Source organism: Hibiscus syriacus, unplaced genomic scaffold (genome assembly GCF_006381635.1).
Source record: "Hibiscus syriacus cultivar Baekdansim isolate YM2019G1 unplaced genomic scaffold, ASM638163v2 tig00110020_pilon, whole genome shotgun sequence".
In the NCBI taxonomy this organism is placed as follows: domain Eukaryota; kingdom Viridiplantae; phylum Streptophyta; class Magnoliopsida; order Malvales; family Malvaceae; genus Hibiscus; species Hibiscus syriacus.
In genome coordinates this window covers 3,533,144-3,677,322 of record NW_024062568.1, presented here as the reverse complement: position 1 = coordinate 3,677,322, position 144,179 = coordinate 3,533,144, and the positions used below count along the sequence as shown (strand labels likewise).

Sequence of the window (144,179 nt, the reverse complement as noted above, 5' to 3'; positions counted from 1 at the left end):
TACTCTCGTTTCTTAATCAAATGGTTCACTTAAATCACACCACAAATTATGTATATATAACACACTACTAGAGCTATATAATTTAATTCTTGATTATTTGGATTTCACTGATAATACTGTATATTATAAAATATTCATAAAATCCATTCAATAATATTGAATATCATAATAATGTCATAAAATCACTTATTTTAATCTCTCGAGTTTATTCAATCCCAATTAAAAAGATATGATAATTTATTCGGACCAACTTAATCCAAAACAATTTCATTTTTTTTAACTCTTATAATAATTTCGGTACTCTAGATTTCAACATTCATATTTTTCTACAATGATACTTTATGTACAAGTAGTCATTAAATGTTCGAATTTAATGCTTGTAACGTGATTCATTTCCTCCTAAAAAAAATATAATAATGATTATCTAAAATATGTAATTAAATTTCAGTTCCTTTCTATAACATTTGAACACCAACTCTATAGTAAGCTACTAACAAGAATACTAACTCTTATTCAGCAGCTAGCTGAATCAGAGGTTGCAAGTTAAAAAGAATACACTCCTCAAGATGAAAAGTCACTCGAGAGACAACCCGATCGGTTCATTCGTAAGATTTCAAGTTCGAATTCCAACATACGCAACCCGATCTATTCTTAACTTACGTCTACTCATACATCGGCGAATATATGATACGCCTTGGAATCCACAGCAACCAGCCTTATACCGGCAATTGTTGCTGCCAAAGACATGAGACCAAAGAAACCGACATTGAGCCAATGCCAGAACTGTTGCAAGGAACTCAATTTGTGCTTCTTTGCCACGAGGTACATATGGTTTGCGAGGATGAATGTCAGCGGGAATGTGCTCAATGCTCCCGTGAGGGTCTCGAAGTCTCCGAGGAAAGGAAGAAGAGCAGACACCAGTGTACTTACAGTAAGGTAGCTGCCTCTCGCTATTAGTCTGAATATAATGTTTTCACTTGAACGAACTACCCGTAACTCCAAACTTTGTGTCTAAATACTCGTAAGCCGGGCATGCGAATCTCTATGGCAATGAGAAAGGTGATCATGGGTCGTTGAGGTGTTAGCTAAAACCGGGAAATACAAATAAGAATACTTACATGCAAAGCAATAACAAGTAGACCGCCGGATATAATCTAGCTAATCTAGCTCACCTGTATCTCAGGAAGCATTCCGGTATTGAACGCAAACACAAGATTCGCAGATGCCCCTATGGTTGAAAAAACCCTGTTGGTGGTCGATTTCCAATGTATGGTATAATCTCTAGGCGGCGCATTCATTCCTATAACGGAATGAAATCATTAATGCCATATCAATGCATCAAAAACCATAAATTTACACCAGCAATAAACGTGAAGAACAAAATGAGAATATCAGAGTTCGAAATGACTCGACTGATTAACACGAACTAACCATGCAAATAGGTTTCAAGGTAACAATTTCCGTCCACGGTTCAGTTGCCACTTCAGAGTACTATGATAAACTTTCCATGCAATTTTAGAACTTACCATCCTTTGTTGCCAGCACACACGCAACGATGATATATATCAGGCTGAGAACAGTCGAACATCCTAACCATATTCTTAGAGATGACAGATGGGGTGTCAAAACTGCAAACAGAATACACACAAGTCCTTCTATGACAATAAAGTGTGGAAGCTTCATGCTATGCTCTTCGTTAAAAAGGACATAACAAGCCTGCCTCACATATCCGTATGTTACAGATAGCCGAGTAAATGTCAAAATCACAAACAATGTTCAAATCATCTTTATTATAACATTCAGGTCTTACCTTTAAAGCGGAACCGCCTAGAATGAGATATCCGAGGTTGATCATGAACAGATTGACGTATTGCAATGCTCATGTAATGTAATATGATTTCCTACCTGTTGAAAACAATAGGCAAATCAAACAATAATCGAAATCAAAAACGTTACAATGCTAATTAGGCAACTGCTACCATATATTTGTGCTGCAAGTTCTCAGTATCGGATATGCCTCTTCCCGTCGAATTCATGGAGTTTGGCAACAAGCATATTCGTATGCAACGATATCGCAGTGGCTAAAAGCAAACCGACTACACCTCCGACCCATCCGAGAGGGACCATGATGGTTCCGGAATATCCCAGGACAAATACACTGTTGATACCAGTGGTCAAGACAAAACCTGCCTGGAACCATGAATCTGAAAAGCCGCACCAAAGTAATGTCAAATGAACTCGACACAAAACCGGGGCCTAGTCCAATCAAAACTCACAAGAAAACATTGAAGAACTTGATTTCAACAGGAAAAATGTGGTGAAATCCAACAAAATATGCAACAGAGTAAGGTCAAATGAACTCGAGACGAAATTGGAGCCTCTTCGGATCAAAACTCACACAAGAAGCCATTGAAGAACTTGATTTCAACATGAAAAATGCGTTGAAATCCAATAAAACATGCAACAAAAGACCATATAAGAATCATTATCAGAATAAAAAATCCTAGAAACATGAACTTTTGTAGCATCAAATACAATACAACAAGAGAAACAACAAGTGAAAGTGTTGAAAACCAACAAATAGAGAAATTGAAAATTTTCAGAAAAGTGGAACTTCGTGGCATCCAAATACGAAAGAAAATTACGATCACAAGACCCAAAAAGAAACTACTTTTCACCATGCATACAATAATATGAACAAAATTCCAGAATTAAACAAAGTGTTGCAATCAAATTTGAAAAAGAACAATTTTTTAAAATACCAGTGCTTATTTGGTGGGCGGTTTCAGGTACTTTCACAGTCAACTTATCATCTTCCTGATCATCTCTGCTTTCTTCCACCATGTTTGGCTCTTCCTTTCCCTCCTCCGCGAAGAGCCAGACAGTTTCTCCTTGTTGGTCTCCGTTTTTATCTTCTTCCGCGAATATATCTACGAACGCCGGGATTGCTGTTGGGATTATACCCTCTTTTTTATTTTTTTGCAAGTGGTTGTGCTACTGAATTCAATGTCAGAAATTTGCACAGTCAATTAATGACTTTGATTCCCAATAATTGAAAGATTGTGGGGTTTTAGCAAAGAATCAAATCAAAGAAAATCTGGGTTTTTTTTTTGTTAAAGAAACAAATTTATTTGTGTTGTTTGGTGCGGGAAAGTAATGTCTCTCTATCTGATCTCCCTGTTTCACTTCCTTTAAGCACGCATATCCACGTATATATACACACACGTGTATAAATATATAAAAATTAATAAAAATTAAAATAAATAATATATTATTCGATTAAAGTAATATTTATACTATCAATAATTTATTATTTATTTTAATGTTTAAATATCATCGATATTTTTTTTATGATTCGAAAATTATAAATACATATGTTTATTTAAAGTGACAATTTAAGTTTCTAATTTTTGAGTTCATTAGTAATTTTAATGATAAAAAGAATAATATTTTTTGTAGAGATCATTCATTCGAGCAGTTATATTTATTAGAAGTATGTGCATTGTTAATAGGTTAAGAAAATTAGAAACACATCTATTTAAAAAATATATATTTTAATTTGACCCTTTTAACTTTTTATACTTTAAATAAAATCCTATTGTTAGTCCCTATACTGGATATAAGTTGTACATTTATTTTTTCTTCTTCAAATTGATTATTTTTATTTCTTGTAATCTATTCATATTATCGTCGTAGCTTTTGAATTATGATTGAAATTTAAATAAATTTTAGAAATTAAAATTGATAGAATTAGAGTATAATGACTAAAAACACAATTTATACATAATATAGAGACTAATAACAAATTTTTACTTTTCGACAAACTAGTACATGGTAACTATACATTGCAATTACTTTTAGTAATATAATTGTACAAACAAATTATCACAAATAACATTATCTTTGTGATAAAATTACTCATAATAATCACTAATTTGACACTAAAATTCTTTATTATTATAGTGATTGATGAGAATATAAAAAAGTTAAAAAATTTGGTGGAAGAAATAATTTGTGACGAATTATAATTAAAGGATTAAATTGAATAAAATGTAAAGTTGAAAGATTAAATTAAAAGAATAAAATTTATTTTAAAAAGTTAAATTATATATGTATTCTATTGTTATAAAAGAACAATATATATTAAATTTGATTAAAAATGAATTAAAAAAATTAAAGATGTGAAGAATAAAATAATAATAAAATTTGAATTTGGGAGTTTTAAGAGGACAAACGCGACCATATGATATGATTGGTAGACTTTTATTTGTGTACCATCAAGGAAAATTGTGGAGGTCTTGTCTCACTGTGTCAGGTGACTCAACTATGGCATCTTCTCGAACCTTATACAGACAAAAAGGAATATGGTAGAGGACCTAAAAAGTATTTTAAATCAAAAGGTGGTACGTTAAAGCTTAATCTGTCTATCTTTAAAATTATGAGGGACCTAAAAATAGTTAAACCAATTTTTTAATTTCTTTTTTTGGATATGGCCTTTCTCACATTACATATATCTCGTTCATATAGTTGATTAAATTCATGGTGTATTGACAAGAAATATTATATTAATTATTATATTTTAAATTTATTAAATAATTTTTGTGATAAAATATGATGTTACTCTTTTTAAATATTTTAGATTTGAATAATTATATCGGTAGGATATATGTCTTGCTAATGGTGAAGAAAATTAAGAACATATACTTTGGAAGCATCTAAAACTATTAAAAAATTTATTAATTCTTAAATTCGACGTGTAATCAATTTAATTATGATTTGAATATGGCTGATATTCGTCCCTTGCTTTGATGATTAATTATTTTTACATGGCTTACTTTGAACACGACATCAATGGCACTTTCTCGTATTTTGCTTTGTTCGGCACAAAGAAAGTTACATCTCCGACGTGCTAAAAGCAAAATTTGACATTAAATTTTGTGTTGTATCACTTTCGTTGATCGATAAGAACATGACTCTCATTTCACTTCAAAAATAAATAAATACTTTTTAATAATTTAAAAGTAAATATATAAAATACTTTATGTTCGATGATACTCTTAATTATTTGACAATAAACTTTTGTATAATCTTACGAACATTGTATTCGAATCTGAAATCTTAAAGAATAATAATAATATCATAACTACAAAAGTCCATGGTTCATATTAAATAAAGTTTTGAATATAGAATAAATTACAAAATTAACTATTCAACGTTACTTTCATTTTATTTTAATCACTAAAACTTAAAACTTTTCAAATTTAATCACTAACTTTCAAATTTCTTTTACCACATGAAAGTCGTCATTTTGTTTTTGAGTTTTCCAATGACAGGAGACCCATTACAAAATTTGAACAATTAAATGTTGAGATAAAAAGAGAAGAAAAACATAGCTTGAAACTAGGATGATCTGACTATTAATGTTTTGGATCGAATATGAGTTGGTTTTGACTTAAAATGATGGGTTCGAAAGGCTTAAGGTCCGATTCAAATAATGGTTCAACCATAAACAAAAGACTCATTGGAAAGTGGTGATTCATAAGAGAACTAAAATAAAGACGTTAGATTCGTAAAATTTAGAGTGCTTTTTTATTCATATTCAAATTCAGAAGATCAAAATATAATGATTTAAATAGTTTAGGATTTAACGATCGTCAACAACAACAATTGGAGCGTAGGTTGAGATCTAAGTTGACACCTACATGATTCAACAATTAATAAAAATATAAAGTCGGCATAGAGTTAGAGAAATAACGGTTGAGTGACGGAAAATTTAATCTCTAAAGTTGAATGATAAAATTGAATTTTTTAAAGTTTAGTGATAAAAATAAAAGAAAAAAAATTGAGTGGAGTCATTGAAGATTTGAAAACGATGTTTCAATTGATATTTGACTTTCTGATAGATTTTGTATTGTGGGTAGATCGTTATATATTAACTCAAATCGTATATGATAGATAACTTGAATCTTATTATAGTAAAAAAAGAACTCATTTTGTGTGTGTTGATCATTATAGATATCCCTAAATTATGAAGTATATTCTAATTAGTTCATGAACTTGAAAACATTCTATTTGAGTACTCAAAAGTATTATTACTGGTATTGTGTTAACCAAGTCCTATGGTAATATTAGGTGATAAAATATTAGTTTGAATCTAATGCAGAATATATTGAAAATACATGGACTAAATTTGAAACACATTTGTCCCTATTAAATGAACAACTTGGATTTGGGTACGTTAAAACAAAATGTCAACACTGTCATTAAAATTCAAGATGATTATTTTTTATTATTGTCATTATGACATGTGATAAGTACAGATATATTTAAAATTTAGTTTAAGAATTTTAAATATATTTCACGCAAAAATTAAACTAACATTTAACATCTAAACATAGAGTTATATTGAAGGAAGTAATCGATTGATACCTTAATAATACTTTTAAGGTTCAATTAAAATATTTTATAATTTAGAAATTAATTTATAATCATAGTTTAGACCTACAAATTGGGCTGTAGACGTTTAGCCCCAAATACATAAGACAGGTAAGCCCAAGGTTCCGCGGCATGAGAATATTGTACCCGTCTCAATGATTTGCATTCTTGTCTGCACAAATCCTTGAGCTTTAAGGGATTGCTACCCCAGGTGCTTAGCCATCCACCTATATGAATATCTAAATTTTATTCTTTTTACATAATTCAGAACGAGGTTCGAATCCGGATATATCGTTCGATAGATATGTGTCATGTCGTAAATATTTTCTTAAAAAAAAAACTGAAAAGTCTAACTATAACCTGACCTAAATGAACTATCCATAGTTCAAGTATGGAGAATCAGTAAAAATACAATCTTTGAGTCCTTCTAATCTTGGAGACACAATGATACAAAGTGGGGGCTGTTTTTAACATCTCAATTCAGACCAACGACAAAGCTTGCAGAACCAGTCATTATGGAGCACAGGACAATTTTGCAGTTACTGTTCCATTTTCAACCAAAGAAAATAGGGACTAATTCCAAATAATATAATAAATTTATCCTTTTATATTTGAAAATTTTATCAATCTAGTCCTTTTTTATGGTATTAATAAACTAAGTGAGTCCATTGGGTCAAATAGTAAGATTGATCGAAGACCGGTACAACCTGAACTTAATTGATTAAGCAAACTAAGGGAGTCTATCGGATCAAATAGTAAGAATTACTTGATTAAGCAAACTTGACTTGCCGCTTTATTGATCGACGATCGGTACAACCTGAACTTGGCCCTCTAAGTGTACAATGAGAAACATATTTCATTGGAAAATTTTTGCCTACTCCCTTGTATGTTGTCTCACACAAAGCAATAGACAAAGTGTTCCCATTGGTAAAATTTAACATCTTCTTAGATATCGAGAGCAACATGAAAGTAATATAACATTTAAGAGAGAAAAAACAATTTGATAGATTTTTTAAATATAAAAGGTTAAATTTATTAAATTCTTTTGAATTATGACCAAAACGATAGAATGTATAAGTTTTTAGGACTGAAATCTATTCATATAACACATTACGTTAACGACGAAATAACCTTTTTGTAACATTTTTTTTAATTGAGTGTCTATATTATAATTAAAAAAAACACATGTTTATAACCAACTTAATAGTTGAGTGACCTAGAATATAGTTTATCCTAAGTTATTTTCATTCAATTATTGGCGTTATTAATTGAACGGGATGGGACTTGAATGATTAATCGATAAATTCAAATTAAATATTAATAAAATTGAATTGTAGTTCATCAACCCCTAAATTTGTAAAAGTTTGATTTCAATTCCTTTAAAATTTAATGTTTTGAGCTAAAATAATATTAAAAATATATTTTTACCCCTCATAAAATGATAAAAGTTCGATTAATCCTTTTTGAAAAATAATAAATTTATAAGTTAAAACAATTTTTTGGCAGTTACCCTAATAAAATATGTGTAGTCCAAAGAGGAGACATTAGAACAACATATTTCACATTCAAAGGACAAATTGTACACTCTAATGTCCCTAAAAATTCTTCCTCTATGAAAACCCAGCAGGGACCCCATATTTTTCTCACCACTTTCAATATCATTTGATAGAATTCAACTTTTTTTTTGTAAAGAAAATATATATCATTTCAACAAATCTTCATGTTCTTCATTAAACATCTCTCAACCTATGTGTATATATAAAAATAAAAATATAAATATAAAAGTTACCATACACTCAATGTGAAGCCCTAATCTGGTCTGTAAAAACTCATGCAAATTAAAGAGTTTCAAAACTCACCAAAAGAAAACCCAGCAAAACATATTAAAGATGATGACTTACATGATACCGAGAGGATGTCGAAGTCATTTTCTGGGATGAACTTTTCGGTTGGAGACGAGAAAGCTAGTCGAAGAGTGGAAGATGTAATATATATTTGAAGCTACCAAAGAAAGAATCCAAAGGGATAGCATGATCCGAAATCATTTATTTTTTCTCGAGGGGAAAAGGAAAATAAAGGATCAATGCGATCCCTTTGGATGCATCCTGTAGTACTTGCAAGTGCTGATCACAAAGCTCCTACTAGCTCTCTCAAACACACTCTTTTTCTCTTCTTTCTTTTATAGAGGGAAGTGGGTTTTAGAGGAGACCTCCAATATAAAAAGAGATAGCTGAGTGCTCAAACAAAAACTACTTATTTTAATATATATAACTTTAGTATCACTCCTGGAATTTATAAAAAAAAAAAATTGGTTTCGGATATAAAGTGATAACAAAGTAGATTGACTGGTTGGATCTAAAATCCAAGATTTGTTTCTTTTGATGATTATATATAAAAAAAATTGATACCATTATAATAAAATATAAAATCAAATTAAACAATATAGAATTAAATTAAATTTTAAAGTACACAAGTGGTCCTTCGACTATAGGGTAATGTTTGTTAAGTCACCGACTATTAAAAGTTACAAAATGATCTCCCGACTATAAGATGCTGCTTTGTTGAGTCCATCGACTATTAGAAGTTACAAAATAGTCATTGACTATTCAAATGTTTCAAACTCGTCATTTTCCATTAAAAAAATTAGTGATCATATGAGCTAGATGTTAACATGCTCACTAAGATATGATAAAAATATCATCTCAAAACCGTTTGATTTGTATTTTGTGAATTGAGTCTTTGTTTACATTATGTTGTTGAGTCAGTGCTTGAAAGTAACATTTGTGTCAGTAGACATCATTAAAATATAATTTTACAATATTTGAATTAGCGTCCAACCCAGACAACCATAAATTTTTTAACATAAAATTACGAGTTTAGAACATATGAATATTCAAGTGATTATTTTGTAACTTTCAATAGTTTGGGGACTCAACAAAACAACTCCCTATAATTGAGGGACAATTTTGTAGCTTTTAATAGTCGGAAGACTCAACAAAGTATTACTCTATAGTCCGAATACTATTTATGTACTTTACCCTAAATTTAATTTAATACTATAATTTTAGTACCTTTTATGTTAATTATTTACGTCAAAGTTTAATTAAAAATATATAAATACATAAAAGAGTATATTTGTAATTATACTGGATAAAATGAGTTGTTTTTAAACTTGAATATGATCCGGCCTAATCAAATTTAAGATAAAACCCAACTCATAATTTAAATTTTATAAGGAAAAAAATCAACCCTATCAAATAGATTTTTTCTTTTGCCATCTCTAACTGCAAGCACAAAGCTAGGGGCCTAGTTTTAAAAAGTATAAAAATGTGGACCCCAATTCTCTAATTAACCAACCAGACACATGTGAAAGGTTTTCACCAGTAGTGGGACTTAGCTATCCCTTCTTAGAAATTCCCAACAAGATGGGGGCCATTATTAATAAATTTTCCATTTTGTTGTTTGCTTATTTTAATGAATGTTTGTGGTCCATTCTATGGATCAATCTCTTGCACCAAACTCATTTTATATTTACTTATTTCTCAAGGGAATACATTGTTCATTTCATAAAATTTATTATTTTTAGAAAAATAATAAATTTCATTATTGAGTTATTTAATTGGTTTGCCTTGATTCTTCTTTATTATTTTTTTAGAGAAGGATTTCCCTAATTTGTTAATCCTTTATTAAAAGGGTCTAATTACAAGTTTCATCTTTCTATTTTAATTTATTAAAACTTGGATCACATACTTTACAACATTGTTACTGCATTTAGAATAATGCAGTTAAATCTTGTCGCTAAATCGTGGTTTCAAAAACCAGCATTTCACGATTGGTCGTCTGCAACAACTGCTATGGTTCTCCTTGTAATTTTTCCAGTTGAGTTTGGGATTGCTCGTGACAGTCGTAAGATTCGTTTATGAAGGAGTTTTTTAATGAGGTCTAATTTATTTTTAAAAAAATTACATTTATTGAGAGAAAAAAAAATTAGTAAAAAACCTACATATCAACAATTTATATGCAACAAGTTAAACCAAAAAATGGTTTAAGTTCCTATGTTTACCAATTCTAAGCTTTTGTAAATTACAAGGACTAAAATCTAATAAATTAATGACAAAGGACTAATTTATCAATTTTTGTAAAGTATAAGGATGGAATGCATAATTATATCATATTAAACACAAAGTTCAACTTTCCAATTGTAAAGTATAAGGATGGAGTTTTTAATCAAAAGATGCACACATTAAAAATTGTTCCATGCACCGAATGTGGAAAAAATATTTCATAAGTAGAGTTCTAATAATTATTATGTGTCTAATTTAGGGTTTAGTAAGATTTTTTTATATTTAGGGTTTAGAATTATGATTTAAGGTTTAGAATCATTCAAATATGACAAATGACATTCAAATAGACAAACGACATTCAAATAGACAAACGTGAGGAATATTTTTTTACTGTCAGTACAAAAAGAATAACTTATATGTATATATTTATACAATACTTAAACTTTCCTTATTCCCTATGAATTGAACTAATATTCAGTAGATGCATATGTACAAAAATAATAACTTATATCTATATATTTATACAATACTTAAACTTTCCATATTCTCTATCAACTAAACTAATGTTTAATAGATGCATATGTATCTTTTAAAATGAACAATTACATTTGGTTGGTTGATTAATTTACTTATTTTTGTTCCCTTATATTCCCTTAAGTCGTGGGTTATAGACCCACTAAGAATTCACCCATTCCTTCTCCTAAGTCTTTCTTCTCTTCTTCCCTATGTATGATTAGGATTAGATTTACAATTTATCAAAAAATAAATAAACAAATCTATGCATGTATCTAATAACAATAATGTTAAATTTAAATGATTAATGATCAAATTCATGTATTTTTCACCAACTTTTATAAGGCTATAGGGAAGTTTCTTTGTATGTGGACTCAGGCAATGCATGAATCTATGTCAAAATGTACCTTTTGTTTTCAAGCCTTATCATTTATAGTTAGTTCCTAACTATAAGTGAAACAAAAGAGCTTATGGTTACCATATATATATATATATATATATATGCTTCAGAACAACAGTAATGAGTAATTTGAGAATAACAAATACGAGCCATTGGATTAGCAATTCCATAACTATGAAGGGTCTCAATTGAGCTCTTGAGATCATGATGAATGGTGCTAGATCTTGTCCGCACTAAAGAAGCATAAATCGACCACATGCAAAGTGTAGGCTTTTTCTTTTCTTTTCTTTTCTTCTTCCATGGTGCTACGAAGACCCTACCACTTCGTTCCGTAAAAATACGACTGAATATAACTTATTTGTATATATATGATAATGGAACTTTGTAATGTATTTTGATACGAAATTTTAGTGTCACGTTCGATACACTAAATTATGCACAGTGGAAAGGGAGAAAAAGAGAGGTAAAATATATGGTTGGATGAGATTGTGTGATTGTGATATGAAAGTAGGGTTTTTGGTAGTATCTTTGGTTTGTGTCTATCAAGGGGAAGAGTGTGCTTAGAAGGACATATGTTGTGCCTCCTTTGATGGACATAAATCTTCATCACCACTCAATTTTGTCACCTATTATTTATGAGAAATAAAAAAAATCGTTTATTGACATTAAATTTCAAATATTATACATCTGATAATAAAAAATAAAATATAAATCTAAAATATTTTAAGTTTCTTCTTTATATTAAATATTGAAATTTTAGAAAATCATTGAAGGATTAAATACATTAAAATTTGAATTTTGAGATTTTATAGTTTTTTTTCTTAAATTTCTTTTATTTAGAGTGGACTTTTCCTCACTCATGATGACATGATAACATCATTAAGTCATCCTATTATTACACCTTTATTGGATTTTAGATTTTCTTTTTCTTGTCAAACAAGAAACTCCACTAAAGTTACATTTTTTTTTATTTTTCTATTGTTGATGTTTGACAGTCATAATTATTCCTATTGATAATATCATTTTAAAATATAAATTTATATTTAAATTTGAGCTAATCAATCTAGGAAGTTTATTATTTGTGCCACTTGTTGACATTTATTCCTTGTTGAAATAGCCCCACATGTACAATTAATGAATTTCAATGCTATATATCACCTACATACTTTTACATCAAAATTAATAAAGACATTTTTAATATTTGATTTTTATACACATTTAAATATTTAACTGATATTAAGAGATTATGAGTTTGAGCGTTTTTGAACGGGTATTATTTTCAGATTTTAAAATTTATTGAATTTGAATAATTTATGATTTTAAAGCATTTAATGCATTACTTAATTTATACTCCAATCATACAACTTACACTTTTTTGAAATTCAAATCATATTTCACAATTGTTACCTACCAAATTGTTTGGAATTTTGTAATCTTGTGGTTTTGATTGATTTGCAATTATCATATGATGGTCCTACAACTTCCAACCTATACAACTATTCTTTTATTTGATTTGATATTTGAAGCTTGGACCACAATTTGCTGGCATCATTATTCTTTCAAAGATGAATACTACCTTGGTCATAAATGCCACCACCTTAATTTCATGGTCACTTAGGGTTATATACATTGTTCAAAAAACAAAAATTTTGAAAATTTCAAGTTTCAAAATCTAAATTTAAGATAATACTAAAACTATCAAGTAACCTTAGTGGTGAAAAAAATGTTGATCTCCTAAAAGGTATTGAGTTCTAATAGCAGCGCTTGTAGGGTGTGTATATGTTGTCAATTAATTAAATTTTTTTAGACATATACTATCTGATAATCACTCTATATTATTAAAAAATAATATCATAATAAGACTTGAATTTATTTTTTTCCTCAATTTTTATTGAGTCCATTAAGTTTTCATCGATTTATAACTTACTTTGAATTAAATTAGACATTGATTTTAGTTTAATTATTTATTTGTTCAATTTTCAACGATAATTTTTTCCAATGAAATCCCATATCACGGTTAAAATTTAAGTATAAATCAATAAAAAATCATATTCTCAAAAAAAAAAAACTGACTTTATTCCCATATTCTCAAAAGACATGTATGATAAAGTGTGTAATACCACATGTTTTAAATTCTATAACATTTATTTTTTTTAGATGTAAGATTAATGTCCCCTCACCTATTTAAGGCGTAATATTCTCCTCCACTCAATTTAGTGACGCACTCGTCACGAGTCATGTTGTCCATCCTGTCTACTTACCTCACAAGAGAGTTCAATGTGAAATCATATAATTAAAAGATTTATATAATATCAATTGTCACAAGATCATTATTATCTTGCTAAAAACATATTTAATAAGATTTTAACGCCAATATTTTTTTAATATAAAATTAATATTTATCATCTCTCTAAAACATAACACATGCTTTATTTATTTTATAGATAGGAAGATATTTAAAGGCATATATTGTTGCTTTTCTCGGTGGCACAATGACTTTGAATGTAAATGGTTGTCAATTAAGAAATACTGTTCATATAAAAGGACAACTCAGTTAGTGCTAAGTACATTCTCTCCTACCCTAGCTAGCTTTATTTGACACATCGAGTTTATAGCCTGTGTAAGAAATGGTACATTGCGTGTGTAGGGAAAGAAACAAATATTAGGACCCTCAACTATAAAAAAATGAGGCCTTTTTTTTTAGTTCAACCTTAAATATTGTCATTATCAATAATTGTGAGAAGCATATCGACTTTTTTATATATATAAAAAAAGGTAAAATTCGATTATAAGTATTCATAATTTTCTTACTGTGACACGTGATATTTTCCTATTATTTTAATTGATAATAGTCACAGATCCGCTTCTAGTTCAAGGTGGGTATTGAAATTGGATTTTTTTCCAATTAATTAATTATTTATTTATTGTGTTTATTTTAAAATTTTATATGTATCAACTGTATATAAAAATTTTGTATTATTAATGTATTTATGTCTACTCTCTATAATATTTTTGGATCTGCCATTAATTAACGATAATAATCAATGGACTATCATTGATATTTAACTCTTAAAATTTTATATTAACTTGTGAAATCATTCTCTTATGTCATTGGTCTAAGAAAAAACATTCTATCAAATGTTGTGCTTCTCACTTCAGTTAACACAAGAAATGGGTGGCAATCCGAGTCATGTCAAAGAGATTGAATGTCATGGATTTTCAACCCTTCGTTTTGCTACGAATCTACGAGTCTATTACGATGAAGGCCATGCACCTTTTCTTCTGGCGAGGATTATGTCTGTCTGGAAACAGCCATTGTCCCTGTTTTTGCTTTCAAGACAATGGAGGTTGGAAACATGGTCCATGGCACTTTGGCTGGTTGGAAAACATGCTCCTAAAACGTGTCTCTTTTGCTCTCTATGCCATCCTATTTCTCCATTGCTGGTTTATATCCCATACTAATTCCAATTTGAATGAGTATAGATTATAACTACGTGTTTAACACGAGTATGTTTATTTTTTTCTTAAAGTCTTTCATACAAAGAGAATATTTAAAAGATCATATCTTTCAAATTCAATTGACAAGAACCCTGTGATTAACACGTCTATTACGACGAAGGTATATATATTATATGAATATGTTTAAAATTTTAAAATATTTTCATGTATTCAGATGTCTGAAAATTTGTATAAAATCTTGTATTATACTTATAATTAAATATATATGTCAGATACAAATATTGCAAATGTAGACCCAAAGTGATTATATGGCTCCTATCCACCATTGTAGCTTTAACAATAAAGTTCTCGAAAGAACAAGTAGTGCTGGGGAAATTTGATGATAGAAAATTTTGGGAGGTCCTTATGGAACTTTTGTTAGCTGCCCCATATTTTTTTAAGGACAAAGGACCACCAAAAAGAAAGAATATGTGTCAAAGCTCTTTGAGTATCAATTTTTTGATCTAATTTGAAAATTTTACAATATGATTTATTTAGTGAAAGAAATTAATTGAGAGAAAAAAAAAAGATTTTTTATGGACGTTAATGTTGCGGAAGACGGCTATCGGATAGAGCAAAATCGCAACTGATAATTTGAGAAAATAAAAATGAAGATAAAAGAGACACAAAATTTACGTAGAAAACCTCTAAAAAATTAGGGTAAAAACCACGGGCAACGGTAGAAGAATTTCACTATGAGAAAATAGGAATTACAACCTCTCTCGATCTACCAAGGAGAAAACAATGATAATTCTCTCTAGATAAAAAGGAGAAAACAACTCTCAAGAAACTCTCTAAAATCTCTCTAGTATTGGAAGAAAGCTTGAATGCTTTGGGATGGTTTTGAAGCTAAATGAGCTAGGGTATTTATAGTTGAAGCTTAAGGACTAATTTGTAAATACCCTAAATTACAATGACTAAAAGTGCATTTCTACCATTGTTAATTTTCAACACAAATCCACCCTTTTTGACATTTGCCATTCGGTGGATTAATTAAATCCAACTTTCCACCGAAAGTTGGTTTAATTTTCAACAATCTCCCACTTGAAGATTTGATTGAAACAATCATATCTTCACACCATTCTTTCTACCTTGTACCATCATGTTGCTTACGTTTCTGACAGGCCATAAGAGGATCGACACCAAGTAAATTTATCGGTATTGATCGCCTTCGTCATGAAATCTGCTATGTTGTCTTTGGTATGGATCTTCGGCATATCTACCATCCCTTTTTCCACCTTTTCACGAATGAAATGGTATTGAACTCGTATGTGTTTTGTCCTTGAATGAAATGCTGGATTCCTTGCTAGATGCAAGGCGCTTTGACTGTCACAAAACAGAGAGACAAACTCTTGATTGTGCCCAAGCTCCTCCAATAGCATCTTCAACCAAATTGCTTCTTTACTGGCTTGTGTAGCTGCTACATATTCTGCCTCTGTTGTGGACGTAACCACAACTGACTGCAATTTTGAAACCCAACTTACAGCTCCACCAGCAACTTTGAACACATATCCTGTAGTAGATTTGCTTTTATCCAAATCCCCTGCATAGTCATAATCTACATACCCATTGATTAGTAAATTTGATCCTCCGTAACATAATGCAACATTTGAGGTCCTTTTGATGTATCTTAGGATCCTCTTTACAATATTCCAATGCTCTTTACCTGGATTCGTCATGTACCGACTAACCACTCCCACTGCTTGTGCAATGTCTGGTCTTGTGCATATCATAGCGAACATTAAACTTCCCACTTCTGATGCATACGGTACTCGAGACATCTCCATCATCTCTTCTTCACTGCTAGGACTCATACTGGAGGATAATTTGAAGTTAATAGGAAGAGGGGTAGAAATTGGCTTACAATCTTGCATGCTAAATCGTGACAATATATTCTTCAAGTAATTCTTTTGTGAAAGCCAAATCTTCCTATTACTTCCGTCTCGGTGAATTCGCATCCCTAGAATCTTGTTTGCTGATCCCAAGTCCTTCATTTCAAATTCCCTAGCCAGTTGTGCCTTCAATTCTTCAATATGATCTTTGTTGGGTCCTGCAACCAACATGTCATCCACATATAACAACAATATAACAAAATCGTTATCACCAGACCTCTTGAAATAATCACAAGGGTCTGCATTAAGTCTGTTGTATCCAAGACACATAATGAAGGAATCAAATCTCTTATACCAATACCTCAGCGCCTGCTTTAGACCGTACAGAGATTTGTTCAACCTGCAAACCAAGTTCTTCTTTTCGTCTTCTTCAAAACCTTCAGGCTTGAGCATATAAATCTATTCTTCAAGAGCTTTTTTAACATCTAGCTGTTCCAAATGTAAATTCAATGTAGCACACATTGCCAAGACTACTCGAACTGTTGTTAGTCGAAGCACAGGAGAAAAAATTTCATTGAAATCAATACCTTCTTTCTGAGCATATCATTTGACCACCAGTCTTGCACGATACCTCTCCACTTGATCGTCACCATTTCTCTTGATTTTGAAAACACATTTGTTACCAATTGGCTTCATTCCTTGTGGTAGTAGCACAAGGTCCCATGTATTATTTTTATGAAGGGCTTCGATTTCTTCTTGCATCGCCATCATCCACAGTGAAGCATCTGAGCTGTTTATTACCTCCTGGTATATTGATGGCTCACCGTCCTCTGTTAAAAGGCAGTATGCAATATTGCCTTCTATAACATAATATGAGTGCCAATTGGGACGTATTCTCACGCGATCTGATTGACGAGTTGTTGGAGCTTCAGAACTCTCTGGTTCTTGTTCATCATGTGCTGGTTCTGCTTCAGAAGAATCTCATTCTTCAAACTCTTTTTCCACATGTATTTGAGTAGTCTCTGACTTTTCAGCGCTATCATCGTCTTCTTTTCTTTGTAGTTTATCTTCTACAAAGATAACATCCCTGCTAATGATCACTTTGCGGGCAGTGGGATCTCACAAGCGATACCCCTTTACTCCATCAGCATACCCCAATAATTTGCATTTCCTGGATTTTGGATCCAGCTTTGAAATTTCTTGGGCGTTGTACATCACGTACACAATACTTCCAAATACATAGAGGTTTGAATAATTAACTGGTTTACCAGTCCACATCTCAATTGGTGTCTTCAGCTCTATTGCAGTTGATGGAGCTCGATTCACCAAATAACAGGCGGTATTGACTGCTTCTGCCCAGAATGATTTTTCTAGGCTTGCGTCCCTCAGCATTGCTCTTGTTCTTTCTAACAAGGTTATGTTCATCCGCTCTGCCACTCCATTTTGTTGAGGAGTGTTCGCCACTGTGAACTGTCTTTTGATGCCTTCTTTCTTGTAAAAGTCATCAAATTCTTCGCTTGTGTATTCTCCTCCATTATCTGTTCTGAAACACTTGATCTTATTTCCAGAATCAAGTTCCACCCGCGCTTTGAAGTTTTTGAAAGTGAAAACACGTCTGACTTCTTCTTAATAAGGTGCACCCAGCATCTCCTGGAGTAGTCATCAATAAATGAGACAAAGTATTTTGCTCCACCTAGGGATGTTACTGGTGCTTGCCTTACGTCAGAGTGAACCAATTCTATAATATTTTTGCCTCTAGAATTTGATGTGTTGAATTTCAACCGGTGCTGCTTACTTGTTATGCAATGCTCACACAAAGTAAGTGATACCTTTGTTAAGCCTGGAAGTAGCTTTTGCTCCACAAGGACTTTCATTCCTTGTTCTGACATGTGTCCAAGTTTCTTATGCCATAGCATTGCAGAATCTGAACTACACGAGGCAACAGAGGCTTCTGCTTCTAACAATGTCTTTCCCTTCAGCATGTACAAGTTTGCAGTTATCTTTTCACCTTTCAGCACCACAAGCGCTCCACGGAACACCTTCATGATTCATTTCCGTGTTTCAATCTTGCTAGCATTATTATCCAACAATCCGTAGGATAATAAATTTTTCTTCAGACCTTTCACGTGTCGCACATCTCGAACAACTTTAATTGTTCCATCATACATCTTCAATTTGATGGTTCCCACACCAACGATCTCTAAGGCATGATCATTACAACTATACACAGATCCTCCTGAGACAGGTTCATAATGATGGAACCATTCTCTTCTTGAGGTCATGTGATATGTCGCTCCCGAATCAATGAGCCATATATTTGCAAATCTTTTTCTGCCTTCCACGGTGGTTGACGCTTCACAGCATAGAGCATCTCCATCATCTGAAGTGTTTGCGGTATTGCCTTGTGGATTGGAGTTTTTATTTAGACTCCAACAATCCTTCTTCAAGTGACCCTTCTTTCCACAGTGGTAGCACTTTAAATTCTTCTTGCTCCTCGACTTCGATCTACCATGTTTATGACTGCTGCCTTGGCCACGTTCTGTTGATCTCCCTCTCATCGTTGTCAACGCTTCTGCTTGTTGCAGATTTACTTGTCTGTCTTCCTTGTTTTTGCACCGATTTTCTTCTTGTAGAACAGCAGCTGCAACGTCATCGAAGACTAGACTGGTGACATTACTGTTTGTCTAGTTGATGATGAGTTGATCGTACGAATCCGGTAGACTTTGAAGTAGAAGTTCAGCACGTTCTTGTTCTCTTATTTTACAGCTTAAGGATGTAAGCTGAGAAAATAAGTTGTTCAATGTATTTAAGTGCTCCGTCACTGAAGTAGATTCTGGCATACGGAGAGTGTACAATTTCCTCTTAAGGAAAATTTTATTATGCAGCGATGTGGCCTCGTACAATTTGATGAGATAATCTCATATCTCCTTAGATGTATTCTTCTCCTCGATGCTTGACAATACTTCATCTGCTAATGCTAGATGAAATTTTGCCATAGCATTCTCGTCCATCTCGTTTCATTTGATGTCATCTGTGAAATCCACCGGCCTTTCATTGATAGCCGCTAGACACCCGTCTTTCCTTAGGATGGCCTTCATCTTCAATTTCCACAATGAGAAATTTCTTCCATTGAATTTTTCAATATCAAATTTCATTGTCATATCTTCTTCTACGGATAACTCCCACTATTTCACTATCGTGAATAGTTCTCTGGAACCTTCAAAGAATGAGCAATAACTTCTTATTTTCTTATATTGGAGGATACACCTTTTGGTGGCAACCACAAAAACAATAAGCATATATTACACACTCTAATCTAGCTCTGATACCAATTGTTGCGGAAGACGGCTATCGGATAGAGCAAAATCGCAACTGATAATTTGAGAAAATAAAAATGAAGATAAAATAGACACAAAATTTATGTGGAAAACCCCTAAAAAATTAGGGTAAAAACCACGGGCAACGGTAGAAGAATTTCACTATGAGAAAATAGGAATTACAACCTCTCTCGATCTACCAAGGAGAAAACAATGATAATTCTCTCTAGATAAAAAGGAGAAAATAACTCTCAAGAAACTCTCAAAAATCTCTCTAGTATTGAAAGAAAGCTAGAATGCTTTGAGATGGTTTTGAAGCTAAATGAGCTAGGGTATTTATAGTTGAAGCTTAAGGACTAATTTGTAAATACCCTAAATTACAATGACTAAAAATGCATTTCTACCATTGTTAATTTTCAACACAAATCCACCCTTTTTAACATTTGTCTTTCGGTGGATTAATTAAATCCAACTTTCCACCGAAAGTTGGTTTAATTTTCAACAGTTAAGATTCTCGGATCAAAATCTACTAGTGATCTCAACAAGGAGTACTGTATTAAAGAATACACTTCGTAATAATAGATTTCATCCTCGTCAAATAATTAACCTTATAAATAGATAATAAAAATTAGGATCATGCAAAGATGAAATGCAAGAATTTATATGAGAATTTATAACCGTAAATTCTATTAATATTGATATTATAGTGAATTTTTATTTTAAGATTTTATATTTAAAATTTATGTGTCATTTTTATTGTGTGATAACTTAGATTTACCTTTATCATCCCATATAATGTAATAATATTTGAATTTATAATTGTTAAGTAAGTGTGGCACTAAACGATTTGTTAAGGGACTGATTGGTAATTCAACGACGATACTTTAAAGATATTTTTAAAAGAGTTGATCATTCATAGGGATGGATAAGTATCGTGCCAGGTCTTGTTTTTGATTGACTCATATCTGAATTGATTATTCTATCGCTCTATTTAATCTAATTTTAGGGTTAAAAACTCACACAAATATATATATATATATATATAATTATATTTTTATTAGATAAAATAGGGATCTAATTAAAAAATATAAATAGATATGTATTATTATAATTATCTTTAAATATATAAGTAATTATATTATTTTCTCAAATCGATCAAATATTTTTTACCTTAAACATAAACTCGGTCTGAACCTAAATTTAATAAAAATGATCCTATAACATCTTATCAGAGTCGATCGAAATCTATGTCTAATGTCTATCCCTAATAATCGTTGAAATAAATAATTCCTTTATTATTATATTTTTGGGATCTTATTGTAAACCAAATAATGGGTTTCTTTGAAATGATTCAATAATTGATTCTCCTCCACATTGTAAAATGACAGGAACAAACATTCTTTAAAACATTGTTCACCCTTTTTCTTTCTGGTTAGAAACTGAAATCTGTAAAGGCAAAGACTGTTGCAATCCCATCTTTCAGACAAAAGTTTAGAAACATTTCACAACAATGCTATAGTTTCGTTTCATCATCCGTCATGTCTGGCTTTTCGCGATCATTGCAGCTGATTTTGCAACTTGTTCTTTTCACTGCTTAGATCATCTCTGGTATGTCATTTCAAAAGTCATTTTTAATGTAATTATAAGATAATATTTATTTAATTTTTTTTAATTAATTAATAATTTACACATATTTTATAAATATAACTGTTACAATTCAATACATCTAAACAAAATAACATTTTACTTTATCATGAAACCACTTAATTAATTCAAGATCGTTTCTTTAAAAAAAAATCAACTAAATCTCAGTTATTATAATAGTGAAAAAGATACAGTATAAGATGAATCAACTCATTATGTTAGTTAGAGCCAGCATGTCACTGATAGGTGTCACTCCCTGATGACAAAGGAATATCTTTCTTAGTCAAAAAAGGAGTTTTAATTAGGGCAAAAATTATGTAATAATACTCTTTTATTTATAAAAAATATGTATTTTTAAATTAATAAAATATAATATAACATTCTCTACAATCTTATTATCATACATTTAATAATGATAACAGTTTGTTTTAAAAATTCTTTGAATCAATCTGTTTAAATAAATCTAATGTTGAAATTCATTGAATGATCTCAATAATTAAAGGAAATGTTTTTTTTTCTTGAGGTCTTAAATTATAGTAGTTACATTTGTAGCGTATATGTGTGTTGTTAATGAATATGAGAGATTATAAACATATATTATTTTATAATCATCTCATATTATTAAAAATAAATAAATCTAATATTGAAGTTGATGTGAACAATGAATTATAACTTGAACAATCGTGATAATGAATAGTCTTTCTATTTTAATTTATCAAAACTTTTGCAATAATTAAGAATTTGATCCAATTAATTATTGATAAATACATGAATCAGAACGAATAATTCATTACGTGTAAAATATTAAAAAATAACGAATCGATCATTTTAAGGTGAACGATTTAACAAGGTTTCACAATATTTATCTTATTGTATCTGTAACTTCTAAATTCTTTAAAAAATAAATAAATGAATGTATTAGTTTTTCTAATTTTTATGTAATAAAAAGATGAAATAAATAATTAGACGATTTTAGTGAGTGAAAAATTGTTGTTGTATTTTGATGTCTCGAATTCAAACACATCATCTATAGAAGTGTATGAATATATATTATTTAATAATTGATAGTGTTTCAAACCTATACTACTTTTCATTTACTCTGAACTAATAAAAAAAAAGTGGGTAAGGTAGAATGTTATAACGTTGGCGGCAAGGGGAGTATTTAGTGAGTAGAAGCTGATTGAGTAATATAAGAGGAATTTTTTGAATTCAACTGTTTTTAGGTCCTCTTGATTTTAAAAATATGCAAATTAAGGCTTGATCTATCATTTTTCAGTTTAAATGCATTTTAGGTCATCATTTTATTCTTATTTATATTTACTCTTGGAGTTTCATCTGGGCTCAATCCTTGCTGAACAGTCTAACGTAAAACCAAATTGGTTTAAGCACGAAAAAATCTATCCTCGTTTCTAAACAACTCAAACTCGAAACAACTTGAATCTAAAACGATTTAATCTCAAATTCAAATTTTGAAATCAAACTGAACGAATATTACCTAAAATTTTGAAAACCAATTTAACCCAAAATCTATCCCACTCACCTGATTAATAAATCTAATTATATACACTAACCCTAGGTTCCAAGATTTTGAAATAGGAAGGAGAAGTTTTCTTTTAATAGTATGGGCGATTATAATGTAGTATTTGTTCATGTTTTTCTTAGTCATTGGTAATGCACAAACACCTTGCAAACAATAGCAGATCTAGACATTAAAAAATGGGAGTCCAAAATTTATATACTCTATTCTAGAAAAATTAAGTAAGCAAATTTTCTTTCTTTTTTCATTCTCATTAACAAATTAAACTAAATTTAACATTTTCTCAAAATAATAGATATGCAATTGTTCCCCTTGGAAGAGATATATATAGATACAACTATTCAAACTCAGAATCTTAAAGGTAAACGACACTCATTTTAATCATTGAGACCTGCTCAATAGTTTCAATAGGAAGGAAAAGTTGAAATAAAGGTGAGATTACACATAATGAAGAGACCCCAAGCTTGATCATAGAGAATGTAGTAAAACGAAGCGGAGTGATCATGCTTCCCATGATTATAAGTCAACTTAATTATACAAAAATTCAATGTTTTTAGTCCATGTGGGACAATACAACTCATCATTAAAAGTGTTACATTAGGGTCCATTCTATTATTGATTTGGTGGTATATAATATAAACTTTTCTGGACTTCTTGGTTGTTGGAATCATCATTACTATGAACATTGGTTCGTTCTTCCTTTCTTTTCATTTTAGGGATCTTTTATTAATATTTTTAAACAATAATTTGGGTCTGAGGTAGGGAAAAGAAAGAAGAAGGTCCCTTGCCAGAGGATACAAAATTGTTAACTCTTCATTTGGAGGGCCATATGACCTAATAAAATTAGTCGTGCAATCGGTTGGTTCTTAACAAAACAAGAAAGTTTGATTTAATCAATCATCAAGAGAAAAGTAATTGATATTAAGATTATTGTAGCTTTATAACTATAAATAGTTGAATCTAATCTGATTATTAAGTATCCTGATTCAATTTTTATCATATGCAAGTCATATGTGGTGTTTTTAAATTTTATTGTGATTAAATCACATTATCTATAAATATTCTAATTATAAAGTTCGATTGTGTAATATAATAATTAGATTCTTGATATATAGACTGTGATGATACTTTATAATATTGTAGTAGAGACGAGATAGTTTTACATGATGTCTCCAAATTATGACTCATATTTTAGATGAGCTCTTAAATTTTAAAATATTTCATATTAATCCTTAAATTATAATCATCATTCCAAATTAATCTATAAACTTTAAAACATTCTATATCAGTACTCAAATTTTCAATATCATTTTATTTTGACCCTTCCATTAACATGTAGCTAAAGCTACTAGTTAAAAAATTTAATATATTTTTGAAGGTTTTGAGAATTGAACCTGCAACTTTTAAAACAATTCTCAGGGCCTTCAAAAATAAATTATTCTTTTTAGGCCACATGTTCAATTCTTAAGATCTTCAAAAACCAGTAGATTTAACTACACATTAATGGAAGGATCAAACTGAAATGTTTTAAAGTTTAGAGATCAATTTAGAATGTAAGGTTGCTCCTTGTTGACACTGGGTCAGTTGATTGGCAAGTTGACTAATAGGGACACGAAGCGCCCAATAGAAAGGGAAGACCGGTAGGAAAAAATGATGGTGTTGACCAAGTCGATGGCTTTGTTAAAAGGTTTTTCCTTGATAACTTCAGTCTTCTGGGACGTAGGGAGTTCAATAAAGGGCTAAGGAGCAGGGTGTACTCTCATTCTAACCTTTGCATGGCGCCACCATAAAACGATAACGAGATCTGAATCGAACTAGGGTATTTGTCTCAGTCGTGCTAGGTTGAGCCAAATTCAGTCTTTCAATAAGATTTTGAATAATTGTCTCGTGTTCAAGTTGATTATGAGCACGAGAATCAAATCTGGCGGGTTCTAACCTGACCCACCTATTAGGTTTTTTTTAAAAAAAGGTGGGTTCCAAAAAAATAATGTAATTCTATCATATATATTTAGGGATAATTGCAATAACACCCCTCTTTATTTTTTTCAATTAGATCACTATTTTTATTGAATAAAATTAATATTTTTATAAATATATTATTTTCGGGTCGAATTGGGTTCATGTTTTATCTCAAAAAGGCGAGTCAAATTTGGATTGGGTGAAGTCACCTTAAAACTGGGTAAAGTCGAGTTTTGGGTGGAGGGGCATATGATCAAACAATTCCCTATCATGATCCTTGCGGATTGAATCATCCATATAATATATATAAAGAAACTCCAAATATTTGATATCTTTTTCTTTGAATGGAATCAAAATAATTTAAAGTCTGGGACTAATTTAGAATATGGATCATAATTTAGGACCCTTTATAAAATTATTCTTTGAGTAATTTTGGGCCATTGATCAATACAATAGTCACAATTATATACTTTCTAGTTTAGAACATAGCCCAATTTTGAAACTCAAAAGCCCAAAATAAAGGGTAAAGACGTAATTGTCAGGTCTACTTTTTTCAACTTGAGGAGAAAAACTGAATACTGATTACCGAAAATACCCCCAATATTCATCGATTTTTATAACAAAAACCTCATTATCAAACGCACGAAGTTCAATGGTTAGAACGTCATTGACCAACGACATACTAGGTCCCACTTAAACAGAACTCAAGCAAAGTCAAAATGACACCGAGAAGAAAAAAACCTCACCGTTTGAAGCGGGAAAAAAAGGAACATAACGGTCATTTTATATAAAGAATACCGATGTTTTTACAGTTGGGCGGGTAGGTAACAATAAAGGCGGAAAAAAAACTGAAAAAAACCCAAAAGATGGAGGATGAAAAAGTGAGCAACCGCCAGGACTCGCCGGCGGCGGGGGGGAAGTGCTTCTGGAAGCGGTGGGGATGAGTTGGAGCTGATTGCGGCTGAGTCGGAGCTTGCTGGCGGTGGTCGCAGGAGGAAGACGCGGTGTTGAGTCGGTTGGTGGCGAAGTTCGGTGCGAGGAATTGGAGTTTGATCGCACGAGGAATTCCGGGTCGATCTGGGAAATCCTGTCGGCTTCGTTGGTGTAACCAGCTTGACCCTTGCCTTAAGCGCAAGCCTTTTACCGGTAATTTTGTTTTTTATTTTTGTTCTTCGCTTAGATTTTGGTTGTTCTAAAATGGGTAGTTGTTATTTTCTGTGTTTCCGTTGGTTGAAATGTTAGCAGTCAAGTCAATGTCTGATTTTTTTCTTTGGTTGATTTAGATTGTGAAAAAGATTATGTTTCTCTTCCTGTTTTACATTTGGATTAGTGTTGATTCGTTTGATGATGTTTGGTTTTCAGTTGGTTTTGACAAATGCTGCAACTATTCATAGTTATTTTTGGAGTTTGGCTCTGTTTCCTAATGTTCCAAATTTAGTACTCTGTTTGTTGCATTGTGTTGCAAAGGTTGTATCTTTGTTTCTTTGAAATAAAAGTAAGTTCTAGAGTGTGATAGCTATTGGTGCTTAATGGAAACTGGTGTCTTATCGACTGGAATTAGTTCTGGAATTGGTATCTATATGTGGGACGATGCCTACTATGGAGAACACAATTAGAAGTGAGTTGCATAATGCTCGTATTTGGGATCCATTAGAAGTGAGTTGAAGCTGACACGATCACTTTCACCCCTATTCGCACAAAAGAATGCTCAGTGTTTTTTTTAGGGTAATATGTGCATTTAGGAGATATGTTTTGTTTCGTTTGTTAATTATTTCCGGGATAGTGGAGACGTACGTTGGAATGCTTGTTCAATTTTTTGTAACCCTATAGTATTTTGTGCCGTACGCTTAGAACACTGCATATTTGCCTAGTTTATCTTAGCTAGAGAGCAAGTGTAAATCATCACATGGAGCAAAAATATTTGACTGTGGAGTTGGGGTTGTTTGAGTTTCTAGGTTTTGCTTGGCTGTTGATCTTTAGGGAACACTCCGTAACCCCAATGTCGGATTATTGAATCTGTTTCTTGGACGAGTCGTATATTGTTTGTTGTCAAATATGTATGAAGAGTGATATACACAAATCTTTTGAAGGGATTGTGGTGTCTCTCCTTTTCTTTTTCATTTTTTGTTTTTTCAACTGGTGATGCATCCGAGTTAGTTTTTGTATCACGAAACTTGAGTTTCTTTTCGAGTCGAGTCAGAGGATTCAGTTTTGTTTTCTTTATGTTGCTGAGAAAATATGTCGAACGAATGAATGTTTTCTTATATGGGAACTCACCGGAAAAATCTATTATGCAAACCTCTGCAGACGAAGAGGACCATATCATAATTTCAGCTCACGCTATCCATGGCAACAAATGGGCTTCAATAGCAAAGCTTTTTCCGGGTAGAATTGATAATGCAATTAAGAACCATTGGAATTCTACGTTAAGACGCCGATGCATGGAACTAGGTAGGTTTAAACCCGGACCAGCTGACTCAATGGAAGATGGCAGCCTTGATAGAACAAAAGCTTCCTCAGAAGAAACACTTTCAGTTGGAGATATAAACCCCTTCAAGCCTTTAGAAGGAAGAGATATGGTGATGGACGATACACCAAACATTCAAGAAGACAAACCTCTAACACCAGAGGATCAAATTGCCATTGAGCCAAAGGACCATCCTACCCTTTGTCGTCCAGTTGCCCGTGTTAGTGCATTCAGCCGTTATAACGCTTCTAGCAATTCTAAAACTGAATCTGGAATGACAAGTAGAATCCCAATGCAAGGGCCTCTGGCTCAATCGTCCATGCCAAATCAGGGAGTCAGGAAAATCCTGGAAGATCTTCGCTGTGAGCCTGTCATTCCCTTGCGGTGTGGATTCGGTTGCTGCTCAACTACATGTAGGGGTCATTCTCAAAGTTCATTGTTGGGGCAGGAGTTCGTCGACTATGAGGATCCCCCCATTTTTTCAAGTCACGAATTAATCTCCATAGCAACTGATTTGAACAATATTGCATGGATAAAGAGTGGCCTAGAGAACAACTGCTTTAGGATACCAAGCTGTGCAACAACAGGCCAGAGCATGTCTCAAGGAGCTACTCCGCATATAAAGAGAGACCCTATGCGCTTCAACGATGGACAGAGCAAGTTAACGGGCATATCGACGGAAGTTCTACCGACACAGATGCCTAAACAAACATGTACGATGCGATCCGAAGTGGAAGGCTTGAGCTAAAGATTATGATTTTATATAGAAAGAGTGATCATAGATTTTCTTTTAATTGGTTTTTCATATTGGAAGGTTATAGTATAAAATGATATGTTGTTTCAGTTAGTTTTTTTTGATTAAGCAGAACTCCATATCTGATCTTGTGGCAAAGAGATTATAAAGTTTTGGTCAATGAGAAGATGTAAAGAGTCTGGACCATGTTCTTGTAGCTGCTGGTTATCTTATGTAAAATCATACTTTTCTACTAAAATATACGTACGATTTTTTTATCAACTTTAGGTGGTTATATATATATATATGAAGCAAATCTGTTCATACTGAACAAAATTTTTTAGTCTCAATAAAAATATATTTTTAAGGTTAACAATAGAAAATGAAAAAAATCTTCATTGAAATATAAATAAAAATATAACGTCTATCGTTTATTTTTATGTATCTAAGGATCCTAAAAATATGAGTACAAGTAGATTTTAACCTATGTATATATATAACATTGATGAAAGTAAATGATTTTTTTTTCTCATGAAAAATTGGTTAAAATGCATGCTTGGCATAGGGAATTACAATAATGTGGTGTCGGCAGGCCGTGTTTGGCGCTGCTTTGTCTTTGACACAACTGTAAGAATAGTAGGAAGGTGAGAGCATCAATTCATATATCCCAATCATTACACTTGAACTTGTGCAGTTTTTGGATCATCAAACAATGAATCCCACAATTCACCGAACTTTCATGTTTTGGTTTAATCTTTATAATATCAGTATCATATTTATTAGTTTTTTTCAGCATAATATATTTCTACCTTGTCTTCTTCCAATAATTTATACCTTACTTTGTAACAAATAATATTACAAATCCTTCCTTTTTACCCTACATACTAAGATATTTTATAAGGTAAACTACACCTACAGTTTCTAAATTTTTATTTTATTCCATCTTGACATCTAAACTTTATTTTCTTTCAAATCATACCTATTATTTAGGTTAGGTTTCAATTTGATATCTCGTTGTTAAAAAATTAATAAAATTACTGATGTGACCTTTTTTATTTTTTAATGATGGCGTTGTATTACCTTATGATGACACGTCAACATCACCGTTAAGTTTTTAACGGTAGGGTATCAAAATGAAATCTAAGATAAACGTTAGATATGATTTTGAAAAAAAAAATAAAAATTAAATACCAAAACGAAACAAAAATAATAATTTAGGTATTAAATGTGTAGTTTACCCTATATAATATTTTAAAAGTAAGGATAATTTCGAGATTTCATCTCTCTTACCAAATTCTAGGGCTGTCGCATCTAAATCCAATGATGTAATAGAAAGAAACAGTAGGCAATAAAGATAAAGGGACCAACCATGCAAAGACAAAACACTTACATATATACTTTTGATGCACCATCTATGCCCTCTCTAAGGGACAACATGATAGATTCTTTTGGGACACTTCAACCCTTTCTCATCCTAACTAACTATATATATATATACCCATATAATTTTATATAAATTTAAAAATTTATTTATTTCAGAATTTAAGTATCTAGTTATATAAGTTTTAGCTATCTGATATTCAGATTATCTAATATATCAATGATGTAAATTTTAATTTATATAAATTTATTTATTTTATTTTAAATAGAATAAGCATTATTGGAAAGCAAGTTTGTTTGTTCTATAAATGTAAAATTAGTTTTAACCTTAAAATTATGAAAGATAATCATTTCAAAAAGAAATAATTATTTTTTTATTATTGCAATTATTGAAGTCTATGTTATGGGTATGAATTTTATAAAAACGTTGAGATGTTATTTTGGAATACATCGAGTTATATTATATATATATACATTTATGCTGAAATATTTATAGCTTTTATATGTAAATGTAGATAAGATTAAATCAAATCAAATCTTGTCTATTGTGTGTGTCATATTATATGTTAATATTGTGTTATTTTTTCGCTTTTAAATTTCTAACAAGTAATATAAGAACTATAATTTAAGTTATTTAGTTTCGAATGAATTTGTTGTTGTCAATTTTTTATTTATATTGGAGATATATAAGAGGAGTTTTGTTACAATGCGTTTTTAGTGTAATAAGTCTCAATCGATCTAGTGGATACTTCAACAAATATTACATAAGAACTAAAAGTATTTAAGACTTGAAGTATTAGTATTGCTTTAACGAATATTTGACTTATATATATAAATTGAAATCGTTAAAAACTTTAAGATTAATGCCCGAATGAGACTTGTGTCAAAAGGAAGATTATTATATAAAGACTCAAAATTTAACTGATAATTAAATTAATTTTTATTTTAGTTTTAATGATTAAAAATTATTTGATAAGTAAGGTTATTAAATAAAAGTAGCAAGAAATAAGAATTTAAATAGACTAATTTTCAATTTTCATAAAATATAATGAATAAACTCTAATAAATTAAATAAATTTTAAATTATGTAATTTTTATAGAGTGTCTAAACTACTTTCATTCATTTTTTTTATAACGAAGAATATTATTATTTTTAAATTTAACGGTCATCATTCTTTTTTATGCGATTGGTCGCATCATGTTTAACATTCGGTTGATTACAGATTCTGAGGAACTCATCATGTAAAGCTTTGCAGATGGTTTGAGTGTCAGCATTCTTGTTTATTTGTAATTTTAAATTGAGTGTGTACCTTTTTTTTTTTACTTTTGAATATTTTATTTATTTACGCATTTTGACCGTATTGAACTATATTGCTCATCCCTATTCTTCATCCCTTTCTAATATTTCAGAATATTAGGATTGAATTGACTTTCGAATGATCGAATTCTCGAATTTAAATTATATTTACTTAATAAAACTCTTTCTCTATTCATACTTTATTTTAATAGCGACTTAAGATAATATAATTAAATTATTTTCTAATAAAAAGATAAAAAAATAAATTATTTGTAAATCTGATTATATATATATATTAAAATTTCTAAATTGAATTCTAAGTCACTACGATGATAATATGCCCGGTCTTAATGTTTAGATAAGATTTAAAAGAGTACAATTAAATTTATCTTTTTTATATATTATAATAATGAATGTACCTACTAAAATAAAATATTAATTAATTTTTGTGTTTTCTTAAATATAAAGAGGGGAACTTCTAATTTATCCAACTTTAAAAAAAATATTAAAGTACATCTTATTATGTTTTTTAAAAAATAACCTATACCAAGTTCTTGGAATTAAGTTAACCCCCCAAAAAAATGACCTCGACATTATAAATACACATATCAAGAAATAAAAATCAAATCCACGAAATAATAAATAAAACAAGGGCTTTTTATAAAATTTGACCATTTGTTTTTCTTACAATCCATGTATATTTGATATTTCTCCATGAAATCTTTTCTTTGTAATCTATGTTTCTCTTTCACATCTCTTGTACCGAACTGACAAACAGAGAGAGAAGAGAGACAGCAACACTTACCACTCTTTAAAGCAGTATTTACCAGAAAAAAAATCATGTAACTTTCATCTGACGTTTCATTGAATCAATGTCTGAGAGAGCCAATGTGTAGCTATAATTAAATTCAAGAGGGATTGTCGAACTTCTTGTCGGAAATTTGATGATTTTTTTGTGTTTTACAACAATTACATGAAGATTCAAAATCTGGGTCTTGATGAAAATGGAAGCTTTACCAAAACAACCCCAAGGAGTCGCCATTGATGTTGTTGATGAAGGAGGAGGAGAAGAACAACAAAGAAACCAAAAAGGTAATGAGGAACAAGACGATAGCCGATGTTCCTTGTCTTCAACTGAGATCATTAAAGAGAGGGAACCTTGTTCAATGTCGGGAACATCTTCTTCTTCTTCTTCCCCTGAAGTGGATCTTGAGTCTGGGGTGGTCGAACCCAAGCCATATTTGGTTAAAGAAACTGAGAGAGATTGCAGGATTTGCCATCTTACCTTGGACCCGACCAACCATGAATCCGGCGTCCCTATTGAGTTAGGTTGTTCTTGTAAGGATGATTTGGCTGCTGCTCATAAACACTGTGCTGAAGCCTGGTTCAAGATCAAAGGAAACAGGTAAAGTAAACCCAAATCCCTTATGAAATTTAACATTTTTGTCCGTTTTTTATAGGTTTCATCAAACATTATCCTCTGTGTTTTGCTTGAACCATAGTAATTTTGGGATTGGAATGTTGCTAGAAACCTTAGTGGATTCGACTTTTGTGTCTTTTTGGGTTGTTCTGTAAGAAAAATGGTGAGAGATTTTCATTGTTAATGCTATAAAACAAAGAATGATTATCTCTTGCTTTGTTAGATTAAAGCGAAAGATGCAAAAGATGAAACCACTACGATGTTTTACATGTAGTTTCATCTCTGGGAATCATTCTTTTCTTACTCGAATTCGGGTTCTAGTATCAGATTCGGGTCATTTTTGGAGAATCATACCCCATACTACATTGTACATGAATTGTGAATCAACATTAAGAATGTCATTGTCTTGATTTAGGGTCTAATTCAATCTATTCATATAAACATCCGGCATCAAATATCGAATTTTTTTGTCCGAAACATAAGTGTTTTAATATGTTGTCTTGTCAAGATAGAGGAACCAAAGAAAGTGGGTTTATCTTCAAAGGTGTAATAATCAGATTAAGAAAGGTTTTAGCTTGGATTATATGGCAATGCTTTGCACTTATGACAATGAAGAATTTGATCATTTGCTAGTTGTCACAATTGGATTTGCTTTTTCACAAAATATTTGTATCCGACACTCGTGTTTGATGCATATCCTGGATTTATTCTTCGAATACCGAGTCCGGGTGACATAGTGATTGTTTGTATTTTCTATTGTTTTAATGCTTAATGATGCTCTCAAAATCTCTCACTACTCTTGAGCATGTTGATTGCCTAAGCACCTTTGGCGTATGGCTTTATTTATAAGCTATATTGTCTCGACTTTTCATTTTTCTTAAAATATTCGTGTTTGATACATCCTAATTTGTGATAAGAAATCGAGTATTCTCGGGTAACCGAAAGTTATTCAATGGTATCCATGTTCCTACATGAGCAATCTGTATCTCAGGACTTGTGAGATTTGCGGATCAACCGCATGGAATGTTGTTGCTGCTGTAACCGATACTGACACGACCGAGCCATGGAACGAGGCAAACGATTCCACTGTGGCGGTGGCAGCAACAGTTCCCGCTACCATTCATGCTGCGGGAACCCGAAACTTCTGGCAAGGCCATCGGTTTCTAAATTTCCTGCTAGCATGTATGGTTTTTGCCTTTGTGATATCTTGGCTCTTCCACTTCAACGTACCGTCTTAAGAAAACCTATATCCCGAGCTCACGGAACTTGTTTCGTATACGATGATCAAGAAGGTGGTCCCCCCGGTGAGCCTTTCGATTTATGAATCATGTTCCATCTTCGCTTCCTCGCTACGGTTAAATCCGTAAGCATGGTGTTTATATTAGTATCATAGGACTTGAAACTATCTGTAATTTATATTTGCATATTGTAGTATATCTTTACTAGAATTCTTTTTTGCTATTGTTTTCCTTTGATTTGTTCTTGAATGTGATAAATCAAGTAGTATTGTGACTGGATTTATAAATATTAAGGTACAAGGATGGATTTTTCAAGTTAAACTAAGTACAGGGTCTAATTATACATTTTAATCTTGTGTTTGTGCATGAATTTGATATAGAATATGGATAAATATCTTATGGTCCATCCTGTTTTGATTCGAATTCAAAATAATCCAAATTCAAAATGCTTAGGCCAAAATAACCCTAAAATTACTAAAAATTAGGCCCTAAAAAGTATTAAAATTTCTTTTTAAGCCTCAAAATTTCTATAGAATTAATATTTACAAATTAATATTACATGGAATCAAATTCAAAACAAATCATCATAATCATCCGAGGAGGATTCATCGTCATCACATTCATCAACATCAATGGCAACAACTTTGGAACCATTAACCCTATTAGGTTGATCATTTCTAAGCTTGAATGGCAACCTTACATTGTTAGGCACGGTCTCGAACCCTTCCTCTTCTTTCTTTAGATCACCGGGAGGCAAAAAGCAATCCATCGACAACCCTCTGATGTTAAAATCGACTTCTTCGATCTTCCAAACCTCTTCCATCCTCGTCCTCGAATGACTCTCGGAGTTCTCCCTGAACCGAAACAATGTGACACGACTCTTGCCGGCGTGTGCGATGTTGACGCCATCTATGGTTCTATAATCTTGGATTGAAGACTCCATCGTTGTCTCCCAGAAGATGCCGTCGGATCCGGGGGATTTGATATGTAGTAGATGGGAGTCTTTGAGTTGGATTAAGAGGCCGGTTCTTTGGCTGAAGCAACCCCAAACCGTATGACGGATGATCTCTACATTGCTGCTGCTTCTCGCTCTTAGCGTTGATGGTTTGGCCTCAAGTTTTAGGATGAAACAGTCTTCATCGTCGATCGATTTTTCGCCGATGCAAATCGAATTTACGAACAAATTTGACGTTGATATCGGATCAAGACCCTGTAAGAAACGCCTGAGAGGCCTAGGGGGACCTCTAGATGCATGAGAAGGGTGCCATGGTGTCTGCCTCCAAGCCACTTTCCCATCACTCCCGGCACTGATTTTGCAGCCGGAAACCACCAGTTCCAGGCACCAAAGCTCCGGCCTTTTCTGCCACAAAACGAAACCACCCAACTCTCCGCCACCGCGCCTCAAGTTCCTCGCTTTAACAATCTTGTTATTCACACTGCCTTCTCCGGAACTGAACTCAGAAGCCGCCATTCGCACTTTCCCCATCGCATACATACTGTCAATGGCACCCAATGCCTTCTCCCCGCCCACAGCCGCAATGTATTGCTTCAGTATGTATTTCGCCATTGAAATCTCCTGTAATAAAAACAAAAGAAACCCAACATCATAAACAAAGAAAGATGATGATTCGATGATATTAAAGATCAAAACTTTGGGTGAATCTCTTACAATGGGGAGATCTTTGATGTTTTTGGTGATGGAATTGTTGTCGTTGTCATTATTTATAGGGAGAGGGATCAATGGCGCACCGACGACACCGAGCAAGAGCTGAATCTCGGTGTTCCTCCCACCGAAACCCGCCACCATGGAATGCTTTTGGTCGGGACTCTGTTTCATGTTCATCCATGATTTCATGTTCTGCCATGAACGGTGGTGAGTGGTCTTGTTTGAGACAAACATTTCCTCGGGGATTGGTACTTCAAGGACCGTGTCCAATCCATCTGGGATGTCGTGATTTGGACAGTGTTTCCTCATTAGATGAAAAGGGTTTTTGTTTTGGACACTGAAAGAGAGGAGAAGTGAAAGAAGAAAGTGTTGTGTAAAGAAGAGAGGACAGGGAATAAAAGAGAGAGAGAGAGAGAAGGAGATGAAAGGGGAGAGAGCTGGTGAGCAATGAACATCAACAACCGACCAATTGATCCCCTTGTAACGTGCTCCGCCTTTGTCTCAGTCGTGTTCGCACGCTTCTCTCTTTCCTCATCTCTTTCAAGCAAATATATACTTTGTCAAATCTTGCTTAATCACTAATCTAAATTTAAAATTAATTATAACTATAAATTCATTAAATTTGAAATGATCTGGGAAACTAATTTGTACTTGAAGTGGTAAAAACTCGAATTTATTTATATATGTAATAATCTTATTTGATTCTCAAATTTAAATATAAATAATATAGAATTAAAATGATTTGAATTTTTAATGAATTTTAAATGACAAAAACCTGAAACGATTCATATCTCTAATAATTTGGGCTTAGAATTGATTTAAAACGAAATAACTTAAAATTTTAATTGATTCAATCTAAATTTATCTGATTCTCCTTCAAAAAAAAAAAATTTATCTGATTCAAAATCAACTCAATCTACTAAATTGATAAGTCGACATTAGTCCTTTTTATTTGTTCTTAGGCTATTGATGTCTCAAAAAGTTCTATAAAAGGTTCAAAAATTATTCTTTGAAATATATTTTGATAATTTAGGATTAGTTGATGAAAATAAATGAGTTAAATCGATTGTTGACGGTTTATATTTTTTAATTTAAGCAAAAATCACAATCCGTATAAGAAATGATCGTTAGCATATTGTTCTCTATAAGAGAAAGGGGGTGAGAAAGGTGATGAGGTAGATAAGATAGCTTTAGGTCAAAGGTGAGAAAAATGGAAAAGAGAGAGTCTCTTATGAAATTCGTCTGATAGGCTTTTATGTTGATCCTTTGACGATTGGTTTCATATCTAGGGTCATCGTGTCTATTAATAAGCTGGTAAACTCAATTTATTATTAGCAAAGATTTATCAATTTTTGGATTGGAGGTTCAAAAAGTATTCTTTCAAACACACTTTGATACTCAAGTCAATAAAGTTGACAAAACACATCTTACGTAAATTGTTATTTATATTGTTACTGTAAGAATTCAAATTCGAAAAATTTAAACTCAAACTTCAATAACACAAATCCGAAATGACATGAACCCTAAATAATCTTAAAACCAACTTAAATTAAAATGACTCAAAAATTTAAACCCTTCATCGATTCAATCAAGATTCTTCAAACTTAATTGACAAATATTATTCATATTTTATTTGTTTAGTACGACTAGTGATATCTCAAACTGGTCGATAAGTGTTCGAAGTTTTATTTACAAAACATGTTTCGATGTATAAATCGGTATAATAGTAAAACCCATGTTATGTGAATCTATCGAATTAATTATTACTTAATTTAAATATTTTAATAATTTTTTTATCTAAACTAATCTACGATCTTTTCAATGTTTACTTAAAGACCGTTGTACTTAATTTATAAGAAACAAATGAAAACCTATTCCCAAGCTTTTCGACTTAGAGAAACAGGTAGAAAAATGTAGCTGACATTCACATCGGATTACATAAAAAATAGGGTTTTGATCCATTAATCTATTGCATTAATTAATTTATAAGTTCATGTGAACAAAAACAAAGAAGTTAATGGGAACATATGACAAACGAAGTAACTGAATCTAGAAAATTTTGAAATTTCATCGGAATTTAATTCATCAGACTTATTTCACGTTTGAATCATTGTAAAATTATTTCGTATTAGAATTATTTTAAATTGAATATAATCTCGTCCACCCATCACGCAACTAAAATCGAGTTTAGAGAATTTTTGTTTACCTGAAATTTGACCTAACTTTTAAGATAAAACTCATATCTAACCCAACATTAAATTAAATCAAAATTTATTAAATTCGAATCAAATACTCATCACTAGGTCAGAGGCGTTGTAGCCATTGACAACAGCAAATCAAAAGCAAAAGTAAAACTTAATTAATCGGATAAGAACAGTTTTTGATTTATTTCATAATATAAATAATTAACACCTTTAATCACCTCATTAGGAAAAGTAAAGTTTAATCATTGCGTTTAAGCCGCAGCATGCGACCGACATCTTGATTGATGGTTATACGACGACGGTGGTTTGGGGAACAATCCATCGCCTCTGCCGCCGTTGCGGTGCAAAATATTATCCAAATAAAATATTTTTTATTAAATTAATCTTAAATTCATATATATATTCTCGACACGTGTACTGCTAAGCATTATATTAGTTATTATTAATTATATTTTTTATTGGAGAAAATATGAATAGAGGCTCAAGAGAATGAACCTTATCTCCCTTCAAATCCAATCATGTAATGCACGTTCAATCAACTTATTCTATTTGATTTTTTAAATTTTTATATTTCGGATTTTATTTTGATTTCATGGTTGTAGGTTTGTTTTATTACAAGGATTCTTAATATTAAAAAAAAAACAGTTAAGTTTGAGGTAATAAGACATTCTTTGTCCTGGGTTGTTGCCTTGTTGGTAGTTAGCCACCCACATTGTTGATATTTTTGGATTATATTATAATTATTTTGGGATTTTATTCTTGTAAAAAGTAATTATTATTTATTTACTTTTATGTAGAAGAATTGTTGATCAATGACGATAATCGATTGAATTTTTTATTATCTAATTTTTATTTGAGGTAAGACGAATAAAATTTTCATCAATTCAATTATGGAATTTTGATTTTTCTAATATGTGTTCCATCAAATAATACATACATCTTTTTCAAATTTATATAAACAAATAAGAAAATGAATATATGTAATGATAATCTTTAATTTCCTCAATCTTTAAAGCACTTATGTCGAATGATTTTACCTTAGGAAGCAAGTGATGACCTAAACCTTCTTTTTAGGTTTTATAAACTAGGGTCAAATCATGATTATAGTCCCTTTACTATGTTCTAAATTTAAAATTTAGTCCTTATATTTTAATTCGACATCATTTGATTCTTTATTTTTGCTAGATTCATTCCAAGTTCGTTCGATGTTGTGGAGAATTTAGGTTTTTTGATGTGTGCTTCTCTTGTATTTCGTTGTTGACATAGTACAATTTCTTTCCTCTATGTGATTTTTTCTGATATATTTTTTCACGTAAAATTCATGTTTTTTATTATTTTCTGATTAATACTAATCAGTATCCGTAAAAATACTGAAATTAAAAAAAAAAGATAAAGTTGAAAAACATATTATTAAGAACAAAAAATCAATTCAATTTTAACTGAAATAGTTAAAAATATTAATTATTTATACTAACTAATATTATCATTCTAGTAGAATAATCAAATTATAATAAAAGTATATAAAAATTAGATCCCATATTTTTTTATAATCACTGATTTCTGATTTATTAATTGATTAATTAGATCTAGTACTGCAGAGGCAATGATGACCCTCTCAACCCAATTTGTTCTTCAAATCCCATATTTAAATATAATGAAAGAGAAAAAACCACCATAACCTAAAATTAATAAGCATAACCAATATTAACTAAATTGCAAAATAAATAAATAAAAATTCAATATATTTTTATAACCACGTGCCCTGCCTGTTTGTAGGGTCAAGGGCATAAAAGCACTCACAATCTAGCCAAAATCTTGAGAAATCAAGTCTTGAAAAAAATCTAATTATAAATTCATGTTGCAATATATTCTAATTTTGGGGAAATAATGAAATATTATGAAAATGCAACCCCTCGTGTAGGGTACAATAAAGCCAAAATTACATTATTTTGATTTTTATTAAAAAAGGAATTTCGGAATAATTAATAATGTTTGATGTGCTTTTATTGGGATTTGAATTAGAATTAATTTACACAAATCCTCAGCGATAATCACTGCATGTTCATAGCAATGATTGGTGTGTATTGACATCAATTTGACTATAATATCATAGGATCCTGTCAAATGGTAATTTCATACATATGATCATATAAAAAAATGAAAAATATAAGGTTTTATTAATATTATTTCACTATACATATCCATGTATAGGGTTAATAATTAAAAAAAAGATTTATGTTGGGTCGAGTTAACATTATGAAGTCAGGTCGAATCAGATTTAGGGTAAAAATCTTCGACCTGATCTAACTTAAGAATGATATATTGTATATTTAGGGATAATTGCAATAATATTTATTATATATATATATATTTTAACTAAATCTTTATTTTAGAGAATAAAAATGAGAATTTTATATATATGTGTGTTTGGTCGGTCAGGTGCGAGTTTTTACCTTAAAGATCGAGTCGAGTTCTAATCAAATGGAGCCTCTGTAAACTTGAATCAGGTGAATGACTAATGGAGGAGGTAAAAAAATGAGTTTAGAACATAATAAATAGTCAGGTGACCGTTTTGTAACTTTTAATAGTCAAGGGATTCAACAAAGCAATATTCTATTGTCGAGAGATGATTTTATGACTTTTAATAGTCTGAGTACTCAGCAAAACATTTTACTATAGTCGGATGACCATTTGTGTACTTTACATTTATATTAAACAAATCAATCAACAAATAAGATAAACCCCATGTGAACTTGAACTAAAACCAATCACCTGATCAGTCATTTTTGTCCCAGCTCTTCCACATGAATTAGGGATGAGTGACAAAAGAAGAAGAGGATTTGCAAAGAAAATTAACTTTTAATTTATTATTATTCAGAGAAACAACTACACTTCATTGATTTTGCCCACAAATCTCCGGTGTACTGAATGATGCTATATGGGAATTTTGCCCTGGGAATCTATTACTACTATATGTTCACATATATATATTGATTTTTGTGCTTGGATTCTTTATTTTTATTTTGAAGTATTTTTATCCAACACTCACGGTTGGGGTGTGTATAAAGAATGACGGAATAAAAAGGGTAAGTTACGCATTAGTACATAAATCATCAGTTTTAATTCGTTTTAGTACCTATACTTTTAATTTTTTTAAAATCATGCCTAAAATTTATTTTATGTTTCATTTTAATATCTCGTCGTAAAAACTTAACGCGTTTAGTACCTAAACTATCAATTTTGATCCGATTTAGCACCTAAATTTTCAATTTTTTTCAAAACTTAAGTATGATTTAGGTATTAAATGTGTTTTGATACCTAGACTTTCATTATTTTTAAAACTTAACAGTTGGATACTAAAATGAAACAAAAATTAAGCTTTAGGTATGGTTTTGAAAAAAATTTAAAAACTTAAATACTAAAACGGATCAAAACCGATAGCTTAAGTAATATATGTATAATTTACCCTAGAAAAAATTATATGCGAACGATAAGTATCAAAGGCATGTAATCCCAACTTTTCCTAATTTCTCACTAGCATAGATGGATCAAAGGAGAATAGGTGAGGATAATCGTCTCTCTAAACATTTTAAATTTTATATATTTTAGATATATTTTTATATTTCTATTGAAAGTTTATTTTCATCTAGTGTAATTTTATGAGTATATATACCTTTAAAATTTTACAAATTCTTCGTGACATTAAGCCCATCTTTTCCACTTAATGCTTCATCCATAAGCTGCCAGCCCAATCTTACATTATACCACCTGACACAACTCAACCCGCCTATTTTGGAAAAGGATAAATTCTAAATTTCAACACTCAACGTTTTCCTTATTCTTATTTTAGTCATTATAATTTTATTAATTTTCGATTTACTCATTGAATTTTTAATTTGATCCTATTTTGGTCACTCTAACATTAAATATTGAACAATGTTATGACTAGATATTTTTATTTTTAAAATAAAGGAAGAATTTCAAAATTATTTTTGTTTTTGTGAAAAAAATCATAATTTTGGATTTTTTTTTAATTTCTCAATGACGGAGCATTTTCTTCCAAATTCCAACTGTGTGAAGTTGGATAAAGAGAAAACGAGTTGTATATAATGAATTAATGCTAATCGGATGGAAAAAATTGTAGATCAAAGTGGTTTAGGTCTTCATGAGTTCTAGGTTTTGGGTTGAGTTTCACTAGTTTTAAAGTGAATTGGGAAAATCTAAATTGATTGAGTTGGAGGAGATGATGAGATAAGTTTGTCGTTGTCTTGAGTGGTTGAAGAATATGCTAGAGAATGGACATTTCAATATTGGCATGACATAAGGATGAAATTATAAAACTTTCATCTTTAAAGGAAGAAGATAAAATAGAAAAAAGGGAAAATGGCATTGATGACAAGTGGATGTTGTGTCACCAAAAAAAAAGTCATGGCCTTTATGTCACTTGTTCACTTCTAATTTAACGCTCTTGTGACCAACATATAAGTAAATCGAAAGTTTAATGAATAATTTATTTTTTTAAAATTTTAGTGATTAAAATAAGAATAAGACAAATTTTGAATGATGATATTTATAATCTATATATTTAGAAAAGTTAAAAAAAACAATTAGGTTGGATTTGCAACACAGTTATATAAAATATTTCCGTTTGCTTTGATCAATTAGGGGAGAAAAAAGGCCAGTTGTCGGCCGCCGAGAATGAAAGTCAAAGATTCCATATTAAATTTTTTTTCACATTTTATAAAAAATATAATTGAATTATGAAAATTATTTTTTTTATATTTGTTCTTTAATGTAATATATCAATTATGTAAAACTAATTGTATGCAAATAGTTTTTAAAATTTATAATAAAAAAATATCTTCATCTTAACTGAATAAATATTTTGATCTCTATTATTATTTTTAATAATTTAATCTATAATATTTTATTTTTACGAAAAATGACTCATAGTTGAATGAAAATAAATAAATAATTAATGATTAATGTTTGTCATTGATGTGATAAATTCGTATCCAAATTGTTACCTTCCGTTACAAAAGATGTTCTTTATCTACCTCTACCACTACCTCCAAAAGAAAAGGAGTTGTCTCGTAGAAAGTGAGGAGAATTCAGGAGGTTGAGGAGTTTTATCACTCACTACTGAGGAAGGAATCAAAAAGAGAATTTAAATAGATCTAATGAATAATTGTTTTAAATTTTATATTTTTTTCTTATAAGGATGATGTGTTTGCAGAGTGTGTGCATTATCAATCACTAAAAAATATTTTAAAATACTACATTGTAATCATCTCAAATTATTCGAAGAAAGATATTATTAAATACAACCATGTTATAACATCATTAAAAAGATAAAGGAGGAGTGATAAAAACTAATCTCTAAAATTAAATGATTAAATTAATTCTTTCAAAATTTTTGTGATAAAAATAAGAGTGAAATGAAAGTTGGTGATAAAATTTGTAGTTTACCCTCAAATAATAACTAAATTAATTACAAGCAACTTTATTTGACTAAATTCTAAATGCACAAAAAATTCTAAATTTTGGGATTTGATTTGATGCAGCCTAGGAGAAATCGTCGACTATTAAGTTGCTGCAAAAACCCTGATGCTCGAGCACTTCAAACTCCTTGAAGTAAAAATCCTGATATTAGATGGATAAGGATCGATGTCCACATGTTCTCTTCTTTCCCGTACCATCACAAGGCCATGTGAACCCCATGATTAAGCTTGCTGAACTGCTAGCTCTCACCGGCTTCAGAATCACCTTTCTCAACTCCCACCACAACCATGAACGCCTCCTCAAGTTCACCAACATGACTGCCCACTTTGCCAGATATCCGGGGTTCGAGCTCAGGGCCATAACCGATGGTCTCCCTCTTGATCATCCCAGGTCAGGGGCTTGGTTCCTGAAGATGTATGAAGAGGCCACAGAAATGAAAATCAAGCAGAGTTTGAGAGATATGCTGGTGAACATGAGCACTCCGGTGGATTACATGATCGTAGACGGATTTCTCGGCTTTGCTCTTGATGTTGCAAGGGAGCTTGGAATCCCCATCGTTTATTTCCGAACCAGCAGTCCTTGTAGTTTCTGGGCTTATTATTTTATCCCTGATATGATCCAAGCTGGGGAACTTCCTATCAAAGGTGAACATTTTAGTACTTGTTCGAATCATTTTAAGTTCGAGTCATATTAAGTCCGAGTCCGGATCATTTTAGTTTGTGGTCTAAACTATTTAGGTTTTCAATGGCAATTGTTAAAGGAAGTGAAGACATGGACCGGTTCATAACAACGGTACCAGGCATGGAAACTTATCTTCGATGTCGAGATCTTCCTAGTTTGTGCCGAGCAACCGACAAGGAAGATGCATATATGAAACTCATCGTCAAACATACACGAAAGAGCCCTCAAGCCGATGCCTTGATACTAAACACCGCCGAGGAGCTCGACGGGGCTATACTATCCCAGATACGCACCAAATGCCCTAATGTCTACGCCATCGGGCCCATCAATGCTCAGTTAAATAACAGACTCAACGCAAAACATGGAGAATCACACGATCACTTTTCAAATACCCTTTGGGAAGAAGATAGAAGCTGCATTTCTTGGCTTGATAAGCAACGGAATCGATCTGTTGTCTACGTAAGTTTTGGTAGCATTATGAGCATGAAAAGAGAAGAACTTATAGAGATTTGGTATGGACTCGTTAACAGTAAATCCAAGTTCTTGTTCGTTGTAAGGCCAAATTCCGTGATTGGAAAAGATGGTGAAGGGGAGGATGTTGTAAAGGAGCTTTTCGACAAGACTAAGGATCAAGGCTATATTGTCGATTGGGCACCGCAGGAGGCAGTATTGAACCATGCAGCAGTCGGCGGGTTCTTAACACATAGCGGGTGGAACTCAACTTTGGAGAGCATCATCGCCGGGGTGCCAATGATTTGTTGGCCGTACTTTTCTGATCAACAATTGAATAGTAGGGTTGTGAGTGAGGTGTGGGAAATTGGGTTGGATATGAAGGATGTTTGCAATCGGAAGATGGTGGAGGAGATGGTGAACGATGTGATGGTGGATCGAAAGGAGAAGTTTGCGAAATCGGCAGCTGAAATGGCTAAGCTTATCAATGAATCTGTTAATGTTGGTGGGTCTTCCTATAGTAATTTGGACCGTCTAATTGAAGACATTAGAGGGATGAGCTCGAAAACTCGGCCAAAAACGATAGTTTTATAAGGAAGAACAGAATTTTACATATGTGGCAAGCAAGTTCCGACATGCGTCAAATTGAAGTAACATAGTTCAAAGAAATAAGAATTACACGACGTGCAAAGATAATTAGCTTTTTATTTAGTATTGTTCAAAGAAACAACTACGCAATGGGGAGTTTTTAAACTTAAACCAGTGTGAAAAGTTCAAAAGAATAAACAATAGCTTCATGAGAATTTTGAAACTAACACAAGAACCAACAGGGTGAATCATACCTCTGCACTTGTTAACCAACAGGGCGACCAGAAATGCTGCAGCGTTTTGGAATGGTCACTGCAATTTCTACAAAGCAATTCAGCAGGGATGCTTTCGATCGAGAACTTGAACTTGAACGAAGACGGTACTTGTCAATAACTTGAACTCAAACGAAGAAGGTAATCTTCCTCAATTCAATTCAATTATGGAATTTTGATTTTTCTAATATGTGTTCCATCAAATAATACATACATCTTTTTCAAATTTATATAAACAAATAAGAAAATTGATATATGTAATGATATCTTTAATTTCCTCAATCTTTAAAGCACTTATGTCGAATGATTTTACCTTAGGAAGCAAGTGACGACCTAAAACTTCTTTTTAGGTTTTTAAACTAGGGTCAAATCATGATTATAGTCACTTTGCTATGTCGAAATTTAGAATATAGTCCTTATATTTTAATTCGACATCATTTGATTCTTTATTTTTGCTAGATTCATTCCAAGTTCGTTCGATGTTGTGGAGAATTTAGGTTTTTTGATGTGTGCTTCTCTTGTATTTTGTTGTTGACATAGTACAATTTCTTTCCTCTATGTGATTTTTTCTGATATATTTTTTCACGTAAAATTCATGTTTTTTTATTATTTTCTGATTAATACTAATCAGTATCCGTAAAAATACTGAAATTAAAAAAAAGATAAAGTTGAAAAATATATTATTAAGAACAAAAAATCAATTCAACTTTAACTGAAATAGTTAAAAATATTAATTATTTAGACTAACTAATATTATCATTCTAGTAGAATAATCAAATTATAATAAAAGTATATAAAAATTAGATCCTATATTTTTTTTATAATCACTAATTTTTGATTTATTAATTAATTAATCCATATTGAGTATTGAGTACTGTAGGGGCAATGACGACCCTCTCAATTTAATTTGAACTTTAAATCCCATATTTGAATATAATGAAAGAGAAAAAACCACCATAACCTAAAATTAATAAGAATAACCAATATTAACTAAATTGCAAAATAAATAAATAAAAATTCAATATATTTTTATTACCACGTGCCCTGCCTGTTTGTAGGGTCAAGGGCATAAAATCACTCACAATCTAGCCAAAATCTTGAGAAATCAAGTCTTGAAAAAAATCTAATTATAAATTCATGTTGCAATAATATATTATAATTTTGGGGAAATAATGAAATATTATAAAAATGCAACCCCTCGTGTAGGGTACAATAAAGCCAAAATTACATTATTTTGATTTTTATTGGGATTTGATTTAGAATTAATTTACACAAATCCTCAGCGATAATCACGGCATGTTCATAGCAATGATTGGTGTGTATTGACATTAATTTGACTATAATATCATAGGATCGTGTCAAATGGTAATTTCATACATATGATCAAATGGTAATTTCATACATATGATCAAATGGTAATTTCATACATATGATCATATAAAAAAGGAAAAAATATTAGGTTTTATTATTATTATTTTTGTTCTATACCTATCCATGTCTAGGGTTAATATATTTAAAAAAAATAAGATTTATGTTGGGTCGAGTTTTTTTAATTATAAAGTCAAGTTGGATCATATATAGGGTAAAAATATTCGACCTGATCTAACTTGAGAATGATCTCATATATATTTAGGGACAATTACAATAATACTTATTTTATATAATTAAATAGTTATTTATCGAATAAAATGCTAATTTTATATATATGTGTGTTTGGTTAGTCAGGTGCGAGTTTTTACCTTAAAGATCGAGTCGAGTTCTAATCTAGTGGAACCTCTCTAAACTTTAATCAGGCCAGTGATTAATGGAGGAGGCACCCAAAAAAAAGACGAGTTTAGAACATAATAAATAATCAGGTGACCGTTTTGTAATTTTTAATAGTCAAGGTACTTAACAAAGCAATATCCTATTGTCTAGAGATGATTTTGTAACTTTTAATAGTCGGAGTACTCAACAAAATTTTACTATAATCGGATGATTATTTGTGTACTTTACCGTTATATTAAACAAATCAATCAACAAACAAGATAAAACCCTATCTAAATTTGAACTAAAACCAAACACCTGATCAGTCATTTTTGTCCCAACTCTTCAAAAAAAAAGGGGGGAAATATTAGGTTTTATTCTTATTTTTATACTATACATATCCATGTATAGGGTTAATATATTTAAAAAATAATATTTATGTTGGGTCGAGTTTTTTTTTAATTATAAAGTCAGGTCGGATCAGATTTAGAGTAAAAATCTTGGACTTGACCTAACTTGAGAATGATCTCTTATATATTTAGGGACAATTATAGTAATACTTATTTTATATATTTTTTAATTAAATCTTTATTTTATCGAATAAAAATGAGAATTTTTTATATATGTGTGTTTGGTCGGTCAGGTGCGAGTTTTTACCGTAAAGATTGAGTCGAGTTTTAATATAATGGAACCTCTCTAAACTTGAATCGGGCCAGTAACTAATAGTGGAGGTACAATATTTGGGTCAGATTGGATTGATCAAAAATCTAATTCAATCTAATTCGTATTCATGTCCATTTTTATCGAATATCCATGTATAATAGTGCATCTCGGTCTAACAGGATGAGGAGTTAAGTTTCTTAGACAACATATAAAATTAAAATTATATTATTGTGAATGAAGCGAATTAAATTAAAAGAATCATCCCCATAATTGATTTCTATTGAATCTATACATTATATCTACAATATCCAAATCTAAATTAATACATAAATGAATTAAACATTAATGATTATAAAAAATATTATATATTAAAAGTTTAACAAAATGATCATTATTATTGAGGAAATTATAATTATGAGTATTGCGTGAAATATATATAGGATCCTGTTACACAATATAAAATTTTTTTAGTTTTATACAGATTTAAGACTATTGGATGAGTGACAAAAGAAGACGACGATTTGCAAAGAAAATTAACTTTTAATTTGTTATTATTCAGAGAAACAACTACACTTTTCACTTATTATTCGAAGCTACAACTTAACATTTTACTTATTATTGAAAGATACATCAACAGATTTTATTTAACTTAAAAATGCTGGATGTCGCAAAGAATCCAACATGCTTATGCTGCTGTTGATACCACGTAATGGAAAGTCTCGAGAGTTAAGGCAGAGTGAAAGCTGCAAGAAATAAACAATAGCTTCATTAGAGTACTGAAACAAACACCATAAAAGGAGTAAAGATAATGCAAAATGCGAATTGTACCTCCACACTGGTAACCAACAGGACGATCAGCAATGTTGCAGCGTTTTGGAATGGTCACTGCAATTTCCGGCCTCATTCCCGCATTGTATGCTGCTTGAGAATACAGAACAGCGCAAAGGCAGGCTGGATTCTTCACCTTTTTCTCCATCACGGTGCAGCAACGCTCGGAAACCGGCACTCTCCGATGCTGTGCTGCGTATGTACACGGTTCCAACTTTTCAGCCTCCTTCTCGATGTCATGTTTCCCACATGGACCATAATAATAAGAAGTTCCCTCGACTCCATTGAGCCCTGCAATGGTCATACTCACAAGAAACACGAGAACACAGATGTACTTCACTGGGGTGTCCATTTCTACAATGCAATTCAACAGGGACACTTGAACTCAAACGAAGACAGTACTTGTCAACAATTTGAGTTCAAACGAAGATGCTTCTCGGCTATTTATAGTTATATAAATAATTAAAAATTAGCCAAATGAATATGAATTCCACCTATTACAATGGACATGGAACTAGAGAAAGAGTGTTTGGTCAGCTGCATTAAAGAACATGGATTTTGACTTACCTTATGGAACTGATTCACAGTCTAAGCGCCCATACGAAGTAGAATCAAGCTGCGCAAGCCCAAGTCAATAACAATTGAAAGAAGAGACAGTTTCAAACTGGCCACCTACCATTAACAATTGAAACAAGCTCACATGTGAACTAATCAGTGATCACCGATGTGTTCAGTGAACAGAAATTCAATCCATTACTTTTCATTTAAAACAAGTCAATAAATGCATAATCTACATTGCTTACTCATCGTTTTTGGCTTTTTTATAAACAGTTAAGTTTTTCAATTTGTTTCTGTGGGATCTATCTTTGGGAGTATTTTCACACCTCCATCAGCTGTATAAGACCTCTTCTTTTTCTCCCTTTTCTTCTTCTCATTTTATATAGAATCTAACCATATAAATTGTGTAAATCATGCTTATCAATAATATTTAATTTTGAACGGATAATAATAGATAAAAAATAATTAATAGATAGGAGCTTGAAACAAGTTCAGCAGGTATTGAAGTTGCAAAATCTTGTTGCCAGTCGTCTTGACGTCTTTTTTCTCAAATTAAATTTTTAATTAGATTTTGATTATCATTTTTCAGTTCCTTTGCATTAATTATGGGATTTCTGATCGTTGCAGCATTAGAGAAACTCTCTATATACTAATAGTGTTGTAATTGTTGAAGCATAAGCTCAAAGGTAAGTGTTTATGGACTAATGTAGTACATATCTGATGATTTTGTTGCACCCACTCAACATATTCCTAAGCATGACACTGAATCTTGCTGAAAATATATATATTATATAGAAACATCATATCATATTGATTACTGATGGCTATGGACTAATGTAGTACATATCTGATGATTTTGTTGCACACACTCGGTTTGTTTCTAATGAGATAGGGAATGTTGTTGAGAATCCAACGTTTGTAGTTCATAGTCAACAGGATAAATTACAAGCTTCCTGTTTACTTTCCACAGAAAGTGCAGATGTTCTAATCACCTCACTGGTTGCTACACCACTCGTGCTATATGGGGAACAATATCTCATTTGTTTGGAGCTCGTTCCAGTGCAAAGATCTCGTCCCCATGCCATAGTCTGCACTCTCAAAAGAAATAAGGTTTGGCTATCAGTGAATTTCTGGCTAAGATAAAGTTATGTATGAAACTTTTAATGCTGCAGGAAATTTAGTCACTGAGCAAGAACAAGTCAGTGTTGTTTCAGTTGGCTTACCAATGGAGTATGAGTCTGTTTTTAACAATAAGTTCGAGAGAATCATTGTCTTTGGAAGCACTCGCAGAAATGTTACATGATTGTGAAGCCAGACAGAAGAGTTCTCTGATTGAGAATCTCTTAGACACATGATAACTAAACAATGAGAAAAGAAAGGTGAAGAAACTGAAGAAACAAGTGTTCGAGGTGGTCGACAAGGTGAAAGTTCAGTTTCAGTACCTGCAAGTGCATCTACACCATATCACCAAAGACCATGCCAAACTTCATTCAAATGCAGTGTATACAGGTAATACTTCACTACTTATGGGCAATGGTGACAGTATTAGATTTTTTCATGTTGGTCAGGGTTCCCATAATACTCATTTTAAGCCTTTGTTCTTGTAAAATTTACTACATGTTCCTGATATAAAGAAGAATCTTCTTTTCGTGTCTCAATTTACTCGGGATAATAACGTGTTTTTTTAGTTTTATCTTTATGGGTGTTTTGTGAAAGATTCACATCCTCAGAATGTCCTGCTGGAAGGGAAGATTACCCCTCTCAAATTGTTACTGTCCTTAAGTCTTGTAATATACCCATTGATGAGAATAAAGTGTCACAAACTACCATTCTCAAAGTCCATTACAGCAGTCTTCTTGATAAATAGGTTGCCTACAAATGTTAGAAATGACTGATCTAGTTCAAGTACTTGATTAAGGCAATTATTAGCCTATTCACAGCATAGATTTGGAAGGAAAAAATGGTAATCAAGAAACAAGAAGCACACATTTTGCAAAGATTAGTGACCGTTTATTTAGTATTATTCAAAGAAACAACACAACTTTTTACTTGTTATTGAAAGATACATCAACAGATTTTATTTAACTGAAAAATGCTGGATGTCATAGAGAATCCAGCATGCTGATACTGCTGATACCACGCAATGGAGAGAGTTAAGGCATAGTGAAAGCTGCAAGAAAGAAACAATAGCTTCATTAGAGTATTGAAACAAACACCATAAAAGGAGTAAAGATAATGCAAAATGCGAATTGTACCTCCACACTGGTAACCAACAGGGCGATCAGCAAGTTTGCAGCGTTTTGGAATGGTCACTGCAATTTCTGGCCTCACTCCCGCATTGTATGCTGTTTGAGAATACAGAACAGCGCAAAGGCAGGCTGGATTCTTCACCTTTTTCTCCATCACGGTGCAGCAACGCTCGGAAACCGGGACTCTCCGATGCTGTGCCGCATAGGTACATGGTTCCAACTTCTCAGCCTCCTTCTCGATGTCATGTTTCCCGCAGGGACCATAATAATAAGCAGTTCCCTCGACTCCATTGAGCCCTGCAATGGTCATACTCACAAGAAACGCTAGAAAGCAGATGTACTTCACTGGGGTTTCCATTTCCACAAAGCAGTTCAGGTACACTTTTGATCTACAACTTGAACTCAAACGAAGATGGTACTCAACTATTTATACTGAAATAAAGAAGTAAAAATAGCCATTCCATCCGATTACAATGGACATGGAACTTGAGAAAGTCTTTGATCAGCTGCAGTACCTACCATTGAAGAACATGGATTTTGAGTTTCTTTATGAAACTGATCCACAGCTTAAGCGTCCGTATGAACTATAATCAAGCTGCGCAAGCCCTAGTCAATAACAATTGAAAAAATACACAGTTTCAAACTCACCACCTAGCATTACCTTATAATTTTTTTTCTATTATTACTACTACTAGTATTGATTTATAGTATATCGGTGTAAACAAACGCACATATTTGAGTCGACTCGAATTTCAATTTCAATTTTGGATTTACCAAGTCGAAAAATTAAATTTAATTATTTTACAATTTAGTCTTTGATTTTCTTTTTTCTTCATTTTCTAAGTCTATATTTTGGCCAAACTTAAACCACACACCACAAAATCATGGTAGAATACCTATGTAACTTCAAATTTTTTTAAACAATTTCTTATTTTTTTCAATTCAACCCTTCAACTTTGTATAATTTCATTTATTTCTTCAATTACTCGTTCGTTTTATGTCTACTTTTAACCAAATTTCAACTACATGGTCCACTAATTCTATGGAATACATATGTAACTTCAACTCCTATTATCAACAATAAATTTATTCTTTTTATAATTCAGTTCTATTTTATTTAATTTGATCCTTTAGTTGATATTCTATAAAAAAAATCTCGTCAATTTCTTTAACTGCTTTATGCTCTAATCAATAATTTGTCTCCAAAAATCTTTTATTTAAAAATAATATTTTTTAAAAAAAATATTATTTGATTTATTAAATAACACTATAAACCTTACTAAATAGCTTACGTTTAGATGTTATTTTATATTCGTCAAACACTACTCACTGTTCCGAAACATCGAGCTTATCTACCATAATTAACACCTACACTAATCAAAAGCAATACAGTATCAAGCTACACTTTGTTTACAACTTCACCATACAAGGAAAAGAAACCTAGAAGATAAACTTCAAAAATATTCTCAAATGGTTTTACCTTTGACACCATCGAGCGTTAAAAGTGGTTAAACAAGATTTTGTTTTCTTAAAAATTTTATATTCCAACAGTTGTGTCCGTGTACATTATCAATGACGAAAAAATTCTAAACAGATAATAACTTATAATCACAACAGATTATTCAAAATAATTTTTTATCTTTATAACCTTAGAATTCAACTGTACAGCATAACATACTAAAAAACATTGCAAATTAAGAAAATTAAGGCAGCGTTCTCAAAGTTTTGCTCCTTGAATATAAAATATTTCCTTCATATGCTTTGATCAACTATATATATTATCTCCATATGTTTTGATTAATTATATAAAATATTTCCACATACTTTGACCAATTATATAAAACATTTCCACTTGCTTTGATTAATTATATAGAATATTTCCACTTGCTTTGATCAATTATATAAAATATTTCCATATGCTTTGATCAATTATATATAACATTTTATTAAAAGTTTTAGAGATTTGATTTCACTAAGCCGAGGGGAAATCGTGGACGATTATTATATAGCTGCGAAAACCTTGATGTTTTAGCACTTGAAACTCAACAGCCCCCGAAGTAAAAATCCTGTAATTAGATGGAAACTGGTCGATGTCCTCATGTTCTCTTCTTCCCCATCCCATCACAAGGCCATATGAACCCCATGATCAAGCTTGCTGAACTGCTAGCTCTCACCGGCATCAGAATCACTTTCCTCAACACCCACCACAACCATGAACGCCTCCTCAAGTTCACCAACATGGCTGCCCACTTTGCCAGATACCCTGCTGGTTTCGAGCTCAGGACCATAACCGATGGCCTCCCTGAGGATCATCCCAGGTCTGGACATTGGTTCCCGGAGATGTTTGAAGATGGCCCGGAGATGAAAATCAAGCAGAGTTTGAGAGAGATGCTTGTGGATATCATCCCACCGGTGGATTGCATGATCGTTGATGCGTTTCTCGGCTTTGCTCTTGATGTTGCAAGGGAGCTTGGTATCCCCATCTTTTGTTTTCGAACCAGCAGTCCCTGTTGTTTCTGGACTTCTTATTCTATCCCTGATATGATCCAAGCTGGGGAGCTTCCTATCAAAGGTAAATCATTCTCAGTTCAATCATTTTCAATCCGAGTCATTTTTCGAGTTTGAGTTCGATTAAGTTTTTAATGGCAATCATTGAAGGAAGTGAAGACATGGACCGGTTGATAACGACATTACCAGGCATGGAAACTCACTTTCGATGTCGAGATCTTCCCAGTTACTGTCGAGCAACCGACATGGAGGATGCATTCATCAAACTTCTCGTCAAACAGACACGAAAGAGCGCTAAAGCCAATGCCTTGATACTAAACACAGCCGAGGAGCTCGACGGGCCTATCCTATCCCAAATACGCACCCAATGCCCCAACGTATACGCCATTGGACCTATAAATGCTCAGTTAAAGTCCAGAAATGGAGAATTATACCATCACTTCTCGAATACCCTTTGGGAAGAAGATAAAACCTGCATTTCTTGGCTCAATAAGCAATCGAATCGATCTGTTACATACGCATGTTTTGGTAGCCTGACGAGCATGTCGAGGGAGCAACTTATAGAGCTTTGGTATGGACTTGTTAACAGTAATTCCAAGTTCTTGCTTGTTGTAAGGCCAGATTCCGTGATCGGGAAAGATGAAGGGGAGGATGTTGATGTCGTAAAGGAGCTTTTCGACAAGAGTAAGGACCGAGGTTACATTGTCGATTGGGCACCGCAAGAGGCGGTGTTGAACCACCCGGCCGTCGGTGGTTTCTTGACACATAGTGGATGGAACTCAACTTTAGAGGCCGTCGTCGCTGGGGTGCCTATGATTTGTTGGCCCTACTTTGGTGATCAACAAGTGAATAGTTGGATTGTGAGTGAAGTGTGGAGAATTGGGTTGGATATGAAGGATGTTTGCGATCGGAAGATGGTGGAGAAGATGGTGAACGATGTGATGGTGGATCGGAAGGAGGAGTTTGCGAAATCGGCAGCCGAATTGGCTAAGCTGACCAATCAATCTGTTCGTGTTGATGGGTCTTCTTACTGTAATTTGGACCGTCTAATTGGAGATATTAGAGAAATGAGCTTGAAAACCCCACAAAAGGTGATAGTTTCTTAAGAAAGAAATTCACATCCGACTAGAAAGTTTCCAAGTACGAAGATGTTCAACAATCTTGCCCTGTTTGGTCAAAGAATCTTTCATACTTTTCTTCTTCTTCGAGTTTTAAAATAACAATGCTATCAATAATTGCAGGCTGACGTTCTGCAGATGCAGTCTTTTGTGTATGTTTAAGTTCATCCATGACGAATCTTTTGTGTAAGTTTTAAAATAACAATGCTATCATGATTGGTCAGATTCATGCCTACTCCATTAACTTGCATTGTGTACGTCACTATGAAGATACTAAATTTTTTTTTTATCCATATTATTATTATTAATATTATTATTATCCTTATTATTATTAATATTATTATTATCCTTATTATTATTAATATTATTATTATCCTTATTATTATTAATATTATTATTATCATTATTATTATTATTATTATTATTATTATTATTATTATTAATTTATATTAAATATATTAAATACATAATAATAATTACAGACCCATTACATTTGGACCGGCCCAGTTACAAACCAACCAGAACCGGTCCAGATCCAACCAGAAACCCTAAATATTTGGGTTTCCAGTTAGGGTTTCCTAACCCTAATCTAACCAGCCGCCTCAACTCATAGCCGTTGGATCTGGCAAGATCCAACGGTCCAGATGGCTCCAGAGAGGAACCCTAGGGTTTGATACCCTAGGGCCACGCGGCGCCGCCCCAGCTTCCACGCGGCTGCCGACAGTTTTCTCGCCGCCTCCGCCGCTGCCACGTCCCAACCGAAGACTCCAGAAGATAAAATGGCAGCCGTCCACGCCATGGCTACTCGGTGAGTCACCACTGGTAGTCCGGTGACTCACCGAGAGCCCTTCTTCGGACCGGTCCGACGGCTACAATGGTGGTGGCTATAAAAGCCACCACCCCACCTGCGAAAAAAAAAAGAGAGGAGGAGACAGAAACCAGAGAAAAAACAGAGAACCGGAGAGAAAAGAAAAAACAAAGAAAGAAAAAAAAAACAACAACAACTACCAACTATCCCAATCCACAACAACAGAGCAAAAATAGAAGGAAAAAGAGAGGAAAGAAGCTTACCAAGGAAGCCTTGACCAACACCGGAATCATTAAACATCGCCGGAGAACAGAAAATACGAAGGTATTTTCATAGATTTACTCCGATTTGGAGTCTTTTTGGGAAAACAAAAGTTGGATTCGGGCTCAGGGTGTCTAGATCTATGTTTTAGGTGAATTTGGGGAATTTTCGACCACCGGCGGCGGTGGTCGGCGGCAGAACTCGCGGCGGCAGACGGCTGCCGGATTCCCTCCGGTGAGGGAATCTAGAGAGAGGCCAGAGAGAATTCTGGCTCTCTCTCTCTCTCTCGGTTTAAGAAAGAAGAAAAAAAAAAGAGAAATGAAATGGGTTGCCCTTCGGGCCAGCCGATTTGGACTCTTATAGTCCTTCCCGAACGACGTCGTTTCGGGAAGGACTATGCGCGTAATTATGAAAAAATTAAATCCCTTCCGCAGTCCTTCGTATTTGTAAATTTTACATTTTGGTCACTAAACTGAATTTATAATAATTTTAATTCAGTCTTTGAATTTTAATTTTATTCATTTTAGTCCTTTTTATTAAAATAATATATTTAGGATAAATGACAGATTCAATCCCTTAATTTTAATAAATATTTTTTTTAATCCCTAGTTCATATTTTTAATTTATTCTATTATAAAATTTGGATTTTAAATAATTTCCTTTTGGTCACTAAATTATTAAATTAGAAAATAAAATATTTAAACCCTATAATTTCAATTAATTAGTAATTAGTAATTAGTTTTATTTTTATAATTTAGTTATTCATTTTATATGTCTTCATTTATTTTATTGTTTTTAAATATATTGTTTTAGTAATATTTTTATTTTATTATATTGTTAAATATTTTTTATATATTCATAAATATACTTATAATAAATAGTATTTTTTTAAACATTTATTTTTAAATATCGAAGAAAAGGACAGTCTTAATACAACTGGATGTCCTATTCTGATATTTTAAAATTAAAAAAGTAAACAATATTATTTAAATTAATATTTATCAATATCAAAGAAAAGAGCTGTCTTAAGGCACCTAGAAGTTCTTTTCGGATATTTTTAAATAAATAAATATTTTTTATATAATTTTGAAATAATAGGATTATAAATTAAATATATTTTTGAATTTTTAAATTTTAATAATAGAGACAATTTATAATTAAAAAGTACCAATTTTGGGCGTTGTAGGGGTGCTAATCCTTCCCTAAACGTAACCGACCACGAATCCCTTTTTATTATTAAAAAGAACGAATTTTTGGTTATAAAACGCAGATCAGTGCATCTTTTAAATAATGTTTTCTTGAAAACTTTTTTTTTTAAAAGATAATTTTTAGGTATTCGACCTACCTGACCCAAAAGGCCGATGGCGACTCTCAAATTATTTTCAAAATTATTCACATCAATTTCCCCGCCAAAATAAATATTTCGTGCCCGGACAAAAACCGGTTACGACAGCTTGGCGACTCTGTTGGGGACTTGGTCAAACTTTTAAAAATTAATTATAAATTGTCTCTATTAACTAAAAATTAAAAATTCATATATTTAATTTTTAATTCTTTCTTTTCAAATTTTTTATGTATTTATTATTTTTATAATATTTATATGTTTTATTTGCAAGTATTTTATTTTATTAGTTATTTTGTCAGAGGTATGAACATTTCTCCTCACACACAACACTTGCATTGCATAACATAAAGCTCTATAATTGAGTTGTCCCTTTTAAGTGGGAGTGAAAGCGACGTCTTCGTGAGAATTTATTCTCCGTGTCAGACCTAGCAAGTAACTTCCGGGGTTCATATGCTCTCTGTCTTCGTGAGAATTTATTCTCCGTGTCAGGCATAGAGAAATGTATCCCCTCGAATTGAACTCGATCCACTTTAGTATGTAATGGACTAGGATTGAGGGTTAGCAGCCCAAGGGGGCACTAACAAGGACAATTCGGGTACCTTTATTCCTAGATCTGAAACCTTGCATATAAAAAACCTTAGAAACTCTTCCGATCAGAAGTCATGCCGAAATTTTGTCCAAAATAGGTGTACACACAGGAGAAATGAATTCTGTCTTTCCTGTTAATTTATTTATTGTTTAAATTACATGTTTATTTAAATTATTTAAATTCAGAAGAGCATGTTTAAATAAAGAATATTTATGTTATTATTAAATTCCTTTATTATGTAAACTAATTTATTTTCTTTTTGTGTGTTCTTTATTTTTCTGTTTGCATTGCATCATACAGGATAAAAGACATTGATCCTTGTGTTAATTGTCTCATTGGAAAGCCTTCATCTATGGATAAAAAGTGTTCAAGTCAAGTAATTCTAAACTCAGAAGTAAGACAGTGGGCTGAGGATTTACAAAGACAAGAAGGAGACAGTTTGCAGGATGATTATGTATCTGACTTGGCCAGTTATGCTTCAGTTTCACTAAAAAGAAATGATATGCAAGATTTGCGGAGCATTTGGGAAAGTTGGGATTCAAACAAAAAATTGCAGTTTTATCAGATTTACGGAGACATCCCATATTTGCTCTATGTTGAAGTTGATGATGAATTACTCAGAGCCCTAGTTCAATTCTGGAATCCAGGGTACAATTGCTTCACTTTCAATAAAGAGGACTTGGTCCCTACTATTGAAGAATATACAACTCTGTTACACCTTGAAGGTGCTTTGGAGAATCGAATCTATTCAAAGTCAATTAAAAATCAACCTTTTCGAGTTAAATTAGCAAAGATTGCCGGGGTACGAGAAGAATGGGTAGCAGCCCGTACAAAACAAAAAGGCGAAAGTGAAGGCATTGCTTGGACCAACATCAGAGAGCTTATTCAGAGTCATCCAGACGCTAAAGTACGATTCGATCTATTTGCTCTGGGTATATATGGTATGGTCATCTTCCCAAGAGTATTGGGATATATTGAAGCTGCAGTGGTAGACTTGTTTGAACAGCTACCGAAGAAGATTAATCCTGTTTCTGCAATCCTAGCAGAGACCTTCAGATCGTTAAATTCTTGTAGAAGACTAGGAGGTGGACGATTCTCAGGGTGTACTCAGTTGTTATATGTGTGGATCCGTAGTCATTTCTGGAGAACAGAAAAGATTTCATACCGACGTTTTAATACGGATTATTCACCATTAAAGGAATTTCTGGAGCAGGAATGGCCTAAAGAAATTAAGAAAGATATGTGGATTAATGCCTTTCGAAATCTACAAAGCAATGACAATGTTTGGCGAGCCCCGTGGCAAATACAAAGGGAATTCATTTACAAATGTGGTGATTACAACTGGATAATGTTGCTCGGATTATGGGGAGGAATTGGATATGCACCACTTCTGGTTATAAGACAGTATGAAGGTCGTCAATTTGTACCTGTCACTGCTGGACTACAGTCATCTGAGTTCGCATTCCACAGCAAAAATTATAAAAGAAATATCATGGAAGCCGTTACAGCTTGGAAAACAACTTTTTGTATTCGAGCTAAAGCAGCAAAAGAAATGCTAACTCCTGATTATGAAGATTGGAGATCTGTCAGAAAAAACGAAAATATTCCTCTACCAGATCAAAATGAGGATATTTCTATGGAAGATCGCATTAAGGTGGTTCCATCAGAGATTGAAATCTTGAGAGCTGAGTTTAAAGCAGAAAGAGATGGCTGGTCGAAAGAGTTAGAGCAAATGAGACAAGATAAAGTTATGTTGGGGGTTGACATTGACTTTCATTCATCACAATGTGCAATGTTGAGAAAAGATAAAGAAAAAGGTGAGGATGAGTACATAGCCTTACAGAAAAATTACCAGGAGTTATATAAATCCCGAAAATCATCAGGACCCAGCCAATCGACGGTACAGATGACCAGAGAATTGAACATTGAGAAAAGACGAGTTGAAGATCTGAAAGGAAAGAATAGTCGTCTACTCAAAAGCCTGGAAAAAGGAAAGCAAAAAATGGAAGATTTCGAGGTCGACAGAAGAGAGCGAATTATAAAACACAAGGCTGAACACCGTGAGATCATGAATGAAATGCAAAGAGAAAGAGATCGAGCCAAAGATTTAGAAGAGATGAAGAATGACATCTTTGTTAAATTTGAAAGCGAGAAAAGTATCATGTTCAAGGGATTTGAATCTGAAATGAACCAGTTGATTGCTGAGCTTGAAGTCAGAGGCCAAAAGATGGAAGAATCCAATGTTGAAAAAGAAAAATGGGAGCTAGAAAGAAAAAATTTCAACACCAGACTTGAGGTAGAGCAGGAAGTGGCTAGCAACTGGATGCAAAGATGCAGAAACAAAGATGTTCAAATCCAAAAGCTTAATCAAAGAACGCAAGAAGCACGAACAAAACTTGAAGAGGATCTGGATCAGTCTAGAAACAAAAACTCCGAGTTTAATTCTTACATTTTGCAACTTGAAGAATCATTGTTTCAAGAAAAGGTTCGTCTAGGACCTAATGATCTCAAAGAAAGTAATGAGGAAAATGCTTCACTGCGAAGACGCATTAGAGATCTTGAAAAAATTCTGCACAATTGTCAAGTCAGAGTCACTGAGTTAGAGCAAACTCTTGAAGGAACAACTGAACGATGGCAAAAGTCAACTGAGTTCTATGTCGAAAGAAGTGAAGAAAGAAGCAATATGGTGTTCGAGGCCATGGTACAAATGAGTGAGGTTGCCAGATATGTTGGGGAACTAGCTGTTGAAGCCGAAATAATTGAGCATCAAGTTGATCCAGTTTCTAAGTATGGAAAGAAGGTGTCATGGTTAATGAAAGAAATTATAGAGCTTAATAGGAAAGCTACGCCTTATCTGTAGTTATGAACTATTATAAAGAAACTTTTGTATGCCGATGAAAGTTGTTCTATGACAGTTAACCTTTTGGGATCAATGTTTTTACATACATGCATTTTGCATACATTCATCATTCATTTCATAATTTTCACTATGAATTATTTTATTTATTAAGTTAAAATTCATCAATTAAAATTTGAAAAAATAATATTAAAAGATTTTTCAATCGCAGTTACTCTGGCCAAAAGAGAAATACTACATCACTACAGTACTAGACAAGCTACTAAGAGAATTATGGAGGATAAAATACAGCGTATTGAGGAACAGCATCATAAAGAACAAGAAGAAATGAGAATGAAGTTGGAAAAAATTGAAGCCAGTATTGCAAATTCACAAGACAGTATGATGAAGAAGATAGAGGACATGTTTAAAAGGCAGGCTATCAGTGGAAAAATGCATGAAAATCCTGTATCTTTCGACCAAGAACCCATATATCCTCTAGGTTTTTCACCAGAACCAATTTATCACTCTGGTACTACCCCTATACAAATCAATGCTCGTACATCTGCATTACAAGAAGCTAAACCACATGAAGATCAACAAGTGGATCCCGCATCTTCAAGCAAAAATCCGCTTATATCAGATGTGAAAGTAGGGGATCTTAATACTGATCAGTTGATCCCAGATTTGAATGAGCTAAATGAGAAACAAAAAGTAAATGAAGAACTGACCAGACAAATCAAGAGCTTAGAAGAGCGAATGAAATCCGTGGAAATAACTGAATCATTCTATGGATTTGATGCTAGTGAGTTGAGTTTGGTTCCAGACCTAATCCTCCCTATCAAGTTCAAAGCTCCCGAATTTGATAAATATAACGGTACTACATGCCCTTCATCCCACATTACTATGTTTTGTCGAAGAATGGCAGGATATGTGAAGGACGAAAAATTGTTAATTCACTGCTTCCAGGATAGTTTGACAGGACCGGCTTTAAAATGGTATACTCAATTGACCAAAGCCAACATTAGATCCTGGAAAGATTTGGCTAAAGCATTTTTAGAGCAATACCGCCATGTGACAGACATGGTCCCTGATAGATGGACTCTCCAAAACCTGGAGAAAAAGAATAATGAAACATTCAGACAGTATGCCCAGAGATGGCGTGACACTGCGACCCAAGTTCAACCACCTTTGTCAGAAAAAGAGGCCACAGTGATGTTTGTCCATACATTGAAGGCTCCTTATTTAAACCATCTAATGGGGAATGCAACCAGAAATTTTGCGGATTTGGTCATTTCTGGAGAATTAATTGAAAATGTCTTGAAAAGTGGCAAGATTGAATCGAATGATGGGTCTAGTTCCAAAAGACCTACATACCGGAAAAAGGAGAATGAGGTCAACAATGTCAATTCTTACAGCAAAGATTCATCGAAAAGTGTTACAATAACCCAGCCAAGGGTTAAGAAAGAGGAAACAAACACTAATCGAGCAGAGTCCAGAGGATCTCGAAAGGAAAATGAAAGGTTGTCTTTTACACCTTTACCAGTACCATATGCAGAGATCTATGATTCGCTGTTAAAAGCAGATGTTATAAGGCCCTATCCTTTGGTTCCCATGCAACCACCATTCCCTCCTTGGTATGATACAAAGGCACACTGTGTTTACCATGAAGGAATTACAGGACATTCTATTGAAAACTGTCTAGCATTCAAAAGGGTGGTTCAAAATTTGATCAACACTGGGAAGTTGGAATTCAATACACCATCCGCATCAAGTCATCCATTGCCAAATCATGGAGATAAAAACGTGAATGCAATTCAGGAAGAGAACAGAAAGAAAGCAAAGACTGACATTTCTGAAATTAAATCTCCGTTTGTTTGGATATTCCAACAACTTTCTTTAGCCGGTATAATTCCACAACAATTCAGGCCAAAGCAGAATGAAGGCAAGAATTATTGTGAATATCATCAGGAGAAAGGGCATAAAATTCAACTATGTCCTGAGTTTAGAAATTTGGTGCAAAAATTGAAGAACAACAGAGAAATAGAATTCTTTGAAGAAGAACCCGGGAAAAAAGAAGATGATGTTTGCTCATCAGAGGATTCTAAACCAAATCAAAGAATAAATGATCCTGTGATCATTAATGTGAAATCATCCACGGTGATTCCTGCACCAATAAGGCCAAAAGTTGTTATTACCACTCCTCTACCATTTCCATATAAAGATACCCGTAGGGTACCTTGGAATTATACTACCAATGTTTCAATGGTAGGAGGACCTGTTTCTTTAGAAAAAACAGAAGAGAAAATACAGAGTTTGAGTACTACATTGACGTCTGAAGCAGTGAGCGAGGTCGGTTTCTTTACAAGAAGTGGGAGATGTTACTCTCCCGAAACATCCAATGCTTCAGAACAAGTGAAAGCAAAAGGAAAAGCCATGGCAATACCTCAGAAGGTATTTGAGGATGAATCCCTTCCAGCATTCAATGAACCTGTGACAGAAAAACAAGCTCAAGAATTTTTGAAATTCTTGAAACATAGTGAATATAGTGTGGTTGAACAACTACACAAACAACAGGCGAGAATTTCTATTCTTGATCTTTTGATGAATGCAGAAGCGCATAGGAATGCTTTGATGAAAATCCTCAATCAAACATTTATCCCCGAAGATATATCCCTCAATAAACTTGACAGAATTGTGGGACATATAGCCGCTGACAATTACATAACATTCACGGACGATGAAATACCGGAAGGCGGAATGGGGTCAGTAAAAGCTTTGAACATCACGACACATTGTCATGGTCATGTGTTACCAGGAGTATTGATTGACAATGGATCTGCTCTCAACTTGATGCCCCTAGTTACACTTCAAAGAATGCCTCTGGATCAATCACACATGAAGAGTTATCAGAATGTGGTACGAGCATTTGATGGTACTCAAAAAGAAGTGCTTGGGAAAATGGAAATACCGTTGTTAATTGGCCCAGTTGTGTACAATATTGACTTTGTAGTGATGGACATCCACCCTACATATAATTGTCTATTAGGAAGGCCATGGATTCATTCAGCAGGAGCCGTTCCTTCTTCATTACATCAGAAATTGAAATTTGTTGTTGAGGGACAACTAATATGCGTCAGTGCTGAAGAAGAAATTATTGCGTCTGTAACAAGTGATGTTCCATATATCGACACCAATGATGAGGCTCTTGAATCCTCTTTTCGAGCTCTTGAATTTGTAAATGCAACCTTTATTGCAGAAGGAAGCAAAATTCCATATCCCAAACTGTCGGGTTGCACCAAGATGACGGTACAACAAACTTTAGGCATCGGAGCTAAAGCTGGGAGAGGTCTAGGAAAGAATCTTCAAGGGATTTCAGTTCCTATCAGTATAAAGATGAAAAAAGACCGTTTTGGGCTGGGGTTTAAGCCCAATCTTCAGCAAAAGAACAAAGAGATGAAAAGAAAATGTGAAGACAGAAAGGAAAAATTGAAGGGAGGAGAAATCCTTTGGAAACACATGTCTTTCCCACAGTTGAAAACCATATTCAGATCAGGGGGAACAATTAATGTGGAACAGCAGCTTGTTGAAGCCTTTAAAGAAGAAAAGATGACAAAAGATCAAAACATAGTTGAAGAAGCTATGAATGGATTATTTGTCAACATGATCATGAACGACAACAAGACTGGCAAGTACTGGGATAGGATTCGCCCATGTTTTCCTGGAGAAACACTCACCAATTGGACCGCTGAAGATCTTCCTATAGTTTTTAATATTAATGCAGAGTAATATTCAAAACTAATCTTTATGTTTAGCTCAAAAATATGAAAACTTTTTGTTATCTTGTAAAATAAATTATGTTAAATATAAGAAATTTTCTTTAAAATTTTCAGATGGCAATCATTCTTTACATTTTCTTACATTTTTACATTTATTTATTTTCATAAATTTACTATATTCTTTCGGAAATGTTCCGACTTAAATTTGCAGGTGTCACCGTGTTAATAGCATGTTTATTCCTAGATTTAATCCAGTGATAAATTTAGAGCAGCCTATATGTCTGGAAGAAATCAATGGTTGTGAAGATGAACTGGAATGTGATATTCCTACTGAACTATTAAGATTGGTAGAAAAAGAAGACAAACAAATTCTACCCCACAAGGAAAGGGTTGAGACTGTGAATTTAGGAACAGATGAAGACAGAAAAGAGGTGAAAATTGGTACTACTCTGACAATCCCGATAAAACAAGAATTGATAAATCTCCTTCAAGAGTTCAAAGATATATTTGCCTGGTCCTATCAAGATATGCCTGGTTTGAGCACAGATATAGTGATACATAAGCTTCCAATCAGTCCAGAATATAAACCAGTCCAACAAAAGCTCAGAAGAATGAGGCCAGAAATGTTGTTGCAAATCAAAGAAGAAGTGATGAAACAAATCAATGCAGGTTTCCTACAGGCATCTAAATACCCAGAATGGGTAGCCAACATTGTTCCCGTACCAAAGAAGAATGGGAAAGTTCGAATGTGTGTGGATTACAGAGATCTCAACAAAGCTAGTCCGAAAGATAGCTTTCCATTACCCCACATAGACACATTGGTGGACAATACTGCAGGGCACGCATGGTTTTCATTTATGGATGGCTTTTCAGGATATAATCAGATAAAAATGAATCCTGAAGACATGGAAAAGACGACATTTATAACCATGTGGGGCACATTCTGTTATAAAGTGATGCCATTTGGATTAAAAAATGCAGGGGCAACATATCAAAGAGCCATGGTAACTTTGTTTCATGACATGATGCACAAAGAGATTGAAGTATATGTAGATGACATGATTGCCAAATCCAGAACGGAAGAAGAACATATTCAAAATTTGAGGAAGCTTTTCCAGAGATTGAGGAAGTATCAATTAAAGCTCAACCCTGCAAAATGCACTTTTGGGGTAACTTCTGGAAAACTTTTGGGATTTGTGGTCAGCAAAAAAGGAATCGAGATTGATCCAGATAAGGTAAAAGCAATTCAAGATCTTCCACCACCCAATACAAAAAAAGAAGTTCGAGGCTTTTTGGGAAGATTAAATTATATATCTCGGTTCATTTCTCAATTAACTGATAAATGTGATCCAGTGTTCAAATTACTTCGAAAGAACAATCCTGAAGTCTGGAATGAAGAATGTCAAGAAACTTTGGATATTATTAAGAAATATTTATCCAATGCCCCAATTTTAGTATCACCAATACCTGATAGACCATTAATTCTCTACTTGACGGTCTTCGAAAATTCGATGGGATGTGTACTAGGACAGCATGATGAATCAGGAAGGAAAGAAAAAGCTATTTATTATCTGAGCAAGAAATTTACCGATTGTGAAGTTCGATATCCACCAATACAAAAATTATGTTGTGCTTTGGTGTGGACTACTCGAAGACTCAGACAATATATGTTATACCATACTACTTGGTTGATATCCAAACTTGATCCTTTAAAGTTCTTAATGGAATCACCAGCTTTGACAGGCAGAATGGCTAGATGGCAGATGTTATTATCTGAGTTTGATATTGTATATGTCAACCAAAAAGCGATAAAAGGAAGTGTCATAGCTGATTTTTTGGCCAGTCGTGTATCAAATGATTATCAGCCTTTGAACTTTAATTTTCCCGATGAAGATCTGTTATGCATATCCATGAATGAAGAAGTCAAAACAAATGATGCATTTGCAACTTGGAAGCTTTACTTTGACGGAGCATCTAATGCTTTGGGACGAGGAATCGGGGCAGTGTTAATTTCTCCTGAAAATGTTTATTATCCCTTTACAAGCAGACTGGAGTTCTTTTGTACCAATAATATGGCGGAATATGAAGCTTGTGTCATGGGGTTAAAAGCAGCTATAGAAAGAAAAATCAAATTTCTCAAGATATATGGAGATTCATCGTTAGTGGTGTATCAATTGCGAGGAGAATGGGAAACAAAAGATCCCAAATTATTGGAATACCGAAATTTTACACTCGAATTAGTGAAAGAATTTGAGAGAGTTACCTTCAATTATCTCCCTCGAGAAGAAAATCAAATGGCAGATGCTTTGGCTACATTAGCTGCTATGTTTCAGGCAAATAAGAAAGTTGATATGATGCCAATCAAAATGCAAGTATATGAAATTCCTGCACATTGTTATAGTGTGGAAGAAGAGGTAGATGGTAAACCATGGTATCATGATATTCTGCAATACATCAAAAATCAAAGTTATCCACCAAATGCATCAGAAATTGATAAAAGAACTTTGAGAAGAATGGCTGCTGGATATTTTCTTGATGGAGAGATTATGTATAGAAGAAACAGTGACCAAATGCTATTGAGATGTTTAAATACCAGTGAAGCTCGAAATGTTATTAAAGAAGTACACAGTGGAATATGTGGAACACATGCAAATGGTCTTTCCATGGCCAGAAAATAATGAGATATGGATATTATTGGGCTACCATGTACACAGATTGCATTGATTACGCAAGGAAATGTCATAAATGCCAGATATATGCAGACAAGATTCATGTACCCCCATCTCCTTTACATGTAATGACAGCACCCTGGCCATTTTCTATGTGGGGAATAGATGTCATTGGGGCAATCACACCAAAAGCATCGAATGGACATTGCTTCATCCTTGTGGCAATTGATTATTTTACCAAATGGGTTGAAGCTGCTTCATACACCAATATTAAGAGGTCCACAGTCTGCAAATTCATAAAGAAAGAGATAGTTTGCCGATATGGCCTACCAGAAAGGATCATTACAGATAATGCTCTGAACCTGAACAACAAAATGATGACCGAACTTTGTGCACAGTTCAAGATCAAACATGCAAACTCAGTGGCATATCGTCCAAAGATGAATGGGGCAGTTGAAGCAGCAAATAAGAACATCAAGAGAATCATTACAAAGACTACTAAAACTTACAAAGATTGGCACGAGAAGTTACCTTTTGCTCTATATGCATACCGAACTACTGTTCGAACATCTACTGGGGCAACGCCTTTTTCTTTAGTCTACGGGATGGAAGCAGTCTTACCAATTGAAGTTGAGATTCCATCGCTCCGAATATTGAGAGAAACAAAATTGGATGAATCTGAATGGATCCAAGCTAGAGTTGATCAATTGAACCTTATTGAGGAGAAAAGATTGAAAGCTATTTGCCATGGACAGATGTATCAGAAACGGATGATGAAGTCTCATGACAAAAAAGTACATCCAAGAGAATTCCAAGAGGGTGATCTAGTATTAAAAAAGATCTTGCCTATATATAAAGATTTCCGTGGGAAATGGATGCCTAATTGGGAAGGACCATACGTTGTGAAAAAGGCCTTTTCCGGAGGAGCGTTGATCTTAGCAGAAATGGATGGAAAAATTCTGAGAAATCCAATAAACTCGGATTCTGTCAAGAAATATTATGCTTGAAGAAAAAAGAAAAGAAAAAGAAAAGAAAGAAAAGAAAAAAATAGAAAAAAAATAGAAAATGAAAAAAAGAGAAGAAAAAGAAAGGGGGTCAAGGTGAAAACCCGCAAAGGGCATCTTGTAACCAAATGAAGGATTTGAGTTGAAAACCTGAAAAGGCGGCTCAAATGCAGGTTGATATTAGGCATCTGGCAATTGAACCCTCTTAAGATTTTGACAGTTTGGGAGAAACTTCACATCTACAAGCATTTCAACAACGTTTGAGATCTTCCAGACAAAAGCTTACATCATCTCTAAATTGTGTCAACTTGATTAATTTAGAAATACTTATGCTTATAATTTGTTGAGACATTTGAATTTTTATTCTTATGCTTGTCATAACTTTGAATACAATTATATCTATTTCAAGTTCAATTTATTTGAGATTCAATTTATTTTTGGAAATTCAATTTATTCTTTTCTATTGAATTAACATAATTTTGAAATAATTTAAAGATTTCTGAATATCACTTTATGTTAATACTTTTAAATACATGGAATACAAAGTAGGCAAATCATCACTAGCTTAAAGCCATGAACATCAAGATTATTACAAGTGGTGCTACCGACAGCAAGGTCGAATCCGCCAAATCTACTCATCAATTGCTCCAACCGATCACCATTCAGTTCTTGCACATCTGTTTTCAAAGATATACTAAAACAGTAGAAGATGATCTTTGCAGTACTGATTCCAGCAAAAAGAAACAAGACATTGATATCACTGGGAAATATGTCTCTATATAGATCCTTGTGTATGGTTTTTAAAGAAAACTAGAAGCATTTCCACCTCATCAGGTTCAAGTGGAGCAACTTTATTCCTTCCAACCCATACTAGATTCCATTTTCAGCATTCATTAAGAACATACTTCTGGACACTCTAAGGTGGCTCATTGTCATAAGCTTCAAGAACCTTACAGATCCTTTCTGTCAATTTGGCACTTCATGTACATGTTTATAAACAGTTTAACTTTATTCTTGGATTCCAAGAAGGCCATCATTTCTTTGTCAATGGAAAAGCATCAGCACATGAAAGAAGCAGAATAAGAGAAACTCTGTTGGCAGATTATGAATATAGCCTTTTTTAGTGTAGCAGCATGGAAATGCTTCGAATCTACAAATTCTGGCTTTATATCGAATAAGTACTGTGATATCCCAGACCAAACATTAAATGGAAGATGAATTTACCAATAGCATCTTCTGGAAGTGTTCTTTGAGTTATCTGACCTGATTATATAGAACCAAGCATTGAATTTGGAAGATGAATTTGCCAATAGCATCTTCTGGAAGTGTTCTTTGAGTTATCTGATCTGGTTGGACAGAACAATCATTGAATTTGGAAGATGAATTTGCTCATAGTAAAAATAAGGATACTCAATAGCATCTTCTGGAAGTGTTCTTTGAGTTATTTGATCTGAAGAAGTGCATCAGCAGCCTTAGTCATTTGAGCAGCATATAAAATTTGCCAATTCTGCAATTAATGAATTTGGACCACACATCTCTACCTGGCTATTGAAGCTTCAGCCTTTGAGAATCCCATTTTTGTCAAGTATAACAGTTTATTCTCCTCATCAGAATCAGAATTCAAGATTTCTCGGTATTAGAAGAACTATCGATATCTGTGAAATCATCTTGAAAGGTTACTTCATAATCAGATGAGTTGTTATCAGAATCAACATGTTGCCTGAATACAAGCTTTTCAAGAGCCTATACTATTGAATTTTATTCTCAAGAGATTTTTGTGACATTATATCTACATTTGTCAAAGATGATAGATTTCTTTCATTTGAAGAAGAAAAATCTATTGGGTTTTTACAATTGAAGAAATACTCAATTTACCAATCTGAAATCAAATAACTCAACATTCATGCATCATATTTTAAGTGTTTACAAAAATAGGTGCATTTTCATTCATTTTCATCTATGTTGAATTTTTAACAGGAATTTCAAAGATTTTAGCAAAGATTTGAATCCATCATTTGATGGAACAGCTTTTCCAGAGAAGGTTCATAATGAGAAGAACTCATCTGAAGAAGGAAGAAGAAGTTCATAATGAGAAGAATTTGTTCAACCTTTTACTTGAATCCGTCATTTGATGGATTAACTTTTCCAGAGAAAGTTCATAATGAGAAGAACTCATCTGAAGAAGGAAGAAGAAGTTCATAATGAGAAGAATTTGTTCAACCTTTTACTTGAATCCGTCATTTGATGGATCAGCTTTTCCAGAGAAAGTTCATAATGAGAAGAACTCATCTGAAGAAAGAAGAAGAAGTTCATAATGAGAAGAACTTGTTCAACTTTTTGTTTAAATTCATCATTTGATGGATCAACATTGCCAGAGAAGGTTCATAATGAGAAGAACTCATCTGAAGAAGGAAGAAGAAATTCATAATGAGAAGAATTTGTTCAACCTTTTACCTGAATCCATCATTTGGTGAATCATCTTTTCCAGAGAAAGTTCATAATGAGAAGAACTCATCTGAAGAATGAAGAAGAAGTTCATAATGAGAAGAATTTGTTCAACCTTTTGCTTGAATTCATCATTTGATGGATCAACATTGCCAGGTAAAGTTCATAATGAGAAGAACTCATCTGAAGAAGGAAGAGAAAGTTCATAATGAGAAGAACTCATCAAGAGCTTATTCAACCTTTTGAATGACTCTATCACAAAAAGGAGGTCATCATCATCCCCAGCAGAAAGTTCATAATAAGAAGAACTTATTTGGAGAAAAAGAAGAATTTATTCAATATCTCCATAATGATCAAAGTAAAGTCAAATGGATAAAAAATTTTATTATCTTTTCATCTTTGCCCTATTCTTGTTAACACAAGAATGGGCAAAGAGAGGCAGCTGAAGATACTAAATTTTTTTTATCCATATTATTATTAATATTATTATTATCCTTATTATTATTAATATTATTATTATCCTTATTATTATTATATATTATTATCATTATTATTATTATTATTATTATTATTATTATTAATTTATATTAAATATATTAAATACATAATAATAATTACAGACCCATTACATTTGGACCGGCCCAGTTACAAACCAACCAGAACCGGTCCAGATCCAACCAGAAACCCTAAATATTTGGGTTTCCAGTTAGGGTTTCCTAACCCTAATCTAACCAGCCGCCTCAGCTCATAGCCGTTGGATCTGGCAAGATCCAACGGTCCAGATGGCTCCAGAGAGGAACCCTAGGGTTTGATACCCTAGGGCCACGCGGCGCCGCCCCAGCTTCCACGCGGCTGCCGACAGTTTTCTCGCCGCCTCCGCCGCTGCCACGTCCCAACCGAAGACTCCAGAAGATAAAATGGCAGCCGTCCACGCCATGGCTACTCGGTGAGTCACCATTGGTAGTCCGGTGACTCACCGAGAGCCCTTCTTCGGACCGGTCCGACGGCTACAATGGTGGTGGCTATAAAAGCCACCACCCCACCTGCGAAAAAAAAAAAGAGGAGGAGACAGAAACCAGAGAAAAAACAGAGAACCGGAGAGAAAAGAAAAAACAAAGAAAGAAAAAAAAACAACAACAACTACCAACTATCCCAATCCACAACAACAGAGCAAAAATAGAAGGAAAAAGAGAGGAAAGAAGCTTACCAAGGAAGCCTTGACCAACACCGGAATCATTAAACATCGCCGGAGAACAGAAAATACGAAGGTATTTTCATAGATTTACTCCGATTTGGAGTCTTTTTGGGAAAACAAAAGTTGGATTCGGGCTCAGGGTGTCTAGATCTATGTTTTAGGTGAATTTGGGGAATTTCCGACCACCGGCGGCGGTGGTCGGCGGTGGTCGGCGGCAGAACTCGCGGCGGCAGACGGCTGCCGGATTCCCTCCGGTGAGGGAATCTAGAGAGAGGCCAGAGAGAATTCTGGCTCTCTCTCTCTCTCTCGGTTTAAGAAAGAAGAAAAAAAAGAGAAATGAAATGGCTGGCCCTTCGGGCCAGCCGATTTGGACTCTTATAGTCCTTCCCGAACGACGTCGTTTCGGGAAGGACTATGCGTGTAATTATGAAAAAATTAAATCCCTTCCGCAGTCCTTCGTATTTGTAAATTTTACATTTTGGTCACTAAACTGAATTTATAATAATTTTAATTCAGTCTTTGAATTTTAATTTTATTCATTTTAGTCCTTTTTATTAAAATAATATATTTAGGATAAATGATAGATTCAATCCCTTAATTTTAATAAATATTTTTTTTAATCCCTAGTTCATATTTTTAATTTATTCTATTATAAAATTTGGATTTTAAATAATTTCCTTTTGGTCACTAAATTATTAAATTAGAAAATAAAATATTTAAACCCTATAATTTCAATTAATTAGTAATTAGTAATTAGTTTTATTTTTACAATTTAGTTATTCATTTTATATGTCTTCATTTATTTTATTGTTTTTAAATATATTGTTTTAGTAATATTTTTATTTTATTATATTGTTAAATATTTTTTATATATTCATAAATATACTTATAATAAATAGTATTTTTTTAAACATTTATTTTTAAATATCGAAGAAAAGGACAGTCTTAATACAACTGGATGTCCTATTCTGATATTTTAAAATTAAAAAAGTAAACAATATTATTTAAATTAATATTTATCAATATCAAAGAAAAGAGATGTCTTAAGGCACCTAGAAGTTCTTTTCGGATATTTTTAAATAAATAAATATTTTTTATATAATTTTGAAATAATAGGATTATAAATTAAATATATTTTTGAATTTTTAAATTTTAATAATAGAGACAATTTATAATTAAAAAGTACCAATTTTGGGCGTTGTAGGGGTGCTAATCCTTCCCTAAACGTAACCGACCACGAATCCCTTTTTATTATTAAAAAGAACGAATTTTTGGTTATAAAACGCAGATCAGTGCATCTTTTAAATAATGTTTTCTTGAAAACTTTTTTTTTAAAAGATAATTTTTAGGTATTCGACCTACCTGACCCAAAAGGCCGATGGCGACTCTCAAATTATTTTCAAAATTATTCACATCAATTTCCCCGCCAAAATAAATATTTCGTGCCCGGACAAAAACCGGTTACGACACACTGAATTTTAAATTATCAATTTCAATAATATTTTGAATCCTTCACTAAGTCCAAAATATAAAATGTCAATATAAACTAGATACCTGGTAACGTAGTAATAAGACCGTACATAAAAAATTAGAAAAATCTAATTAAATAAGTCAAAATTAAAAGATAAAAGATAAATATTATCGATATTAATCTTTAAATGAGTATAATAATAGTTGTACGTTGATAATTGACTTTATCATAACTCAAACATAATATATTTGAGATTATTATACACACCTATTAATATATGAGAACTAACCTAGAGATTGAATTCATAGTAGATCAACAAGATAACTAAATAAACTTAGGGACGGTCATTTAACATGAATCCTATAGGTTCTAACCTAACCCTACAAGGTCAAATTTTTAAAAGAAAATTTTGGATTTAGGATGAGTTTAGGTGAAAAAAATACTTGACCTAATCCGACCTGAGATAATAGTATAATTATCTCTTATATATTTAGAAATAATTACAATAATACGTATATGTGTGTTAGATCGGAATGCAAGTTTTAATCTCAAAATTTGAGTCAGATGAGACATCCTTAAATTTGAGTCGAATCGAATTTCGTGTAAAGATGTATGCTTCTCAAATTGGGTTGAGTTAGCCGAAAAATTGACCTAACCCAATCTGTTACTTTCCCTAACTACTAGCCTCTTCACATAATAGATTTGGGGGGAAATAGTAACCAAGAAACAAGAAGCACACATTTTTGCAAAGATAATTGACCTTTATTTATTATTATTCGAAGAAACAACAACACTTATTGCTTAAAATTCAAAGATACATCAACAGGTTTTATTAAAGTTAAGACTGCTGATGCCACGTAATGGAAAGTCTTGAGAGTTAAGGCAGAGTGAAAGCTGCAAGAAATAAACAATAGCTTCATTAGAGTGCTGAAACAAACACCATATAAGGAGTAAAGATAATGCAAAATGCGAATTGTACCTCCACACTTGTAACCAACAGGGGGATCAGCAATGTTGCAGCGTTTTGGAATGGTCACTGCAATTTCCGGCCTCACTCCTGCATTGTATGCTGTTTGAGAATACAGAACAGCGCAAAGGCAGGCTGGATTCTTCAGCTTTTTCTCCATCACCCTGCAGCAACGCTCGGAAACCGGGGCTTTCCGATGCTGTGCTGCGAATGTACATGGTTCCAACTTCTCAGCCTCCTTCTCGATGTCATGTTTCCCACAGGGACCATAATAATCAGCAGTTCCCTCGACTCCATTGAGTCCTGCAATGGTCATATTCACAAGAAACGCTAGAAAGCAGATGTACTTCACTGGGGTTTCCATTTCCACAAAGCAATTCAGGGACACTTTTGATCTACAACTTGAACTCAAACGAAGATGGTACTCAGCTATTTATACTTAAATGAATAGCGTTTGGTCAGCTGCAATACCTGCTATTGAAAAACATGGATTTTGATATTAAATCATAGGTTTCACTGTATTATATTTCTTTAACAACCTTTTGAAACTGATCCACAGTTTAAGCGCCCATACCAAATAGAATCAAGCAGCGCAAGCTCAGGTCAATAACAATCGAAAGAATGCAGTTTGAAACTCACCCACCATTACCTTATAAATGCATAGCCTACATTGCCTATTCGCCGTTTTTTACTTTATATATATATATATATGTATACATATTTGTGTTTCTTAATTTGTTTCTGTGGGATCTCTCTTTGGGAGTAGTTTCACACCTCCAATGTTCCAATTTCAAGTCTGTACCCGGATAGACAAATTTTTGTTAGGGTAAACTATATCACAAGTCACTTAACTATGCAAAGACGAACTTTATAACAATCTGCCCACTTTGCCAGATACCCTGGTTTCGAACTGAGGACCATAACCGATGGTCTCCCTCTTGATCATCCCAGGTCAGGGTTTTGGTTCCTGGAGATGAATGAAGAGGCCACAGAACTGAAAATCATGCAGAGTTTGAGAGAGATGCTTGTGGATATCATCCCAACGGTGGATTGCATGATCGTAGACTGATTTCTCGCCTTTTCTCTTGATGTTGCATGGGAGCTTGGTATCCCCATCTTTTGTTTTCGAACCAGCAGTCCCTGTTGTTTCTGGACGTTCATCGAACTTCTCGTCAAACAGACACGAAAGAGCGCTAAAGCCAATGCCTTGATACAAAACACAGCAGCGGAGCTCGACGGGCCTATCCTATCCCAAATACGCACCCAATGCCCCAACGTATACGCCATTGGACCTATAAATGCTCAGTTAAAGTCCAGAAATGGAGAATTATACCATCACTTTTCGAATACCCTTTGGGAAGAAGATAAAACCTGCATTTCTGGGCTCAATAAGCAATCGAATCCATCTGTTACATATGCATGTTTTGGTAGCCTGACGAGCATGTCGAGGGAGCAACTTATAGAGCTTTGGTATGGACTTGTTAACAGTAATTCCAAGTTCTTGCTTGTTGTAAGGCCAGATTCCGTGATCGGGAAAGATGAAGGGGAGGATGTTGATGTCGTAAAGGAGCTTTTCGACAAGAGTAAGGACCGAGGTTACATTGTCGATTGGGCATCGCAAGAGGCGGTGTTGAACCACCCGGCCGTCCGTGGTTTCTTGACACATAGTGGATGGAACTCAACTTTAGAGGCCGTCGTCGCTGGGGTGCCTATGATTTGTTGGCCCTACTTTGGTGATCAACAAGTGAATAGTTGGATTGTGAGTGAAGTGTGGAGAATTGGGTTGGATATGAAGGATGTTTGCGATCGGAAGATGGTGGAGAAGATGGTGAACGATGTGATGGTGGATCGGAAGGAGGAGTTTGCGAAATCGGCAGCCGAATTGGCTAAGCTGACCAACCAATCTGTTCGTGTTGGTGGGTCTTCTTATTGTAATTTGGACCGTCTAATTGGATATATTAGAGAAACGAGCTTGAAAACCCCACAAAAGGTGATAGTTTCTTAAGGAAGAACTTCACATCCGACAAGAAAGTTTCCAGTACGAAGATGTTCAACAATCTTGCCCTGCTTGTTGTAATAGAATCGTTTGCAATCGCATGTTTGGTCAAAGAATCTTTCAGACTTTTGTTCTTCTTCGAGTTTTAAAATAACAATGCTATCAATATTTGCAGGCTGACGTTCTGCAGATGCAGTCTTTTGTGTATGTTTAAATTCATCCATGACGAATCTTTTGTGTAAGTGACCTTTTATTTAGTATTATTCAAAGAAACAACAACAGTTCTTGCTAATAATTCAAATATACATCAACAGATTTTATTTAACTTAAAAATGCTGGATGTCACAGCGAATCCAACATGCTTATACTGCTGATACCACGCAATGAGGAGTCTTCAGAGTTAAGGAAGAGTGAAAGCTGCTAGAAATAAACAATAGCTTCATTAGAGTATTAAAACACACAACATACAAGGAGTACAGATAATGCGAATTGTACCTCCACACTGGTAACCAACAGGGCGATCAACAATGTTGCAGCGTTTTGGAGTGGTCACTGTGATTTCCGGCCTCACTCCCGCATTGTATGCTGTTTGAGAAGACAGAACAGCGCAAAGGCAAGCTGGTTCTTCAACTTTTTCTCCATCAAGGTGCAGCAACTCTCGGAAACCGGGACTCTTCAGTGCTGTGTTGCGTATGTACACGGTTCCAACTTCTCAGCCTCCTCGATGTCATGTTTCCCACATGGACCATAATAATAACCAGTTCCCTCGACTCCATTGATCCCTGCAATGGTCATACTCACAAGAAACTCGAGAACGCACATGTACTTCACTGGGGTTTCCATTTCCACAATCCAATAGTGACACTTTTCGATCTACAAGTTGAACTCAAATGAGACGGTACTTGCGCACAACTTGAGCTAAAACGAAGATTGTACTCGGCTATTTATACTGAAATAAAAAAAGTAAAAAGTAGCCAAATGAATATGAATTCCACCAATTACATGGGCATGGAACCAGAGAAAGAGTGTTTGGTCAGCGCAGTACCTACTATTGAAGAAGATGGCTTTTGGGTTAGCTGACCAAATTTATGTCATAGGTTACACCTTGTTTCTCTGTGTTGTCTTTATGAAACTGATCCACAGTTTAAGCGTCCATACGAAGTAGACCCAAGTCAATAACAATCGAAAGAAGAGACAATTTGAAACTGCCCACCCAGAATTACCATTTAAATGCACAGTCTATCAATCGCCTACATTGCCCTTTCGTCGGTTTTTTACTCTTTTATATTAAAAACTGTGTTCTTCAATTTGTTTCTATGTTTTTATATGATGAAGAAGACACCGCATTATAAAAATATGATAATTGAAGTCTTTAATTTTAAATAATATTTTATTGTATTATCCTCTTGAAGGCGTGTCTAATGGAGATAAAGCAGTTCAATTGAAATGTAATTGGATTCGATTTTTAATTAAAGATTAAATTATAAAATTGAAAGTTTAGGGGCTAAAGTGTGAACATTGAAAGTTTTGATGCTAACGTGAAAATAAGGGAGAAATAAAGCATTATTTGTATGGTTAGACCATTGACCGATGATAATGGATTTTGAAGAATAAGCTACTTTAGATGACGAGTATATTTTCTAATATGTGTTTATTTCTTGCTAGAGAAAGAAGGTTTGGTGGGAACCTCTAATTACAGCTCAGATTAAATGAGTGTAATTATGAATATGTGTTTTAATTTTAATTATGTTTTGTGTAATTAGTTTGTGATAGAACGTACTTTGTGAAAGCCGTGATAATTTGGTTATGGATTAAGTTTTGATTTGTAATACTTTAAGTCGAGGTTATCAAATACTCTTAAACTTTACGTGTTTAATTTGTCATTTGAATTCAGTTTTTTATTTAATTTTGAGTTTGTATACAAAAATATTTTTGATATTTTACTATTGAATCGTTGTTTTAACCGATTAATTAACTAATTTAATTGAATTAAAAATTGTATCGGTCTTTAATCTAATTTTAACACTATTAATAATTTATAAAAGGAATTTAATAATTCAAGATAATTATAAGAGTAATATATTTTTAGATTTTTTTTAGTTTATTAAAATGTATATAATTTATAAACGTAATTGTTAAAATCTATTTAAATGAGTTCAATAAATTAAATAATTTTTAGGGTAAAGTACACAAATAGTTTCTGACTGTAAGATATTGTTTTGTTGAGTTTCGATGATTAAAAGATACAAAATGATTATTTGACTATATGATACTGCTTTGTTGAGTCTATTGACTATTAATATTTATAAAATGATTATTTGACTATTCAAATGTTCAAAACTCGTCAATTTTGTTAAAAAAATTGACGATCATATGAGTTGGATGTTAATATGTTGACCGAAATATGATAAAATCTAATCTTAAAATCTCACAATGTCTATCATATCTCAGTGAACATGTTAACGCTTAACTTATATGACCATTAATTTCTTAACAAAAAATAACAAGATTATAATATGAATAATTGAGTTACCATTTTATAATTTTAAATAATTAAAAGACTTAATAAAACGACACTCTATAATAAAAAAATCATTAAGTATCTTTAATAATCGAAAACTCATCAAAATAATATTTTAAAATCAAAACCATTAGTATATTTTATCGTAAATTTTATTTTAACTCGTTTAACACAACCCTATTGAATAATCAATTTTCGATATATCACTGCCAAAACGTTAATGTCCGAGGAGTTGAAACTCATAAGCCAAAAAAGAGAGACAGATGGGTAAGGATCGATCTCCACATGTTCTCGTCTTCCCCATCCCATTACAAGGCCATATAAACTCCATGATTAAGCTAGCTGAACTTCTAGCTCTCGCCGGCTTCAGACTCACGTTCCTCAACTCCGATCTCAACCATAATCGCCTCCTCAAGTTCACAAATTTTGCTACCCACTTCGCAAGATACCCAGGGTTCGAATTCAAGACCATAACCGATGGTCTCCCTCTTGATCATCCCAGATCGGGGAACTGGTTTATGGAGATGTACGAACAGGTCATCGAAACGAAAATGAAGCAAAATTTGAGAGAGATGCTCTTGAACATCAGTCCACCGGTGGATTGCATAATCGGAGATGGGTTTTTAGGGTTTTCTATTGATGTTGCAAAGGAGCTTGGAATCCCCATCATTTGTTTTCGTACCAGCAGTCCCCATGGCTTCTGGGCTTATTATTCTATCCCTGATATAATCCAAGCTGGGGAGCTTCCTATTAAAGGTAAATCAAACTCCTTTTGAATATCAATTTTTGTTATTGAAGCAATTAATGAGAATGGCATTGGAATAGACCTCTAACTGGGTGAGATTGACTGGTTTTGGAGAGGGATTGGTGTTAATCTGAATCGGATTACTTCGGGTGTTAAAATTTTCAGTTCATTCAGGTTTTCGGGTCATTTTTGTGTTTGAGTTGTTTCAGGCTCAAGTTATTTCGGATATAAGTCATTTCAAGTTCAGATCTTTTGTATTAGCCAGCTGAACTTTTTCAGATTGAACCATTTGAGTTCCAGTAATTTCGGATTCGGTGTAAGGTTCAATTGTTGCATTTGAGCTTTTGTTTTTTTCAATTTTTCTCTGTTTTGAGTTTAAGTTGAGGTTCTAATTGACGAATTTACGTTAGAATGGTTTGTTTAAGTTTTTAATGGCAGTTGTTATCCCATTAATTTGATACTGGTTGATGTGTTTTTGTTAAAATGTCGGAGGAAGTGAAGACATGGACCGGTTGATAACAACAGTGCCAGGCATGGAAACTTATCTCCGATGTCGAGATCTTCCGAGTTTTTGCCGAGCACCTGATATGGAAGATCCAATTATCAAACTTGTTGTTAAAGAGACACGAAGGAGCACTCAAGCTGACGCCTTGATACTAAACACTACCGAAGAGCTCGATGGGCCTATACTATCTCAAATATGCACCAAATGCCCTACCGTCTATGCCATTGGACCCATCAATGCTCAGTTAAACACCCGACTCAAGGCAGAACATAGAGAACCGCATGATCATTTCTCGAACACTCTTTGGGAAGAAGATGAAAGCTGCATTTCTTGGCTTGACAAGCAACCAAATCGATCCGTTATCTATGTAAGTTTTGGTAGCATTACGAGCATGTCAAGGGAGAAACTTGTAGAGCTTTGGTATGGACTTATTAATAGTAAAGCAAAGTTCTTGCTTGTTGTAAGGCCAAATTTTGTGACTGGAGATGAAGGGGAGGATGATGTTGTATGTGAGCTTTTGGAGAAGACTAAGGATCGAGGCTACACTGTCCATTGGGCACCACAAGAGGCGGTTTTGAACCACCCAGCCGTTGGGGGGTTCTTGACTCATAGCGGATGGAACTCCACATTGGAGAGCATTGTTGCTGGGGTACCTATGATTTGTTGGCCTTACTTTGCTGACCAACAAGTGAATAGTAGGGCTGTGAGTGAGGTGTGGAAAATTGGGTTGGATATGAAGGATGTTTGCGATAGGAAGACAGTGGAGAAAATGGTGAATGATGTGATGGTGGATCAGAAGGAGTTTTCAAAATCAGCAACCGAATTGTCTCAAGTAACCAATAGATCCGTTAGTGTCGGTGGGTCTTCGTATAATAATTTGGACCGTCTAGTTGAAGATATTCGAGTAATGTGCTTGAAAACCCCACAAAAGATGATGGCTTCATAAGGAAGAACTTTACCTACGGTAAGTAATTTTCTGGGTTGGATGATCTTTTAGTACAAATGTCATTGTCGATCGTTTTCATGATCCAACGGCAATTCATAATCAGTATTGATGATTATAAGTCACGTTTCAGTGTGAATTATGTATCTAATCTCTTACAGCGTATTAAAGTGCCTATTTTACCAAATCATAATAACACGATCCGATGGCTTCTGATATAATCAAACTCGATAAGAGTTTTTTTTTTTTTTTTGAAAGTAGGTCAATCAATTCACCTAGAGGCTTATTTTGGATTGCAAATGCCCCCAACCCCCAAAAGTTACCCTAGACTATGACATTCATGAGGGTCACATCTTTCATTTATTTGAAAAGATTTTGAGCACACTATGTGTTGACAACTACCTTGAATTCTTGATGCTTTGAATCTTTGCTAGCTGTTGCTTTCAAAACAATTTTCTATATGGATGAATTTGTAGAGTAGGCAAAATGGGTTTTTGCAATCCCATAAGAGTCAATAGAACCATTGAACATGATGTATAATATATGTTAATGGTGCTACTCTACAACCACACTCACTATATTTTATGGTGGAAATTAGATAAATTTCTCTTATTTTTGTAATTGTCGGTATCTTATTTATTTATTAATTAATCCACATCGAGTATTGTAGAAGTTTATTATGGAAGTGACTCTCTCAATCTAATTTGTCATTTACAACATTAAAATTTAAACTTTTAATCTTACTTAATAGACTTAGTGTTTCATTTTATTAGATCAACTTATGGTTAAATCTCTCTTTATTTAATATATTCTTTCAAATTCAACTTAGAAAACTTTAAATCAAATTATGTAATAATATTTAAATACTAACTATTAGCTAGTATAAAAGACGAGGTGTTAGGTCTTTCCGTAAAGTTAAAATGATCCAAATCAAGTTATAGGACCTTGAATCTCAAATTTTGTAATAGATATCTCAATTTATGGTACTATTTAAATTAGATATTTTAAAGATTCATTATGGGAATGATCCTTCTAGCTTAGTTTTTTTCATTTATAATGTCATGATTCGAATTACTAATCTTACTTATCTAACAACAAATCTCAATAATCCAGCTAGCAGTTGACTACTTTCATGATATTTTTAGTTGTTAGTTGTGACTATTAAAATGATGAAATGAAATTAAAATTAACTGAGTATTCGATTAACGTGTAAATTCATTGTTGGATGAATATAACTAATTGAAATTTCAAGTGACCCTAATTGTGTAATTGAATAACAATAAAAAGATTTGTGTCATCACTTTAATGGGTCTATCATGTCAAACTAATGTAAAGGGACTGAAACCATAATTAAACCAAAAAAGATGTTCATTAACTTATAAAGTCGTTGGCTTTGCTTTAGCTTAACATACTATGAATGGTGGTGTGCTAAATGATTAATAATCCATTCATAAACAAAACATTATTATTAATATTAATGTAAAAATATTCTCTAAAATTCATTGACTATAATCATTATTGTAATTAAGAGAATTGGATAAACCTTGTCTTATTTATTAAAAGAATAAATATTTCAGCCTTACTTAATTTGAAGATATTTTTTCCTTCCTAGTTCTCCGGAGTTTTATCCTGATTAATTCAGATCGGCTCGTACCCATATTTGACATTTAAAAATATATATTTGATATATCAAGAGTGTATAAATTCTATACATAATTACTCTATTAGATCATGACATATTATTATAAAATTTTAAAACCAAATTTATTTTACTTATTTTTATTGATGTCTATAGTCTTGGTGCATTAGCTCCTGAACATACGTATTTGTTTTTTTTAAATAAACTTATATAATTTATCTATTATTAATAATATAGTATATTAATAATTAATATGTATAAACTTAAATAAAAATAAATTAATATTTATCACTTTCCATGCTTCCATTATTACTACTTCACGTTGAAGCAAAGCATGCAAATTTCATCTTTGCTTTTCTGCTTTTACTTTTTATATGTGATTAAAGTAGTCTTATTTTGTTCGGTTAATTGAACTATACGTTCTCAAACTGTTTTTATATTCTAAATTGATTTATAAACTTTAAAGTATCTTAATCTAAACCAAAAGTATTAATATCGTATCAAGTGGATCCTTCATCTATGTCAGCCCCTTATGTATCAAAATTTTCCATGCTACACGTGGAAACACGTTTAAAAGTTAATTCAAGTGTTTTAAATTATTATATTCAAATTGAACCTAAATTAATTAGAATTTGAATCATATGAATGAAAAAATTGAATTAAAAGAATTCATTTCTTAGTAGATCATGATTAAAATATATATATTAACTTCAAAGGGTATACTACAAAAGAGGATAATGGATTTTTCTTCCTTTGCCCCCAAAATTTCAAAGACAAAATCCAATTCTCCCCATTAAATTCAAAAATAGAAAGTATAATTTATTACAACAAAGAACCATTTTCCCCCTATTTTTTGCTCTTATTTTTCTAAACTACACTCGCATTCTTGAATTCTTCCTAATACATACATACATAATAAAGCAAAATACCATATACCTAAATCCTACTATCACTGCTATCTTCCCAACGTAACAAACACTAGTATAAAAATCAGTAAGTCCATTCATGTGGTAGATTTAAGCTTCCTTCTTGTCTGTAATTTCTCCTTGCTTGTGTCAACAATGCATTTCTTGCTACCAATGCATCTGCAGAATTGGAACAATATGAATTTCAGTAAGCATGATGTCAATTATAACGTTGATTACGAACAAACCAGGCATGGGGGTATACCATAGTTTGATGTGGAGCTGGTATAGAATCGAGGCTGAACGTGACGGTTGTTGGTATCAGGGAAGTTGAGATTTAGTGCATGGACAACCTTTGCTGGAAGTAACACTGTCGAGCAACCTGATTTCATTCTAGGTTCAGTAGTGGTGATGGTGTTGCTGCTGTGTCTACGAGGGATGAAGACGCCGGTACCGGCACACTCGCGTTTAACGCCACCGGATCCATGAATGAACATGTGTCTCATGCCAGAACCAGGGTGGTTCTGAGGCTGCTTTGGTTGGGACTGAACTTGAATTGGTGGCCATGAAGATTGAGGCAACCCTAATGGCCTTCCCCAAACAACATTATTCCTTATCCTATCCTGTATCTGCTGTTGTTGTTGAACTTGTGCTTGCCAGTCACTTGCCTTCACTTGTCTTCCATTAAACTAACCAAAAACACAGAAAACAACCCAATGAGCCCTAAAACAAAAGAAATTGTAATAAATTCATTTTTAAAAAAAAATGAGATGCATCTGTTTAGAGTCTTCCTTAAACATCCATAAAATATGCAAAAATTGCTCGAACCCGAAATCTCTAAGAAGCTCGGTCCTCCCTTCTTTATTTAGCTTTAGCTGGTGAGGATACTCGAGTTCTAATAATTTCAACATGTAAGAAAAAGGGTTACCTGATTTGTCTGATTTTGAGCTTTGGGTAAGGCTCTTCCATGGCTGAAGTTGGTGTATTTGGGCACTTCATTGCTCATTCTGAACCTTGCAACTTGACCAGCTGCGGCATAAATGAGATCCCAAGTGTCGTTTTGAGCACAGAATGGTGTTGTTGGTGGAGATGGAACTTGAGAGGGTCCCATAGGGCTGTTGTTGCTTGAAGGTGACCAGCTCCCGAGTCCAGCCAGAGTCGACCTTGGTGAACTCGCAAAAGCTCCATTTTTCTAAATTTAAAAAAGAACCCCATATTTAAAACTCGAACCATCACTAAAACTCATCTCAAGAAAACAAAGGAAACTATTATACCTCGTTTTTTTCCAGGGAGAGAGTGGGAACAGTGAGTTTCTGACTCGTGAAGTGAGCGAGACGGCGATTCAATCCAGCGAGAAACTCATCCTCGTCACTGCTCTCAGTCTCTGTGGACTCAACAACGGATTCAACAGGGGAGTTCGAACTTGAAAAGGAGTCGAACGAGTCAAACTCGTAAGGGAACTCAGTGGGGAAACCATGACTAGATACCAACGACTCAGTACCGTTTTTTCTACCGTTTTCGTTCATAAGGTTCCCTTTCTTCATAATCCCATCGTCGTCCGCCAAAAACTTCGCCGGCAGCCAAAACTTGGCATCATCTATAAGCTCAGTCATGACCAAAAAACAGAGACAGGGGAGAACTGAGTGGAAAAGATTTGCTTGGCAGAGAAGATGTAAAAAGAGAGAGAGGGACCCTGATTTTATCAAGGAAAGAGAGATGAGTAAAGAATGCTGAAGACAAGCTGCTTTTATTAAGGTTTCAGGGTTATTTTGAGACATTAAACAAAAAAATAATTTTTAAAGAGGAAAATCAAGAAGATAAAAATAAACTTGGAAATAAAAAATTGAAGATATTTGGGCAAATTGACAATGTAAGATGTGAAGAACAAACGGAGAGGGATGGACCAGAAGTTGGAAACATTTGTCCTGTTTCACAACACACCTTAAATCTGTCCTGTTTTGATTATTTACCAACTTAATTAACAGTTAAGAGATTAAAGTTATGTTTTTTCATATTTTATTCATTGCTTTTGAAATTTTAAATTTGTTTTTGGTACCAATAGTTGCGGTTTCATCTGCGATAAATTTGATGTATTTAGTGGTTAAAAGATGTTAGATTTCCTTTCTTACAACATTTTTTTGGACAATACATCAAACCGAATGTATTTAGTGGTTAAAAGAGGACTTTTAATAAACTTGCACAAAACATGAATTATTTTTTAAATGAGATTGTTGAATTCTCCATTACTTACTAAGATTTATATATCTATCTTTCATTCTCTTTTTTTTTTTTTAAGACGATCATAATCTCATTTATTTCAAAAGCAAATCAAATGTCAAACTAATACTCCATCCATTCGAATTGAACTACTTCAGTGGTTAAATAGATGGTTGTTATTCTTTGGAGTCTCAAATTCGAGTACCAAAGATTGCATTGATAAAATACATGTATTGTCAAATGATTAAGAATCTTTAGAATATATATTACCGTGTAATCATCATATACTAATAATAAAATTTTAAAAAAACTAATACTCCATCCACGATAAAGAAAAACCCCTAGCATTTTGAGCCACATTTCTTCTTAAAAAAATATAATCTCGTTTACTCTTTTTTTTTATCTTTGATTGAGAGACGGTGTCTTTAGTTTTAGTGTTGGATGCCAATCAATGCTATTCTTTATTTTTTATTTACTTTCTTATCTCTCATCTTTGGTTTTCTTTGTTTTTTAATTAATAATAACTCTAATTTTATAATATACTTTCGTCTATCTTTATGACACAATTTTTTTTATCTTTTAACACGATTTGAGTATTCTTTATTGGTTGTTTGGTCATTCTTTTTATTTTTTTTCTTATTGTTTGATTTAACTTGGCCTTGATTGATCAATATAATGCTTATTTGTTATCATGATGATCTTCTTTGCTTTAGATTCTCATATTGAATTTGAATACGTTGTTTGCGTTTATATATAGTTTTCTCACGATACTGACTCTAATTTGTAGTTGTTGACGATCTTTCAGTAGTTTGATCCCCTATTTTGATTTTTTATATTTTTCATTGTTTGATCTATGTATGATCTCAAATGACTAATTTATTGTGTCAATGACTATAATAAAATGTCTTAATTATATGTTCAATTTATATTTATAACTGTAAACCTTCGTCATAATTTTGAATATTTATTTTTTTTAATAAAACTAAGTGTTTCTATTTTATGTAAAAAAAATACTAATACCCCAAGGACTTTATATAATTTTTTATTTTCTTAACTCGACTAATTAAATATCATTAATCAAAATTAAGAAAAAAATTAGGATTTATTTAGAGTTATAAGAAGTTAGCATCACTTACGAGAGTTATAGCTATAGATTCATGAAATATATTATTATAATTAAAAACTTGACACCTTAATATTATTAGATTGTGTCTTGATCAAGATGTGTGTGAAGAAAATATTTCACGTAAAAAAATATATTTAATGACCAAATACAGGTAGAATGATAAAGAAAATTATATAAATTTTTAAAAACCACACGCTTAATATTTGTACATTTAATCTTTAAATCCACACATTTTACAACAATTAAAAAAACCCCATTTGGATAAGCACACTTGCAATCATTGAAAAATTCAAAGTCATGTTGTTGCTATGTAATGTTGGAAAAGTCTCACGCAGGGCAACTTAGTATACAGTTAAAGAAATAAATTATCAGGAATATTATTATTTTTAATATTTTCGATAAAAAAGTATTTAAAACTTTATTATTTCTACCGGAAATATTATTACTGGATGATTTACTGGATTTGTTAGCATATCCGGTAAAACACTACTTAAAATATTATTTTTTTTCTACTAGAAATGTTAAAAAAATTAATATTTTAGGTAAATTTTTACCGAAAATATTAAAAAATAATAACATTTTCGGTAACATATTATTTTAGCCGTATGTTAAGACTGTCGAAGGTAGAATTTCCCAGTAACTTTTGGTCAGGTTGGGGCAATTACATATAACATACATGTCAAGTAAATAACTCTATATTTCAAACTCTTTTTTGGAATAGGAATGTAGCCTACAAGAGATGCACAATGAACCAAGACACCCTTTGCAATGTCCATTATTTTTCTTTTAATTTACATGTATAGATAGATCAAAATATTTTAAAAAACGATAATAAAATTATTAGGAAATATAATATTCTTTTTTTATGATTGAGGTTATTTGTTGAATTTGCGTGTGAGTATATTTTTTTTCTTTAGGGTTTTGCATGCAGGAGGACATTGTGACAGCCTACAATTACATGGGCACTGATCAGCCGCATTTTATGGCCACTAATTAAAGCAGGAAGCATCATCATTAAGCCATCCCTCCATGCATTATTTTGTATAATTAGGTTTCCCTTCTTTTTCAATAATTCAATTTAAATTTTAATAGATGTTATCACTATTATATATTTTGATTGTATTATTATATTGAAAGATTATGTGTTTAAATATTAATTATAAAGTACGAATTAATTTATCTTAGTAGTTAAAATAAATCATAATTATTTTTAGAGGTCAGGTCTCGAGTTCGAACACTAGTAATTACAAGGGTGATTGAGAGTTTATTGTCAAATAGTTGCGAATACTTATAACAAATATTATTTTGTAATCACTTTTAGCTTAATAAAAAAATATTAATTCAAAACACATAACGAAAAATTAAAATAGTTTGCAGAAAAAAAATCACATTTTAAGCAGGTCTAGTTTTATGTTATAGTCATTCCATAACGTTTGAGTTGGGATTTACTTATTTCAGGGTTAAACATCTACATATTGTATAAACAAATAATTATATTTAATTAATATGGAAATAAAAGGATGTATTTATTTTGAAGAATGTTTATAATTAATAAAAATTAAAGTTTTATGTGTATAATTAAAGTAAAAGCATAGTTTTGTATGTATGATTGCATAAAATGGAAGTTCTTGTATCACATTACATATTCAATTAGAGTTTATGTATAGTTTTAATATTTATCCTTTTATTTTGCTTTAAATTTTATACAATTTGATCCTTTAAATTAAATAATATTATTAATAAACTTATACTGATGACACATTAATTATTTATGTTAAAGTGATAACATAAATTTTATTTTATCATTACTTTATCACATAATTAGAGTCATGAAAAAATTCAATTAATCATATTGAACTAATAAGAAATTTTAAACGTTTAAGTATTACTAAATCATGTTAATAATAAATGATTTATGTTGCTCAAATCTTTACTAATGATTTATGTTAATAATAAATTATTTATGTTAATAATTAGAGTTTAATTATTATGATGTTAATAATAAGTTTGTTTGAATTGTCTACCGGTCAACCCATAATCTAAGTACACGAAATCCACGTAAACTCACCGGTGAGAAAATCAAAATCCCTATCGCGGAGAAACGACAGGACCTGAATATAGGATGACGTGGCACCAGTGAAGATTCGGCAGCCTAAAACCGCACAATAGTTTCAGAAAGGTTCAAGCGCCGTCGTGACGGCGCGTTACCGTCACGGACTTCAAAACAACTATCAAATTGGGTTCAGCGAATTTCACGCCAAATGAAGCAAATTGTAAAATGAAATAATAAATTAAATTAAAGAAAAAGGGTATGGTGTATGTGGATCCAATAGCTGAAAATGACAGCGTCCTTGGTCAAAAGGCGGGAGTTTGGAGAAAATTATTAAAATCTATTTATTTTTATTATAATTAGATTGATTTTAATTTTTTAAACAATATAATTATACGGAAAAAATTCACTTTTTTAAGAATGCAAAAGTAAATAATACATTCGTCAATAATAGAGGAAGTTTTTCATCCTAATAAAGTTATAATAAAAATAAAGTAAAATCGTCGATAACTATTGATGATTTTATTAAAACTTTTAGTTGTCGCCAACTTCACTATAGAATGAAATATTCACCTATTCTCTTAAATAATTTTTCATAATTTATATTTTCTAAATTTATTTTAATCCGTAATTTATTGTTAAAATATGATGATCTAATATATTTAAAGATTAAAGTATATCACGAACCAAGTGATTTAATAGTTAAGAGATTTTTGTTATCTCTTGAAGTTTCGAATTTAAATATTGTATATGTATGGATATGATTGTTCATTATAAAATTATTAATTTTTTTAAATAAATAATACTTTGTATTTATTTTAAATTTATCAAAAAAAAAATATTGAGTTATCGGTTTAGAAGTAATATTGATTTTTTTTTTATATTTTAGTTTCTAACATCTAAATGAATATTTTAATAATTATTTTTTGTTTAAATTTTGATTATGTAGAAAAATATATTTAATAAACAATAATATAAAAATACTTTTAATTTAGATATTTAAATTTAAAATGATTGGTTTATTCTGTATCCTTTGATGTTATATAGTTTGTTTCTGTATATTATTTTTCTGATTATCGGAGGTCTTCTACGGAATCTGTTCATAACCTAACGTTAGAATCAGTCTATTACCTTACCTCCCCTTTACTCCAATACATATGAGAATAGGATTTTGTTGTTGTTATTGTTGCGGGAGAGGGAGAGGGAGAGGGAGAGGGAGAGGAGAGAGAAAGTTTTCCACTCATTACGGTTACTTTACTTCTGCTTCCCGCAAAATAAAAATTCGAATTTTCCGCCGAAAAAAGTGTTTGATATATCCTTTCAACTGTCTCTATCAATAATAAGATATTATTATTTACTTTTAAAATTTTTTGATTTCGGTAATAAAAAATGTCCCACAAATGAGATAATAATGTTTGTAAGAAATAATCATATAATTGACTAAAATAATTTAATAATAATGATTTTTTGAGAAAAATTACAAGTATAATTATACGATTGTAAGTAGAATGAAAAATTTCATATTAATAATTGAAATATATCTAAAATTAAATTATAATAAATTTAAAACAGTGTATATATTAGGCAATATAAATCAAAATAAATTACAGAGCATGACTGAGTTGATAATCGAAATATACTTAAACAAAAACTAAATAAATTCATTTGTAATTAATGTACAATGAAATTTAAGTTAAAATTAATTTGATTTTAAAATCAATATCACTATTACAAATGATAATATTTGAACTTTAAATCTTAAAATTTTTTAGAATTCAACTTTATCATTAAATTTAAATTTTAAATAATAATAATGAACTAATTTAAAAATAAAATCTAAATCCTAAATTGTTTCTTTGAAATATTTTTCTTTTGGATAAACAAAGTTTCCTTTCTCTTTGTCCTTTTGGTGAGAGATGATGTGACGTGTGCCAATTTTGAGGGATGGAAATTTCGAAATTTGAACTCAACGGTTGGACCTATTTTGCGGCTAATTAAGATAAGGACTGAATATTATTTTAAAAATTAGTATTTATATTTTAAATTATGATATTGATATGTACTATTTTTATTTTAAAATTTTATTTTAATTTATTTTTGTTTAATTTTAGTTTTAATTATTAATCTGACAATCATAGAAGAAGATAAAACATTTGTAATTGTATATGTTTATAATATTAATTAATTTGAGACTTAATCATTAAAATAAATAATAAAAATTATTATTAGAACACCACAGTCCTTCAATTATCTATATTTACAGTTTTAAGGGTTAAATTGATAAAAACTATAAATATATAGTTGTTAGGTCAACAATTAATGGTAAAATTAAATAAAAGCTAATAGATGAATCAAGAGTTTCAAACAAAAATAGTACAATGGCTCAATATCATAAAATTAAATTATAATGATTAAATTTCGAAATAGTATAGGGACTTTTGGTATATTTAAACCAAAAAAGAAAATATGATTAAATTAATGTAAACATTTTATTTAGAATCATGGCTATATTTATTAGTATTAAATTTTACTTTTTCCCTAAAATATTATTTCGAATTTTCTATTGCTTTCATTATTTTTCTTTAACAATTCCCGCTTATACTGAACATATGACCTAAGAGAAAGAAATATTAACCGCGAGTTTTTAACCACGTGCTCTAAAATTTGTTGATACTTTAATTATTACTTTTTAATTGCTATTTGATAGTGCTCCATACTTTGTTGCCTACATTTTTTTATAACGCATCCCTTCATCTACATTTGTATTAAAATACTTGCGTGGGATAAATAATTGTATAATAATACCATGAATTATGCTATTTGTCCCCTATCTTTGCAAAATTTAATTGGATAATCGCGTAATGTAGACACCTTGTTTTTAAAAGCGTGACTTGTTTAAACCAATATCAATGTACCATCTAACAACTAGAACCTTAACAAATAGGGTGTGTTATACGATTAAAGGCATCTATCCTTACTACATTGAGTGAGCATTAAGCCTTTCTCATTATAATCCTCAATAATTTTGCCTTGCTCCCACATGTCATGGCCCCTATGTTTTATTTTCAATTATAACCATTTGGTTTTAATTTCAATATATATTTACAAATTAATGTAGAATAATCAAATATTTTTTTTTAATTTATAATTTAGTTACTTAATTGAATGGATTATGGATCCCCTTGTTAGCAAATGGAAGAAGTAAATCAAAATGACAAGAAAGATATATGTACCCCAAGCCATGATTTTGCATTTGAAACTTTGTTACTTTGATTCAAAAGTTAAAGAAGATAAAACCCTAGTGGACCACCTATGTCACATGCATAGGATACCACTGGATTAGATGTGTAAATATTGGTCCAAAAAATATATATATTATAGTTTAGAATGCCATAGCACTAGCTTGCTGCTTGGGAGTCACATGCATAAACTTCAAGGGAAATGCATGTTGTAGTCAATGGTCAAATTCTTGGAAGTTGTGTTGGTATTCTACTTTAATGAAAAAAAGCTTTTCCGTGCGAGGAATTTTATACATGGGAACTCAACTTCGAATATAATTCGGGGCTCATATCATTTTCAAACATCCAAAAATCTTATTATAAACAATTAATATATTTTTAGAATAAAAAACGGCAAATATTATTTTAGCCAAAAACTAGGATGCCCACAACGAGTTGTAAACTTGTAATAATTTTATACGATTAAAGGACGTGGAGAGCAACCACCATACCACCCCCGTGGTGGTTGCACTAAAAAAATCTAAACTTCTAACATAATTAATTATTTTTCATGTGAAATAAAAAAATATTTGGATAAATGATTTTAAATGACAATGATTCATTTGTTATAAATATTTTAGAGAACTCTGATATGATTTCATCTTCAATAGTTAATTTAGAGTTTTTGTATGGAAAATTGCCTCTATGTAATTACAAGTCAATAAGGGGGGGAAAAGAGGATAAAATTAGTTGTGCTAAATTTTAGAGTATCTTATCTTCAATAGCTTTCCGCATGGGATCAATGCATCTTCTTTTACCTTTTGACTAAGATAATATATTTATTCAGCTTTTATAAATTTCCCAAACTCTTTTTAAGTTCTACTATATATATATATATATATATACAATGAGTTAATTTCAGCCATTTATAGTGATTTTAAATTTGTATAAAATTAAAAGAGTTTCGTATTATATAAATATATCTTAATTTATATATGTATATATATTTTTTACTTATACAAGATAATATTTGTTTGAAATACTTTCAACAATTTGACAATAAATGTTCATACACTCCTACAAACATCATACTTAAACTCGGGACTTCAGTGTATAACAACAATCTCTTAACTATTGAGGTCGTTTGGTTCATGCTATATATATATATTGAAAATATGATAGATTTAGGGAAAATAGAGAATTTCAGCTATCAATTTATATTCATCAAATAATTTAAATCATTACAAAAATCTTTGATTTTTGTACTGTAAGTGAAGCCTTATCTCTCTCTCTCTCTACTCATGAATAATGATGAGTAATGAATCATGAAGTAATGAATCACGAAGTAATAAGAAAAAACAAACAAATAAACACATAAATTTTACATGGAAGACTCTTTTGAGAATCAATTGGTCTATTAGGATAAAATATTAGATCATATAAGTAAGATTAGATTTTCGAATCATGACGTAGTGAATGAAGTAAATTAAATTATGAGAATAATTCCTATAACGAACTCTTGTAGTATTCAATCCAAATTAATATAACAATCTAACCTCAAACTAAATACAATCTAAACTCAAAATAACTTTAATATACTATTAATCTAAACTAAAAAATAACTCAAACCTCAATATAACCTAATTGAATTAAACCGAAAGCCTTACTAAAAGGTTAAAACATAAAGGAATTATCGGATTTATGGAAACACATGCACATGCTACAAAGGTAAACATCACTTTGGACATCACAAATTCCACGAAAAAAAAACACATAAAAATCCAATGAGAACAACCCATCTATTGTATTTATGTATCTCAGACATCATGATAGACATATATCCAAATTTGTCATGACAACAGCTTACCAATTGGAATTGTAGGTCACAAATAATAATAGCGTAAACTATATTGTACCCACTTAATTATAGAGTGATTTCAATTTTATCTTTGATCTTTTAGTTATATCTTTCAAACTATTTAATTATTTAAACGATATAAATCAAATCACTATTCGTTAACGTTTGATGAAAAAACTGACATGATAATTAATAAAATTGGTCTGCTTGACATCATGTTAAATATTGATTTGTACTACTATTAAAAAACAAAAAGATATTGATTTATACTTTTATATACTCAATCAACCACCTAAAAAATAATAAAAATTGGATCTGATTTAGAGTATTTTTTTAATTATTTACACTGAATTTGGACTAAAATCTTTAACCCAAAAAATATTTTAAAAAATAAATAAAAATAGAGATTTGTCTTTGCTAAAAGATGTCTGAATTTTGTATGGCAAAGCTGATGTGCTTCCAATCGAACTCTATAGTTTAGTGTTGGTGAAACGTCTTTTTGCAGTGGATTCACATGCTTCCGAGAAACATATCTTGTAAGAAAAATGGCAATGGAAGATGGAAGAAAAAAGAACATGAACAAGTGATCCATGTCAATGTGTCTGTTTGGATCAACGTAAGACATACTCCTATTTATTTGTTAATTTATGTCATGTTTCTCTGTGAATTCGTGAGATGTAAAATTTCTGAACATTCTTGATTATAAACATTACTTGTTTTTTGTTCTTTTTGGAATCAATAATTAATCATTTATATTTTTCATTTCCATGTCTGTAAACTGAATTTGAAACAGCTGTTTTAACAGTTTTTTTGAAAATCCAAAAGTTAATTTGGAACTACACGATGAGAGTCAAATTTTTAATAATATATTATAATTATAAGATAATATATATTCAAAATTTTACTTAATCACTGAAAAGACTCATATACTCTATAATGCTCAAACTTAAAATTTCAACGGAAAACAAAACTCACCTTAACCATTAAAACCACCTTATAAGTTTATATGAAAGTCAAATTTAATATCTCAAAATCATTACAATATTAGCTTTACTATTAAACCACTCAGATTGGATTTGAAATCTTTAAAAAATATTTTTTTAATCATTAAAATTATTTGAATAATCTATTTTTCTTTTATTTATTTATATATGTATATAATTAAATTAAGGGATATAGATTAAATTTTGAATTTAAACCCAAGTAACCTTTATATTGAAAAGAACATGCTCTATACTTATAACTTGGGTTCTTACAAGATTTCGAAAGCATAAGTGATTTGTTCGATTTACATATCAATGGAATCAAATTTAAATTACATGTCGTTTTCTTGAAATTATGCATTGGACTCGTGACAATATGTTCGTTAGTAAAGTCGGTGTCGGCATGGAAAAAGAAAAAGAAAAGAAACACGAATGCTTTTCATTTTCCATCGACGTTTCACTTGCATTGAGTTATTGGGAGTTTAAATTTAGGATTCTATGAAATCTAGTGAGTGACATAAGTGGGATTTTTTTATTAAAAAAAGGTTAAATTCGAACAATCATATTTGTAAGGAATGTATACGTTGGATTCTTAAATTGTATGGTGTCATTTTAGTTCTGAAATTTTATTTTTTGATCTTTAAATTAAAGAGTCATGGGAGTGTCTCGATTATGGAAAACATGATTAATAGATTGTGTATAGCTTATTGAGGCGTGCCATAGGCATCAAATCGTTGTGTATGATGCCCCTGAGTTGATTTAGATGAAAAGACACAAGGATTCAATTGAAATGTTTAAAGACTTGGAGGACCGAATTGGCGGGACCGGAGGCTTTGGAAGACTTTGAGAAATTGAAGGAGCAATTGACGTGTAGGAGATCAAACCCTTGTCCTTTAAAGAACATTTGAATGTAACCATGGTACCACTAAGCTAATTAAGGGCTGTGGGACAAAATCTCTATGATATACTAAGAATCTAATACCTTTTTCGGTTGTTGAGAGTTTCGATCGATCAATCATATAATCAAAATATCCTTTAACATATATATTTATTTAAAAAACATCAGTTATATACGACACGAACACAGATTAAGATATATGCGTGATATGTAGAAAATTATAAGACAAAGTCGTTGGGTATCCCGCTCTCCTCAAAAGATAACACGCCCAAACCAGTGATGACTGATGAGCGATGCAAGACTAAAGATATGCTTTTCATCTCATGCAAAATTATTTGATCATGTTGCAAGAAGACATACGCCAAAGTTTTGCAGTTTTATTGATAAATTATCAAAATAAGATACGAGACTCCCTCGCGTTTCCTGCACGTCGCCGTTCTCGAGTTTATGCTTCCAACGGCAAATGAAATAGAATTTCACAACTTGTTGGATACTGACATTGATAAAAAGATAACCAACATAGACTACAAGACAAATGCATTAGGTAGTACCTACAACTTGCAGGAAATTGACGATTTAAAACATCTTCCTTTAAAACACAAAGGTCTAAGGCTCAAATAGTTGAACCTCAAAATAACCCCAGGCCCCATTTGAAGTGCCCAAATGACAATCTCTATATTACCTTCCCCCCTTAGATTATCCTTCCATTTAAACATTAAATTCGATTTTCTTATTTTCGTTACAGAGTCCCAAAAGTACCTCTTTATGTAATCAATTAATTTATTTTATTAACAAAAACTGTCGTTGATCAATTTCTAAGTTAATCGAAGATCATAGAATGTATTAATATTTTTTTATATTAAAATTTAACTAAAAATCAGAAATCAATCACTATAAGTAATTAACTCGAAGTTTCATATGTAATATGTGACTCGAACTCGGGTGCTGAAGGACCTAAAACCCCCACCTTTGTCAATTGTATTATTGAACATGCCAAACCTTTTAAAGCAAAAATAAGAAGCCTAATAGAATATCTATCCATTTATATAAGGATGTAAAAAACTGATACAACCTTTAAAATTAAGTGAAATCGACTCGAGCTAAAATTGTGTGTGATTCGGGTGGTGGTGATCCGAAATCGATTCGTTTCCAAATTGGCATTGACATGAACCCGAGTTGGACCTAAAAATTATGTATCTAAATCCTATCTGCACTCGATCTGAGAACGACTGAACCATAATTGAACCGATAATATGATAATCAAACCCGACCTACATCCGACTGATATGTACCCGAACCCGAACTTAATTTAGTAAATAACTGATATTACCCGATCTATTATCAACCTGACATGTTATTGACTCAACCTGTAAATGATCTGACTAGTTATTCAACTGATCTGATATTTACATGACTTGATATTTATCTAACTTTTAATTTACAATTGATGAAGTTGTGAGATTTTAAATTTATAATAAATTATTGAAATTAATATGATTTCCTTTTAAAGTTAAAACAAACTATGATAATTAATATAGTTAATTATATATGTACTTTTATATACTTATATATATATACACACACTTTTTTTTGAATACTCAATCTTATCGTATTAGTTCTATTATAATAATTTTTTCAAATAAACTTATTACATACTCAATCTTATGTTATTGACTCAATCTATATTTTGAAATTTGAAAAGCTTGATCACAATTTTTTTTTGCCGCTCATGCCTTTATCTTTTAAGGAAATCTTTAACTTTCTTTTGATTAAGAGAAAAGCAAGCAATTAATGAGGTGTAACTTTAGAAGAAAGCATTGATCGCTTTGTTACCTCATCAATTTACGTATAATGTATGTATAATATTTTTTAATTTAGTTTTTTAATAAGTATAATTTTATTATTTTTACTTTAAAAAAATAAATTTGATTAGATTTAGGAACGGATCTATAATTAAATATTTACAGGGGCCGACATATTGATTTTTTTAAATAGAGTGACTTATTAGGTATTTAAACTCAAAATTTAGAAGATAATGTCTATTTGTCTAATATTTAAAATTATAATGACCTAAATTTTTAATAGACTAAAAAATTTGAGAACATGAGATTATCCATTTTTAGTTCGATCCCTACTTAATTAAATATAAATTCATGTATTTTTTAATTTGAATATTTATTTTTACATAAATCAAAATAATAGTAGACCAAAATTTATCGAATATATATAATTTTTTAATTAAATATGTATAAACGAATGTTATACGAATGGTTCACGAGGAATTCATCGAACGCTCTGTTCATTTACACCATATCTACAAGACTCAAGTTCAATACTTAGTAATTTGTAAAATTTGATTTCCTCGCCTTTTATTCTTGAACCATTCATACGATGATATTTGTTATCGTTTGATTGATTCTAATTAATGTAATTAAAAATATTCATATAAAATAAATTTAAATTTAAAAATGCTAATGTGATATGATGAAGTGGCATGTTGCCGATGTGTCAAAATGATATATTATCATGTGTATGAATATTTACTGACACAATTTTTTTTATAATGTAGCATGATGATATGAATATGCCACGTCAATATTTTGTCTACTTGTACATGCAATCAACTTTATGTAATTACCGTATGTTAACTGGTAGTTTTCATCTATGTAAAGATTTTTTTGTCTCAAAATAAAATGTTATAGGACAAAATAATCATATAATCAAACGTTAGGCATTATTTTTGTCATTATGCCTAACAAAATTTAATAAATCTTTGTTGATATTAAATTTCAAAATTAAATCTGAAAATTTTATTTATTTTATTTGTGTATGTAGAAAGAGAGAGTTTTGAATGCGTATTTTTTTCTAGTAAATTTGAGCCCATTGTTTTTTTAATTAATGTGAGGTAAATAGAAAGTAGTATTTGTTAAAGTATAATTCTCAACCTTTTGACATCGAATGTCTATATCCCTAACATTCATGATACTCAAATCATGACCTAAAAAATTTACAACAATTAATTTATTAACGAGATCACTTGGTTTGTGTCCAAATTTAAACTCGTTGTTCAACTAAGGCTGGGGCTCAATTGCAGCCCAACTTAAACTAAACCGACCTAAAATCTAAAGTATCCAACGGTTACCCAACGATTATAATTGACCTTGATGCATCAATAAATAGATCCGTTGGGTCTGGGTTAATCTTATTGTTAGATAGTCACGAGTATCGCATTATATTACTTTTCTTTCCCGCCTTGATCACTCCCGAATCCATCCCGTCAGAAGAGTCGAGGTCAAGTCTCTTTGTACGATCTCTTTCGGAGCTTCAATTTTTTCGTTTCTTGCGAATTGTGATTGGTGATCGCTAAACCCTAGTATACAAACATGAGTAGTTTTAGGGTTTTCTCCGGTGGCGCTCAAAGATCCGGGCCGGGTACTATTAGAAGGATAAGGTTAGAGAACTTTATGTGCCATAGTAGTCTTGAAATCGAACTCGGGGAGTGTGTTAATTTCGTTACCGGTCAAAACGGAAGTACATCTCTCTCTCTCTATATATATAAATTGTGCATTTGATTCATGTTAATAATTTTCTTGGAATGTGATACGAGCGACATGTTTGTTTGTTTGTTTGGTTTTTTGTGTCCATCGGAGGGAAGAGCGCGATACTAACTGCTTTATGTATAGCATTCGGCAGAGAAACTAAAAGGGCTTCGAAGTTGAAGGAATTTATAAAAACTGGCTACAGGTTTTTTTTCTTCTTCTTCTTCTTTTGCTTTTAATTGTTTGGTTTAGTGACGGGTATTCTGTTTTATATATCTGATATCTATCTTAATTCTCAGTTATGCTAACGAATCTCTGAGGTAAATTCCTGCCGATATTATTTGATTATTCCTTTTGTTGAAAATTTTCTTTATAAAAAGTTTTTAATAAACATTTTCAGGCCACTGGAATGATGCTACATTATCTCAACGGAAAATCAGTTACAGGAGATGCATCATTCAGCTCAAATGTTATACATGTTCACAGCTTGTGTATTGAGTGGTATCTTTCTGGAAAATTTAAGTTGTATAATATTTAAGTAAAAGGGAAATTATGGGTTTTTGCTGGGGAGGCTGGGAATTTTAGCGAAACCTGTTTATATACTGTTTGGTTATGTTTCATTTTGATACAGTAACTTTTTATTTCTGTTGTTTTCTTGCTGCTAGAAATCCACTGATATTGTCTTAAAACACAGGGCGCCCCGAGTGTATTATACTGGTGAAACTGTTAAGAATCTTAAGGCAGAACTCTCAAGGGGTGCTAAGCTGAAGTGCAGCAAATGTGGGGAAAAGGGGGCAGCACTTGGTTGTTATGTGAAGTCCTGCCGCAGAAGTTATCATTTCCCTTGTGCAAAAGAGATTCCAAAATGTCGATGGGATCATGTAATTGCATTTGTACCATATTTTATATGAGATATGGTTTTATTCTGTGACGATCTGCCTTTGCTCATAATTATGGTTTTATTCACATGACCATTTTTGCTCATAATTTTTTTTCTTTCATCTTATAGGATGACTTTCTCGTGCTTTGTCCTGCCCATTCTTCTGTTAAGTTTCCAAGCGAGAAGTCTAGAAATGCCCATTCTTCATCCAAGTTATTGAATGAGAAGTCTGGAAATTGTGTGTCTGCTAATGATGGCATGCCAACCGAAAGGTAATTAATCAATGGAAACGTCTTAGAAATCTTTCACAGGTATATACCTTCTTTGCATACTTTTTGAAGGAGTTGCTATTTTATTCTTCATTTTCTTTCACTTTAGAAGAAAAAACGTCAAAAGAAGCCAAATTATTTAAATTGTATTTTTTTCTAGTCCCCCCATTGTCATGGAGAAAGTCTTAAACTGGTTATTGAATTGTCTTAAGAGTGATCTGATTGTAATTCTGAATGCAGTGGCCAGCTGAAATCCAACACATTTTGGGGCCAGCCAGATAATAAAAAAACTGGGTTTTCTGTGGATCTGCTTTGCCTCATGAGGAGAAGGTCAGTTTAGATAAAACTCATTTTTTGTTTTGGACCCATTTATAAGTTGAGTAGTTCTTTTTTAAGTATTGTATCTTTGAATTGTTTGTGTTTTTATCGTGTTGAAAGGTGAAACTGATATATTTTTCAAGCCTTGATTTCTTTTAATCGATCTTTTTGGATTTAGAAATGGAAACATAGTATCTAACTTGGAGATTCTTTCATTGATAGGATATCCTAAAATATGCCTTTTCTTTTCGCAACAATGTACTCTCATTGTATATATTTATTGTTTTACCTTGTTGCAGTTCCTTTTGATCAAGTTTGCGAACATGATTGGTGTAACTGTATCCAAGTTTTGGAAGCCGGATGTCACTCATGTGATTGCTTCTACAGATGGGAACGGTGCATACACCAGGACACTTAAAGTTCTCATGGCCATTTCAAACGGGAAGTTGTTTCTTAATATAAATTGTATGTTCAATTGTTCCTTTTTGCACTCTATATCCATATGCATCTTTTTCTTTTCCTTTGTCGAATGTGTGCTGGTTAAAATTCAATCACTACTCAAACAATCAGTTGTATTTTCACCACTGATATGTAAGCTTAACATTACAGGGGTAAAGGAGTGCTTGAAAGCCATGCATCCTTTGAGTGAGGAACCTTATGAAGTTAGTCTCGACAACCATGGGTGTCGTGATGGCCCTAAAACGGGGTATTGAATGATGTAAGCCTTTCTTCCTTTATGGATTGAAGTTTGCTCATTTTTAAAGTTGGCAACACTATTACTTTTGCAAGCAAGTAACTTGTTTCTCTTGCAGGCACCAAAACTCTTTGATGGATTTAACTTTTATTTTGCGGGTGATTTTATGTCTGGTTACAAGGAGAAACTGGAGGATGTGCAAAAGTCACATGCGTTGATGTTAGTGTGTTGCCTGAGTCAACTACTAATGAACTTTTCAAGAAATTTCAGTTTGTTCCATGAAATATGGTTATTTTTATGCAAGTAAGAACATTGAAAAATAAGTTCTTGCTAACATCTTTAAAAGCGTACACCCTAGTAGGGCTTAGTCATGCAATATAGAAATATGGAAGTCATTTTCCTCCATCCGATATGAAATATGGCTATTTTTATGCAAGTAAGAACATAGAAAAAGATCTTGTTTACATCTTTAAAAGAGTACTCCTTAGTAGGGCTTAGTCATGCAATATAGAAATGCGGAAGCCATTTTCCTCCATCCGATATGATGTTTTTGAAAATTTATCTCTATTTCATGTTAACCTTTTTCATTGGTGTTAATTTTTTTCATTGGTGGCAATATAAAAAGTTTTATGATTAATGTTTTCCAAACTTCTGTTCTTATATTTAACAATTGTAAGTATGAAAGATGTTTTATTTTAGAAACTTTGTCTTTTAATGTACTAATTCATAGAACTGTTACACTGGGGCTGTCAGTGTATTGTAGACTAACCTTTTCCATCCAGCTGAAAATAGCTCTACTATGTTGCTTCTATCTTTTGGATATTCCTTATCTAGTTGTTAGACGATTAGTTTGATCTTTTAATATAAAGTGGCAGGTAAATGTTTTGTTTAATTTTGGTATACTTCGGAGGTAGGTAGGATTCATATTTTTTCTTTTCGTTGCTCTACAAGCTGAGGAATCAGAAATAGAGGAACATATAAAAATACTTGAATATGCTATTGATAGTTTCAAAACAATGCTCTCTAGGTTATTCACTTTTTCATTTCCTTGCTCATTAGTTATTCTAGATCTCTTTGAACCTTAAAATATTTTTACGTTTCAATTTGATGGATGTGGAAAATACTTTATCAGAACATCTCTCAGCGGAAATGGATGCAATGAAGAAGATTAATGAAGACGTATGAAGTTTAGAGATTATTAAAATTTATATGAATTTGAATCTGTAAAACATAACCTTCTATGGTGTCTTTAGGTGGTAAACATTTAGAAGATAAATGGTCATGGAAAATGAAAGGGCCTGGTTCTTTTCTCAAGTTATTATTACTTCAAAAATACTCTTATATATGATTACTTCTGAGTTCTGACTGTAGTGATATTTTTTTTAAACAAAAATCTTATTTACTTGTTCATTTCTGTGATGAAGATTTAGTTTAGATGGTAATGGTTTTAGGGGATAAGTGATAATGGAAAATTGAAAGGTACAATATTATAACATGGCAAATATACCAAATATTCTCAGGATAAATTATTGGTTCAAACTCTATATTCGAGCACTTATAACTGCTGTTAATTCCTTTTAAATCCTTTTTTATGTGTTCAACTTGTGTGAAGAGGAGATAGTTTAGATGTTAAGAGGTTTTAGAGGATAAGTGATCATGGAAATTCAAAGGTCCAACATTATAACAGTCCAAGATTATGCGGGACATTCTCAGGTTAAATTATTGACATTTTTTTTAAAGTTTTTTTTAAAAAAAAATCAAACAAATTTTTTTGCATGTGCAATTTGTATGGATATAGTTTTGACATATGTAAATTGACTTTGTTGCTGTTTTTCTTTGCAGAGTTCTTGTAATTTCAGGATTTATTTCTCTTAGAATTTTGTCCTGAAGATCTTCACATCTCTTATACATTTTCCCTTTTATAGATTAAGTACCATGAAACAGAGCAGCATGAGATTGATCATCAAATTCGTGAGCTTCGTCTACATCAAGCCATCGGGGTTTGGGCAACTCTTTTTATTTATTTATCGTTTTACATGAAAGAAACGAGGATGATGTGTTTTTATTCCCCCAAACATTTTAAGGATGATGTGCTTTTTTATTCCCCCAAACATTTTAAGGTCATGTGCTTTTTTATTACCCTAAACATTTTAAGGTAGGCTCGAGGGTGTAATAATTACCGATGGCAAGAATTCCCTTCATCTTCACTAAGCATATTTTTTAATCATTCTCTTTGTTGTTTGTATCTCTCTTTGGGTTCATATATGCCAGTATGTCCTATGATCAATGCTTCACTTGTGTTATGCAGAAAAGGTGCTTGGATGTGGAGTGCGATTTCATGGTTAAGAGAATGAAACTGGAGGATATGCAGAAGTCACATGCTGTTGATGCTAGTGTGTTGCCTGAGTCAACTAGTAATGAACCTAAAGAAATTTCAGTTTGTTCCATGGCTGACTTGGCTTACAAACCTTGCTTTTATACTTATATTTGAGTAAGTTAAAATTATTTTCTAATGGTATCTTCTATCATTGAATCGACTTTAGGATGCTAAAATGTTGATCAAGATGAAGGAGGCGTTGCAAGAAACACTTAAAGAGAGGTTTAATGTAGCAGAAGAAAAAGGCAGAACTTTTAAGTTATCATTCGAAGATTTTAGGGGTATTATTTTCGTAAACTAACAGAGATAGAGAAAGAGAGAAATAATACAGAAGCAGTCTACTTTGTGCTCAGATATTGAAGTTTCTGTTTCAAATAGGGTCCAGTAAAATGTTATGAAAGAAAAGGTTCTTCCTCAAATTAAGGAGGCAGAGGCATAATATGTGGAACTAGAAAAGAATCGTAAGGTTGATATTTATGCCTTTCTAGATATACTAACCAATTGTAGCCCATGTTATACTTATGCAACTATCGTGTGAAACTTGAATTCAGAAACTGAAGTTTTTGTTTCAGAATAGGATCCAATACGAAAATATTATCAAAGGAAAGGTTCTTCCTCAAATTAAGGAGGCACGTGCAGAATGTGGAACTAGAAAAGAATAATAAGATTGATATTTTTGCCTTTCTAGATATACTATATAATTGTAGCCCATGTTATATTTTGCAACATTGCAGGAGAGCTACATAAAGGCTTCTTCCTGAGAGTGAAATTGACGGTTAGAAGACTTGGATGGAAGTACAAAAATCAAAAGACTTGGATGGAAGTACAAAAATCAGAGACTTATGCATGAAGGAAATCGGTATGGGGTGGTTAATTTTCGATGTTTCACTTTGAAAATATCCCAATATCTTAACTACTGATTTTCTGCAGATATTCAGAGAATCGATTGATGATCTTAGGATGTTGTATCTGGAGAAAGAGCATAGAATAGGAAATTGCATATTTAAAAAGCATTTCGAGAAAGATTAGATGTCAGTTCAATTGTTGTTCAATTTGCCCTGAATTGGACATCTGGTCTCTATTATACAATGAGGTGGCTAACCTTGTTCCAACTGTATTTTGAGAAAGAACCGTGAAAGAGATTAAGGTCAAGAAAGACCTTAATAGAGTTCTATTTTGTAATCTCAACTGTGTTTTGGAATTCTGGATTGTGATGTGAACCTTTTTCTGACTGTTTTGTAGGTTATATGGCATTTGATAGTTGTTTCAGTATAATGTCATTTGTCCTAATTGTGAATTCTGAAAGAAATGATTTGTGCATTACCTCAAGGCTTTTTTAAGGTTGCTAGAAGTTTCTTAGCTTTTTTCTTCTGCTTTGGTTGTTATATTGCAGGCTTACTAAAATGCTCTTGATTTGCGTAGGAAAAAATTTCAACGTAATTCAGCGCTTCTAAGACAGGAGTTGACTTGACAATATGTATCAACAATTATTAATTTTCTTTCGTTGTGATTATTTATTTTATTATTTCTTGTTGGGTACAATTAGATTTAATGGCCATTTGGGGAAGAAAGGTGTCAGCAGACACATTAATGTTAATTGTGACGAAAAGACCCTTTCAGTAGAGGTAAGCTATCTAAATTCTACGTGTTCTTTTAGGCGTACTTACAATTCGTTACTTGTACATTTCGCCTGGTCACTATGCCCTTTTAAAGTCCTAAGCTGTGTCTACTCAGCATTTTACAACGGGTTTGCTGATTCCATTTGGTTTAACAGGTAAAAATGCCTCAAGATGCATCAAGCAACACTGTTCGTGATACAAGGGGTCTTTCAGGTTTTCAATGTCATCACTACATAACATTATCTACCTGTGGCGTCATGACTATTGTTTAATCCAAATAAATGTTTTATCTTTTTGGGAATTTTTTACTCCCAAATCATCTATAAGTTAAAGAGGTTAGAAGAGTCGGACATTTTCATAACTGATTAATGTTGAACTCCAGTACTATGACATTTTCATAATTGATTAATGTTGAACTCCAGTACTATTATAATGATTTGTTAACTAGGAGGGGAGCGCTTCTTCTCAACATTATGCTTTGCGCTGGCTCTTCATGATATGAATGAAGCCCCATTTCGAGCTATGGATGAGTTTGACGTGTTCATGGTGAATTTTTTTTCCTTTTTGGGTTGGGGACTTTTGTAGTCATTAGCATCACATCCCTTTGGATTAAGGTAAATGCTATTGTCTGTCAAGAAGCAATAACTCGTGGATTGAGCATTTATATTATTTGTAATATTTTCCTCCAGGATGCAGTTAGCCGAAAAATCAGCCTGAACAATTTAGTTGACTTTGCATATTCTATTGGTGGTTAGACTAACATTTTCTGCCCCAGTTATGATAATGAATGCTTATTGTTTTCTTTTATCTTTTCCCCTGTTGTTAGCTAGTAAAAGTTAGCTCTCATTCATTGACCATGGAAATTTTTATTATTTGAAGGAGAAATTGGAGAAGTTGGACGAAAGCTTTTCAAAGAAGAAAGTTCAAGTTGCTTCTTTGGTGGAAAAAACATTTGAAGTTGGAAGAAGGAAAGATGAATTGCTGGATGCTTTTTGCTTGGTACATTAATTGTTCCCCATCTTTGTTCTTTCAAAAGACAGGTTGAATCACAAGTCTTATGTTGTGTATCAACCCTTTGGTGATTACTTGATATCCTTAACATTGTTGCTAGGTTTATTATCAGTTTCTTTTTCTTTTTTTAACTGAGGGAAAATATAGTACAACTGTTTATTTCGATTGGTTTAGTCACGGTTAAATACGAATAAAAGCTGAATTTTGAGTTTTCGTAACAAACTCTTTCCTCGTTATTTTTGTGTGCTCATTGGTCTATCATCATATCCTATTATTCATATGTAAGCTTTTATGCGTATGCTGTGTAATCATTGGTCTGACCATATTATTTATAATTTTATGTTCAAGTTTTGGTTTGTTTGATTGTTTTTAATTTCTGAATTTTCATCTCTTGTTCATTATAGGCAAGAAATGAAAAGCTCAAGTCCATGATATTCAGGAGAATCAAATTAGAAATACACAGGTCTTTCATGGTTTTTTCTTCAACGTGACTTGTTAGTATTTTCTTTTTGACTACTGATGAGGTACCATTCATTTTGAAATAACATATATGTTAAAGTATGCTTATTATTACATAATATTCATGTATTGTGTGCACGTTTTAATACATTTTAATTTAATATTCTGTGAAGAATATTTGTATTATGAGTTCAATTAGAAATATGGCTATTTTTATACATGTAAGAACATAGAAAAATAAGATCTTGTTTACATCTTTAAAAGAGTACACCCTAGTAGGGCTTAGTCATGCAATATAGAAATACAGAAGCCATTTTCCTCCACCTGATACGATGTTTTTGAAAATTTATCTCTCTTTCATGTTAACCTTTTCAATTGGTAGCAATATAAAAAGTTTTGTTATTAATGCTTTCCAAACTTATGTTCTTATATTCAACAATTGTAAGTATGAAAGATGTTTTGTTTTAGAAACTTTGCCTTTTGATGTACTAATACATAGAACTGTTAAACTGGGGCCGTCCTTAGTGTATTGTAGACTAACCTTCTCCATCCAACTGAAAATAGCTCTACTATGTTGCTTATGTTTTTTGGATCCTTATTTTGTTTATTATTCCTTTTCTAGTTGTTAGATGATTAGTTTGATATGTTAATATAAAGTGGCTGATGAATGTTTTGTTTAATTTTGGTATACTTCGGAGGAAGGTAGGATTCATGTTTTTTCTTTTGTTGCTTCTTCAAGCTGAGGAATCAGAAATAGAGGAACAGATAAAAATACTTGAACATGCTGTTGATAGTGTCAAAACAATGCTCTCTAGGTTATTCACTTTTTCATTTCCTTGCTCATTATGCCCCTGTTACCGCTTAGTTATTCTAGATCTCTTTGACCCTTAAAATATTCTTACTAGTTTGATGGATGGGGAAAATACTTTATCAGAACATCTCTCAGCAGAAATGGATGCAATGAAGAAGATTAATGAAGATATATGGGTAAGTTTAGAAATTATTAAAATTTATATGAACTTGGATTTGCTTTTCCATTTTGACTCTTTGGTATTGAATTATGATTTTATAATATAACCCTAGATATCTGCAAAACATAACCTTCTATGGTGTCTTTAGGTGGTAAACATTTAGAAGATAAACGGTCATGGAAAATGAAAGGGTTTGGTTCCTTTCTCAAGTTAAGTTACTATTACTTCAAAAATACTCTTATATCTGATTACTTCTGAGTTCTGACTGCAATGGTTTTTTTAAAAAAAAAAAATCTTTTTTTACTTGTTCATTTTCTGTGGTGAGGATTTAGTTTAGGTGGTGAAGGTTTTCGGGGATAAGTGATAATGGAAAATTGAAAGGTACATCATTATAACATGCCAAGTATACCAAACATTCTCAAGATAAATTATTGGTTCAAACTCTATATCCGAGCACTTATGACTGCTGTTAATTTTCCTTTTAAATCCTTTTTTACGTGTTCAATTTTTGTGAAAAAAAGTTAGTTTAGATGTTAAGAGGTTTTAGAGGATAAGTGATCATGGAAATAAAAGGTCTAACATTATGACATTCCAAGATTATGTGGGACATTCTCAGTTTAAATGTTTTTTTAAAAAAAACCAAACAATTTTTTTTACATGTGCAATCTATATGGATAGTAGTTTTGACATATTAATTTAACTTTGTTGCTGTTTTTCTTTGCAGGGTAAGTTCTTGCAATTTCAGGATTTATTTCTCTTAGCTTATAGAAATAATTTCGTCTTGAAGATCTTTACATCACTGATCCATTTTCCCTTTTATAGATTAACTACCATGAAAAAAACCAGCGTGAGATTGATAATCAAATTTGCGAGCTTCGTCTACATCAAGCCAACAGGGTCTGGGCAACTCTTGTTATTTATTTAATTGTTTTACATGAAAGAAATGAGGATGATGTGCTTTTTTATTCCCCAAAACATTTTAAGGTCACCTTTGAACTTGATTTTCTTTTCTTGGACAGGTTACAACTTTTGATGGGGATGGAGTGCCGTCTTCGACGTGAAATTGAGAGGCATCACCGTGCATTTACCGTGCCACCTATTGGTCCAATTGGTGCTCATGTGGTGAATGATGGAAAATTGCTATAGAAAACTTTGAGCACACTTCTTATGCCTAGGAACTAAACAACTAAATGTTTATTTGTGAATTTAAGATCGACTTGTTCATTTGGTGTTGGTTACAGAATGCTGAATTCTTTTCAGATTTTCCTTTCACTAGATCTCTCTGTTAATGGTATAGGCAATTTAGGTACTTTTATAGTGAGAGAACATTTGCTCGCAGGAGTTGTATTGAAGCTTCTTTTTTTCCTTGGAAAAATCACTTAAAAGTTGTTTTTAGTCTGAACATAGATCTCTTTTGATTCTAGAGGCTCTATCCTATGAAAGTTTCTCCATTTTTAGTTTTTTTTATAGGTACAACCATAGGTATCACTGTTTCCATATTAAGTAATTCTTGACGACTTTCTGAATTAGTTTTGTGGTTATTGTGCTGCAGACATTAGTCAATGGTGATACATGGGCTCCTGCTGTTGAACAAGCTATTGGGAAGTTGCTAAATGCATTCATTGGGAAAAATTCTTAGGATGCTAGCGCTCTTGGAAAATGTTCAAGGAAGGCAAGATATAATTACTTTCCAATTGTTATACATAGCTCTTAGAAAATGTTCAAAGAAGGCAAGATATAATTACTTTCCAATTGTTATACATAGGTTTTCGAGACCAAGGTGAAAGGATGAGAACTCTTATTTTCTTAAAAATCCTCTTTTCATAGTCCTGATGTTTAAGTACAGTTTCCATGATATTTGGTTCTTGTTTCTTTGTAGGTTGATTATACCAGATCATTCACTCCCAGAGATAACCACCCAACTGCTCAATCTCTTTTACATTCTGATAATCCTAGTGTTTTCAATGTTTTAGTTGATGTGGTAATTTTTTTCCTTCTGTTTAAAGTTCTTTTTCAAGCTTAATACTAGTCTGAAAAGTGTGCTTCCTTGCACATAATGCCAATCTTTAAAAGTAAAATTGTGCCATTGTCACTGACTCTTTGTGCCTTAATTCCTTGCATAGGCTCATGGTTGTAATAATTATCGATGGCAAGAATTCCCTTCTTCTTCTCTAAGCATATCTTTTAATCATTCTCTTTGTTGTTTGTATCCCTTATTGGGTTCATATATGCCAGTATGCCCTATGATCAATGCTTCACTTGTGTTATGCGGAAAAGGCGCTAGAAAATGAAACTGGAGGATGTGCAGAAGTCACATGCTGTTGATGCTAGTGTGTTGCCTGAGTCAACTACTAATGAACTTCTTCAAGAATTTTCAGTTTGTTCCATGACTGACTTTGGCTTACAAACCTTGCTTTTATACTTATATTCCAATAAGTTATAATCCTTTTCTAATTGTATCTACATCATTGAATCGTCTTTAGGATGCTAAAATGTTGATCAAGAAGAAGGAGACGTTGCTAGAAACGCTTAAAGAGAGCTTTAATGCAGCAGAAGAAAAAACCAAAACTCTTGATTTATCATTCGAAGATTTTGGGGGTGTTACTGTATTTAATGTTTAGTTCAAATTTTGATGTGGCTTTACTTGGATTCAATTTTCACCCTATGTTTATCATAGAATCAACAAAGGAGGAGGTTGATGCTTTTCAGAAACCATAGGAGGAACTAACAGAGATAGAGAAAGACAGAAACAATGAAGCGGCCTACTTTCTGCTCCATTAACTTTTTATTCATTTACTTCTGCAACTATCGTGTGGAAACTTGAATTTAGAAATTGAAGTTTCTGTTTCAGAATAGGTCCACTACGAAAATGTTATGAAAGAAAAGGTTCTTCCTCAAATCAATGAGGTAGAGGCAGAATAAAAAGAATCGTATGGTTGATATTTATGCCTTTCTAGATATACTAACCAATTGTAGCCCATGTTTTATTTTGCAACATTGCAGGAGAGCTAAAGAAAGGCTTGTCATTTGTCTTGAGAGTGAAATTGACGCTTAGAAGACTTGGATGGAAGTACAACAGAGAAACTAGATGCCAAATCAGAGACTTATGCATGAGGGAAATTGGTATGGGGTGGTTAATTTTTTATGTTTCACTTTGAAAATACCCTAATATATGTTTGCAGTTGGATTCCATGTTATCTTTTGATTTTCTGCAGATATTCAGAATCAATTGATGATTTTAGGATGCTGTATCTGGAGAAAAAGCATAGAATTTTAAGGAAAATGCATATTTATAAAGCCTTTCGGGAAAGATTAGATCAATTTTCTCTAAACCAGCCAGTTTTTTTTCACATAACCATGATGAAACCTCCATTTCTTCTTTCTCTGATGACTTTTTTCTGGGGATCATCTTTGTTAGTGTTATCTGCTTCTTCACTGCCTCTCCCTTTGATTTCTCTTTTGTTGTTGAAATCTTCCCTCGAAGACCATATTTTCAGTTTCAGAGACCGGGACCCTACTCCTGCATTTTCCAAGCCTGGTTTTGAACACCCTTTTTGGTGTTCATGGTCTGGTGTCAAGGGCAATCCTAAAACAGCTCAAGTCACGTCTCTGGATCTCTCACATTTATTCCACAGAAAATTAGATATTTGAGGAGTTTGGTGAACTTGAATTTGAGTGGGATTGATTGTCCTCTCCAATGAGCCATTTTTGAACTCCAGCAATTTAGAACTCTTGATATTAGCCGTAACTATTTCAATTCAACGTTCCGCTTTGGGTTTCCAAGCTTAGGTTCTTGAGAATCTTCAATGGATATAGCAACGATTTTGAGGGTCCATTATCGATAGAGTTCTTGTGGTTACGTTTCTTGGAGCAGCTCAATCTCGAGGGAAGTTACTTTGAAGATGAAATAGCAGCTATTTCTGGAAGGTTTACCAGGTTGATGTTGCTTGACCTGGCTGGAAATGTACTGGAAGGCACTTTACCGTGTCAACTCGGATTCTTGACTCAGCTTGAACGGATAGAGATTGGCTACAATGCTTTAAAGGCACCATACTAGTAGTGTTTGCATTGTTATCGAATCTCAAGTACTTGGACGTTTCAAATTATACTCTTTCAGGTCTACTCCCGAAAGAACTCGGTAATTTAACTAAGCTGGAAGCTTTGTACTTTTTCAAGAATCACGGGTGAAATCTGGGTGAATTACACGAACTTTAAAGCTTTTCAGGGTTCTTGATTTATCCGACAATCATCCCAGTAGTGCAATTCTAGAAGGAATCAGTGAGTTACCAAAATCTCAACACTTACCTGGAACAACAATCTTAGCGACTTTCTCCCACAAAAATTGGGTTCAAATGACTTGCTATCACTTGATGCCTTGTCGAATTCTCTCACAGGTCCAATACCTCCAAATCTTTGCTATGGGAAAAAGCTATTCAGACTCATAGTGTTTAATAACATGTTCAAGAATGAGCTACCTGGAAGCTTTGTAATCCAAAACAACCTGGAAGCTTTGTAATCCAAAACAATCTTCTCAACGGTACCATATCTTACTATTTCGGACTGTTGAAAACCTGACGTTTGTGGAAGCGAGTAAGAACGACTTTACTGGCGAGATTTAGAAAGAATTGCTATGGGAACAAGCTATTCAGACTCGTACTGTTTAATAACATGTTCAAGAATGAGCTACCTGGAAGCTTTGTAAACTGCACTTCACTTTCAAGATTCCGAATCCAAAACAATCTTGTCAACGGTACCATATCTTACTGTTTCGGACCGTTGAAAAACTTGACGTTTGTGGAGGTGAGTAAGAACGACTTTACTGGCGAGATTTAGAAGGATGTTAGCTATACACCGATGTTACAGTTCCTTAACACCTTCGAGAACTCTTTTATGCAGCATTGTCGAGCAACATTTGGGGTGCACCAAGTTTGCAGATATTCTCAGCTAGTCAGCTAAGCTAACTGGGGAAATCCCTGATTTCATTGGTTGTAAAAACGTCTACAAAATCGAGCTCCAATGTAGTTCTCTAAACGAAAGCATCCCCTGGTACATTGATCATTGTGAAAAGCTTGTCTTCGAATTTAAGCAGAAATTTGTTTACTGGAATAATTCCATGGAAATATCTACGCTTCCTTCAATAACTGTTGTTGATCTTTTGCATAATTTGCTCACTGGAACTATCCCTTCAAACTTCGAAAACTGTAGCACTGAAAAATTTCGACGTATCCTTTAACTTGCTAACTGGCCCAATCTCATCGCCTGGTCTGATATTTCCTAACTTACACCCTTCATTGTTTTGCGGTAACAACGACCTTTACGGCAGAAATTTAGAGAGACCGTGCCCAGTTGAGGCGATGGCCATAGGTGACATGGAAGTTAGTAACTAGCTGCAGCAGCCATAGAAAATGACTGGAGTTATCATTTGTATTATGGCAGCTGTTTTTGGGATTGGCTTGTTTGTTCTCGTAGTTGGTACCCGATGTTTCCATGTGAATTACAGTTGCAGGTTCAGTGAACGATCGTGAGATCAGACCATGTAAATTGATCGCCTTCTAGCGTTTGAATTTCACTGCTGATGATGTACAAAGCGGAGATGCCACGCGGCGAGATCATGGAGGTGAAGAAGTTGTGTGGTAAGAATTAATAGACGTCTAACACGAAAAGGTGTGTTGGCAGAGGTTGACGTACTGGCGAACGTCAGGCACCGTAACATAGTTGGCTTGTTAGGTTGTTGCAGCAACAGGGAGTGCACGATGCTGCTCCATGAATACATGCCCAACGGCAACTTGGACAACTTATTGCATGAAAAGAACAAAGGGGAGAACTTGGTGGCCGATTGGGTGACAAGGTACAAAATTACCCTTGTCGTTGCACAAGGCAGTTGTCATCTTCACCATGACTGTGATCCGGTGATCGTCCACTGCGGTCTCAAGCCAAGTAATATTTTATTGGACAGTGAGATGGAGGCCAGATGGGCAGATTTTAGAGTTGCCAAGTTGATCCAGAGTGATGACTGATGAGTCTTTCATTGTCGGTTGGCTCCTATGGCTACATTGTTCCAGGTTCGTTCTTTAACTCTGTTCATTTTAGTCTAGGACTATTGATTATTGTTGTCCTACGCTTTATATTTGGTGCATGTTAATTAATAATCGAGATCCCATATATGAAATTTGTTTGTTATTTTTGTTGACTTCTTTTATGCTTGAATATCCAGTAAAAACATGGAATAAAGTCGATTTGTTTAGCCTAAAATGTATTAAAAAAAAGAATTATACCAACAATGAGTTTATTTAACAGGATTAGATATTAAATTCTTTTAATTTTTAATGTTATAAATAAAATAAACTAAATTAAAATTATCACTTGATAATAAATTTATATTGTATAAAAAGAATAAAAATTTATCATTAACCTCTTAATGATTTGACAACTTAACGTGGTTTAGCGATCTCATTAGTTAGAATAGCTAGAATTAAACTTGACATTGACACACGTCATATTGTTGAGTGGGGTTAGGACACCTATTACTCTTATTCCTCTTTTGGGTCCAAAAGAAAAGGATTCACTTCTCTTTGTTGATATCTTCTCATGGCTTGCTCTCTTTGCTATTCACTGTACACCTGCTTTTACAATTTCAAGAATAGAAAAACGCAGGTGTTTATAGACTTGTTTTGGGAATTGTTAGCTTTCCACATAACACTGTGAACTTAAACTAATGGACTTTACGGCATCGCATGGTATCGTGAACTTGTTGCATTGGATGGCCTATTATTGTGCGTGACTACTATGTGCTTTTTGTTCTTTACTTTTCTTAGCATTACTTGTTTGACTTTTAGCATTTGTTTGGATTTTTGTGGCTTATGATGATCATGTTTGTTCTCCGAGAAAAACATTAACTTTATATATTTTAAAAAAAAATATGCTTATACTCTCCAGGTCGATGAAAATAGTCTATAGCTTCGGGGCAGTGTTGATGGAGATTTTAAGTGAAAAGATCGGTGGATTCGGAATTCGGCGATGGAACAACATTGTGGATTGGGTAAGGTGTAAAATCAAGAGCAAAAATAAGATTACCGACATTTTAAGTAAATATGTCTCATGTTTATCGGTAAGGGGAAAAATGGTGTAAATGCTTAGAATTGCGTTGTTTTGCACCAGTTCGAACCCGACGGATTGGCCATCGATGAAGAATAATTTGATGATGCTGCAAGAAGCCTGGTCCAAGAGGAAACTACTAGAGAGCGTAGTTAATGGCGTTGGCACTGCTGATGGAATTGACTATTCTTTAGCACAAAAGGTTTATAGTGAAATGTTAATATTGAATTTCTTTCTCTTTCCTTTCCTTTTTTTTATTTTATTTTATTTTTAAAATGGTGGGAAGGAATTGGTACATAAAAGTGATTTTTCTTTTTATTTAATAGAATTTTCAAGGGTTCTTGTTCTAATTTCTCAGGTTATATTTGAATTAGTGAAAAAATATATCTGAAGTGTGTTAATGATGTTTATCAAAGACCCATAACAGGAGTTCAAAAGTCAAGTTTTTGAAGAATAATGTGAAATGATCTACTTTCAGAAAAATAGTATTAATAAAGCTTAATTTAAAGATAATGATGAGTTTACTTTGAAACTTTTATGATATGTCGAAATAAATTTTATCTCACTTTTATGATATGTTGAAATAAATTTTATCTCTGTATTTCTCAAGTGGTTGATTAAATGGAAAAAATAAATAAATTCTATATTGGAGAAAATTTGGGAGAGAATGAAAGGATGGGTGAGCTACTCAATTTCTTCGCTTTAATCCTCCTGTATAACAAGAAATTAAGAGAAAATAATTATAATTTTTATAATATAATTATTTTTTTAGTTTTAATTCAAAAAATATCTTTTATGATTAATTGGATTTAATTTTTTCCTGTTTAGATCTATATTTTATCTAATAAATTTAATTATATTCACAAATTAAGTCATAAAAATATTAGGTTCGGGTTACATCAGTTTGAGTTATTTTCAGGTTGATTTGACATCGATTTGAGTTGAAATTAACCCGACTCGAACCTGAATTGAATATGATGTTAAATCAACTTGAAAATGACCCGAACTAATTTGATCTGGACCTGACCAGATACGAGTTAAACTATTAAATTGATCTGACTCGACCTATATCTTATTTGACATAACTTGACAGAATCCGACTGAAGCCTGAACGATTATCTGATTTCACATCGTATATTTATGTATGTTTCGAGAAACATCAATTTCCAAATTAGGGTTACTTGGAAGGACTACTACTAAATACATAAAAGAGGCTGTACCCTGTCTAACCACCATTTTCACAATTTTGAAACCCTTTGGTTATTTAGGTTATATGTGATCGTCAAAGAAAAGCTCAATTGAGATTGGTTGGATGTAGGGACCTTAGCTTTTATATGTGCCAACCAAATACTCTAATTTTGATTTCAATATCCGATCCAATAGTATTAAAAATATGTATTATTGGTAGATAAACATATGATCAGTTAGTAGAGTATTTGAACTTTTCGTTGATAAAAATATATATATTATTATATTATATATATATATATACACTCTACAAACATATCACATGGATATACAACATTAAAATATAATATTATAATATTAATATGTCATACTATACAATATATAATAATAAAAACTATATAAAGAAATGCAAACAATACACTAGCCGTTGGAAATTTCAAAATTGGTCACCTTTTAACCTAAGCATCATCTACTTTTACATTTCATATCGTTACACAATTCCTAGGTTTCATGCAAAAATAAGAAGAAAAAAAAGGTGACAAAGGACCTGATTGTTCTTTTTTGAATAAAGAGGGCTCTATTTTCAAACAACAGAAAAAGGTCAAAATAGCAGATAAGAGAATATTCATGCCAAACGACTATATTAACGGTAGTTACATTTGAAATCTACTTTGTCCATAACATATATTTTTATTTAAATAATAATAATTCGAGTTAGACCGATTTGAATTATAAAAAAAGCTTATACAAATTATAAAAAAATATAATTTTTTCAATTTAACCTACCATTCGATTTATTTAACATTTTATCCTTTTCAGTGGTTAGCATTGAAATTGGCCTAATTTGGATTTTATGACTAAATTGTAAAGAAAGAAAGAAAGCGAGTCCCATTGATGATTACAAGGGATGCATTAAACAAATAATTAAACCATCTTTAAAGGTCACAACTCAACTATAACCTAATGCCAACTATTTACACTAATTTTCCTTTTAAAATCTAGTTATTTCTAGTTTAATGTATGAGTTTCAAAGAAATTAATAATTTTTCCGCTCTAAAATATATCAATTCTTAATTATTTTTGAAAATATTATTAAGTAGAACTATTTACATATTTGGGTTAATTCTAAAAAATCACTCGACTATGACTCAAATTCTAAATTGATCCATAAAATTCAAAATATATTAATTGAGCCTTCAAAATTCCAATATCGTATCAATCATATTAGTATTCTAGCAAAAAAATTAGCTTAAACGTCAAATGGTAGCTCAAATCTGAAGAGAAACATATTTAAAATGTATGGATCAAATTGTATATAGTGTACCTATTGCAAGGACCAGTGACTAAGTTGGAAATCTATTTTGGGGACAAAATTGAATTGAAGAGGTTTTTATATGGAATAAAGTGCAATTTTACCAATGCTAATTTTCATTTTTTGGTGGGTCAAGGCCTCTACTTAACATTCTTAAATTTTATTGACATTATTTTTTTATTGTCATATTAAATTCAAGCTATTTATATAATAGACGTACACACATTTAAAATTTGTCATCATGTTTTAAGTATATATCACGTAGTTTCAGAAACTATCATTTAATGACTAAATTAACTTAAACGTATAATTAATATAAGTGTTAACTATATGGTTGATCACTTACGTTTGTGTTTTCTCCACTTTTCCTCACTGATTTCAAAAAAATATAATATATGATCACTTTCGTTTTTATTTAATTAAGATGTGGTGACCATAAGTTAACAGCGTGATAAATTAAGTGACGTGACAGTTAAATATTTTGGTATAATCACATATTTGGTTATTGTTATTTACATATTCTCTCAATTTAAATTGAATTACGCCACTTGTCACAATTCGGTTTGAGGACTTACATTATTTTAATTTAATATTTATTTTTCACCAATCAAAGGATGACATGTGTCACACTCTGATTGAAAGAAAAAAAAAAGCAAAGTAAGTTGGGGACAAAGGATTTAAACTTGAGTCACTTAGAAAACCAATCACGTACCCAACCATTAAGCCAAGACCAATACTTGGTCTAAAATAAACATGTTTGGTACATGTCACCATCTTATTGGTGAAAAATAAATATATTAAATTTATTTTAGTTTACTAAAAGTAAGATTAAATTGAGAGAATATATAAATAATATAGATCAAATATGTGATTATACCAAAATATCATGTCACCTAATCTGTTATGTTAAAGAGAGTTAATCCGTTGTGACCACATCTTAATTAAATTAAAATGAAAGTGATCATATCTTAATTAAATAAAAAATGAAAGTGATCATATATTATGTTGTTTGAAAGAAGTGAGAAGAAGTAGACAAAACACAAACATAATTGATCAACCATGTAATTAACTCTTAATATAATATTGATATTTAAAAAAATTAAAATATTTCAAAATTTATAGACTAATTTTAAATCTAAATGATAGATTCGCGAGGTGAGAGAAATTAATCCTACATAATTTTGTAGTCATTACTAGAATTGAAAAGGGTAAAATTGTAACTTCACTTGGATCGAGGCTACAAATGTGTATCGGGATCGAATTTGATGGTTCCAACTTAATTCGACCTTATAAGATTGAGTTTATTTTGAAAAATTAAATTTGGGTTAGGTCCTTTCTTTTTAAACATAATGTTAATTTAGATTAAATTCAAGTTTAATATAAAAATCTTCGACTTGATCTAAATAAATAATATAATTATCTTTTATACATCTTTATTTAATTGAATTAATAATTTTTTTTATATATATTTTAATCCGATGTTAATTTTATCTAATAAAAATATAATTACATATAGTAGAATCAGATATAGTTTTCACTTAAAAATTAAGTTGGATGTAACATTTCTAAGGGTCGACAAACCCCGGACTGAGATGTATCAAGTGCGACAGTTTTAATATAAGGTTAAGGAAAGACGTTACTGAAAATATTATTATTTTTTCAATATTTTCGATAAAGTGCTACTTAAAACATTATTTTTCTATAAAAAATGTTAATATTGTGAGCTATCTAAAACATTATTTTTTTACAAATTTTTAAATAACAAAATTAATATTTTTGATAAAAAATAATATTTTTAAATAACATTTTATCAAAAATATTAAAAAATAACATTTTCGATATTATTTTTACTTAATCGTATATTAATATACTGTAATAAAGTAGAACTACATGGGCCCAACCCCGCCGACAAATGCCCATACTTGATTGAGACTAGGTCTTAAAAGTCCATTTCGATGACGAAATACCAGCGTAATGTGACCCAGACCGACTTTCTTCTTCTGAATTATTCTGGACGACGTCTTCTCTAATCACAAAACTGAAAGCGAAAGCTTCTGTTTTTCAATTTTTTTTCTTCAAAGAGAGACGTTACCCCATGGCACGTGACCATCTCTTCATCTCTCTGACAGTTCAAAAATCAAATCTTTTTAACTCTCCCTAGCCTCTCTCCTCTAAGCAAATGTATTCTCTATGTACATCAAAGACTTTGCCTTTCAATTCCATTTTGTTTCTGTGTATGTTCTTTTTCATTGTTAAGAGACAAAGGGAAGTCACTTAAGTCAGCACCCTTTTTAAAAAATGGAGCCGTTGTTGAAGAAAAAAGATGATTGGTGTGAATCAGTGAGTGCAGCTGAGTTGAGTAGCTGCAATCGTGATGAGTCTAAAGAGAGTAATACTAGTAGTAATTCAAGTGGATCGAGTTCTGGGAATTTAGTTCGTAAGATTAGAGGGTCTGGGTCACCTCCTCTTATAGGTTGGCCTATCAGGAGAGCAATTTCTGCTACTCCTTCAGTGTCAAAGGACGTTTCTAATGGAAATGGAGATGAGAAAGTATGTAATGAAGATGATAAGTTCAGAAAAATGGGTTCAAAGATTAATGGTTAGTGATGTTGCTTTTTTGAGTTCAAAATGTTGATTTCTGGTTTTATAGACCAAAGTTTGAACCTTTTTTAATTCTTTTTGTGGAATTTTTAGAGATTGATATGATGAAGGAAAGGTTTGCAAAGTTGTTGCTTGGTGAAGATATGTCAGGATCAGGAAAAGGGGTTTGCACAGCTTTGGCTATTTCAAATGCCATTACTAATCTGTGGTAAACTCTCTCTCTCTCTCTCTCTCTCTCTCTCTTTATGAATTTATGGATTTCTAAGGGGTTTTTTTTGTTACAATTTAATTAATTTTGTTTCTTTGTGAACTTTTGAAATTTTAAAATTACTATATATAGCTACAATTTTTGGGCAATTATGGAGATTAGAGCCTATTTCTGAAGAGAAGAAATCCATGTGGAGAAGAGAGATGGAATGGCTTGTTTGTGTTAGTGACCACATTGTTGAGTTCATACCTTCTTGGCAAAATTTCCCAGATGGAAGCAAGCTTGAGGTGATTTTGAAAGTTACTTTCTCAATTTGTACAATTCTGTTTGTTTGCTGAGAAAGCATGGGAAAAACAAAACATCTTTCAATCTTTTGAAGCTTTCATTGTCGTAGTTGAGTGGTGAATTCAGCTGCTTTTGTGCTTTTAAATATGAAACTCAACAATAACAGACCAATTTGGAGTTTCTTTGTATTTTAACCTGTTTGTTCTTTGATTTTGCATAGGTGATGACTTGCAGGCCTAGATCAGATATTTTCATTAATCTCGCGGCCCTTCGAAAACTCGACGAAATGCTTCTGGTAAGAACTAACATTGGTTGTTTTTCGATTCGTGGTTGTCGTAATTTTGGGGGAGAAAGTTCATGTTTCTAACTATTATAAGCTGGTGCAGGATATACTAGATAGTTTCACCAGCACTGAGTTATGGTATGTTGATCAAGGGATTGCAGCTCCGGAGGCCGAGGTTCGGCCTCTTTTTGGCAAACAATTCAACGCCAGGAGGAGAAGTGGTGGCTACCTGTGCCCCGTGTGCCTGCTGGTGGTCTTAGTGATAATTCAAGAACGCAACTGAATCACACCCGGGAGTGCACGAGTCAAATATTGAAAGCTGCTATGGCTATCAACGGCATTACTCTATCGGAAATGGAAGTTCCGGACTCGTACTTGGACACTCTTCCGAAGGTCGGGAATTTCTGTTATGTCTTATGTTCACGAATTGCATTTAGGTAGTTGGGCAATGCTGAAAGGTTCTTATTTTGCTTGAAATTTTGTTGCAGAATGGAAGAGCTTGTCTAGGAGACCTAATTTATAGATATATTAATTCAGATCAGTTCTCAACTGTGCGTCTGCTTGATTTCCTTGATCTATCCTCAGAACATGTTGCCCTTGAGATTGCAAACCGTGTCAAAGCCGCAATATATGTGTGGCGTCGAAGATCTCATTCGAAGCCCTCAATATATCCGAACCGATCCACTACAAAATCATCATGGGAAATGGTGAAGGACCTTATGGTTGATGGAGACAAGAGAGAGTTTCTAGAAGAAAGAGCTGAAAGTCTCTTGCTTTGCTTGAAGCAACAATTCCCGACTATGACTCAAACTACCTTAGATACCAGCAAAATCCAGTGCAACAAGGTTCCAAATTTCGAATCCAAAAGCTACTTCAGTTTTATCCCTTCGAATGTTATTCAATTATACCTTATTCTTTTCGAACTTGCAGGATGTCGGAAAGTCCATTCTTGAAAGCTATTCAAGAGTTCTCGAAAGCCTTGCATACAACATTGTTGCACGTATTGACGATTTGTTATATGTAGACGACTTAACGAAGCATTCAGATAAGTTGTCGCCGGTTCCTACTGTTAGTGTAAGTGCACACAAAAAGGTATCCATCCCGTATTCGGTGCCCGTCTTAAACACTCCCTACAAAACATCTATCACCTCCACACCGAGCATTTCACCTGCACCACTGATCAGCCCTGCAAGGGGAGAAAGAACTCCTTTCCTCAAGGAGAACAACAGCAACAATGTCAACGCCAATGCCAACGATAACATCATTCTCAAGCCGCATCGCCGAGGCTTCGGAGTGAAGAGGGTCTTGACTAATTATCTCGGAGTTGATTCGAAACCAAAGATATGTGGTAACCCCACCACGGATAGTTCATCAATCCTGAAGAACTCTACTAACAGTACAAAGAACTCGGGGAATCAAAAGAGTCATCAAGTTGTATCAAAACAATCATCGGCATACAAGAATGGGACGAAAATGCGACAGAATCCTCCTATCCTTTACGAGAAGACAAACAAATAGATTGGTTAATGGACAGTAAACTCCTGGTGGTTGTCTTGACTAATTATCTCGGAGTTGATTCGAAACCAAAGATATGTGGTAACCCCACCACGGATAGTTCATCAATCCTGAAGAACTCTACTAACAGTACAAAGAACTCGGGGAATCAAAAGAGTCATCAAGTTGTATCAAAACAATCATCGGCATACAAGAATGGGACGAAAATGCGACAGAATCCTCCTATTCTTTACGAGAAGACAAACAAATAGATTAGTTAATGGACAGTAAACTCCTGGTGGTTGTAAAGTAGTGATGTGTCCTCCATTCTTTTGTTTGTCCTCCCATTCTTGTATGTTAATAGCAGCAGCTGTTATTTCTGAACTCTACTAACAGTACAAAGAACTCGGGGAATCAAAAGAGTCATCAAGTTGTATCAAAACAATCATAGGCATACAAGAATGGGACGAAAATGCGACAGAATCCTCCTATACTTTACGAGAAGACAAACAAATAGATTAGTTAATGGACAGTAAACTCCTGGTGGTTGTCTTGACTAATTATCTCGGAGTTGATTCGAAACCAAAGATATGTGGTAACCCCACCACGGATAGTTCATCAATCCTGAAGAACTCTACTAACAGTACAAAGAACTCGGGGAATCAAAAGAGTCATCAAGTTGTATCAAAACAATCATCGGCATACAAGAATGGGACGAAAATGCGACAGAATCCTCCTATTCTTTACGAGAAGACAAACAAATAGATTAGTTAATGGACAGTAAACTCCTGGTGGTTGTAAAGTAGTGATGTGTCCTCCATTCTTTTGGTTGTCCTCCCATTCTTGTATGTTAATAGCAGCAACTGTTATTTCTGAACTCTACTAACAGTACAAAGAACTCGGGGAATCAAAAGAGTCATCAAGTTGTATCAAAACAATCATAGGCATACAAGAATGGGACGAAAATGCGACAGAATCCTCCTCGATATACTGTCACTTAAAGCTATTTTTTACGAGAAGACAAACAAATAGATTAGTTAATGGACGGTAAACTCCTGGTGGTTGTAAAGTAGTGATGTGTCCTCCATTCTTTTGGTTGTCCTCCCATTCTTGTATGTTAATAGCAGCAGCTGTTATTTCTGAACAAAACAGCCAACGTTTTTTCATAGGGTGCTAATCAATGTAGTTTGTACCGATGATTATACCGTTTGTGTTGTGGTACTGGTATTGTTTCGAATCGATACGTATACGATACAGACTAATTGAGTGGTGTTAATGAAGAATTGTAATTGAATCACGAGATGTTTTGTTCACCTTCTCTCTTCAACCTTGTGGTGCCTATTCAGTAGGTTTAATGATCAAATAACATTCTAATAAGAACTTAATGTTTTCAAATCAGTTCGAATAAGGGACTAACGTTTTCAATTATACTTGAACAAAAAATGGAAAAGAAATTATTGCTGAAAACGTTAAACCCTTATTTAATAATATTAAAAAGCTTTTGCACAAATCAAATGACTTTATTAATAAATGATTATTTTTATCTCTTGAGATTTTAGATTTAAACACCGTGTAATATATTATATTATATTCACCTCAGAAAACATTACGTCTTTATTTGAGCATATTTATATGATTTTAATTAAATAAATGAACCTTTAACATCGAAGTTGTTATAGTATAGAGGTGAGTATTATTGCCTATGACCCGAGTTCGATCTACTGCAACGGTGCTTTTTTTTTTTTTTTTTTCCTTTTGAATTTTTGAAAGAAACAGAAGAAATTTGTCTTCGTTACGCAACTTATTATTTTCTTCATATTTTCCGGGAAAAAAATTGAAAATGAAAACGCCATAAAAGTTTCACAGCTACGGCCATATCACAAGGATACAGATCTACACTTTTCTAATCTTCTTCTTTGAAAACTCTTCGCCGTTCCAATCAAATGACGACCAGCATCCACGTCACCGCTTTAGACAGCGTCGTCAACGTGAACTCCCTCTTCACACTCGCCGTCTTCATCGGCTTAGCCTGGAATCCCTACGATTCCAGCAACACTCTCGTAGACCCAGGCACGAAATGTTTCCCCAACTCGAAAATCGCCGAGGATTTGATTAAATTCCACGTCTACTCCTTCAGCTCTTTCCTCTTCTCTAGCCTCGTAGCTTTGGCCCTCAAACAAGCAATCAAGCTCTCCAAATCCCATTCCCTCAACATCCACATCAATTTCCGTGGGTCCGAGATTCTTGAGCGCGTCGATGTTAACAAGACGTTGCTTCGGGTCGGTATGGTGGTTTCGGGTGCTGGGTCGGTTGCCGGTTGTTTGTTTCTGATGTTGGCTCTGATTAATGTGGTTCAGATCAAGGTCGGAACTTTGGCTTGTGGGAGTGGGCATGCTTTTGCGGCGGTTGTTCCTCTTGTTATTTTGGTTCCTCTTGCTCTTTTGATCTATGTTTGTGTGGGACTTTATGCTTTTACTCGTTAAATTGGGTGAATTAGGTGTTGTTGTATGATCTAGGAACAAAACTTTGAGAATGTTGCTTTAATTTTCCTAATTTGCAATGTTTTTTTAGTATGTTTTGTTGTATAATTGAATTCCAAGACTATAAAGATAAAAACTTTGTTGATGTTTATCTTCTGGTTTCTTTTTCTTGTATGATGAAGTTGTTAACAAAGTGTAGCTTGATCCTGTATTGCCACTCTGGCTTTTGATTAGTGTAGATGTTAATTAGGGTAGATAAGCTCTATGTTTCTGAACAGTGAGTCGTGTTTGGTGAATTGCTGGGGTCTGTATTTGATTTGATACATGAACTGGGAAATGAGTTCGTAATTCAAGGAGTTAAAGATTATTGAGGGCATTGAACTCTCAGTTTTTATTAATCAAGTTGCAGATGGTAAAGTGCCTGAATTTCTATCGATGACTCGAGTTTCTAGCTGAATGCCCACAGAAACTAGTTTAAGAGTTTTAGATTACTGACTTAGGCTTGCTCTGCATGATTCTAGTTTGCATTGGATGATTAACCTCTGGATCGGTTTTATATGGTTGTTAGGGAAAGAGATTCCATGGAAACTTGGTGGACTTGATAACTTGATAGTCAGGCAACTCGAAATCGATGTCCTGGAATAGTAGGTACATCAGCTATTTTGTCTAGTTCCATGTCTATTGTTTTTGGTGGAGTTTGAATTTATTTGGCTATTTTGTTAGCTATTTATATCAGCATACATTGTCGAGAAATGCCTTTGTTTGTGTTCAAGTTGACAAGTATCCCTGTATTGCATTGGAGAAATGCAAAACACCAGTGAAGTACATCTACGTTCTTGTGTTTCTTGTGATTATGACCATTGCATGATTCAACAAAGTCGATGCACATTATGGTTCATGTGGGAAACATGATACCAACAAGGAGGCTGAGAAGCTTGGTCCTTGTACATATGCAGTGCAACATTGGAGAACCCTGGTTTCCCACCGTCGTTGCACTGTAATGGAGAAAAAGGTCAAGAATCCAGCCTGCCTTTGCACTGTTTTGTTTTCTCGTGCTTCATACGATGCTGGATTCAGGCCAGAAATTGCAGTGACCATTCCAAAACGCTGCAGCATTTATGGTCGCCCTGTTGGTTAACAAGTGCAGAGGTATGATTCACCCTGTTGGTTCTTGTGTTAGTTTCAAAATTCTCACGAAGCTATTGTTTATTCTTTTGAACTTTTCACACTGGTTTAAGTTTGAAAACTCCCCATTGCGTAGTAGTTTCTTTGAACAATACTAAATAACTAATTATCTTTGCAAGTCGTGTAATTCTTATTTCTTTGAACAACTATGTTACTCGAATTTGAATGCGCATGTCGGAACTTGCTTGCCACATATGTAAAGTTCTGTTCTTCCTTATGAAACTATCATTTTTGGCAGAGTTTTCGAGCTCATCCCTCTAATGTCTTCTATTAGATGGTCCAAATTACTATAGGAAGACCCACCAGCATTAACAGATTCATTGATAAGCTTAGCCATTTCAGCTGCCGATTTCACAAACTTCTCCTTTCGATCCACCATCACATCGTTCACCATCTCCTCCACCATCTTCCGATTGCAAACATCCTTCATATCCAACCCAATTTCCCACACCTCACTCACAACCCTACTATTCAATTGTTGATCAGCAAAGTACGGCGAACAAATCATTGGCACCCCGGCGATGATGCTCTCCAAAGTTGAGTTCCACCCGCTATGTGTTAAGAACCCGCCGACTGCAGCATGGTTCAATACTGCCTCCTGTGGTGCCCAATCGACAATATAGCCTTGATTCTTAGTCTTGTCGAAAAGCTCCTTTACAACATCCTCCCCTTCACCATCTTTTCCAATCACAGAATTCGGCCTTACAACGAACAAGAACTTGGATTTACTGTTAACGAGTCCATACCAGATCTCTATAAGTTCTTCTCTTTTCATGCTCATAATGCTACCAAAACTTACGTAGACAACAGATCGATTCTGTTGCTTATCAAGCCAAGAAATGCAGCTTCTATCTTCTTCCCAAAGGGTATTTGAAAAGTGATCGTGTGATTCTCCATGTTTTGCGTTGAGTCTGTTGTTTAACTGAGCATTGATGGGCCCGATGGCGTAGACATTAGGGCATTTGGTGCGTATCTGGGATAGTATAGCCCCGTCGAGCTCCTCGGCAGTGTTTAGTATCAAGGCATCAGCTTGAGGGCTCTTTCGTGTATGTTTGACGACGAGTTTCATATATGTATCTTCCATGTCAGTTGCTCGGCACAAACTAGGAAGATCTCGACATCGAAGATAAGTTTCCATGCCTGGTACCGTTGTTATGTACCGGTCCATGTCTTCACTTCCTTTAACAATTGCCATTGAAAACCTAATTAGTTTAGACCAGAAACTAAAATGATCCGGACTCGGACTTAATATGACTCGAACTTAAAATGATTCGAACAAGTACTAAAATGTTCACCTTTGATAGGAAGTTCCCCAGCGGATCATATCAGGGATAAAATAATAAGCCCAGAAACTACAAGGACTGCTGGTTCGGAAATAAACGATGGGGATTCCAAGCTCCCTTGCAACATCAAGAGCAAAGCCGAGAAATCCGTCTACGATCATGTAATCCACCGGAGTGCTCATGTTCACCAGCATATCTCTCAAACTCTGCTTGATTTTCATTTCTGTGGCCTCTTCATACATCTTCAGGAACCAAGTCCCTGACCTGGTATGATCAAGAGGGAGACCATCGGTTATGGTCCTGAGCTCGAACCCCGGATATCTGACAAAGTGGGCAGCCATGTTGGTGAACTTGAGGAGGCTTTCATGGTTGTGGTGGGAGTTGAGAAAGGTGATTCTGAAGCCGGTGAGAGCTAGCAGTTCAGCAAGCTTAATCATGGGGTTCATATGGCCTTGTGATGGTACGGGAAAGAAGAGAACATGTGGAGATCGATCCTTATCCATCTAATTACAGGATTTCGTTAAGTGCTCAAACATCAACGTTTTGGCATCTATATAATGGTCAACCGTTTCAACCATTGTGAATAAATAGGATTCTAACTAAACCGGGGTTAAAAATAATCTGACCGGGTTTAACTAATGTTTTGGGCTGTCTAATTAACTTTTCTTGATATATTAGGTCAATTGGGGTGAATATTTGATCGAGTCTAGTAAAAAAATTTGGATTTAATGAATTTGATGAGTCATATTTTATGATTCAAATTTTATTTAATCTTTTAAGTCAAGTTGTTCAAGTTTTTATTTAATTTTAATCATAACTTTTTATAATATTATGATACATTCTAGTTTCAATTTAATCAACTTTCTCTAATAATATATATATATATATATATATTAAGATTTGTAATGTTATTTAATAAATTAAATAACAACTAAAATTATAAAAATATATTTATAATATTATTTTAAATAAGATATTTTTGAAGATAAATTATTTATTGGAGTATAAAAGAGTCAAAGGAATTGAAAGGATCAAATTGAATAAAATATGATCAAATTGCAAAAATATATAATCTTTTATTAATAATAGGAATTGAAGTTACATAGAGATTCATGTTAGTGGAACATGTGATTTAAATTTGGTCCAAAATAGACTTAAAACGAAAGAGTAATTTAACAAATAAGAAAATCACACAAAACTGAAGGGTTAAATTGACAAAAATAGAAAATTGATTTTCAAGAAAAGAATTGAAACTACATAGGCATTTACAATGGTTTAGAAGGGTGTAGTTCAAATTTGGTCAAAATATATATTTAAAATGAAAGATAAATTAAAGAAAAGGAAATCAAATACTAAATATCAAAATAGTCAAATTTTATTTTTCGAATTTTCAAACTGGTAAATTCAAAACCGAAATAAAAATTTTAGTTGACTAAAAAAATTCCAACACAAAAACTTGTTTACACCGATATACTATAAATCAATACTAGCAATAATTGGAAAAATTATGAGGTAATGCTAGGTGGTGAGTTTGGAACTGGCTCTTCTTTCACTTGTTATTGAATTGGGCTTGCGCTACTTGATTCTACTTCGTACGAACGGTTAAACTGTGGATCAGTTCCATAAGGTAAATCAAAATCCATGTTCTTGAATATTAGGTACTGCAGCTGACCAAAGACTCTTTCTCTAGTTCCATGTCCATTGTAATCGGTGGAAGTGGCTACTTTTTACTTCTTTATTTCAGTATAAATAGCTGAGTACCATCTTTGTTTGAGTTCAAGTTATTGACAAGCACCGTCTTCGTTCGAGTTCAAGTTGTCGATCGAAAGCATCCCTGCTGAATTGCTTTGTAGAAATGGAAACCACAGTGAAGTACATCTGCGTTCTCGCGTTTCTTGTGAGTATGACCATTGCTGGGCTCAATGGAGTCGAGGGAACTGCTGATTATTATGGTCCATGTGGGAAACATGACATCGAGAAAGAGGCTGAGAAGTTGGAACCGTGTACATACGCAGCACAGCATCGGAGAGTCCCGGTTTCCGAGCGTTGCTGCAGTATAATGGAGAAAAAGGTGAAGAATCCAGGCTGCCTTTGCGCTGTTCTGTATTCTCAAACAGCATACAATGCGGGAGTGAGGCCGGAAATTGCAGTGACCATTCCAAAACGCTGCAACATTGTTGATCGCCCTGTTGGTTACCAGTGTGGAGGTACAATTCGCATTTCACATTACCTTTACTCCTTGTATGGTGCTAGTTTCAATATTCTAATGAAGCTGTTGTTTATTTCTTGCAGCTTTCACTCTTCCTTAACTCTGAAGACTCCCCATTGCGTGGTATCAGCATGTTGGATTCGCTGTGACATCCAGCATTTTTAAGTTAAATAAAATCTGTTGATGTATCTTTGAATTATAAGAAAGAAGTGTTGTTGTTTCTTTGAATAATACTAAATAAAAGGTCACTTATCTTTGTAAAATGCGTGCTTCTTGTTTCTTGATTACCAGTTTTTTTCCTTCCAAATCTATGCTGTGAATAGGCTAATAATTACATTAATCAAGTACTTGATCTAGATCTGTCATTTCTAACATTTGTAGGTAATCTATTTATCAAGAAAACTGATGCAGTGGAGTTTGAGAATGGTAGTTTTTGAGCTTTTCCTTGTCATGCAGAACATATACGAGACACTTTATTCTCATCGATGGGTATATTACAAGACTTAAGGAGAGTCTTTAGAACACTATGGGAGGGGAACAAGCTTGACGCATAGATACTGAAACAAAACTTCCACTGACTGTGTGAGAACTATATGAATGTCCACCAACTGGTGATGTCCAGGTAAGGGGTAAAACCCAGAATATTAAGGTATTGCCAACCCAAAAGTTGGCAAATTAGGTCCATATTGCGAGAAAGATCTTGTTGATTCAAGCCCATTGTACACTTGATGCTGATGAAAGGAAGGTGGACCTATAACATGATTATAAGCATGTATTGGTGCTTCTGCTCTCTGTTTCTGTGGCTAAACAACAATTGCTGAATAACATTTTTGTTTTCGGTAACTATCTTTCTCGGTTTCACTTTCATTGGCAGCAGCATAACCTTGATACCTTCCATTAAACTTATAATAACCCTTCTGAACTGTATGCCCAACGCGGCCACACATTTGAACTGTATGAAACTTGTTCTTGTTCAGTGACTAAATTTCCTGCAGCATTAAGTGTGTCATGCATAACTTTATCTAAGCCAGAAATTCACTAATAGTCAAACCAGATTTCATTTGAGAGTGCAGGCCATGGCGCGGGACGAGATCTTTGCACTGGAACAAGGTCCGAACAAGCGAGATATCGTTCCCCATATAGCACAAGTGGTGTAGCAACCAGTGAGATGAGGTAGAACATCTGCACTTACTGTAGAAAGTAACCAAGAGGATAGTAACTTATCCTGTTGATGACGAACCACAAACAATGTATTCTAAATAACCTTCCCTGTCACATTAGAAACAAACTGAGTGGGTGCAACAAAATCATAATATATGTACTACATTAGTCCATAACCATCTATAATCAATATGATCTGATGTTTCCCGAGAATATATACATTTTCAGCTAGTTTCAGTCCCATGCTTAAGAGTATGTTGAATGGAACACATACTTTGATTTGTGAAAACAGAATGGTCAGGCCTAACATCTTGAATGTGATTCTGTTTCGTATGTAAAACAAATACCTAACACAGTAACCCTTACCTTTGAGCTTATGCTTCAACCAATACAATACAAAATAAAAAATATATATATATATATATATATAGAGAGAGAGAGTCTCTGATGCTGCAACGATCAGAAATCCCATAACTAATGCAAAAGAACATTGTAAAATGATAAAATCTAATTATAAATCTAATTTGAGCAAAAAAGATGTAAGACAATTGTAAGCAAGATCTTGCAACTTCAATACCTGCTGAACATGTTTCAAGCTCCTTTCTATTAATTATTTTTTATCTATTATTATCCGATACAAACTTAAATACTATTCATCACTATTGATAAGCATGATTTATACAATTTATAGTTAGATTCTAAAAAAATGAGAAAAAAGAAAAAGAAAAAAAAGAGAGGTCTTATACAGCTGATGGAGGTGTGAAAGTACTCCCAAAGATAGATCCCACAGAAACAAATTGAAAAACACAACTGTTTATAAAAATGCCAAAAACGATGAGCAGGCGATTGATGGACTATGCATTTACAAGGTAATGCTGGGTGCTCAGTTTCAAGTCTTCTTTCAATTGTTATTGACTTAATATGGGCGCTTAACTGTGGATCAGTTTCATTAAATTGTTAAATAAAGATAATACAGAGAAACAACGTGTAACCTATGACTTAATAGAGCAAGCCAACTCAAAATCCATGTTCTTCAATAGTAGGTAATGGCGTAATGCACCTGACCAAACACTCTTTCGCTGGTTCCATGCCTAATGTAATTGGTGGAATTCATATTCATTTGGCTACTTTTTACGTTTTTTTATTTCAGTATAAATAGCTGAGCACCATCTTCATTTGAGTTCAAGTTGCTGGCAAGTATCATCTTTGTTCGAGTTTAAGTTGTAGATCAAAAGCATCTCCGCTGAATTGTATTGTTGAAATGGAAACTCCAGTGAAGCATATGTGCGTTCTCGTGTTTCTTGTGAGTATGACCATTGCAGGGCTCAATGGAGTTGAGGGAACTGCTGATTATTATGGTCCCAGTTGAATTACGTGGAAATTGAATTCGATGATGAACTTCGAGCTTTAATTCTCTTATCATCTCTACCAGACAGTTGGAATGCTACTGTTACAGCAGTCAGCAGCTCGTCGGGAAACATCAAATTAAAATTCGACGATGTTCGAGATCTGGTATTGAGTGAAGAAATTCAACGGAGAGAATCGGGTGAAGCATCAACCTCCTCAGCCTTGCACACGGAGTCCAGAGGAAGAACTTCAGAAAGAAATTCAAATCGTGGAAGATCCAAATCCAGAATGGGAAAATCAACAACAGGAAAGAAAGATTTTACCTGTTATAATTGTGGCAAGAAGGGTCACTTTAAAAGAGACTGCCGAGCACTGAAGAAAGATACCGGCGCACAGGGATCTGCCAACATGACAGAGGAGACAGGTGATGCGATGATTCTAAGCGTCAACAGTCCGATTGAATCATGGATCTTGGATTCAGGGGCATCTTTCCACTCCACCCATACCGAGAAATCATGGAGAACTATGTCAGTGGTGATTTTGGGAAGGTTCATCTAGCTGATGATGAAACCTTGAAGATCGTCGGAAGAGGAGACATCCAACTAAAGTTGCCAAACCAGACCACCTGGACGCTGAAAGGTGTGAGACATATTCCTGGTCTCAAAAGAAATTTGATTTCTGTTGGACAGCTTGATGGAGAAGGATATAGCACAACCTTTTCAGACTGTGAATGGAAGATTACCAAAGGAGCACTCGTCATTGCTCGTGGTAAGAAAACTGGTACTCTCTATGTAACCTCAAATTTAGAGAATATCATTGCAGTCACAGATGTTGATGGAAAATCAAACCTATGGCACCAAAGGCTTGGTCATATGAGCGAGAAAGGGATGAAGACACTTTTGTCAAAAGGGAAGCTGCCGGATCTAAATAATGTAGATGTCAGACTATGCGAGGATTGCATCTTTGGAAAACAAAAGAAAGTCAACTTTGCAAAGATTGGTAAGACACTCAAGGCTGAAAAGTTAGAGTTGGTTCATACTGATGTATGGGGACCATCTCCAGTTCCATCTCTTGCAGGCTCACTATATTATGTCACCTTCATCGATGATTCTACAAGGAAGGTGTGAGTTTATTTTCTGAAGAAGAAATCAGAAGTCTTTGATACCTTCATAAAATGGAAGGCCATGGTGGAAAATGAGACTGGTCTGAAAGTCAAGCGGTTGAGGTCTGACAATTGAGGAGAGTACAAAAATAGGAGATTCAGAGACTTCTGCGCAAACAATGGGATCAAGATGGAGACAACAGTTCCCATGACACCGCAGCAGAATGGTGTAGCAGAGCACATGAACAGAACTCTGAATGAACGTGCCAGAAGCATGAGGATACATGCCGGATTGCCCAAATTTCTATGGGCTGAAGCTATCAACACTGCATCTTACCTTATCAACCGTGGGCCCTCAGTTCCTTTGGATGGCAGAATACCAGAGGAAGTTTGGAGCAGGAAAGAAATAAACCTTTCACACTTAAGAGTGTTTGGTTGTATTTCTTATGTACACATAGACTCTGTTGAAAGAAGTAAACTTGATGCTAAGTCCAACAAATGTGCCTTTGTTGGTTACGGCGGTGATGAGTTCGGTTACCAGTTTTGGGACTATGAAAATCAGAAGATCATCAGAAGCAGAGATGTCATTTTCAATGAGAATGTGATGTACAAAGACAGGTCAACTGTAGAATCAAGAAGCTCCAATACCAAAGCTGAAACAAAGGAATTTGCTAAGTTCGAGGAGATTTCTGGAAATGATGTTCAGATCAGTCCTGAAGCAGTTCAAGAAGAACCAGACACACCGGAGCTAAGACGCTCCTCCAGAATTCCTAAACCAAGCCAACGGTATTCTTCTTCTTTGCACTACTTGTTGCTAACTGACAATGGTGAACCAGAGTGCTATGATGAAGCAATGCAAGTGGAGGATTCAGTCAAGTGGGAGTCTTCCATGAAAGATGAGATGGACTCGCTTATGTCAAATCAGACGTGGGAATCCAGGCAAGAAAGCGCTTCACAACAAGTGGATTTATAGGATCAAAAAAGAGCACAATGGGAGCAAACATTACAAAGCGAGATTGGATGTCAAAGGTTTTCAGCAAAAAGAAGATATTGACTACAATGAAATTTTCTCTCCAGTCGTGAAACTGTCTACTATCAGACTGGTGTTGAAAATTGTAGCTGCAGAAAATCTACATCTTGAGCAGTTAGATGTAAAGACAGTTTTCCTTCATGGTGATTTGGAGGAAGAAATCTATATGAGGCAGCCAGAAGGCTTCATAGAGGCAGGCAAGAAAAACCTGGTATGCATGTTGAAGAAGAGCTTGTATGGTTTAAAACAAGCTCCTAGACAGTGGTACAAGAAGTTTGACAGCTTCATGAATAGCAGTGGTTTTACCAGATGCCAAGCAGATCATTGTTGCTACATCAAGAGGTTCGACGACAGTTTCATTATTTTATTGTTGTATGTTGATGACATGCTCGTTGCAGGCTCAGACATGCAAGAGATTATACACTTGAAGCAAGAATTGTCAAAGCAGTTTGCTATGAAAGATCTGGGCACTGCAAAGCAGATTCTTGGGATGAGGATCAAGAGAGACACAAAGTCGGGGACTTTGATGTTATCACAGGCTGAGTACATCAACAAAGTACTCTCCAGGTTCAACATGCAAGATGCTAAACCAGTAAATACACCTTTAGGTGTTCATTTCAGACTCTCTAAAGAACAGTCACCAAAGACGGAGGAAGAACGTGCACACATGGTAAAGGTGCCGTATGCCTCAACAATTGGAAGTCTGATGTATGACATGGTTTTTACTAGACCAGATATTTCTCATGCAGTGGGAGCTGTTAGTAGGTACATGAATAATCCAGGCAAGGTACACTGGGAAGCTGTCAAATGGATCCTCAGATATCTGCGGGGTACTACAAACAAAGCACTTTGTTTCAAAGGTGGAGATACGATACTGACATGCTATGTAGATGATGACTTAGCCGTAAATATTGACATCAGAAAGAGCACTACAGGGTATGTTTACACTCTAGGAGGTACTGCAGTGAGTTGGGTTTCTCAACTACAGAAGATAGTTGCTCTCTCCACAACTGAAACAGAATATGTCGCTGTTACGGAAGCCAGCAAGGAGATGGTTTGGCTCCAAATTTTCTTGGAAGAGTTAGGCAAGAAACAAGATAACAATGTCTTGTACTGCGATAGTCAAAGTGCTATACATCTAGTAAAGAATCCGTCTTTTCATTCCAGGACAAAGCACATACAATTGCAATATCATTTTATTCAGTCTCTTCTGGAAGATGGGATTTTGAAACTTGAAAAGATTAGCGGAGCTCAAAATCCGGCAGACATGTTGACAAAGACGGTGACCACGGACAAACTGAAGTTGTGTTCAGCTTCAGTTGGCATGCTAGAGTAACAAGACCATAAATGATGCTGCATTGATCAAGGTGTGAAGACAGATTAAAATCAATCTTCAAGTGGGAGATTGTTGGAAAAGTCAAGAAAATGGGGCTATAAAGGGGGCTGATTTTTTCAACAATGGAGAGCACATTTTCAGCAAATGGGGCACCGAATTCGATGCCCCAATTTTTAATTATAATTGAAATAGGATTAATTACAAGATTAGTCCCTTAGCTTCAACTATAAATACCCTAGCCCATTTAGCTTCAAAATCATCCCAAAATCATCCACTTCTCTCTCAAGTGTGTTTTGTAAACACCTGTAAATTTTCTCTTTAGTAAAAGATCTGCAGCAGTCCGGAGACGTAAGCACAATTGGCTGAACTCCGTTATCAATTTTTCGGGTATTATTTTTCCGCTTTTATTTCGCATTCTCACTATTCTGATTATAGAAAAATTACTTGTTACTCATTTATTTCACAACATGCATGACTAATGCTTCAATATTCTAATGAAACTATTGTTTATTTTTTGCAGATTTCACTCTGCCTTAACTCTGAAGACTCCATCAGCAGTATAAGCATGCTGGATTCACTGTGACATCCAGCATTTTCAAGTTAAATAAAAATCTATTGATGTATCTTTGAATTATAATCAATAAGTGTTGTTGTTTCTTTGAATAATAATAAACAAAAATGTAATTTCTTTGCAAATCGTCTGCTTCATATTGAATAGAGTATGCATTTGAATACGACAGAGTTGGCAAGGGTTATGTGTTAATTTTTTGGGAGGAAATTTTAGTCATTTGTGAAAATAATTAGGTTTAGCTGAATTCTGAACATTATTTACAGCAAAACCTTGGGTGAACAAATTGGTTGAGAAAAATAATCCCGAATTCGATAGCTTCTTGAAGCTTACTATGTTTGTTTACTCATTTGCAAGAGTTCATTTTAGCAAGATTGATTTTAAATTGCATTTTAGAGACCATAAGTTAAACTCTAAGAAGCATTTGTGTAAAACCTTTGTTTGCAAACTCCTATAATGACGATATGTATTTGCTGTTTTTGTGATCATATGTTTATGTATCTATGTGTTTGACATGTTTATTTGATGCATATTAGTGTAATAGAAAAGAATGTTAGATGTTAATGATCATATACGAATGATATGCTTTTGTGTCTGGTGAATGATGGCTATAAAGTAATTTTATACGTATTTGCTTAGAAGTTATAATGATGTCTATGATCCTTTAAAGTTATCAATGATGCTTGAATCAAAGATTGATAAAGCCTTTGTTGAATCTTGTGTAATTATTTAATCCTTGTAATTTCAATAAACTATTTGATATGGTCCTGAGCTCGAAACCAGCAGGGTATGTGGCAAAGTGGGCAGCCATGTTGGTGAACTTGAGGAGGCGTTCATGGTTGTGGTGGGTGTTGAGGAAAATGACTCTGATGCCGGTGAGGGCTAGCAGTTCAGCAAGCTTGATCATGGGGTTCATATGGCCTTGTGATGGGATGGGGAAGAAGAGAACACGTGGACATCGATCCTTATCCATCTAATTTCAGGATTTTTACTTCAAGGTGTTTGAAGTGCTCAAACATCAGGGTTTTTGCAGCAATTTAATAATCGACGATTTCTCCTAGGCTGCCTGAAATCAAATCTCAAAAAGTTTTAAAAGATTAAAATATACTCATAATCCCTATATATTTTTTACGCATTTAGAATTTTCTCTAAAAATATAGTATTTGCGCGGATGTGTCGAAGACACGTATTACCACGACCACGACCACGACCCGACCCGAGACGAGACGGCGACGGCGGCGGCGCGCTAGAGTCCCCCTTGTTCTCTATCACTCAACAAGGAAGTGGGAAAGCCAAGCCTTAAATACCATTCCCAATAGTGTTTCCAATACTATGTGAGATTGAGCATTACCAACACTTGTTCCCAATACTATATGGGATTGAGCCTTAAATAGTGATATTATTTTTGAATGTTTTGCTTAAAATTGCAATAATCGCGATTGATTGTAGATTGACTTTTAATTATGACATATTTAATCGTATAATACTAATGCAATTGGTTGCTGATTCAGTTGTTTTAAGGTGCATGATTGTTAATTGTTTCCTGAATAATCACATTGTATTGGAAACAAGTGTTGGTAATGCTCAATCCCACATAGTATTGGAAATACTATTGGGAAAAGTATTTAAGGCTTGGCTTTCCCACTTCCTTGTTGAGTGATAGAGAACAAGGGGGACTCTCGCGCGCCGCCGCCGCCGCCGTTCGTCTCGTCTCGGGTCGGGTCGGGTCGCGAACTTGGACTATCGCAATGCGAATATGTAAATCGCAATGCGATAGTCGAAGTTTGCGTTGCGATAGTCCAAGTTCGCGTTGCGATAGTCGACTATCGTATTGCGATTTACATATTCGCTTTGCGATAGTCCAAGTTCGCATTGCGATAGTCGAAGTTCGCATTGCGATAGTCGAAGTTCGCGTTGCGATAGTCGAAGTTCGCGTTGCGAATCTGGAAACTGATTTGCGATACCGGAGATCGCGTTGCGAATTATCGATCGCATTGCGATTTAGTTGGCCATTTTGGCAAATCCAAAAAAAGTTGGTTAAAATCGTATATTATAAGGTATTTTTGGTCACTTAGGTTATTTTCTCTTATAAATATCATCATTCAAAAATTATCCTATTCTTATTTTAATCACTAATTTAAAAAATTTCAATTTATTCATTAAACTTTCGATTTACTTATATGTTGGTCACTAGAGCGTTAAATTAGAAATGAACAAGTTACATAGAGGCCATGACTTTTTTTTTGGTGACACAACATCCACTTGTCATCAACGCCATTTTCCTTTTTTTTTTATTTTATCTTTTTCCTTTAAAGATGAAAGTTTTACAATTTCATCATTGTGTCACGCCAATATCGAAATGTCCATTCTCTAGCGTATTCTTCAACTCAAGACATCGAAAAACTTATCTCATCATCTCCTCCAACTCAATCAATTTAGATTTTTACCAAATTCACTTTAAAACTAGTGAAACTCAACCCAAAACCTAGAACTCATGAAGACCTAAACCACTTTGATCTACAATTTTTACCATCCGATTAGCATGAACTCATTATATACAACTCGTTTCATCTTTCTCCACCTTCACACAGTTGGAATTTGGAAGAAAATGCTCCATCATCGAGAAATTAAAAAGAATCCAAAATTATGATTCTTTTCACAAAAACAACAATTATTTTGAAATTCTTCCATTATTTAAAAAATACAAATATCTAGTTATAATAATGTTCAATATTTAATGTTAGAGTGACCAAAATAGGATCAAATTAAAAATTCAATGAGAAAATTGGAAATTTATAAAATTTTAATGACTAAAATAAGAATATGGAAAAAGTTGAGTGTTGAAATTTAGAATTTATCCTAGGCGGGTTGAGTTGTGTCAGGTGGTATAATGTAAGATTGGGCTGGCAGCTTATGGATGAAGCATTAGGTGGAAAAAGTGGGCTTGATGTCATGGATGGACATATGATCTTATTAGGAGTGAATTTATAAAATTTTAAATAAAAATATACTCATAAAATTACAGAAGATAAAAATAAACTTTCAATAGAAATATAAAAATATATCTAAAATATATAAAATTTAAAATTTTCAGAAAGACGATTGTCCTCACCTATTCTCCTTTGATCCATCTATGCTAGTGAGAAATTAGGAAAAGTTGGGATTACATGCCTTTGATACTTATCGTTCGCGTATAATTTTGTCTAGGGTAAACTATACATTTAGTACTTAAGATATCAGTTTTGACCCGTTTTAGTATTTAAGCTTTTAATTTTTTTTTAAAACCATACCTAAAGCTTAGATTTTGTTTCATTTTAGTACCCAACTGTTAAGTTTTGAAAAAAATGAAAGTCTAGGTACCAAAACAAATTTAGTACCTAAATCATACTTAAGTTTTGAAATTGAAAATTTAGGTACTAAAACGGATCAAAACTGATAATTTAGGTACTAAACGCGTTAAATTTTTATGACGAGATATTAAAATGAAACAAAAAGTAAATTTTAGGCATGATTTTAAAAAAAATTGAAAGTATAAGTACTAAAACGAATCAAAACTAATAGTTTATGTACTAATGTGTAACTTACCCTTTTTATTCCGTCATTCTTTATACACACCCCAACCGTGAGTGTTGGGTAGAAATACTTTAAAACAAAAATAAAGAATCCACACACAAAAATCAATATATATATGTGAACATATAGTATTAATAGATTCCCATGTGGGCAAAATTCCCATATAGCATCATTCAGTACACCGGAGATTTAGAAGTTAGTGAAAATAAAAGTAGAACAACAAGATTCCACAAACACTCTGACCTAGATACCTTCACACACACACACACAAATAGCTTCTACACTTCTGCTAGCTATCTACCGGCTTATTTCTTCATGGTAATTATAAGGTTGATCAGGATGCAGTTTCCTGCAAAATGGTTCAAAAACATGACCTAATCAGAGCTAGATCAGATGAAAATTCTCAGAACTTTGATATTTATACCTTACAGCATTGGGCTGCCTGAGATGTTAGTAGTACAGTGAGCCTGCTCGACCAAAGAGAATAATTGATTAAAGAACTATTCCATCTTACATAGATACTTTTAGAAAAATGAAGAGTTTGAGTAATATAGATGTCGTTAATCCGATACCTTGCCACCAATTCCCTCTTGAAGCACCAGTGGAGTTGTTCCCATTTGGATCATCATCTTCCCCCTCCTTTTTGAACTGTGGAAAAAGAAGACAATGTCCTCTCAAATTTGGCATATAAAGTGGTATCAAGTAAGGAACATTGGTTGTGTGTCCAGGAATGGATTGAGAGAGTCTCAAAATTTTAAATTTTTATATAATTTAAACTTTTTTTTTATATTATTTTATTAATGATTTAGTTTTGCACTTCTTAACATAAAATTGTGTTCGTGTATGTGTGTTTTTACTATTATACTTACGTAGTGGGGTGCTCCTGTGGTTTTATTCCTTGGAGAATAATTTTCTTGGCCACCATAGTAGATAGATGAGCTGAGGTAGGTAGGCTCCACCGTTTCGTTATGATAAAAGGATGAGTTATTGTCTTTGTTAGTTGTGCCACTGCTTTGTCCCTTTCCATCTGTGGCATGATCCGAGACAAAAACATGTGCAATATTCACAATATGTTCTGAAAGAACCAGAAGAAAATAAACATTGGGAATTATCTAAAACAAGACTGCACCTGGATTTGCAAATTTTCCATGATGATTATCCCATGAACCCCCAATTCCGGAGTGATCGGAGTCCCTTCCTGGAACCTGGAAAAGAAAAGAAAGAAATAATATTATTACTCGTCACCGTTCAAAACAGAAAAGGTGAACCGTAATTGAATATCAATAAATATCCTAAATAGTAATTTTACCTTGGTAGGAGGTGGGAAAATGCTCCCAAGAATCGCACTTGTTGTAGATGAAGAAGAAGAAGGATCCTTGGGAGCAAGGAGATGATGCAAAGTTGAAGAAGAGCCAGTCGATTGGTTTTTGTTTTCCATATAAAAAGAAAAGGAGAAAACTTTAAAAAGAAGAGGGAATTGAAAGCTTTCTTTGTCAACCAACGAACAAAACTAATCTTCGAAAGATGTAATGAAAGAAAACGTTTCTCAGACAAAGAGACCAGACAGGAACATGGAGGTTGGCAGTGGATAAGATTGTTCTATCATAAAAAGAAAAAAAAAGAAAGAAAACAAAGGCGGAGAAGGCAGATGCAGATGGAAAAAGGTGAGAGCGAGAGAGGCTTATAGAGCACGTGAAGACTGCAGATGGGGGAAGATGGTGAACCGTCTATAGCTATTTATAAAGCCATCTAGGAAACATCGAACCCGGACATGCTGTAAGAGTTAAGATAGCATGAGTATATAATAAAAGACATAAAATATTTGTTGAATTGGTACGTTGTTGATGAAGATTTAAAATTATCTTGAATCAATTAGAAATATAATGTTAATTAAGATTTTATTCTAAGGTTTATTTTTTAGGGTAAACTACATCAGATATCATTAAACTTTAGATAGTGTATCATTTATACTATTGAACTTTTAATTACTTCAGTTATATCACTAAACTTTGGTTTTGGCTTTAATTGCATGTATCACTAGACCGTTAAAATCCAAACGACGAGATGACATGGACAAAACAATATCGTTTTGGTGAGTTTATTGATGCACAAAACGGTATCGTTTTAGACATTGAACTTTAGAGATGTATTGATTTTTCCACTAAAATTTTAAACATTTCACTTGTAGGCCCTACATTTTTTCGATTGTCGCTAACAGTGAAACACTGTCAGTCACTGGTCACCATTCACGATAAGATTGATATAAAAATATTCACATTTCACCCCTCTCTCTTCTTTTAGGATTTATTATATATGAAACCCACTAAAAATTGATGAAAATAAACAAAAAATTATAATTTTTAGGGCTTTGGGGGATTTCTCGGATTTGAGCACTTTAGGGTATTTGTTCAAAAATTAGAGGGGTGAGAAGCATTATTATAGAAGACGAATAACATAACTCAAAACTAGACTCATTAGACAACCATCAGAGGAGATCATAGTATTATCATGCTTAACCTTTATATGAATTTTCGTCGGTTTTGAATAGGTTTTGTGGAAAATCAATACAATGAGAAGAAATAGAAGTGAAATGCAAACATTTTGATAATGATATTGTCATGAATGGAGTCTGATGACGGGCGACGATTGGTTGCCAGTGATAATAAAAAAAACAGTGATTAAAACTAAACATTTTTTAAGTTTGATGACAAAATTGATACAATCATAAAGTTCAATGCATATAAATGATTTCGTTTTGAGTAACAATAATCCCAACAAAATGATACTATTTTCTCTAAATGGTCACGGTGACAAAAAAAATCTATCAATGTCATCATGCCATTAAAATTTAATGACTTAGTAGCATAATTGAAGCCAAAACCAAAGTTTAATGCTATAATTGAAGCAATTGAAAATTTAATGGTATAAATAATACATTGTCTAAAGTCTAATGGTATATAATATAGTTTACCCTTTTTTATTCAAACTCACATACCACATAGCATATTGATAATTTTATAGTTTAAAATTTTAAACCATCGAACTTAATTAACGAATGAACTCCTACTGATCCCTAGATCTCAATTACAATATTTTCCTAATTAAGTCCATTAAATAATATTATATCTAAATATTTTTATTTAAATAGTCTCATGTGATTATTTGATAATTTTTCAATTAAATCCATTCTTTTTATCTGAATATCTCATATAATTATAAGGTATTATATGTTCATAATATTTTTTTAGTTATTGACAACGCACATATACTCTATAAATATAATTGTTCGAACTTACTTTTAAAAAAAAAATATTTTCTTTAATTTTTGAGACAATTTAATGAGTTAGGTATATATCTTTCTTTGTATATTCATAATGTGAAAAAAATGGACAAATGCTAGTTGGGTCTCAAGTTGATGCGTGGAATATACCCTTTGTTATGTAACTAATGAACATTTGACTCCCTAGTCTTTTCAACATCATTTATTTATTTATTTATTTATTTATTTTTCGGGTTTAAGAAGAATCGGTAGGGTACCCTTATGCGATGCAATGAACATATTACAGCAATCCATCTATTTATATTCCCAACAAATATTTGAAGAATCAATGACCAAATATATGGTTTGAGGGGAAAATCTATAAACAAACAATTCCTTTTTAGATATCAACATTATGATGTTTAAATAAGATTAATGTTAAAATATGGCATCGTGAATAAAATAAATTAGATAAAAAAAATCACCTTATAGTAAATATTTGTTAGATTTTTTTCTAATATTATAATATTTGAATCACTAACATTATTTTTTTTTTCAATTTAGTCACAAAACTATTTTTTTTTAATAAAATCAACACTAATGTTATATTTTTTTCCTATTTGATCCTTAGTCATTAAAAAATAACTATTTGATCCTTAGTCATTAAAAAATAATGACGATGCTGATCTGATATTTTTCATGTTATTTTATATCTCATAATCAACAATCTACATGTCATTTTTAATAATTTTATTCATACTCATTAGGTGGCGACATATGTCCACACCCTCTTAGTCCGAACAAAACCAAAAGAAAATAAAAATAAATTGGTTGTTGTTGGGAGATGAAAGGGTCATTGGTTCGAATCTCATGAGACTCTTAACTATTTTACATTGAAATTTCATACCTTGTATATGTGGTGCTCGAACTCGGATCCTCAAGAGATAACAACAATAACTTAACTAGTAAGGTCACTTAGTTCATGCATGTGATATCTTATTTTTCTTTGGTTTTATTTGATACATTTACATATATATTTTTATGAAATTATAACAAATTCTAATTCTAGTTAACATTAGTGATGATTTTGTCAAAAATACAATTTGATGACCAAAATAAAAAAGAGATAATAGATGATGGTTAAGAGCATAATTTACTTAAATATAAAATAGTTGATATAGCTTAATAAATCTTTTATTTTTTTTACCAGTTGATTTAATTTATTAAAAAAAATTACAAGTCAAAAGAGATGAAAAATATGTACAAGTTAATATATATATATTTAAAATAATCAAGGATTAAA

The 144,179-nt window shown here is 32.9% G+C and overlaps 14 protein-coding genes, 1 long non-coding RNA gene and 5 pseudogenes across 19 annotated transcripts; 12 read left to right on the top strand and 8 right to left on the bottom strand.

Annotated features, from left to right (window-relative positions):
* Window positions 1-645: 645 nt before the first annotated feature.
* On the bottom strand, window positions 646-3,110 carry LOC120213356 (annotated as a pseudogene).
* Window positions 3,111-26,050: 22,940 nt separating this feature from the next.
* Window positions 26,051-28,576, top strand: LOC120213351 (annotated as a pseudogene).
* A 3,232-nt stretch (window positions 28,577-31,808) lies between these two features.
* On the top strand, window positions 31,809-34,014 carry LOC120213350. The gene is made up of 2 exons (XM_039211530.1): window positions 31,809-32,481; window positions 33,488-34,014. Exons 1-2 carry the CDS (start codon window positions 32,075-32,077, stop codon window positions 33,732-33,734), a joined length of 654 nt encoding a protein of 217 aa, XP_039067461.1. The 5' UTR covers window positions 31,809-32,074; the 3' UTR covers window positions 33,735-34,014.
* A 269-nt stretch (window positions 34,015-34,283) lies between these two features.
* LOC120213349 lies at window positions 34,284-35,823 on the bottom strand. Its single transcript, XM_039211529.1, has 2 exons — window positions 35,404-35,823; window positions 34,284-35,310 (listed from the first exon to the last, which is right to left on the bottom strand). Exons 1-2 carry the CDS (start codon window positions 35,707-35,709, stop codon window positions 34,306-34,308), a joined length of 1,311 nt encoding a protein of 436 aa, XP_039067460.1. The 5' UTR covers window positions 35,710-35,823; the 3' UTR covers window positions 34,284-34,305.
* Window positions 35,824-43,171: 7,348 nt separating this feature from the next.
* LOC120213347 (7-deoxyloganetic acid glucosyltransferase-like) lies at window positions 43,172-45,026 on the top strand. The gene is made up of 2 exons (XM_039211528.1): window positions 43,172-43,750; window positions 43,867-45,026. The coding sequence occupies exons 1-2, from the start codon at window positions 43,258-43,260 to the stop codon at window positions 44,829-44,831; spliced, it is 1,458 nt and encodes a 485-aa protein (XP_039067459.1). The 5' UTR covers window positions 43,172-43,257; the 3' UTR covers window positions 44,832-45,026.
* Window positions 45,027-48,196: 3,170 nt separating this feature from the next.
* Window positions 48,197-51,548, bottom strand: LOC120213344. The gene is made up of 3 exons (XM_039211524.1): window positions 51,524-51,548; window positions 48,335-48,713; window positions 48,197-48,249 (listed from the first exon to the last, which is right to left on the bottom strand). Exons 2-3 carry the CDS (start codon window positions 48,684-48,686, stop codon window positions 48,233-48,235), a joined length of 369 nt encoding a protein of 122 aa, XP_039067455.1. The 5' UTR covers window positions 48,687-48,713; window positions 51,524-51,548; the 3' UTR covers window positions 48,197-48,232.
* On the bottom strand, window positions 50,876-51,516 carry LOC120213346. Its single transcript, XM_039211527.1, has 2 exons — window positions 51,148-51,516; window positions 50,876-51,062 (listed from the first exon to the last, which is right to left on the bottom strand). Exons 1-2 carry the CDS (start codon window positions 51,497-51,499, stop codon window positions 51,046-51,048), a joined length of 369 nt encoding a protein of 122 aa, XP_039067458.1. The 5' UTR covers window positions 51,500-51,516; the 3' UTR covers window positions 50,876-51,045.
* Window positions 50,876-74,515, bottom strand: LOC120213345. Of its 2 annotated transcripts, none has more exons than XM_039211526.1 (3): window positions 74,149-74,515; window positions 74,027-74,063; window positions 50,876-51,022 (listed from the first exon to the last, which is right to left on the bottom strand). In XM_039211526.1, the coding sequence occupies exons 1-2, from the start codon at window positions 74,498-74,500 to the stop codon at window positions 74,047-74,049; spliced, it is 369 nt and encodes a 122-aa protein (XP_039067457.1). In that variant the 5' UTR covers window positions 74,501-74,515; the 3' UTR covers window positions 50,876-51,022; window positions 74,027-74,046. The 2 variants fall into 2 exon arrangements, with proteins under 2 accessions (XP_039067457.1, XP_039067456.1); XM_039211525.1 differs by having other exon boundaries at window positions 50,876-51,032; window positions 74,029-74,063.
* Window positions 53,166-54,771, top strand: LOC120213342 (7-deoxyloganetic acid glucosyltransferase-like). Its single transcript, XM_039211520.1, has 2 exons — window positions 53,166-53,713; window positions 53,800-54,771. The coding sequence occupies exons 1-2, from the start codon at window positions 53,218-53,220 to the stop codon at window positions 54,753-54,755; spliced, it is 1,452 nt and encodes a 483-aa protein (XP_039067451.1). The 5' UTR covers window positions 53,166-53,217; the 3' UTR covers window positions 54,756-54,771.
* Window positions 74,516-75,010: 495 nt separating the features above from the next.
* LOC120213449 lies at window positions 75,011-76,141 on the top strand (annotated as a pseudogene).
* Window positions 76,142-78,891: 2,750 nt separating this feature from the next.
* LOC120213341 (7-deoxyloganetic acid glucosyltransferase-like) lies at window positions 78,892-81,090 on the top strand. 2 transcript variants are annotated; one of them, XM_039211519.1, is made up of 2 exons: window positions 78,892-79,409; window positions 79,900-81,090. In XM_039211519.1, exons 1-2 carry the CDS (start codon window positions 78,917-78,919, stop codon window positions 80,847-80,849), a joined length of 1,443 nt encoding a protein of 480 aa, XP_039067450.1. In that variant the 5' UTR covers window positions 78,892-78,916; the 3' UTR covers window positions 80,850-81,090. The 2 variants fall into 2 exon arrangements, with proteins under 2 accessions (XP_039067450.1, XP_039067449.1); XM_039211518.1 differs by having other exon boundaries at window positions 78,895-79,409; window positions 79,891-81,090.
* A 2,072-nt stretch (window positions 81,091-83,162) lies between these two features.
* On the bottom strand, window positions 83,163-85,118 carry LOC120213343. Of its 2 annotated transcripts, XM_039211523.1 has the most exons (5): window positions 84,665-85,118; window positions 84,319-84,582; window positions 84,065-84,079; window positions 83,656-84,025; window positions 83,163-83,570 (listed from the first exon to the last, which is right to left on the bottom strand). In XM_039211523.1, the coding sequence occupies exons 1-5, from the start codon at window positions 85,001-85,003 to the stop codon at window positions 83,476-83,478; spliced, it is 1,083 nt and encodes a 360-aa protein (XP_039067454.1). In that variant the 5' UTR covers window positions 85,004-85,118; the 3' UTR covers window positions 83,163-83,475. The 2 variants fall into 2 exon arrangements, with proteins under 2 accessions (XP_039067454.1, XP_039067453.1); XM_039211522.1 differs by having other exon boundaries at window positions 83,656-84,079.
* A 14,472-nt stretch (window positions 85,119-99,590) lies between these two features.
* On the top strand, window positions 99,591-101,640 carry LOC120213448 (BRCA1-associated RING domain protein 1-like; the record flags this gene model as incomplete). The annotated part of the gene is given in 9 exon segments (XM_039211597.1): window positions 99,591-99,599; window positions 99,680-99,780; window positions 99,974-100,160; window positions 100,289-100,431; window positions 100,669-100,715; window positions 100,718-100,758; window positions 101,046-101,211; window positions 101,356-101,464; window positions 101,559-101,640. Coding segments are annotated over 8 exon segments (798 nt in total), but the record flags the coding sequence as incomplete, so codon positions are not given.
* Window positions 101,641-102,543: 903 nt separating this feature from the next.
* On the top strand, window positions 102,544-109,529 carry LOC120213337 (structural maintenance of chromosomes protein 6A-like). The gene is made up of 4 exons (XM_039211517.1): window positions 102,544-102,619; window positions 103,366-103,440; window positions 108,897-108,999; window positions 109,430-109,529. The coding sequence occupies exons 1-4, from the start codon at window positions 102,612-102,614 to the stop codon at window positions 109,514-109,516; spliced, it is 273 nt and encodes a 90-aa protein (XP_039067448.1). The 5' UTR covers window positions 102,544-102,611; the 3' UTR covers window positions 109,517-109,529.
* A 1,361-nt stretch (window positions 109,530-110,890) lies between these two features.
* LOC120213340 lies at window positions 110,891-115,174 on the top strand. Of its 2 annotated transcripts, none has more exons than XR_005524788.1 (4): window positions 110,891-111,000; window positions 111,093-113,939; window positions 114,814-114,916; window positions 115,036-115,174. It is a non-coding gene; the product is annotated as an uncharacterized LOC120213340 (long non-coding RNA). The 2 variants fall into 2 exon arrangements; XR_005524789.1 differs by having other exon boundaries at window positions 114,814-114,921.
* Window positions 115,175-119,720: 4,546 nt separating this feature from the next.
* LOC120213338 lies at window positions 119,721-123,344 on the top strand (annotated as a pseudogene).
* Window positions 123,345-124,179: 835 nt separating this feature from the next.
* LOC120213335 lies at window positions 124,180-124,973 on the top strand. The gene has a single exon (XM_039211515.1). The coding sequence runs from the start codon at window positions 124,287-124,289 to the stop codon at window positions 124,824-124,826; it is 540 nt and encodes a 179-aa protein (XP_039067446.1). The 5' UTR covers window positions 124,180-124,286; the 3' UTR covers window positions 124,827-124,973.
* Window positions 124,974-126,169: 1,196 nt separating this feature from the next.
* LOC120213334 lies at window positions 126,170-127,826 on the bottom strand (annotated as a pseudogene).
* Window positions 127,827-129,071: 1,245 nt separating this feature from the next.
* Window positions 129,072-136,163, top strand: LOC120213336. The gene is made up of 2 exons (XM_039211516.1): window positions 129,072-129,498; window positions 135,997-136,163. The coding sequence occupies exons 1-2, from the start codon at window positions 129,147-129,149 to the stop codon at window positions 136,011-136,013; spliced, it is 369 nt and encodes a 122-aa protein (XP_039067447.1). The 5' UTR covers window positions 129,072-129,146; the 3' UTR covers window positions 136,014-136,163.
* A 3,568-nt stretch (window positions 136,164-139,731) lies between these two features.
* On the bottom strand, window positions 139,732-141,201 carry LOC120213035. Its single transcript, XM_039211185.1, has 6 exons — window positions 140,927-141,201; window positions 140,747-140,822; window positions 140,487-140,644; window positions 140,190-140,265; window positions 140,042-140,084; window positions 139,732-139,966 (listed from the first exon to the last, which is right to left on the bottom strand). Exons 1-5 carry the CDS (start codon window positions 141,053-141,055, stop codon window positions 140,068-140,070), a joined length of 456 nt encoding a protein of 151 aa, XP_039067116.1. The 5' UTR covers window positions 141,056-141,201; the 3' UTR covers window positions 139,732-139,966; window positions 140,042-140,067.
* Window positions 141,202-144,179: the final 2,978 nt, after the last annotated feature.

Excerpts from the sequence above, each read along its gene's own strand:
- LOC120213350 (XM_039211530.1), top strand. The coding sequence starts at position 32,075 with ATGAAAATGGAAGCTTTACCAAAACAACCCCAAGGAGTCGCCATTGAT. Across the intron at positions 32,482-33,487 it reads TTCAAGATCAAAGGAAACAG|GACTTGTGAGATTTGCGGAT; the intron begins GTAAAGTAAACC and ends TCTGTATCTCAG.
- LOC120213344 (XM_039211524.1), bottom strand. The coding sequence starts at position 48,686 with ATGGACACCCCAGTGAAGTACATCTGTGTTCTCGTGTTTCTTGTGAGT.
- LOC120213337 (XM_039211517.1), top strand. Across the intron at positions 103,441-108,896 it reads GTCTACATCAAGCCATCGGG|GTTACAACTTTTGATGGGGA; the intron begins GTTTGGGCAACT and ends TTTCTTGGACAG. Across the intron at positions 109,000-109,429 it reads GTCCAATTGGTGCTCATGTG|ACATTAGTCAATGGTGATAC; the intron begins GTGAATGATGGA and ends ATTGTGCTGCAG.
- LOC120213346 (XM_039211527.1), bottom strand. The coding sequence starts at position 51,499 with ATGGAAACCCCAGTGAAGTACATCTGCTTTCTAGCGTTTCTTGTGAGT.
- LOC120213336 (XM_039211516.1), top strand. The coding sequence starts at position 129,147 with ATGGAAACCACAGTGAAGTACATCTGCGTTCTCGCGTTTCTTGTGAGT.
- LOC120213335 (XM_039211515.1), top strand. The coding sequence starts at position 124,287 with ATGACGACCAGCATCCACGTCACCGCTTTAGACAGCGTCGTCAACGTG.
- LOC120213342 (XM_039211520.1), top strand. The coding sequence starts at position 53,218 with ATGGAAACTGGTCGATGTCCTCATGTTCTCTTCTTCCCCATCCCATCA. Across the intron at positions 53,714-53,799 it reads TGGGGAGCTTCCTATCAAAG|GAAGTGAAGACATGGACCGG; the intron begins GTAAATCATTCT and ends CAATCATTGAAG.
- LOC120213349 (XM_039211529.1), bottom strand. The coding sequence starts at position 35,709 with ATGAGGAAACACTGTCCAAATCACGACATCCCAGATGGATTGGACACG. Across the intron at positions 35,311-35,403 it reads ACATCAAAGATCTCCCCATT|GAGATTTCAATGGCGAAATA; the intron begins GTAAGAGATTCA and ends TTTTTATTACAG.
- LOC120213035 (XM_039211185.1), bottom strand. The coding sequence starts at position 141,055 with ATGGAAAACAAAAACCAATCGACTGGCTCTTCTTCAACTTTGCATCAT. Across the intron at positions 140,645-140,746 it reads TGGAAAATTTGCAAATCCAG|ATGGAAAGGGACAAAGCAGT; the intron begins GTGCAGTCTTGT and ends ATCATGCCACAG. Across the intron at positions 140,266-140,486 it reads CCACAGGAGCACCCCACTAC|TTCAAAAAGGAGGGGGAAGA; the intron begins GTAAGTATAATA and ends CTTTTTCCACAG.
- LOC120213341 (XM_039211518.1), top strand. The coding sequence starts at position 78,917 with ATGGGTAAGGATCGATCTCCACATGTTCTCGTCTTCCCCATCCCATTA. Across the intron at positions 79,410-79,890 it reads TGGGGAGCTTCCTATTAAAG|GAAGTGAAGACATGGACCGG; the intron begins GTAAATCAAACT and ends AAAATGTCGGAG.
- LOC120213347 (XM_039211528.1), top strand. The coding sequence starts at position 43,258 with ATGGATAAGGATCGATGTCCACATGTTCTCTTCTTTCCCGTACCATCA. Across the intron at positions 43,751-43,866 it reads TGGGGAACTTCCTATCAAAG|GAAGTGAAGACATGGACCGG; the intron begins GTGAACATTTTA and ends CAATTGTTAAAG.
- LOC120213343 (XM_039211522.1), bottom strand. The coding sequence starts at position 85,003 with ATGACTGAGCTTATAGATGATGCCAAGTTTTGGCTGCCGGCGAAGTTT. Across the intron at positions 84,080-84,318 it reads CTCAAAATCAGACAAATCAG|TTTAATGGAAGACAAGTGAA; the intron begins GTAACCCTTTTT and ends GTTTTTGGTTAG. Across the intron at positions 83,571-83,655 it reads CAGCTCCACATCAAACTATG|ATGCATTGGTAGCAAGAAAT; the intron begins GTATACCCCCAT and ends CCAATTCTGCAG.
- LOC120213345 (XM_039211526.1), bottom strand. The coding sequence starts at position 74,500 with ATGGAAACCCCAGTGAAGTACATCTGCTTTCTAGCGTTTCTTGTGAAT.